This window comes from Lissotriton vulgaris, chromosome 8, assembly GCF_964263255.1.
Source record: "Lissotriton vulgaris chromosome 8, aLisVul1.2, whole genome shotgun sequence".
NCBI lineage: Eukaryota > Metazoa > Chordata > Amphibia > Caudata > Salamandridae > Lissotriton > Lissotriton vulgaris.
The window spans coordinates 416,819,778-416,963,956 of NC_141696.1; positions in this window are offsets into that span (position 1 = coordinate 416,819,778).

Sequence of the window (144,179 nt, forward strand, 5' to 3'; positions counted from 1 at the left end):
TGGCGAAATTTTGGAACACGCTTCCAATCAAACTTTTCATGACCAAGTCTAAGTACGGCTTCAGGAAAGAGTTAAAAACCTGGCTTTTTCACCATAATTGGATTTGTTTACAGGCTCTCTTCTTGGTCTCGGCTGTAGCATGGGGACGCTTCTTTTGAAGCAGCCAAGCACTGGATGAATGGCATTTGTTGATAGTTTTAAACTTTTCCTCACAATATTGGGGAGAGGATGTAGCCGTATGGCTAGAGCAGTCGACATAGAAGTGGGGGAATCGGGTTCTAGTCTCGGCACCTACACTCAACATCCTTTGGTTCTGGGCAAATCACTTTGCGCCAGATGTAGGTAGCCCAATACTGGTCGGAAACGGCCGAAAATACCGATTTTCGGCCGTTTCCGACCGGTATTGGGCTATGGAGATGTAGGGCCCTTGAAAACATACAGAATCGGTAATTTTACCAATTCGGTAATTTTACCGAATCGGTAAATTTTACCGATTCGGTAAATATACCGATCGGTAAAATTACCGATTCTGTATGTTTCCAATGTAGGTAGCACTTTTAACACTGCTACAGGGCTTTCAGGATTCGGTATTTACAATACAATACAATTGCTTGGTACATAACAAATTCTTGTGTACATGCACTTTGCTTACCTCCCTTAGGGCATGTCTTTGTGCCACATGGCACACAAGCCAGAAACCGGGGTGCAACAGGGTGTCAAAGTGACACCCTGTCCCCCTTGCCAGTTCGGTATTTTTACCGATTCTGTAAATACTGAATCGGTATTTGCTATTGAATCCTATGAGCTTCAAGGCCCACAGGATTCAATAGCAAATACCGATTCGGTATTTTCCAAATCGGTAAATACCGAATCTTACCGATTCGGTAAAAAATACCGAATCATTACCTACATCAGATTTACCGATTCTAAAATACTGAATCGGTAAAATTCGGTATTGTAGAATCGGTAAATCTAATTTACCTACATCTAGCCCTTAATCTCCCAAGCCCAACAAAAATGAATATGTCCATCTGTAACAAAACTGGTGCTCGTGTAAAGTGTTCTGATACCCAATGTCTCAGGTCTAGTTCGCTATATATAAAACTCTAATGAAAAAAATTATATGTATGTTTTTCCGCATTGATGCTGAGAACCCAATGAGGAGATGATTCACTCATTTGGATGAAATTGAGATTCCCAGTTTTATCACTAACATTTCAGTTTAAAGATTAACATTCTTGAACAGACTGTATTCTACGGTTGTGGATCACAGTACACAGTACATTCATAAGGGGTATTGGACAGATAATTATCTACGCGCCATTAGTACCATTGGCTTTTATGACACTATAGCATCTTTAATGGTGGGATATTAAAGAGGTTCTGCCATAAAATGCCATAACCTATTTTGGTGCCTCAGCTATCTTGTCATTCAGTTGTAGGTTTCCTCAGAGGTGGTTGTGGTAGCTGTCAGTGTAGTATCCTGCATCTCTGCCATCAGGTATACATGGTCAATTGCCAATTCTCCCGAAGATGGTGACAAGCCCACTGCCCCATTTAGAGTGCCTGGGCAGCAACGTTTTTGTCAGAGATAGCTCCCTTGTACACTGCCATGGAAAGTGTAACTGACTTTCACCAATATGTAAGGACTGTCTTTCTTAAAATGCTGCTAATAACCCAAACTTTTAAGGGACAAAATACATGTTTGCAATGGCAAATTGCCATGTATTTTGTGGTTCGCTATCAGTTTCCACATCGAAATTCTACCATGTGTCACAGACATTATCAAGATTACCTACAGATGATTCAACCTGCTAATTTGAGATTCTCGTCACTTTGGTAGTCAAAATGTTGAAGGCATAGTAATGAACTCAATAATACAGTAGGATGTTGTCTACTAGTAAGGTGCAAGAGGAAGAAAATGTTATTGGACAAACTATAATTCAGGCTTGGAGTTGTGTATGCTTTTTAGAAAACTGGGGATCAAAAATTAGTAGGGGTGACTTGCTCAAATGAAAGCTGTGAACATGCCAAGTCTAGGACAAGCTAATATATTTGTAATACATTAGCAATAGCATGCATCTCTTCATGGTCATCATGGCAAAGTATATTATTAGTTGCGGTGGGTGATAGCCCACCACAAAAAATATCATCAGTATCTTCATAGGTCCAGTAAAGGTTGGAGTAATTTAAGCCTGAGTTCAACCTCTAGTAGCTAAGGCATAAAGCAGACTGGCTAAAATTAATAAAATGTGTAAAGTATTGAGAAATACCAAAAAAAAGTGTAAACTTGAAAAACCCAACACAATGAAAATTCCACTTGTATTTATAACTATAGCAAATAATTTGAAAATGGCACTACAACCACACAAATCTAATAGGTTGAACCGAACCTATGATTTTTTAAAGTTTTAAATGAAAATTGTGTCAACAAGTTTTAAAGGTCAATCACAATCAACTTTGAGCAACAGAATGAGACCCAGATGCAACTTTAGGCCAACCACAATGGAGCATGTATCATCTACTCAATCAGGCTCAACCCGATTGGAGGTTTCACCATGAGACTTAGAATCTGATTTATATCTTGGTGTACAGGTTATTTCCTCACAACGGTGAACAATATCCCATCAGCTGTCATTTACCTCCCATAGGGTATAATGGGTTTCTACTACAGGAGACAAGATATTCGTCTCTGTTATGACTGAGTAACCCGTCCACCAAGAACTAAATCAGGTCCTCAGTCTTTTTTTGGAAGTAGAAGTCCTTCAGCAGTGTGAGGCAGCAGGCAGTTTCCAAGGAGGACTCCACAACATCAGGTAGGCAAATGCTCAGTGCAGGTCAAGCCAGGTTTTTCCATGGATTTAGGGCTCTGCTTTAAATTATTACAAGTGCCATTGGATATAATGCACTTGGAAGACCGCAGACAAGATATCCATAATGTTTGTGATGAAATAGCCCGTTCGCTGAACTCTAAATGAGACCCTTAGTCACTTTTCTGAAACCCAGATTTATCCAGGGGGGCAAGGCTGCAAGCCATAGCCAAATAGTGCTCCAGCAAACCTTATCTTCTGCTGTGGGAGAAACTTGAATCTTCAGCACAGCCCCAATGCACCTTGGGCACATTGACTTGGCAGGTTTGTCCCAGTCCTCTCAAGCCATTTGGAGCCAAACATATTCTAAGTCATAGATTTCTCAAGTTGTTAGGAGAACACTTTGACAAAGGGAAGCGTCCCAGGATCACTCTAGTAGGAGCCACCAGTAGGGCCCAGGGCTGGTCCAGTTGGAACTGTTCAGCTGCGCTCTTCAGTCAAAGGGATTCTTGCAGCTTGTTGTGTGTCTGTAGCTTAATCGGATGTCAGTCAAATGTTATGTTATGTTATGTTATGTTATTTAGGTTCTTCTATAGCGCAACGGCTACTCCAGTAGGAGTGTCCCGGCGCTTTGGCGAAGAAGTCCTTTAAGGAAAGGAAACATAACTGCAGAATAAAAGGAACAGCGAAATTAACTAGTAAAAAGCCAGGTTTTTAATGCCTTTCTGAAAGACATCAGACTGGGGGCCTGTCTAGGAGAAATAGGAAGTCCATTCCAAGCGCGCGGGGCCAGGTAATGAAAAGAACGCCCCCCTTGTCTGGTTAGCTTGATGGACGGAATGACCATTTTAGACAAGGAGGCAGATCGCAAAGCTCTGCTCGGCTTGTAGAGAGCAAGGCGCTTCCTAATGTACCTAGGGCCTGAGTCATGAAGGGCCTTGTAGGTCAGCGTCAGGCTTTTGAAGAGAACCCTCTTGGCTATAGGAAGCCAGTGCAGTTCCTTCAACAAGTCAGAGGCACTAGCTCGTCTAGGGAGTCCATAAATAGCCCTGGCAGCTGAATTTTGGACTACCTGCAGTCTCCTTACGAGATATTTAGGGAGTCCTAGATAGAGGGCATTTGCATAGTCCAAACGCGACCCGACAAGTGCTTGGACAATGACCCTACGATGGTTCACAGAAATCAAGGGGAGGAATTTCCTGAGCATCCGCAGGATTCCAAAGCATTTCCCCGAAAGACAGGCTATTTGAGGCCCAAAGGTTAACTCATTGTCAACAATGATACCTAGATTTTTAGCCTTGGTACTTGCATTAGCAGGTGGAAACAGGTCTTGTGGCCACCAACTTTTCCAATTTGGTTCAGAGACACATCCAAAAAAGAGCAGCTCCGATTTATCGGAGTTGCATTTCAATCCGTGTCTTTTGAACCAATCAAAGACTGCTTCTAAGCAGCCTCTAATACGGATCCCATCGAACACCTCATTCTTGTTGTATGTAAACAAGAGCTGGGTGTCGTCAGCGTAAGACACGATCTGAGCGCCAAACGACTCCGCAACCTCTGCAAGGGGGGCCATAAAGATGTTAAAGAGCAGAGGGCTAAGAATAGACCCCTGAGGGACCCCCACTTCCAGAGTTGCCATAGCTGCGGGGTGAGGTGGCGCCCAGATCGTTTGTCGACGGCTGGCTAAAAATGATTTGAGCCAGTTCCACACCGTCCCCCGGAGGCCACAATCCCAGAGTCGAGTTAGGAGGGTATCATGGGGAACGGTGTTGAACGCCGCCGACAGGTCCAACATGACCAACATGGCCTTTCCTCCAGTATCCAAGACCTCTCTGATGGCTGTGGTGATTTCAAGTAGCGCGGTCTCTGTGCTGTAATTCGCACGAAACCCAGATTGAGTAGTGTGCAACAGGTTATTATTCTCGATGAAATCAGAGATAGATCTGTGCACATGTCTTTCCGCCACCTTCGCCAGAGCGGGGAGGAGAGAAATAGGCCTATAGTTGGTGTGTATGATGGGATCCAGAGCTGTTTTTTTTATTAGTGGAAGGATGAGAGCGCTCTTCCAAGCCTGAGGGACTACGCCAGAAGACAGTGAGGAATTAAGAATGGAATTGATGGAGCCATTTAGCGCAGGGGCTATTTTGTTGAGGCAGGAGACCGGGCAGGGATCTAGAGGAGAGCCCGACTTCAAGCCTGTCAGATGGTCTAATGAAGCAGCAAGGCTTAGCTGCGGGAATTCCCAGAGGGTGGGCTGTGAAGAGGAGAGGGCATCAAGATCAACATCCTGAGGCTGTTTGGAGTAAGTAGCAAGAGAGGCTTGAATAGATGTTATTTTGTCTACAAAATAATGTGCCAGTTCATTCAGCCAAGGTTCTGAGTGAGACTGAGCAGAGATGCCTAGGGACGGAGAAGTGAAGTCCTTAACAATTTTAAAAATTTCCTTACAGGAATTTTCAGATTCATCTATCCGACGTTCAAGATAGGATTTTTTTCCACTCCAAATCATCTTGTGGTAGGATCTAGTTAGGTTTTTAAACTTTTCTTTCTCAAGAGGATTGTAGTCTTTACTCCAGGTTCTTTCTGCTCTCTTGCAGTTTTGACGGGCTTCTCTAAGCTGAGATGTGAACCAAGGGGCAGAAGGACGTTTGTTTCCGGGTTTAGCGGCTTTCTCGGGCACGAGATCCGCCAATATAGTTGTGAGCCATTCAGTGTAATGAGCTAGATCGATTTCCACATTACCTAACAAAGTGCAAGGTGAACATGCCATGGCCTGTAGTAGCATCTCATTAGAGAGCAGATGAAAAGGCCTGGAAAGACGTTTAGCAGAGGTAGTGGGATTTGGTCTAGGGGGAGGGGCGCTTAATAGGAAAAAAGAGATTAAGTAATGATCCGACCATAATACTGGCTGAGGAGCAAGTACGTTAATCGGAACAGTGGAAAAAACTTGGTCCAAAATATGGCCCTTATTGTGCGTGGGATCATGAATGAAAGGTATGAGTCCTAATGTTGTTGTGACCTCCATGAGTCTCATTGTGTCAGGATTTGTAGCCTAATCCATGTGTATGTTTAGATCGCCTAAAAGTAGACAATGTTCAGATTTAAGACATGGGACTGAAAGTGCAACATGTAATTCATCCAGGAAAGAGCCTAAGGGACCGGGAGTTCTATATGCAAGAATGCCGGTGCATGCTTGATGGGGAGACAAATGAAGTGTGAAGCTGAGCGCCTCGGTGTCCTGAATATTGTCTATCGGGAAGGTAGTGCAATGCAGCTGGTTGTTGACTATAATAGCCACACCACCCCCGCGCCCAGATGTTCTATCCCTCCTAATGATGGAATAATTAGGTGGGATGGCGTTGACTAAGTCAGGGGCCGAGGTATCACTGAGCCATGTCTCAGTGAGAAAAAGGCAGGATATATCAGAATTATCAAGCAAATTCCAAATATCTAGCGCATGACAGCCTAGAGAGCGTGTATTAAGGAGTAGGCAAGTGGTGGTGATCGGTTGATGGATCTGTTTCGGCTTGTTGTATATAGGAAAGCGCCAACCACATTCAGAGCAACCTTTTCTAAGGGCACGACAGCCCGGAAAGACAGAGTGGCAGCGACCTACCGGAGGACGGAGTTTTAAGAGGGTCTCTGACGAGTAAGAGAGACACATAACTAAAGCTGAGAAAAGTAAGGTACCAACCAAAGGAAAGTGCCAGCCAGCCGTCCTGCCCCGTCTGCTGCCGGAACGCTGACGGGCGCAGATGGGCAGGACTCTGGCATGACTCAGGCACAGAGAAGGCGCCAAATGACACTTTGAGTCCACTTCTTTTTCCTGGATACAATTGGGAGCACCTCCAGCACTTTAGGACACTCAACTGTCTCAAATAGCAGGTGCAATCCATCTTCTGTTCTTCAATAGGCCCAGCATATGGCCTGAGGAGGGGACTGTAGGTGTCACATGTGTGCTTGGCACCAGCATGGAGGAGGAGATAACTCCTAGCCCTCCCCAACCAATAGGGTAATGGTTCCCAGGGGCAACCCTAGCCACTTTTGCAGACCTATGTGCCCTACAGCAAACAATATCACAATTCCCATCTCTACCTAAATCCAAGATGGTGAACACCACCCCCCCTTCTGCATTGCCTGTGTGTGCCTACCCCAGAGGTGTGGCCATGAAAAGGAGCAACACCTCCTATACCACTATTATTATTATTAATAAAAAAATGTATAGAGCGCGTAGTCACCCGGAGGTATCCCAGCGCTAAGAACCCTAACTTTACAGGTCAGTGGGCCAGGAGAGGGGGGGGGGGGAAGGGAGGGGAGGGGGGGGCTGGAGATCGGGGTTCCGGACGAGCAAGGATTCTTTTAGGGGAAAAGGTGAGTTTTCAGCCGCTTCCTGAAGCGTAGGTAATGTGGTTTGATTCTCAGGTCGCGGGGGAGTGCATTCCAGAGGTGTGCGGTGTGAATTGAGAAACGTCTTCCGCCTGACCGTGCCTTCTGAAATCTGGGAGAGATGATGAGATTCTCCTTGTCCGAGCGGAGGGATCTGGAGGATTTATAGGGCTTGATAAATTTTCTGAGAATGGGGGGGCCTTGATTTTGTAGCAGTTTGTGTGCTAGGCACAGGGCCTTAAATTTGACCCGTTCCCTTATTGGGAGCCAGTGAAGGAGTTTTAGTGCTGGTTTGGCCGAGGCTCTGGCGGGAGTATTAGTGAGAATCCGGGCGGCGACGTTCTGAATTCTCTGGAGCTTGTTCATCGTTGCTTCGGGGGCGCCCAGGTAGATCACATTGCTATAATCAAGCCTAGAGAGTATCAGGCCTTGAATAAGCAGTTTTTGCGAGTTGGGAGGCAAGAGGGGCAGGATCTTCCTCAATGATTTCAAGAGCCCGAAGCACGTCCCGGCTACTTTTTTAGCTTGCGTGGTGAATGAGAGGTCTTTGTCGAGCCACACGCCCAAGCTCTTTACTTCTTGTTTTGGGTCAGGGGGGGGGCCCAGACATCCAGGCCAGATGTTCGGGGAGAGAGTGAGTCCTTTCTGGCCAAGGAGGAGAACGTCAGTCTTTGCTCCGTTCAGTTTTAAGGCTGAACAGTTCATCCAGTTTTGGACCTGCGTGAGGCAGTTAAATAGATCTGCTGGTTGTTGGCAGGGATGGGATAATGACACAACTAATTGTGTGTCGTCAGCGTAGCTGATGACGCTCACTCCGAACGGGGTGATAACCTCCTCCAATGGGGACATGTAGATATTAAATAATGTGGGGCTCAGGGAGGAGCCCTGAGGCACGCCACATTGGAGGGGAGTTTCGGAGGAGCAGGTGTTGTTTTCCAGATCTGAAAGGTACGCTGGGCCAGAAAGGATGAGAGCCAGGATAGGGCGGAGCCTTCCACACCGACTCTCTTGAGCCGTTTAATGAGAAGTTGGTGGTTGACGGTATCAAAGTCCGCACTCAGGTCGAGGAGGATCACTGCCACTGATCCTCCTTCGTCTAAGAGTGCTCTGGCCTCCTCTACCGCTGCCAGGAGGGCGATGTCCGTGCCCTGGACAAAAACCTGTTTGTGAGCTTTTTAGTCTGTTGTTGTCCTCCAGGAACTGCGAAAGTTTCTTGTTAGCCAGTTTTTCAGCAATCTTGCTGATCCCTGGGAGAAGAGAAATTGGCCTGAAATTGGCCAGGTTTTCGGGATCAAGGGAAGGTTTCTTCAGTAGTGCTTTAACAACTGCCTCCTTCCAGCTCGGGGGCACGACTTCCTGTTGGAATTAGGCGTTGATCAGGTGGGTAAGGGGGGGAACAATAATGGAGGCTACTTCCTTAAGGGTCCGAAGCGGAGCGGGGTCACTCGGAGATCCGCTTTTAATGGAGTTTAGAGTATTACCCACTTCTTCGATAGTTACTTGACCCCAAGAGGGGAGGCAAATGGATGCCCGAGTGTTCGGGGGGTCGTTTTCCTCGCCCGGACTAGCAGGGGGGATAGAATCAAGGATTTTTGATATCTTTTCTTGAAAGAAGTTAGCCAACTGATGGCATTTTTCCTGATCAGCCCTGGGGTCTGGGGGGTTTTTCGGTCCAGGATCTGGGGTCTTCAGAAGTTCTTTTAAAATGACGAAGGATTCTTTACTCGAGCAAACTGCTTTTTCTATTCTTTCCTGGAAAAATGCAATTTTAGTCTTACGAATGGATGTTTTGTAAGTTAGAAGGGAGCTAGAATAAGCGTCTTTGTTAGCTTTAGATTTATCTTTCCTCCAGGAGCGTTCTGTTTTCTTGCATTCCTGGCGCAGGACTTTGAGTTCTGGGGTATTCCACAGAGCAGAGGACACTCTTTTAGTGTGTTTAAGAGTGGCCGTTTTGGGGATTAGTTTATCTAGTGAGGAAGTAATCCAGGAATTGAACTGTTTGTCGGCCGTGCAAGGCTCGGTGGAAAGCTCAGGGATGGAGTTTGAGAGGGTGGTGGCCCATTCCGTAGGAACAAGTTTGTGCCACCGTCTATCAGTGACCTGGATTTTCCTAGTTTGAGGGGTCGTAGTGGGAGCATCCCAAAAGATAGGGACTAGGAAATGATCAGTCCATGGCAAAGTCAGGGGTGAGCTGGTGGTGAGGTTAGCGACATTGGTGAGGACGGGATCTAGTAAGTGTCCCTTATCATGGGTGGGATCATTGTTGACCAGTCGAAAATTAAATGACAACAGGTCTTGAAGAAGATCGGAGGCTGTCCGATCGGTGGGGTCCATAAAGTGCAGATTCAGGTCACCTACAATAAGGAAGTTAGGGGCAGAGGAGGCTAATTGTGAAACCGATTCGGTAACGGCATTGAGGAATTTCCCAGGAGCACCTGGAGGACGGTAGATCAGTAGTCCCGACAGGGTGTGGGCCAGGGAGGTTTGAATGGAAAATTGGCAGCTTTCACAGTCTTCGATATGAGCGTTGGAGGTTCTACAGAAAAGCTGTTCTCTGTAGATTAAGGCTAACCCCCCTCCTCTCTCTCTAGGTCTATGTAGGGCTTGACAAAGATAGCCAGGGGGGAGGGCAATGACGATGTCCGAGTCAGAACTATCAGATAGCCATGTTTCCGTGAGAAACAGCGCGTCTAAATCATGATCTTGTATTAACAGGTTGGTTTCGTGTGCATGTTTAGGAAGGGAGCGGCAGTTAAGAAGACCTATCTTGAGTCCGGGTTTGGTTGAGTTCTGGGTGGTTGGATTACAACGCCTACAGTTGGAGAAAGTTTTACCTTCAGTGTGCGTGTGGTGACAGGTTAGATCTTTTTCCGGTTGGAGGGTGCGGAGCATGTCTCCTGAGTATACCAAGCGGTCAGGAGGAGCATCCGACAGAGTCCCTGGGCCTGGGTCCGGTCAGGCCCGGACGGGCCCAGACGGGCTTGCCTTTGGCGCACCTTCGGCGCGCTGACGGCGCGCCCGCTGCGCCCGTCCGCTGCGCGGACGGAAGTGACACATATTTTTGTACAGATGAGGGGCGTGGCCTCCAAGGGGGCGTGGCCTAGTCACACGCCGGCAATGGCGCCGTGTTTGTTGGGAGAGACCCGCTGTCAACGCAGGGCAGCTGAGCGGTGAATTTACAGGGTCGAGTCCTGTGCAGCCAGGTAGGGATTGTTTTTTTAAAAACACAAGAGATATAAAGTGACACACAATATCACACGTGCATCAGAGGTTAAAAGCAAGCAAAAAGTCTCTATCTCCCGGCTTTCCGCCTCAGGAGTTTCTGGGTTCTGGCAGGCAGCGCTAGTGGTCAGCTTAAGTGCTATACCAACACTATACCAGCAGTTCATCCTAATCCGATTATTGCAAATGATAATTCTAATAATTGGCTTGAGTCTTCACTCAATACCATTCTTCCCAAAAAAGCGATCCATAAAAATATAGGAGCCAATAAAAATGCCTGGTTTTCCCCTAAGCTCCGGGAGCTCAAAGAATGATGTAAAAGGCTTGAAAGAAGCTGGAGATAGGATTTCTCGGCAATAAACAAAGTTAAATACAGAGAGGCGATAAAAATCTACAAAGCAGAAATAAAATTCACCCAAGCTGGCTTTTATCAAGAGAAAATTACATTGGCTGCAAGTTCCCCTTGTCAAATCTTTGCTCACACTCCACACCTCCCCCATTACTTCTGAAAAAACTCAACTTCGGTGTGACCAAATAGCAGAATTCTTCTCTGCTAAAATACAAAACATTTGTATGTCCTTTCCTCAGGTCATAACTCAACAAACTGTATTACCAACAGACATTAAAACTCCAAACGAACAGGGCCTGCTAGAAGAATTTCCCCCTTTGAACCTAAGCTCTCTTCGGGGCATTTTGAAGCAGCTAAAATTGGGTTCCCCCACAGATCCCGCCCCCCACCATTCTAAATCAGATCACTGAGACTGTATCACCAGTCATACTGGATGTGATTAACGCCTCTCTCCTGACGGGAACTGTGCGCCCTACGTGGAAACAGGCTATGGTCAAAGCACTCCTGAAAAACCCCAACCTAGTTCCAGAGGAATGAGCATATTACCGCCCCATCTCTCTGCTGCCTTGAATTAGTAAAATAGCTGAGAGGCATGTAAATTCTGCTCTCTCAGCTTTTCTTTAAAAAGAACAACTGTCTTCATCCCACACAGACAGTATTTAGAGCACAGCAGGGCACGGAGGCTGCTCCGTAGATGAAGCAAGGGTAATCCTTGATGGCGGAGACTGCGCTGTCCTTATTCTGTTAGAATCTCAAAGGAAATGTCCCTGACATGTGGGGCTCCTCAGGGATCTTTCCTAAGCCCCACCCTTTTAAATATATATATGAGTTCCTTGGCAGAAATTGTACTTCCGTCCAGGGTACAGATTGTCATGTATGCCGACGACACCCAAATGGTTGTCTCTCTTCGTCAGCAGGATAACTCTGGACCTGGCCTAGCCTCCAGCCTCGGAAAGGTATCCATATGGCTGGATAGCTCATATTTGAATCTTAATTGGGCAAAAACTGAGCTTATGTTTCTCTTTAACTCTGCCTCTGCAAACATAGATCCATTCTGGCCCAGTTGCCTGTGCCCACCTCCTGATTAGAAAAAACAGATTAAGAGCTTGGGCGTCCCGCTCAACTGTAACCTGTATTTTCATGAACAAGCTTTTGTTGCCAGACTGCTGCTAGTTCAAGCATTAATTCTGTCACGGCTGGACTATGCCATTTACTTAGGAGCCCCTCATTTTACGACCAAAAGACTACAAACTGTGCAAAACTGTGCAGCCCGCCTGCTACTGAACATCCCCAAACACCTCTCAGCTAACCACACTCTTGCCACTTTGCACTGGCTCCCAATACAGGAGAGAATTCATTTTAAGGCGATGTGCATTGCACATAAAACACTTTCCCGAAAAGGCTCGCCAGTGATTTGCTCTATGATTCAGCCCTATTGACCCAACAGGGCTTTGAGATCCGAAAACAAGTGTCTGGAAGTAGTCCCGAGAATCAGATGGACAAGAAGTGGAGGCTGCCTGTTCTCATATAACTCCCTTGCTTCACTCTCCTTGAGTCTGCTGTCCTCTTGCCTTTCTGTACATATTCCTTGGTTGACATTACTATTAGACACTATTCTTAAATTACTAGTTAATGTACACGGCTGGCTTGCTTTTACTCTCCCTTGCTCATGGGTCTCTTCTCCTTCATGTATGTAAATATTCATTATTTAGTGTTTAAATATGTGACACATTTGTTTTTTAACTGTCAGTTTGAACAGACTAATTTTGTAACGCAGTCTGTCACAAAAAAGTGTTTTTATTAATACCGTCTATATAATACTTCACTCCACAGCATAGAGTGTATTGAAACTACTTAGCGAATGCATATCTCTCTTCATGTTGGAGTTTTTAAATTGTAAATTAACGATGTCTCTTATTCACAAGACATGGGGAAACACTTGTATCTCTCTGCCCTTACACTCAACTATATAGCAGAGCGTACCCTTAAAATAATGCTAATTGCCCATCTGCTTTTATGTTGGAGTTTTTTCAAAAATTGTGAAACAACTATATTCTTGACTTCTCAAACATGGTGAAACTCATGTCTTTCTTTACTCTGTCCTAATTTTTTTCTTTCCCTGCTGTGTTGTAAATATTTTGTCTTCTAAATGTTTGTTTATGTTAATTTCAGCCCAGACGAAGTTCTCACCTTGAGAACGAAATGCGTTGTCTGACCATATAATCACCTATTCTGTGAGAATTAACTGTTTGAAAATAAAGACTCATTTGAAAAACTAAAATACTGGCTTCCTCGACTTCATCACCTGATGCACGTCCAACCCCTCCATTTTGCTTAGGATCTGACTCACAGAGGCATCACCTGACGGCTGATGCAAGGGCTTGTTGAGCAAGGAACTTGATACAATTGAAACTGATGTGAGGTGCAGAAACAACAGTCCGCCGTCAAAGTATCTCTGTAATTTAGTGAAGAGAGTGATGGTTTATGCCCAGATAGGAAACCACAAATTACATTGTTTGGAGAGACAGTGCTCATAACCACTCAACTAAGGATAATACAGCACTTTTTTGACTGTTGAAAACTGTGCTTAATTTGAGCTGGTGGTTTCCTATGCTCGGTAACAACACTTGGTTGTCAACACCTGCACGTATTAAAGCCTGCCACATGGTGGCATTGTTTATTTAATTTATAGATGAGCACAACAACAGTTGTTATTCAATTCTATACATATTAAAAATGACTGATACCTGCCTCGCAAACCATTCTTATAGCTTTGGGACCTTTAATAGTCTGAATTGTCACACTTGTAGGAGTCTGTTGGTTAGTACTTTTGTGTTGGTATTGTCATTGCAGCACTGGCAGGGGCAATGGGTGGTGGAAGCTGCAGTGGCCTCTTGATTGTTTTACAACTAAAGCATTGTTTGACAACATTTCTGCAGAAGATTTGGAAAGGAAAGTATTATTCATTTGATCAGAAAACACAGAGACATAAAAAGCACAATCAATATTGCACAGCTTCTTGGGACCGAAATAATAACTTGATTTTTCTTCCTGACCTTATATAGTTATAGGTGTTTCTTGCAGTGGTTCCTCGGGTAGTTCTCCATTTCCTCCAATTCCTCTTGGATTCTCTAAGGTCAGCATTGTACCAGCTAGCTGGTTTATTGGATATTTGGGTTCAGTGTTCTTCAGGGGTGCCAGGGTTTGGCTTAGTTGACGATCCAGTTGTTGAATTTGGTTGTGTCATTGATGAGACCGTTGGTGTGGTCTGGGTTCTGTAACTTTCTTCCAGCAGCAGATTTGGATGTTTTTGGAACCTGCAGGGGTGGTTGGTGATCCTGTAATTGGGAAGCGGATAACGGAGTGGTCCATACATGTAAGTGGAGCCATGTGGCTGACTTTGACCTTGTCACTGGAGGAGAAGATGGGTTCTAGAGTATGTCCAGTGATTTGGGCTGTATGTGATAGGTGAGGCCAATGGTCCATAGACTTTCGAGCAAATCTGTGGAGTAGGAGTCTGTGGGGAAGTTGAGATGAAAGTTGGGATCGCCTAGGAGTATGAAGTCTTTCGTGCCCATGGCATGGGATGCAATGAGGTTGGTGAGGAGGTTGTTGAAGTGGGTGCGAGGTCCTAGTGGCTGGTATTGCAGAGTGCCTTTGATAGTGGTTTTACTGTCCACCTGAATTGTATGTGTTCCATAAAAGTGGCTTCTGGGTCAAAGTAAGAGGAACACTTGGCGGTGACTATTTGGACGATGGCAAGTCCTCCTCCTGGTTTGTCCGGTCAGTCATGGCGAAGGATTTTGTGACTAGTAGGGATGGCTGTGGAAATGTAGGGCTGCATCAGATTTCCATGAGGGAGAGGAGGTACGGTGAATTAGGGTTGATGAGGTCCCAAATTTCGGTTGAGTGCTTGTCAAGTGAGCATGTGTTGAAGAACATGCAATCAAGTGAACGTTGTAGTGTGGAATGTGTGTGTGGTGTTGGGTCAGTGCGCTTCTTGAGGTCTGACTTGGTGAGGGGTGCGATGAGTGTGTGGGAGGTGTGAGCGGGTGTATGGAAGCAGGTGAAGTGGCAATGTAAGTAGGCAAAGGGGTCCACCGTGGACTGAGGTGTGGCTGGTAAGCAGCATTTTGGCTATGTCAGGGGCTGAGCAAGCGTAGTTTATTGGTGATGTAGCTGCCGGAAGTGTGTGGACCAGGGTTAATGGAATTGGGTGCAGTCCAGGCACCGCCAGGTGTAGTCAGTCTTGCCTTTTGGCATGGCTTCAGTGTGCCGACAGCGAACCCACTGCACTCATGCCCTGTGCGCCCGGCCTCCCTTAAGTAGAGCATGGAGAGTGGGAGGAGTGCAGGGGCAGTGGGTGGGCTCAACAAGAGTGGAAATGTGCAGCAGGGAGAGCGGGCAAGTCCAGTGGGAGTGGCAAGGCAGGAAAATGCAATTGGCAGACAATGTGGCAGCAGCTCCTTAAAGGTTGACATTATTATTACTCCAGTATCTTACTAAAGGGCTCCAACAGTTATATGCCTAAGCCCATGGAGAATCTGACTTGTTGATAAATCCATCTCTATTCTCAATTGAGTGCCAAATGTTTGCTGCTGACCTACAGGGTTGCAGAATTTGAATAATGAATTGATTTGTGAATTATTTGTTTTGTTCCACTTTTTTTAACTCTAGACTTTCTTTCTAAGGTTTGATTTACCCTCTAGGTTTTAGTAATGTTGAAGATGCAGGCTTTTATTATTTTCTTCCTTATAAGTTTTACCATTGCTTTGAAAAACGCCTGCTTGCCATAATGAGTATGCATTCATGCCACTTCCCTCAAAGACGTCTGACATGGAGTAAATCTGATGGCATGAACGTGTAATTCACAAAAAGCAATTTTCTTTTCTGGCATGCGTTCTATTCAGTTTGACACTGTCAGCACAGCACGAATGTTGCTCACTCAATAAACTGAATTGCATGGCAGGAACGTTGGATTGCAATTACATTCTGTTTCCAAGAATTGATATTCTGTTGCTTACCAAAAAGAGAACTTTGTTGTGCATATTCGAAAGTGACAACACTTAGAAGACATGACCAGGCTAACACATCTCAGGAAGTGGCAAGATATTATTGAAACCTTCCTTAAGAAGCAATTGTAATCCCTTACAATTCACGAAAAATATTCAACTAAACAACTGTGTTTGTCTATCTCAGCGTGTGGATTTAATGAAAATGTGGTAATGTATGTTAAAGGAGGATGTATGTGAACTGTTGACATTTGAACTAGGGAATCTGGTTCGAGTCACTGCGCGGGCTTAACTTTTTATGATTCTGGTGAAATCACTTAATCTTCCTGTGCCTTAAAAAGATATGAAATACATCCGACATTGTGTAATGAAATCTGGAGTTTATGAAAAGTCCTTCAGTGCTCCAGGGCAAAGATTGTGCAAAATAAAAATTGTAGAAAAAGGGAAGAAAAAGTTCACCAAATGGTGCCTAGAGAGTAGAGAGCTAAGGTTTATCTTGTGAATTGTATTCTTACAAATGTTGCAGACGAGGTGGAACTTCTTAAAGGTGTGCGTTTCTTATTTCCAAATAGATTTTCTGGAAGGAAAAGTCACAGGGATGTATAATGAATGCTAGAATTTGCAGATTTCATCACACACAGTTTCCTAGGCAACGTCAACACATCAGTACGTACACATTTAGATAATCTATCCAATGATGAACATTTTAGCATGTACCACATCAGTAGGGCATCAGCCTTATGAGTTTTAAATCTATTTTCCTAAATACCTTTAAAATGTCTCATATTTGTTTGACCAGAATCTTTCCTTTCCACTACGTGGTTTAAACTGCCAAATCATAATTCACAAATAAAGGACAATATCTATGCAAAAGCATTCTAGGTTGTGAGACATTGTTCAGTTCTTGCTTCTTGGACTACAGATAGCTAGCTACGTTATGCAGCAGTCCAGATAGCGATAGCTTGGACTCAACAAGGTGGCATGCCAGGTCACTCTGTACAGGTAGCCACGAGGACAACCTTTGCTATGTATGATGGGGTAGTGGGGTTTTCTATATATGAATCTTCAGCTGTAATCCTTGAATTTCCCTCGCCACTGACCTTATGGACATTTGTTCATCGACAGGGAGAAGTAAGCAATCAGCTGCATAGCAATTACATTATAAACAACTTTTAATCCATTCAATAAAGCATTGTACCAGATAGCTTGTTTGTTGGATATTTTGGGTTTGGGTTTCTTCATGCCAGGGTAAGCATAGGTGATGATCCAGTTGTTGAAGTTGTGTCATTGAGAAGATCATTGGTGTGGTCTGGGTTCTGTAACTTTCTTCCAGCAGCAGCTTTGGGTGTTTCTGGAATTTGCCTGGGTGGTTGTTGACCCTGTAATGAGATTTGAGTGAGTTTAACATTTTCATTTTTTAATGTCTCAGATATCTAGTTCAAGTTCAGTAATTTGTATAGCGCGCTACTCAGCCAGAGGGTCTCAAGGCGCTTGAGTGAGGGAGGGTGCTTTAGTGCATCATTTATCAAATAGCCAGGTTTTTAGCTGCTTTCTGAAGGAGAGGTGGTTCTGTGTGAGGCGGAGGTGGGTGGGGAGGGAATTCCAGGTTTTGGCCGCTAAATAGGAGAAAGATCTTCCTCCCATGGTGGATCTATTGATGCGCAGGATTGTGTCGAGGGCTTGATTGGATGAATGTAGTTGGCGGGTGGGTGTGTAGAAGGATAGTCGTTTGTTGAGGCATTCAGGTCCTAGGACGTAGAGGGCCTTGTGTGCGTGGGTGAGGAGACAAAACGTTATTCTTTTGTTGATGGGAAGCCAGTGGAGATCTTTCAGATGACCGGAAATGTGAGCTTGATGGGGGATGTCCAGTATGAGTCTGGCTGAGGCGTTTTGGATGCGCTGGAGTTTTTTCTGTAGTTTGGCTGTGGTTCCGACGTAAAGTGTATTTCCATAATCCAGTCGGCTGGTGACCAGTGCGTGGGTGACTGTCTTTCTTGTTTCGGTGGGGATCCAGCGGAAGATTTTTTGAGCATGCGTAGGATGTTGAAACATGATGAAGAGACGGCGTTGACTTGTCTGCTCATCGATAGGGAGGAGTCTAGGAAGAAGCCTAGGTTACGTGCGTGGTCTGTAGGTGTGGGTGCTGTGCCCAGGGCCGGTGGCCACCATGAGTCGTTCCATGCAGAGGGGGATGATCCTAAGATGAGGACTTCCGTCTTGTCCGAGTTTAGTTTTAAACAACTGTTCTTCATCGATTCGGCTACTTATTTCATTCCTTCATGTAGGTTGGTTTTGGCGGTGTTAGATCTTTGGTGAGGGAGAGGATTAGCTGGGTGTTGTCAGCGTATGAGATGATGTTGAGGTTGTGTTGGCGCGCGATGGATGCGAGAGGACTCATGTACACATTGAAGAGGGCGGGACTAAGTGATGATCCTTGTGGTACGCCGCAGATGACTTCGGTTGCCTCTGATTTGAATGGAGGAGGCGGACTCTCTGGGTTCTTCCGGCGAGGAGTGAGATGATCCAGTCCAAAGCTTTTCCTTGTATTCCGACGTTGCTGGGACGTTGTATGAGGTTGTTATGACATACTGTGTCAAAGGCAGCGGAGAGGTCAAGTAGGATGAGGGCAACTGTTTCTCCGTTGTCCAGTAGTGTTCGGATGTCGTCTGTAGCAGCGATGAGGGCGGTTTCGGTGCTGTGTTTGGCTCGGAAGCCGGACTGCGAGGGGTCAAGTGAATTGTTGGATTCAAGGAATGAGGCGAGCTGACTATTGACGGCTTTCTCGATGACTTTGGCCGGGAAGGGGAGGAGTGAGATGGGGCGGTAGTTCTTAAGTTCGGAGGGGTCCGCTGTGGGTTTTTTCAGAGGTGCACTGAGTTCGGCATGTTTCCAGCTTTCTGGGAAGGTAGCGGAGTTGAAGGAGCAGTTGATGACATCGCGGAGATGGGGTGCGATGATTGAGTCTGCTTTGTTGAAAATGTAGTGGGGACATGGGTCGGTTGGCGATCCAGAGTGGAAGAAGTTCATCAGGCGGATGGTGTCTTCAGTCGTGATTGGGTTCCAGGCGCCAAGGTTGTGAGATTGTTGTTTTGGTTCGGCGGTGGGTGGAGTGGGCTGTTATTCGGACAGGTTTCCAAAGCTGTTATGAATGTCGGCGATTTTGTTGTAGAAGAAGGAGGATAGGGAGTCGCAGAGGTCTTGGAAGGGAGTGATGTCGTTGGTGCCGGCGGTGGGGTTGGTATATTCTCTGACGATGTTGAATAATTCTTTGCTGTTGTGGGTGTTGTTGTCGAGTCGATCCTTGAATGCTGATTTCTCGGTGGATCGGATCAGTTGGTGGTGTATACGGGTGGCTTCCTTGAAGGTGGTCAGGTTGTCAGTGGTTGGGTTTTTTCTCCAGGTTTTCTCGAGGGTACGACATATCTTTTTAGATTTCTTGAGGTCATTGTTGAACCAAAGGGCCTTTTTGCTACCTTGTTTGATTTGGTGGTTTTTCAAGGGTGCTAATTCGTTAGCGCTGTGGGTGATCCATTGTGTGAGTTTGGTGGCAGCTTGGTTTGGGTCCGATGATATGGTGGGGGGGTTTTGGTTAAGCGAAGCGAAGATTTGGTCGGTGGTAATTTTGTTCCAGTTTCTTCGAGGAATCGGTAGTGGTGGGATGTGGGTCGTGGTCTTTTTGTAGCAGAAGTGAACGCAGCTGTGGTCCGTCCAATGGAGAGCTGTGGTATGATCGAAGGAGATGTGTTTGCTGAAGGTGAAGATAGGGTCGAGCGTGTGTCCGGCAAGGTGGGTGGGGGTGTCAACAAGTTGTTTGAGTCCGAGATTAGCCAGGTTGTCCAGAAGGGTGGTGGTGTTGTTATCATTATTCTTTTCCAGGTGGAAGTTGAGGTCTCCCAGTAGAATGTAGTTCTCGGAGGTGAGGGCATGTGGGCTGATGAAGTCAGTGATGTCTTCATTAAATTGTGTGCGGGATCCTGGTGGTCTGAAGATGAGGGTACCTCTGAGTGTGGTCCAGGGGTCGGTGTGGATCTGGAAGTGAAGGTGTTCGGCGGTCGCGAGGTTGTCGTCGGAGCTGGTCGTGATTCGGATGGTGTTCTTATGCACGATAGCGATGCCTCCTCCTGTTTGGATGGTGGCGTCTTTTCGGATGATCTTGTAGTTGTCCGGGATGGCTATGGTGATGTCGGGTGCTGATGAGGCGTTCATCCATGTTTCAGTAATGAAGGCGACGTCCGGCGATGTAGAGTCGAGTAGATCCCAGAGTTCAGTGGCGTGTCTGTGCACCGAGCGGGTGTTCAACAGGATGCACTTCAGATGGTTGGGGTTGGATCTGTGTTTAGAGGGAGTGGCTTTGGTGTGGGTTCTGATGCAGGTGTACTTGCAGTAGTGGCAGGCGAATGGTCCGTGGGTGTATCCTGGGGTAGCTGTGCAGCATTGTGCAGTGCGTCCGGGGTTGAGGGCAAAGAGGGAAGCGGCGTCATACGATAAGTGGGAAGAGAGGGTTGTGCGGGGACCAGGGGGTCTGGCGCTGGGCGCGGTCCAGGCGCGGACGGGCGTAGACGGGCTTACCTTTGGCACACCTATCTACCACACCTATCTCAGTTTTATTCAGTGAGGATTAATCTTTAAGGCATTAGAATTAAAAATGAATACAAATCTAAAAATGTATATTACAATATAAGGTAAAATAATACAATAGTCAGAATAATAGTTGCTACAGTTATAATGCAGCTAGCATGTTCCAAAAAGGAGCATACCTTAATCTAAATTAAGATGGACTAATGAGAGAAAAAGGTGTCAGTTAAGAAACCCAATAAAGAGTTCTGATGGAAGAATCAATGTGCATGCCTAAAGCCTTTTCATATCAGTCTGATAATAATATTCACAGCCATCCATTAGCCGACATATAAGAAATATACTATATTATATCTCATGTAGGGAGGTCTAAGCAATTCAGAGATGAGTCTCCAGTCAAACTGTCTGAAAAGAAAGTCTGTAGCTAGCTGCTACTCTAGCAACACACACTAATATAAGCAATCAAATGCTATATTGCAGCATTATTTTCTTCCATCTCCTGAGTTCTACAATAGAAATTCAGCAAACTTCAGGGAATAAGCAAACTCCCCATTTTCACATGGTGGCACAATAGGCTTTCAAACATTAGACCTTGAAAAAATACATCATTGGTATTTTGTGGTCAAGACATTTCTCATGAATCATCCTTCTGGTTGCCTCCTCTCCTCCAAGTGAAAACACACCATCGGTTGTCTAATACTAAACAAATAACCTATTCACTGGCTAACAGAAGGTGTCTTGAAAAATACATCTGAAACAGAAAGAAAAAACATTGTGTGCAAACAACTATTGGATGCCAATAACAGTCCTTTCTGTGTTAATGCATTAATTTTCAGTTAAGATGGCATTAACAGTTAGGGTAACTCAAATTAGCACTTTGATTCGTTTGCAGGCCTATAATTATTAAGTATGATTACCTACTATAAATAATGCATTTTGCATATGTTTTACCTAAAAGTAAGCTTTGCACATTATTAAATTTGCCTCAATAGTTTCGCTCCTCTAATGATTAAAAAGTCATCACAATGTCTTCCTTACAAATGAATCTTTACAGTGCACTCTCATTCTCTGCTGAGTTATCCCTTATTATTTTTCTGGATTTCAATTTCGAACAATTTCTTATATTTTCTATTCTTTCTTTCTTCCATTTCTAATTCTTCTCTGATTTGTCTTCTTCATTCTTTTTCTTTGTTCTGATTAGATAACATCTAAATCTTTTGTATAAAAGATATACATATATGAAACAAATTCTAATGATTAATACAGGTCTCAATATGACTCTTAAAAGTACTAGTCCTACTGTTGCAAACTAATTTCTAATAACAGATGCTACTTTGCCTACATTTCCTAAAATACTAGTGGCTTTGAAAGGTTCTTTTTTAAGTCTAAAATAAAGATTTTATTGAGATATAAGTAACACCAGTAAAATAATGAGAACATTTTATGATAAGATGAAATAACAATGGATTAAATTACATTTTAATGTCTTCAAACCTCATAATAAAATATGAAAAAAGAGGAGGAATCAGAGAGAGGGAAGGCAAAGCAGTAAAAACATTCCTTACAGTGAAATAGAAATTTAGGGCCAGATGTACAACCTGTAAAATAGTACCTCGCAAATTGCATCGCATTTGTGACTCGCAATTTGTAAGGCACTATTTGGCATGTACAAAAGAGTGTTTAACACTGTTTGTGATTCCCAATGGGGTTGCAAATTGTGAGGCTCATGAATATTAATGAGCCTCTTGCAATTTGCGAGCCCATTGGGAATAAAAGGCCCTCCCAGTGATGGTGACCTGCTGGGCTCAGAAGACCACCATGTCTCGGAATTCAATTTAAATAAAGCCATTTTTTAAAATGCAGCCTGTTTTCTTTAAATGAAAACGGGATGCCTTTTTAAAAAAATGACATTTTTGTTTCATTTTTTAAAGGCAGGCAGTGGTCCATGGGACCACTGCCTGAAAAAAATATTTTCCCCTGCATTTGCAAAGGTGAAGGGGTCCCCTGGGGGCCCCTTCCTTTTTGCAAGTGCATTACCACCCTCTTGAAAAGGGTGGTAATTTGCAAGTGTTTTGCAACCAGAATTGCGGTTGAAAAACATACATACATGGGTTTGCGGTCGCCATTAGGAAGGGAACACTCCTTCCTAATAGCGAGTCACAAAACAGTATTTTGCAAGTCGCAATTCATTTGCGAGTCACAAAATACTGTTTGTACATGGGCCTAAGACCCATTTGCGCATGTTAAAGAGTGTTGTACATCTGGCCCTTAGTAAAGTAATCCAATCAATATACAACAATGTAGAGTAAAGCTAACATTAAAATAATCTGAGCAATAATTACAATTAATATGAATTCAATACCATATAATGGAAAGTCAAGGGGATTTGGAAACTTCATCAATAAAGGGTTGATGTGAACTAGACATTGAAGCTGCGTAGTTGAGAAAAGCAGTTACTGGTGATCAACGAATTTCTCTTCTAATATAAAGATATTAGGGTGATATACTTTCTATCCAACCTGTGATTGTAACAAATGACATACCTCCATGCTTGAAAAAAAACGTCAACAGCATTTTTCCAATTTTTGTTTATTGTTGAAAAGCAACAGCAATTAATACGTCTACAATTTGCCAATCGAGTTCACAATCATTCCAATATTCAGAAAGGCTACCAAGAAATATATTAGTGCTAGAGAAAGGGAAAAGTGTGTGAAAAATACAGCTCATTTCTGTTCAGACTTGCAGCCAAAATTTATATACATGAGGACATCCAAACAGCATATATTTTAAAGTTGAATTAGAGAGGTGGCATGCCCAACATGTAGGTGATATATTGGGGTTAATTTTTTATAAGGCACATACTGCAATCATCAATCTGTTGTATATAAAAAATTATGTTTGGATTAAGTTAGCAGCATGAGAAGTTTTACGATTCTTTAACCATATATTATTCTATAAAGTAGCGGAAAAGGAGATATTCAGATCTCTTTACTATTGCAGCTACAGTGATTATATATGCCGTGGTTCAGGTAGATAAGAAAGATGTGTATATATTTTAGAAGTGGAGGGATAATGTGATTGCAACATTCGCATGGATGAAACCACAGATTATGGAGAGCTTCTAGAACAAAGTAAATTATAAAATTCAAGAATAGCTGAGCTTAAAGCGTAGTATTTAAGGGCCTGATTACGACTTTGTATGTCTTCCCGCAGGACCACCACTGTGGCGGTCTGAGGAAGACAGCCAAGCCATCCGCAATCCTGCCCACTGAATTACAACAGTAATCCAAGGCTGGCTGTTTGGCGGTGTTACTGCGGGGGTATATTGTGGCCCATAGACAGAGCCTGTAAGAAATTCTGCCTCAGTACAGCGCCTTGTGCACATGCGGTGGACTGTGTGGCATGCACCATGTCATGCATGCCACACAAAGCACCCATGACAGTGCAGGAATTGGGGGCCACACTATATGTGCCTTCTGCCAAATTTCGAAATGGGCTATAGAACCTGGGGGGCTTGTTTGATCCCCCTTTCTTGCTGTGCCACCAACCTTTTCATGGCAGGGTCCACCTATATGAAAAGGCAGGAAAGCAAATTGTAGTTTGAACGACAATACCGGCATTGGCACTGCCATCATAAGCTGCAGCTTTGGCCACTGACACCACGAAAGGATCAGAGTTACCAGCGCAGGCAGCGGAGGTGCCTTGATTGTAATCAGGTGAAGGGACCACCTGGATGGACCGCCATCTGATGGTACAGTGATCTTGCAACCACTAGTATCATAATCAGTTTGTATGGGTTTGGAAAACTAAATAAAGTTTGTGCTTGAGATAAGGCAATCACTGAGTGATCATGTATTAGTTGATGAGTCCATAGCAAATATTATTCCTGCCAGTATCTCCCAAAAATCAACCTATTTTTTTTAACTTTAATGAGCTCCACAAAAATCTTGAAGAGAATTATCAATATCAAGAAAGGAAAAATCCATACTTGGATTAAATTCCTTATGAATGGAGGATAGGTACCGGTCAAATTCAATATGAGAGGGCTGACTTTCTGTAGTGTAAAGTGATTTATAATAATCATAACATTTGGCTAAAATGTCCTTGTCTTTAAAAATTGGAGTTTTGTTTTCACGCAAGATTGTTTCATTTTTAACTCGTTCTTTCTTTATTTTAAGATAATTTGCTAATGGTTTACCAGCTTTATTCTGTCCACCATAGTATTTATAACTGGATTTAAGCAGGTAAGAAGTAGCATTCTCTGTATAGATTTTATTAAATTGAAAGTTAGCTTCAACTAGTTCGTCCAAACCTGACTTGGTTGTGGATTTATAATAGGAGTGTTCTAAAGCTTGAATATGTTCTATAATGTCCAAAGCTTTTTTGTGGTTATTGTTTTCTTTCTAGAGACATAAAGTAAAATAAAATCCTACCTATAGAACACTCAAAAAGTTGAGGGTTGTGTGATGCCACATAACAAAGATGACGCAACTGGAACCACAAGGCAGCTGACAGGGGGAGAGCCACATCACCTAAAACGGATGTATGACGTTACAACGCATACTTTTACCACGCATGCCTTTACAACGCGGTTTTTACATCGCAAACCTTTACAACGCATAGCATTTGGGGTGCTGGATAGTGAAAAGTTTAATTTACTATTCCAACTTCAGTCCCCGTGGACACTAGGGAAGGTGTTGGATAGTAAATTAAACTTATTACCTATCCAAGAGCGCCCCCCAGTGCAATGCGTTGTAATGGTTTGCGTTGTAATGGTTGCGTTGTAATGGTAGAGCGTTGTAAAAGTTTTGTTGTAAAGGTTGTTCACCACTAAAACACTAGTGGCTTATTCTTCAAGGCGTATGCCAACATTACCTGAAATGAGAGAAAGAAAAGAATAAAAGAACACATTATACCACAACAATCTACATGAGGAGGCAAGGATTACATGAACATAAGTGACTGTAAGGGTTCACCAGGCCTATTCTGCAGGAGGGCCAGGAATCCGATGAGAAGTCCTCAACCTTCCGCTACGACCTTCAGCCTCTATCAGACACTAGAGAGCAAAAGGTGTATAGGGGAAAGAAGGGAAACAAAACAAGGAAAGAAGGGGATGGGATCTTGGCTTTCTGCCCCTCTCTTCAACCAGCTGGATGTACTCAGATACTGTAAAGGAAATTATGTTATATGCCTTGCAACAAGATTTATACTGGCAGAGCAAAGTCTTTCTGTATCAACATAATCACCTATTCTCCTGTGTAACTATGTCTCTCTTGACGTGGGGGAAGCAGGAGCCATGGAATCTATAGTCTGTAAAAGGTAATGCAAACACATTCAGTAAACAACAACCTAATAACTACAGGAATGAGAATGCAGGTAATGCTATCTTACCAATCTTTACTCTGATAGGGATTAGGGACTGTATGTCGGGAGAGACAGATGGTCCTTAACTGTGGATAATAATAAGCCTGAAAACATACACAAGTCAATCTTAGTACCAAAGCAAATATCCAAATAGCATTATAATAAATCACCGCTGCGCAGAGCGCTGTTACCGGGACCAAGGAGAGCGTGCTGCTGTTCTTCTGACAAGCAGGTCTACAATGCTGGTGAAGGAAAGCCGGTTCCAAACTAATAAGGGGTTAGGTAAACTGGTCCCGAAATGGAGAAGGGGACAACAGGGTAGGTTGCTGTACAGGAGGAGGGAATTTGGAGTCCCAACACCATCAAGGTTTCTTCGCTAGCAGAGCAGGCAAGACTGCGTCCGGCCGGCCGGCGGGAGTAACTCTGGCCGACGGGCGGAACACCACACTCTGCCGTCCGGCCAAGCAACCAAGAACCACGAAGGTGAGGTTCCCAGTATCCCTGTGGAGGGAAAATCACAAACACAGTCAGAGGCACCAAATGCCGGTCAACGTGCCGTGTCTCCAGACACTGAGCAACTCCAAAGACTGAGTATTTTCCCAGGACGAGTTGGCACAGCGAGGGGTAAGCGCTGTAACGAGCGCCTTAACTGCAGATGCTAAACACACACTTCCGAATAGAAACAAAAGGATGGAAAAAAAAGTTCCGGGTAGAAACAAAGCACAGAGGAATCTGAAAACAGAGACTGTCACAAGAACGCGAAGCACAGTCTTAGCCAGGAGTCAGGCTTTTATTGTCTGCCTGACGTCCGCGCACATGCGCAATGGGATTCCGCCATCTTGGTTAGGAATCCGAGAATCGTAACAGTGACAATGAGCAGCTAGATTATTACAACAATTATTCCAAGAAAAACCATAGTAGTCCATGAATGTCGACGTGAAGAACATTTGTAGGTATCCATCTCTTCCCCTCTACACATTTCGCTAAAATGTTGCAATAACAGAGTACCGCAATATATCATAGTTTTTGGTAAGTCACTTTATACGGACATAGATAGATGAGTCTGAATCTTGCTTAGCAAAGAGCTGGTCTCATGTCTAGAAATATTTTCCTTCTATCTACTGTAGCCTTAGCAAAATCCTGTGCAAAAAATAGCTGTGACCCACACCATAAAATTCGACCTTTGACCTTAGCAGCCCTAATCACATGAAGAAGGTCAACGTATTTTAGGAAATCGTGTGGACGAAAAGTGACAAGTAGTGTGTGCTGATCTTTGCACTCATTGTATATTTAATTAAGAAGTACCTGGAAGGTCTAAAATCTTTGGCAGGAAAGACGAAAAGAATATAATAAGGTCATTGCCTTAAATCCCCTCCTTTATACCAGTAATACAGGAGTTATTCCTTCTACTTTGATTTTCTAAGTCTTCAGCATGCTTTCGCAGTTGTGACACTTCAGGTTGTAACCTTTGAAATGTAGTGAAGGTCACTAACCCACTGCTCCATGTGCGTGACCCTTTTATCGATTAGTGACCAGTTATCATTCAAGACCTACAGTTTATTATTGGTATCCTTCATATAGGGCAGGGGTCTCCAACCTTTTCTGTACTGAGAGCTACTTATGTTCAATAAAACACATTAACAGCTACTAATATTATTAGTGCAGTATAATTTCAATTTCTTTATATGTATATTAATTCAACCAAGCAAAATCTTTCTAATTTAATATGCTGGGCTGCACACAGGTGAGCTACTCAGAGTTAGCTCAAGAGCTACAGTAGCTCACGAGCTTCTGGTTGGAGACCTCGGATATAGGGTTTAAGAGTCCTCATTTCTTCAAGCAAGAGCTCCTTTAAGATAACAGTGGATGGTTTGATGTGAGATGAAAGGTCTTTTTTAACCTACTTAGAAACCTGAGTAATATCAAAATTTTGTTTTGCATCCATCTTATAATCATTGGTGATGTTTAAACCAAATGACACATTGGAAGACAAAGCTGACTCCTGACTACTGCTTTCTATATTATTTGACAGCACAGAAAAATAACTTGCAATAGACGTGGAAAAATATATGAGGAGGTTTTTGTATCAGATGTAAGAAGCCACAGTTCTCTAGTTCATCCCATAAGGTAGTGAGAGGAAAACATATACAGCAGAAATATGTAGGAAGCAGAGAACTCTCTAGATTATGAATATGAGGCAATGACAGAATAAATGATGAAAAAAGTCACAAGAAATCACAAGAAAAGCATTGACTTATTCCTGTAGAGCATTTGGCAATATTAATAGCCAATTTCAGAGTATATAGTAGTAGGCAGTGTTGGATTTAAGCAAAGAACTGCTCATGCGGTAAACTAAGAAAAAAGTTAACCTAATGTTTTCAGAAAGGAGCCTCTCTGTCAGCGTGCCTGCCATGTTTATGAAGAAATACCCGTGTTTACAGGTAGTGAAATGAACCTACAGAGAGGGGTGAAGCTCCCACAACTCCTCCTGCCAAATATGGACTGCTTCTTCAGGGTTTAGTAGAAGTCAGGCCAGCGTATCTCTGCAGCCCTTCATGGAAAGCCCCCCAGTTTCTAAAGGTTCTAATTTAGATTTCAGGTCTGAAATGTCCTTTGAAAATTCTTTAATCCTCCTACTCTCCTCAGGAATGTATAAGAACCTAATCAATGTTGAGATTTCAACATTTTACAGACTCGTTGGTGTCCCACCATTAGTGCTATGTGTGTGTGTGTGTGTGTGGGTGCGTGTGTGTGTGTGTGTGTGTGTGTGTATATATATATATATATATATATATATATATATATTTATATATATATATATATATATATATATATATATATATATATATATATATATATATTTATATATATATATATATATATATATATATATCCTTTACAAGAAGCTCCTGCTGGCAAACCAAACGCTTAAAGAAGTGGCTCGTACCCGGCGGAGCAGCCGGAAACAATATCACAGCAGAAAACGGCGTACCAACGAGCACTTAGAGGAACAAAGCACGGGAGTCAGGTCAAGGTTCCAAAGCAAAGGGTTTATTAATCCATAAACCTCGAGGTTTATGGATTAATAAACCCTTTGCTTTGGAACCTTGACCTGACTCCCGTGCTTTGTTCCTCTAAGTGCTCGTTGGTACGCCGTTTTCTGCTGTGATATATATATATATATATATTCCTAGTACTCTATCCTTGCAGAATCCAGTCACCAACCACGGACTCAGATAGACAACGCGGACCCAATTTCTTCGTGCGTTTCTTATTTATTTAAAGTTTTTTCCGCCCTGCATCAGTATGCCGCCCTGATGCGTTTCGGTCCGACCTGGACCTTGATCACATGACGCGTTACTCATGGACCAGTGCCAAATTTAAAGTGCAAGGTAACACGAAATTGTAAACAGCTGTGACATTACAGAAATAGAACTGAAAAACAGACTAAGTAACGCACAATGTATATACAACAGACTGCAAATGGAATACATAGAAAATCCAGTGGAATGTACAAGTTAAAATCACACATATTTACAGATAATTTCATAAATGTACACCTTCATATATGTAAAAAAATATATATACATCTCAGTAAAAAAAAATATATATCTTTCAATAAATAAAGACATTTTGAGTGCATGGCTCCTTAATTAATTTACGGAACACAAACCACATAATCATAATATGCAGCAAAGCCACTGGTCATACACTATACGTGCGTCCTTCCGCAGTCTGTAATATGCTGTTTACATTAATACTGCCCAAGTGGGCGAGCACTTAAACAAAATTAGGCATCCTGATCCTAGAATTGGAGGATCGATTTTATCAGCTGCCTAAAATATTTAGGCGAGAAATTACGTGATAAATTAACAGTGAATAAGTGAAAAAAATAAAATCCAAAGTACTCCATACGATTACAACTAATAACCACCAATGTGTTACGTGATTAATTAAAAAAGGCAATGCTTAGTTACATAGTTTCAGCGCAGATGTATGTGTAGAGAGACATATAGAGGCATTCTGTAATAGATAAATGGAGAGTGTAGGCAATGCCCTAGCAGTATATTTTCCAAACAATGTTCCCAAACCACCTAGGCAATGCAAAGCTGACCAAACTTACTTTCTATCATTACAAGGACAGTGAGATAAGATTTATATGCATGTGTATAAGTCCTCCATGGTATTAAGACCATTTGGAACTTTGGAATTTAATTCCAAGAGGTATCTGGTCTCCAACACTCTCAAGGCACTGTCCCTGTTACCCCCTTTGCGCGATGAAGGTATACAATCAATGGCAAAGTACTGAAGCAGAGTGTTATCACTGCCATGTTTGGCTTCGAAATGCCGTGCTACCGGGTATGTTTGGTCCTTGTTATTAATGGCCCGGAGGTGTTGAAGGATCCTCATGTGCACGGGTAGCTTAGTACTGCCAATGTAGCGCAATGCACAAGGGCATTCCAACACATAAACAACGTATTCAGTTTTACATGTAATGCGTCGTTTGATTTTAACAGGTTGGGGCAAGAAAGGAGTATTATATTCCTTAACATTTTTGGCATGCTTGCAAGCTTTGCAATGAAAACATTTGAAAAAGCCTTTTTGTTTGGAAAGCCAGTTAGTGGGGGGCCTGATTTCAGGATTACATTTGTCCAGGCTATTACCCATGGATCTGGCTTTGCGAAAAGTTATTTGAGGGGTAGGGTTGTCCCTAAGTAAGTCCTCGCCTATAACGGGGTCCTTCAACAATAGATCCCAATGCCTTCTGAGTATTTTTCTAATGGCCGCCTGTTGTTTATTATAGGTGACAATGACCCTCACCTTTTTACTGGCACCACTGGCCGTGACTGGGATTCTAGGGGATAAGACACTCTCACGATTCAGAGACTCAGTTTTATGAATGGCTTTCTCTATAATCGCAGGACTGTATCCCCTTCGAAGGAACCGTTCCTTACAACTCATCTGTGCCAGTTTATATTCCTGCTCATCACTGCAGATGCGTTTGATCCGCAGCATCTCCCCATAGGGGATGCTGTTGATCAAGTGCTGGGGATGGTGGCTAGAGGCATGAAGAACCGAGTTTCCAGCAGTAGGCTTGCGATGTAGTCTAGTACATATACTGTTATTAATAATATATACTTCAACATCTAAGAAGACTACAGAGGTCTTGCTCATGTGAGCAGTAAACTGCAAGTTCAGTAAGTTATCATTCAAGCTGTCGATGAATTCCCTGGCTACTTCCTCTGACCCCCTCCACAAGATGAAGAGGTCATCAATATACCTCAGCCAAAGGGGACATGTGCTTTCAAGATGGTTTCATGCTCTCTTTTCAGGACCTGCTCCTCCCACCAGCCCATATGAAGGCAGGCGTAGCTGGGGGAGAAGCAGGCCCCCATAGCTACCCCCCTTATTTGCTGGAAAATGGTGTTATCAAAAGTAAAATAGTTATGTTCCAAACATATTTTAATCATATCCACCAACATCTTATTGTGGAGAGAAAAGCATGCAGGTCTACGATTAAGGTAGTATTCAATCGCCCTGATCCCATCCCGATGACTGATAGAAGTGTAGAGGGATGTAACATCCATGGTAATTAAAATCAAATCATCAGACCAATTGTTGTCCCTGATTTTTCTCAAGAAATCAGAGGTGTCTCTAACATAGGATGGTAATGTGAGCACCCATTCTTGTAAGAAAAAATCTACGTATTTGGAGGTGTTTTCAGTTAAACTCCCAATACCCGAGATTATGGGCCTGCCAGGAGGTTTTTCCATATCCTTATGCACCTTGGGAAGAAAATATATCGAAGGTACAGTAGGGTAATCATTATGCAAAAAGAGGTATTCATCATTGCTGATTAATCCACTACTTTTCCAAGCTAGTAATTTGCCATAATAATCCAACCAAGATGACTTCATTATTTGTAGATTGCTACGTTTATAACAAGAAACATCATTAAGTTGGCTGTAAGCCTCGTCCATATACATAGGTCTAGGCCAGAGAACAATGTTGCCCCCCTTGTCAGAGTGTTTTATAACAAGTTCCTCACTGGCCTGTAACTTTTTCATCAATTCTATGTAGCACCTTTGTTTACAATTCATTTTAGTGTTACATTGATTAGTGAATCTGTAAAGATCTTTCAAATCCGAGGCAACCAGTTCATGAAAACGGTCTAAGTTATCATGCATCATGATTGGCAAAAAAATCGATTTTGGCTTGAATGGAGTTTTAATAGTGCAACCAAAATCCATACCTTCCAACCCCAATGCACCAATGGGTTCAGTTTGATCTTCCTGAAGTTGCTGTAAGTCAAAGAATAAATTCACATCACCGGCAGATAATAAGGGTGGACTGGTTGCAGATTGAGGAGTCTTAGTGCTGTCCTTATTTGCCTTTGTTTTGTGACATTTTTGCAATTTTAATTTCCGGATAAATCGAAACACATCCATTCGGGTTTCAGCATAATTAAAATTGCTTTCAGGACTGAAAGAAAGGCCAAGAAAAAGTATCTGACATTCAGCCTTATTCAATGCGATGTCAGAAAGGTTGATAACAGTATTAGCGGTGTCTTCAAAATTCATTTTTGGTTCCATCTGCCCTTCGGTGTTTTTTTCGGAGGTTTGCTTACGTTTGCGCTGCCTGTTGCGCTGCCTCCTGGCCCCCCGCTTGGCGTTTGCGCGCCTTTTTGTTGCTGCTGTTTCTTCCGGGGTCTTAGCTTGTCTCTCCAGTCTTGGCAAAGTACATTCATTTCCTCTGCCCGGGACATAATTAAAACTCCGTCTTTTGGCTGGTTAGATGGACCGCTTTCCTCTTCGTTTTCACTTCCGCTGACAACACTTTGTTCAGAAGTGGAAGTGAGCGAGGGTGTGCTGTCACTCGCGGTACCTTGCTTCTTGCGCTGAGTGGCTATGTTGCTTTTATTTTTAGCAGCGTCGTACCTTCGGGCAAATGTGAAGACATTACCATTCTGATAATCAAGTTTATCTCTATTAAATTTAAAAGCTTTGCGCATTTTTATCGCATCCTCATCCTTTCGCAGTCTAATCAGCATATCCTCTCTCATTTTTTTGATATTCTCAGTCTCTTCAATAGCAGCTATTTCTACATGTAATGCATCAATTTGTGCTTGTAGTTTCAGTCTGTCGCTCACTGCATATTTCACCAGTATTCTTATCAATTTAGCTGATGATTCGAGATTAGCATCCGGCCATTCTCCAAGCATGGCGGGGTCAGGGTTCTCATAGCTAGGCGCCAGAGTAATCCGCAACCCTCTGGGGACCCTGCCCACCTCCAAGTAGCGAGTTAATGACTTCTCCTCCCACCACTTGGACTGCTCGGCACGCATCAATTTCTCCAGGCGCCTAAATAAGTCTCTCACGCTAGTATTCACTGAAGGTGCAGTGTTCTGTTCCTGCACCGTCACAGTTGACCCCCAGCCGGGGAATCATCAAAGATGTCGATCGCCACCTCTTCTCGGCTACGTAACGCCTCCGCAGCCATGAAGCAATAACGGGCGATTGAAATTTAAACAATGGGAGTTTTAAAGCACAATTGTCACTCCACACCCAGCACTCTCCTAACTGGATAGTCCGATATGTTCCTACCTCTCCAGATATCTTCAGGTCACTCGGATTCAAACACTCCGGCCACCTCTATTCCGGCACCACAGGCAGGAACTTCTCCACGGTATCCAGGGGCTTCTGTGCGGCTCGCTCTTCACCAGAGCAAATGAGTACGTCCCGCCAAGACGAGACCAGCTGCTTCCAATGCCGCAACGCCCATAGCAAGGAGGGGTTATCCGCTCGTGTCAAAGAAGCAAATTGACACCAAAATATTCCTAGTACTCTATCCTTGCAGAATCCAGTCACCAACCACGGACTCAGATAGACAACGCGGACCCAATTTCTTCGTGCGTTTCTTATTTATTTAAAGTTTTTTCCGCCCTGCATCAGTATGCCGCCATGACGCGTTTCGGTCCGACCTGGACCTTGATCACATGACGCGTTACTCATGGACCAGTGCCAAATTTAAAGTGCAAGGTAACACGAAATTGTAAACAGCTGTGACATTACAGAAATAGAACTGAAAAACAGACTATGTAATGCACAATGTATATACAACAGACTGCAAATGGAATACATAGAAAATCCAGTGGAATTACAAGTTAAAATCACACACATTTACAGATAATTTCATAAATGTACACCTTCATATATGTAAAAAAATATATATACATCTCAGTAAAAATATATATATATCTTTCAATAAATAAAGACATTTTGAGTGCATGGCTCCTTAATTAATTTACGGAACACAAACCACATAATCATAATATGCAGCAAAGCCACTGGTCATGCACTATACGTGCGTCCTTCCGCAGTCTGTAATATGCTGTTTATATATATATATATATATATATATATATATATATATATATATATATATATATATATATATATATATATATATATATATATATATATATATATATATATATATATATATATATATATATATATATATATATATATATATATATATATAATGGTGTCATTGTTAAAGCACCTATACTATTTACATGATATATTATAGAAAACCATAAAGCTACATAGCAAACACCCTCACAATCAACAAGTAACTGAAAATAGTCATCCTGTCCACACACAAAGTTACGTACAGGAGTAACTCTGTCTTCCACTAATACAATTTGTACAGGTCGCCCCAAAACCTTTATTGTATGTTTACAATTACTTTTCCCCAATGTGTCATTTTCTAAACTGATTCCTTTATTGTAAAAACATAATTTCTCTTTTTACCATCTATCTAATTTTAATTTTGGATAAACAATTTTCTTTTCTTATTCATCTTCCACTTTCTTCCAGGCATTTCTCAAAACATCTTCCTCTTTATTTATTACAAAACATTTGAGCTCTACACTTCTATAATGTTAAAATGAACTTATTTTCTAATGACCTCATTACACAGCTTAGATTCTTCTCGTATGCCTTAACAGTATCTATAACTGTGGGAGATCTAAAGAAATACCAAGCAATTTCCATGCCTTTTGCTTGTGGATGAGAATTGATTGTTGTCTGAAGAGGTGCTTTGGAATGGATCATTTCATATTTGGAGAAATAATGTTCAAAACATTCTTGTCTGTAAACTAAACATACTAGATGTAATTGCATATAAAAGTGGTATGTGATGATATGTTGCTTCTTGTGCAGCTGAAGGAGGAAAGTGTGCGCACGCATAGTAATCCTTAGTATCTAAAGGTTGAGTGTATACCTTAACGAATCTAAGGAGCTGATTATGAAGTGGCCCGTAAAGCAGCCGCGACCCGATTTAATTTCGTAGCGTGCCCTGCATCGCAAAATGCTACGAAATTCGTTTTATTAATTAAATTGTTTACTTACCTCAAAATATCCATATGCCGGTTTTTATCACCTCCCACCCGGCCCATCCCCCACCCGCCTCCCTGCCCTACCGCAACTCCCTCCACGGGCCCTGGCTGCCGTAAAGGCTCCGAGCAATGGTCTGGGCCTTCAGGGGCGCGTCCTAATGGGCCACACATTTTACTTTATTATCTAGGGGGGCGGAAAGTAAACTGGCCGGTCATTCCGGCAGGCTTCAGACGTGCTTCAGGAGCACGTCGGCCATTCAGTAGCCGGCCAGTAATCTCAAGGATGGGCCTTTCCACCCTTGAGATTATGATGCACAGTTTCCAGCATGGTTTCCATGCTGGCCTGCCCAACGTGGAAACCATGTCAGAAATCATGTTTGAGAACCCACAACAGGGCCCCCTTGGCTGTGCAGCCTCCAGTTGGGGTTCCTGTTGATCGCTGCACCCTTAGCAGGGACCTTGAGGTACCTACTAGGGGGTGCAGGGATGAACCACACCTCCCATTGGGAACATGTATTATGGCCGGTTTACAGCTGTAATGCATGCTCCCATAGTGAACTGTAGTAATGCGACCGAACTGTGTTCGTTCCCATCTTAATTAGGTGGGCGGGACCACCGACTGGGTGCCCGTCGGTGCCAGAACCCAGTCAGAATCTGATGGGAAAGCATTCCGTTGACACCAAAATCGCCCCCTAAGTAAATATTAGTCGAAAAATCTGCTTTCGAATAATCTACAAATGTAACTTTTAATATTGTTTCATCTATTGTGTACTCAAAATCAAAAAGGAATGGATCACTTTACCTGAGTAACTAAGGTCTGCAATATTTGTCTGGGTTGTCAATAAAAAACCCACATGCAAGAACTCAAATCGTGAGGTGGTATATCTTCATCTATTGTGTATACAGGCGCTGTAAATGGTGGTGTGGACCTATGTGTTTCTATCTCTGATGTAAAACTCATTCCAGCTAAAAACACTATATTTGCTAATGCGACAACAATTAGTGTACAAATAATCACTTTTCTACACATAGCTTTGGTAAGGGCACATGTCTGTCTGCAATCAGACCTTGAGTAGACTATACCAGCATACTGATTCACTATTTTGCAATATTCTGCATTGACTTCTACTTGTTTAAACAAGCAACATTTGTAATGATCAACTTACATTTGCTTCATTCAGTTTGCATACAAAAAAATGTCATGAGACATCCTCAGCCCTACTCCATCTTCGTCTAAATGTGTTATACCTACTCTTGCACTACAACCTTGGTCCTAGGAAAATCTTCTTCATTATTTTTTCTTTTTTGTTAATTATTTATGTTTAGTTTCATCTATTTCAATCTGTTATTTTTCTGCTTTAAAAACATGTTATAATTTGTCATCTCAATATTTTGTTTTTGAATTCATTTAAATAGTGCTTGTCAAGTTCTTTGATTCTAATATTTGCTTGAAATTTTGTATTTAATCAGTGGTGTTTTAGAGTGGCATATCATTGGGTTTCAGTGTCTCCGATCTCAGTTCATTAGAATTTTGTCCTTATACATTTGGCAAGTAATTAGTCCATTCAGGTGCAGAATACCTGCAACAAGGTACTCTTGCTCTTTTCGATCGCCTTTGTGTCTGTTGATCTTCTTTTCATTTACACCAATAGATCTGTTCCCTTTGATGATGGTCTGTGCTAAACGTTCAGCTGTTGCATTTGATCTCAATTGCCTCCTACCACTTGGTGATTCCGATCTAAATAGGGGTCTTTCTCTTCTCACAACAGTTATCTGATGCCCAGCTCTCAATTCTTCTTCTTCCATGGATTTTTCCACATCCCTTTGTGAGATTTCCGGAACTTGCACCCACAGCGGATTTGCTCTACTTCTCCCCCTTCTGGTCCTTCAGAAAATACGAGTACAAGAGATTTTGAACTTGCTTCAAAGAACACAACTTCTTCCTATGCGTACCTTTCTCTCTGAGTGTGGGAACCAAACCATACACGCAATTAGGTATCCCAACACATTTGACAGAAGTGTTGGTAATCAAAGTAACTTGATAGGGGACTTTCCACCTCAGTTCCTGGCAATATCTTCACCCATGTTTCTTCACCAAAACCCAAACTCCTAGGTTAAAGTCATGGTATTGCTCGAGATGTGGACTGGCAGAAGCAGCTCCTACCTGGTTAAAAACGGAATGCACCACATCAGCTAATCCTTTGCAGTAATTGAGTATCATGTCATCTGTGATGTTTACCAGTACATTTGCATTCATAGCAGGCAGTTTAATGGCACGACCGATGAGTATTATATGTGGAGATAATCCTGTGCTCCTGTCAGAGGTGCTTTGAAGACTCATCACAACCAATGGTAAAGCATCTGGCGATTTCAATGAAGTGGATGCTTAGACTTTTGCCAATTAAGACTTCAACCTCCCGTTTAACTGTGAAACCAGAAAGCTCTGAGAGGCAACATAAATCAACTTTGAAGTGTAAGGAGCCCAGATGCTGGACGGGGAAGAGCATCTGAGACAACTTTTACCACTCACTACCTTTACCGCGCAACTTTTACAACGCAAGTCGTTACAACATACATCCATGCTGGTCGTATACATATGTGACAAGAGGGAGTCTTTGAAATGTATCCTTTATTTCATATATTTATGGTAGAAAGCCAATACAGCCAACACATTTCACCCGTGGTAGGCTTCTTCAGGGCATCCAAAATGGAGAAGTGTTCCACTGTAAAGTGTTCCCAGTTTCAGTATAGATAACAAAACGAGGGAGAGCCATACGCTATGTCTCTCCAATATCTTTTGTGTAATCCAGAGTCATCAAAAGAATTCTCAAGAGTAATGTTCCTTCTATGAAGAGATTAATAGTGTGCAGTGCAAAAAACAACTGTTTGGCAAGAGTAAGGCACAAACAGCATTAATGATGTGAAACCATCAGACACATCTTAGACCGGACCCGTAATCCATTCCAGCATCCTAGTCCCAGCAACTTATTTCGAAAAAAGTCAACGTGAAGACCAATGGTGAAGCATCTGGCCATTTCAATGAAGTGGATGCACAGACTTTGGTCAATGAAGACTTCAACCTCCCATTTAACTGTTCCACTATCACCAAAGCCTTGGACGATAGCTACAGTGTAATTCTTGTTCCACTTGTAGAGCCACACATTTCTAAGGACCTCATTACAAAAATGGGTCCTTTGGTCTGACTCCAGGCAAACTGCAAATATGAACCATGTAATGAGATCACATAACAGCAGTTTAGCTGAAGTGAGACTGTCATTTCTCTGTGTTGGGTAGGCTTCCATCTTTAAAAAAAATGCATAATATAATTAGGACATACCTCAGCCTGAAGCAGAAAGGTATTTTGATAAACTCGAACTGTATCCTATTAAAGGGTCCTCTCTCCCAATGAGGGAGTGTTACAAGGGTTCTCCTTCCCGCATTCATTTGCTGACATTTAATGTATTTATGGCATAACTCCTCAGCTAAAATGCTGAGCTTGGGATTAAATCAATTCTGTCTAAACAGCCTAACAATTGCATCCCTTCCAATGTGTGCAGGACCATGGAAAATTTGCATTTTTGGCACATCCTTGCCTGATCCACCCTTGTTGTTTTGTTCTGAGACTTCTTCCTGGAATCTTCTAATTGTTTCCAATATATCCGCTACTGAGAACATAGAAAAGGAGGTGTCTTCATCAGATTCATTTGTGTATTGTCTGTTAAATGTGCATGCCTCAAGTACCCCTATTGTGCATTTAAAGTCCCTTTATTTGGGTTTAAAATAGGGTACATGCATGTTTGTATAAACATATGAGGGCTGAGAAATAAATATAGGATTTTGGCGCATGGAACAAACACTTTATAGAGGTACCCCTATGGGCACAGTGGGGACTCTCCTTTTGCCTATTTTTCATGTTCATTTTTATTTGTTTACCTAATTTGAGATTTTGCATGCCAAGAATTGGTATATGAGGTGCAAATATGCATGTAGGAGTTTGGTTGATCGTAGTGTGCATTGGGACTATAAGAGATGTTCTAATATATGACCATGGATTTAGATGTGACATGTGTCCATGTGACATTGTGGATGATAACAGACGGCAGATTGTTGTTTGCAAAGGACTTTGCAACAGAGGCGCATTCAATTTGGATGTAGCTGAAATCAAAAAGGAATGTGTTAGCAAAACAGGGCAACCACTTCCTTCCAATATGGCGCCGTGATATATGGGGTAGTCACTTGGTCTGTGTGTGAATTGAACCATTGCTATAGATACAATTGGTGTATCCGGAGATGTGGTTTATCCAACCTATAACTCTCCTTTTGCCTATTTTTTCATGTTCACTTCCATTGGGTGATCTAATTTGATATTTTGCATACCTTAAATTGGCATATGAGGTGCAATTATGGATTTTGGAGTTTGGCTGATTGCAGTGTGCATTTGGCCCCTAAGAGATGTTGTAATATATGGCCATGAATTTAGATTTACTAATGAAAGTGGCCTAGCCCCATTTGTGGCAGCTAGGACTCAAAAACGCACCAACAGTTAGACAATATACTCATTCAACATGAATTTAATTTGCAGAAATCTTCAAAAAATGATCAACATTATGTTCATAAGGTTTACCTGACCATAACATCTGATTAGTAGCTTGCTGGCAAAAAATGAGTCAATAATAAAATACAATACAATACAATACAATTATGTCTGACTTTTTTTTACAAAGATCTTGGAACCCAATGCATTTCCGGACACCTGTTCCCTTCATCAGGGGTTTTCTGTAGGAAAGGGGAAAAGGAAACATGTTCAGAAGTTGCATATGAGGGGTTGGTCAAGTCTGTTAGTATCAATTTAACACTTGTGGTGCTCAGGTGAATTGTGGTACCTTCACCAAAGTGAACAAATGTGCAACAATTTGAAAACACGTACTTTATTCTTATGACCAAACGCTGCCACGATCTATGGATATCACCACCAAACAAAATATGAACAATCAGAATGGCTCAAATGTGCCATCTATGGAAATCAGAGAGTAACGCCCTACTACAACTAGCGCATACCTGCTGAATGCTTCCTGTTGCAGTTCTGCTGAAACAGCGGTCAATAAATTTCATGATAATAGATAAGTTACACACGGTCTTGGAAGTTTGTCTGTGGATCTATCATGGAAATGACACCGATAACTTCATCTGTCGAATGCTGACAGCCTGATTATGAAGCTAACAAAGAAACATAAGAAAACAAACTTCTAGGGCGTAAGCCCAAAAATCTGTCTCTACAATGATCCCTTCATGTTATTACATCTCGCTGAGAAGCCTGCAAGTGAAGAAAAATATTCCTTAGACCGAGAGAAAGAAATGCCATGAAGCGGGGAATCTGAGAACCCGCTACGTTACAATCTAATCACCTGTCACTGCATAATACATGGGCAGAGGTTTACGCACAATAACGTTTCTCAAAAAGGAACATACAAACATCTTCAGAGGAAAGTGTAGTCACTGACCATGATATTGATACATCGAGGACATCAGCGCAAAATTTGATGGCTGCAAAAAATATAAGTAAAGAAACAGATGAAACCATTTCTGGAACCACAGCCACTGTGTCTTTTTTAGAGGAGGGTCCAGATCCCGTTCGACCACCGGATCAATCTCAAACAAAATCTCAAGAAAAAAGACAAGGAGAGGACAAAGGAAAAGAAAAAGGGAAAGGCAAGCAGGGCCTCAGGAGTCAGACGAGAGTCTCACAATCAATAGTTCCTAAGTACAACTGACGAAATTCGAAGAAAAAACATTGAATAAAGGCACATTGTCAGTACGTACAACACCACAGAATTAGAGATGGAAGTAGCATTCTTCAAATTCTGGAGGATTTTGAGATTACGGAATTTCTTCTCAAATATTTGGCCTAATTCGTCCAGCCAAGAGGAAACAACACTAAAGTTCAAACCAAAAAATACATTTGTGGCCCCTGAGTCACACAAAACCTTGGACACTTTCGAAACACTTGTCAAACAAGACCTCAAAAAAATTGTTTACACAAGAAGATCAACAAATCTAAGCCTAGCAGAATACAGCGCGCTCCTGTCTCTATCAAAAAATCCAAAGGTATTATTTCAAAAGGCAGATAAATGGGGGAGGGCCGGTTCTGATTGACACAGAATACTATGACAGAAAAGTCAATGAAACAACGTATGGAATCCTCAGCGGGAATCCAACTCTGGAAATAGCAGAAACTCTGAGTAAAATACTGGACCAAGCAGTTATTATGATTAGATAAATCTTATGAACATAATGTTGATTATTTTTTGAAGATTTTTGCAAATTAAATTCATGTTGAAAAGTATATTGTCTAGCTAGGCCACTTTCGTTAGTATTCACACATATGCTCAGCAGGCATAATTCCAACACTGCACACATATCGAACAATCAGGATTACCTTATTACCAGAGTGCGCCTTCCACCAACATAATCTTTCATGAATTTAGGTTTGACATCTGTCCGTGTGTCACTGTGGATGACAATATACAGTGGGGTGTTGTCTGCAAAGGATGTTGCTCCAGAGGCACAAATATTTTGGATGGAGCGAAAATCGACAATACAGATCCTGTTAAGGCGGACCTGGGGAAGTTTTGGCCTTTGGTGCATGATAAATCAGGAGAAATGGGGATGCTTTAACTTACACTGCCAGCAAAGCTCATTTATGACCATCATGTCTCATTTATGTGTGAAGTGATGTTTGGTGGCATTTAACGAGATAGTGACTTGAGGGATGAATGTTGCTATATGATCCATAACAGTTGCGATCCCGTTCCCTGTAAAGATCAGATCCTGGCAAGTTGGGAATTGGGAGATTTCAGTCATCTGTTCACGATAAATCTGGAGAAATGGGGCTATTATAACTTACACTTCCCGTAGAGCCTATTTATTGTCATGTCTCACTTTTTTTAAAGTAATGGTTGGTGGCATCTAACAAGATAGGGGCTTGAGTAATGGATATTGCTCTATGACCCAGAACAGCCACAATTTTTTGGCATTGGCTGTTCTATTGTGATAGCAGGTGTTACTCAATGATTAGTTATGAGTAACCTCGGGCAACCTTTGAAAAAGCTCTACATACTGGCTATGAAACTCTCAAATATATTGTCTGCCTTTGGAGCTCTTTCACAACTTTTAAGTTGTAGGGACCCTAGTATTGAGAATAGAGACAGGATCAGAAACACAGGGTATGAACAACGGGTGACACCCACTCTTCATTCTGGGTAGTGCTGATGGTGTATTCTTATAGTTTCCATTTTTTGCATTGCAGTTTGTTGGGCAGCATGAAATATATTTTGAAAAATTGAAATACATTTGGGGATCGAGTAATACCATGATGTCATAACTCCTCTATCTTTTAGGCATTGTATAGGGGAAATGAATAACCGTACATTGAGTTAAAGTACACAGGAGAGATTGCTAAAATCTGATGTGGATGGTTACTGTTGACTATAGGAGCAAATGTGATCCACGATTATATATGCATGGATACCTTGAATGTCTGACAAAATATCGAAATCAAAAATATCGAAATACAAAAATATCGGAACAAAAATATCGAAGTCAAAAATATAGGAATCCTATCCCTAACAAGGTAAGTACAAAAATATCGAAAAATTAATATCGTAGTACAAAAATATCGAAATTAAAAATATCGTTTTTTTAAATGTATTAATAATAATGTAAAAATAATTATAAAATACATATAATGTTACAAATATTAAATAAAAATATTAAAAAATAATTAAAAAATTAAAACTAATACATATACATTTAAAAAAAATTAAAAACCTAATAATGTAATGTAATTTTATATTTTTTAATTTCATTTAATTGATTTAATTTAAATTTATTTTATTTTTACCATGTACGACTGTACCCTAAAAACCCAAAACTGACCCTGAACCCTAAAAATACCCCTTTACCCAAAAACCCAAAACTGACCCAGAACCCAAAAAATATCCCTGTACCCCAAAAACCCAAAACTGACCCTAAACCCTAAAAATACCCCTTTACCCAAAAACTGAAAACTGATCCTGAACCCTAAAAATACCCCTTTACCCAAAAACTGAAAACTGAGCCTAAACCCTAAAAATACCCCTTTACCCAAAAACAGAAAACTGACCCTGAACCCTAAAAATACCCCTTTACCCATGAACTGAAAGCTGACCCTGAACCCTAAAAATACCCCTTTACCCAAAAACTGAAAACTGACCCTGAACCCTAAAAATACCCCTTTACCCATGAACTGAAAACTGACCCTGAACCCTCAAAATACCCCTGTACCCATGAACTGAAAACTGACCCTGAACCCTAAAAATACCCCTGTACCCAAAATTAATTAAAATTATTTAATTACCAATTAATTATTAATTAACAATAACAATAAAGTAAATATATTAGCACATTTGCTGTAATTAATTTAATTTAATAATTAATATTATTTTGCCCAATTAATTAATTAAGAATAACAATAAATTATATATATAAAAATTACTATAATTAATGTAATAAAATAATTAATAATAATTAATTACCAACTAATTAATAATTATAAATATGTAAAAAATTATAATAATTAATTAACTAATTAATAGAAATTAATTACCAATTAATTATTAATTAACATATGTACAAACATATATCAATTAATTAATTATTATTAAATTACTTCCCACCCTATTCCCCTATAAACCCATAACCCGCTACAGAACATATTTATCAATTAATCAATTAATAAAAAATAATTAAAAATTAATTCTCAATTAATTAATTGATAATTCCTACTAATTAATAATTAATTTAACATAATTAAATTACTTCCCACCCTATTCCCCTATAAACCCACAACCCGCTACAGTAGTAAAAGACAATATTTAATTAAATTACATAAAAAATAAATAATAAAACATAATAAATACAATATAATATACACTAAATTTATTTAAAAATTGATATTAGTAACATCAAAGTTATTAATTTCGATATTTTTAACTTCGATATTTACAACTTCGATATTACTGATATCATACCAATATCGATATTTAAACTGTCGATATTACTTACCTTCGATATTTTTGTATATCGATATTTAAACTTCGATATTTTGGTATATCGATATTTAAAACTCGATATTTTGTCTGTGTACCGGATACCTTAGATTTATACAAGCTACAAGGAAAATGTAAGCTTGTAATGTATATACATTTTAAGAAGACAAGTAGAATTTTTCAATTCTTAAAATATGGTCTTATTTATTACCCAACAACAATGGACTAAATAACACATCTGTGTGTTGGTCGCCCTTATCCGGTAATATACGCAGTATAAATTAACTGTGTGATTTAGTCCACACAAACCTGTCTTTACAACTTGGCACTGTTACGCATGTTACGATTTGAATTTAAATGCAAAATTGTAAATGGTTCAAACAACACATACGACACTTATGACATTTAGATATCAGCCCTTCTTATTTTAGATACTGTAAATGTAAAATGTAAATGTCAAAGTATTTGTAGAGCGCACTGTCACCAAGCGGTTTCCTGGCGCTATTACTCATACCGCTGTGGAACCCTTCCTGGCTTTCACTATGAAGTGTCCACTCCTGGGCACCCCCAGGGTGAAGCCAGGCATCCTAGCGCTGTTGGGGCCAGTGTGGAGGTTAAGCAAGCTATTGCCCAGAGTTGCAGCGTGGGGCCCATGATTAGAATAGGCACCGATGCAAGAATTGTCAGGTCCGAGGATATTAAGCCCAAGACCCGCCGAGGCAGGAATTGAACCCTGGTCCCGGGCCAGAACTCTGCATCAGGGTCTGCCGCTCTAACCATTGAGCCACACTCCTCCAATTTGAGTTTGTGCTTTAAACCAGGTTGCCCCTTGGTCTTCTTCACAAAAAGGTCCATCTTGTGTACAATTTGAAAACATCTGTTCGATGACGTGGTAATTATGATTCATACAAATCAGTTGACGATTTACAGTCTATATATGAGTACTGAACATGTTAGCTGGAGGTTTTAATTTTTGGACTTCATAATTTTCAGAATTGGATTTGAATTAAGCAAGAATTTTTCTAATGAATGGACTGGAAGACTCATTGTTCTATTCCTTTATGGGTGCACCATTTCATTTTTTCTTTCTAAGTACACAATATTGTGTGTCTTCATCAGAATATTGATTTCCAACAGTGACATAATCATTGCCACTTCGGTGAGCTGCACATTTATCTACTGCAATTTCTTTGGGTAACTGCAAAGCTTCAAATAATTTCATTACATATTTCCTGTTTCTAAAAGGGGACTCTGATGATGTGATAAATCTCCTTTGTGATCATAACTGCCCATAATCATGGACCACAACAAAGCCATATTGACTATCTCCAAATATTGTTACTCTCAATTGAGCTGAAAGACAGCAAGCTCTTGTAAGGGCAACTAATTCCACCACTTGTCAGAGGCAAGAGACTTCTAGCACTTCTTGAATTGTGAGACAACATAAGCTTCTCTCAACTCTCCTTCATTGCCTCTTAGACATGAGCGGTCCTGTAAGATTACATAGTTGGGCTCATCGAGAGGTTCATCTTCAATGGTTAGTCATTGCTTCGCGCATAAATCCGTAACATCCAGGCAGTCATGTTCAATTTCATCTCCATTAATTTCATTCTCATGCAGCAGTAACAATGTAGCTGGATAGAGTGTTTGACACCTTCGCAAAATAACATTTTGAGTGGTGCGTATTTGTTGTTCATATTTTGTAAGTGGGCTGTTTGTCAAATACTACGTTTTTGTAAGGGTGAGCAATTTTTCCACAACAGTAAAACATTCTGCAGTACAGGGAATTTGTAATAGTATTGTTACAGGATTCGGTACCCCTAGACAGCATGGGACAACAATTTTGCAATTTTTTTGAAAATCCTGTCCAATTAAATATTTGCAGTGAGCTTCTGTAAACCCATAATTGGTGAATTGCATGAACTTCGGACAATTTCCCCCAAAATCTTTTGCTTTAGCATTTCTTCAATCATCTGCTTTATTCCAGACACTATCTCTAGTGATACGTTATAAGGTAGTGTTCTGTGGAAAACTACATTTGGTTTTATCATGATTGAGATTGGTTCTACACCTTTGATTAGGCTGATGTCTTCCCCTGAAAAATACCATACTTCTGATTTTATAGTGGCATGTAAAGCGAGAGGTAAATCCTCTACAGTTCTTGTAGGATAGAATCCTACAGCTGTTCCTTGTCGGGCCTTGTAGCATGTTCAACACCATCCGGTTTGCAGTAAATAGTGCAATTTAATTTTCATTAAAGATATCTCTCTAACAGATTTAGAGGGCTTGAATCGCATACCACAAATGGATGATATTGCACACATTTACCTATTTTTACAGGTACTCTCTTTAAAGCAGGATTAGTTATTTGTTTATTTGTAACACCTACAACTTGTATTTTCTTTCCCAAGAGTGTTAGGTCAGGGACTACCGCTGTTTAACAGTGGAACGAGGAGCTCCTGTGTCGATAAGAAATGACCGTTGGTGGCCATTACCTCTCCTTCTACAAATAGTCCACTTTGGTCTACCTTTTAGACTGCCCCAAGTACGAAATCTTCCTCCCCCCTCAGGCACCATCATTGGGAATTGTCAGAATCAAAACTCTCATTCTCCAAAATGGAGAACTGTTGAAATGGTTTCTGTTTTTTTAAATGATTTAAAGTTTGATCTTCATGCTTGATTAATATTGAATCTGTGATTACCCATATTTTGTGGGGCCATTGGACCTTGTGGCATTGCATCATGGGAATTTATGTTTGGATTGACATTTACATTCATTGGACTTGAACCTGAAAAAGAAAACTTTTGGATTTGCATTTGATTTACCCCGTACATTTGTCCATCATCACTTACTTGATTTGGATTCTATCTACACTCCCTCTTCCAATGACTGAGACTGTTGCAGTAATGACAAGGAGCTGATCTCTTTAGCCTTGCAACATCCATACCTGAATTTGGATCAGTGTAAACACCACAATCTTGTTCCTGTGAGTCCATCTTCACCCTGCACAATTTTACCAGCAACCAGAAAAACAGCTACTTGCATTCCAACAACAGGTCCGCTATGCAATTGAGTCTGACAATCTCTTTTGAGCCAGCTTGGTTTGCTCTAGCATAAACGTATCTTTAAGCCTCTTCTGCTCCATTTCTTGCTCATCACTATAGTATTTTGTATACCTCAGAATCTCATCTAAAGGTACCCAAAACGGACTGTGACACAAACCCTCTGGTGGTGGCTTAATATTTGCCTCTTCAGCATCCAATTGTTTCTTTTTCTTTCCCTTTTCTTTGACCCCTTGCTCTCTAATCTGTTAAAATCATTCAATTTGCTAATATACTTTAGTAATTCCATAATATGTAACCTCACCCCTGAAGTTCGCATTGTCACAATAGATTCATCACCTAACCATGCCCTGAAACCTTTCTTCAATGGAACATTCTTTGAGAGATCCCCTTATATTTTGTTGCCAATTTATGTAATTTGTTATGGGTGGCACCCATCTTTACTTAGATATTTCAATGTATTTTCCAGATATTGATTCAAATGTGAAATAGCTAAACATACTCTAATAATCTCTCGTAATTCCCGCTTCAATTTTGGTTCATCTAAAGGTCTCGCTCTTTTTTGACTAGTAGATGGTCTCTCTGTTTCTCCCACTCTTTTCTTTTCAGACATTTCCTCAAAACATGGGAGAAACATCCTGTCATCAATTGGCCCGGTCTCTCCCTGTGCAATTGGAGTCATAAAGACAATTCTTCTTCCTTCTCTCAATGATTGAACATTTTGTGGTGGTGGCCAGGCAACAATTTGTGAATTTTGCGATGTCAAGATGAACCCATATCGCAGATTTTTCTCCTACAGCACCTTGAACAACAGCATATGGAATAATATTTATTGGTGCAGTTGCAACAGGCATTGCCAATGTCTGAGCTGACACAAGTTTTTATACGGGGGCAGGAACATTTACAATTGAAGCAGTAACACCTGGAGCAATTACCATAGGGTTTGCTAGAACAGAAAGTGTTAGAAGTGAACCTTCAATCTGAATTGTATCTGGATCAACAGGGGCTGTGGTCACTGCAGTACTGGCAGTTATAGCACTCTCCGTGTTTGTTGTAGTAGCCACATATGGAGGTGGACACAGAGATAACGAGACATTCAAAAAGTCATTCTCTGAATCGCTATCTGTGTCTGATTTTCTTGCAAAGTCCTCATCATCATTTCACTTTTTAAATATTTTTTGCCTTATCTGTTGTTATTACTGGGTACATTCTAGTTCCTGCAACTATACATTTTCTCCACCTTTGCTGCTTTTCATCCCATTGAGCATCAGCATAATTTCATACTGCTCTCTTCTCTCTATTCTGGTACTTTTCTATCTCTTTGGCATAAGCTGCTCACTCCCGAACATTTAGTGCTTCATCCTGTGTAGGTCTAGGAGGTGGCTTCATTTTGTATAACATTTCTCTTAAGTGTTCATTAATATTTAACTCAAAAGTACCATATTGTAGAAATGTTAATTGTCCTTTGTTTTCAGTGATCTTGCATCACTGGCAAAGCCACAAATATGTATGAAGTCCAACATTTGTTGCCATGTAATGAGCTGGTGTACCTTCCGTTAGAGCTTATTCGCCCTCCTGGACTGCAACTTGCACACCAACCGTCATCGAATCTCTAGGTGTTCTGAAACATTTAATGAGTGCAAATATTCAATACATGAACAGTAATAAAATTTAAAATGTCACTGTTTTGTTTAGTTTTCAATTTTGTATACGTCAATACTTTCCTCCAATCCTATCACAATTTTTCTTTCGAACTCCTATCACAGATTAATACTTGATGACTCTTTACCAAATCCTGAGCAGCACTTCACACCAAAAGGCCTATCTCAGCACAGCACACTCTGACATAATTCTCCACTCCTTGCAGCAGTTCACCCTCCTTTAACAAATTTCCTGTACACAGTTCTACAACTCTAAGCAAGAACAGTAAACATATAACTTTAATCTCCTCCGCTAAAGAATTCAAAGTAGTTGATTCATACAAAATGTACATTGGAAATAAAGTGTTTACTCTTTTTTTCTTCCTTATGCACATGCACATGCAAATTAAATCTTGACCAGCGGGAAATCACCCTGACTGATATAGTTTCTCCTTTGTGCAATAAGTTCCACTAACAACAATCAATACTAGTACACTCACAATAAATTGTTATAATCCCAAAACCGTCTGTGAAGTTGAAGGTACCTCACAAATCTGCACCACAAACGTTTAGCAGGCAAATAATACTACAACTTCAAATTGTCCCACCAGATCTTGCACTATTTTGAATAAATTAACAACATCAACTGTTCAACATTTAGAAATAAATACAACTATTCTATCTACTTTACCATAACACAAAATCCACAGCTTGAACACAATGATGGACCCTTGAACAAACAATTTCCATGTGTAACCCTATAGATACTCACACCTCAAACACAGAAACTGCCTTCGAAACAGCAAACTCCTTCATTCTTCAGATTCAGTCTTTAGACTTAAGGGACATGGGCAACTCTAAACTTGGGCAAAATATTTCAGCTCCTTTCTCCTGTGACATAAACCGTCCTATTGTTACCACTTGGGGGAGAAAGGTTTTCTATATCTTAATATTATGGGGAAATATTTAAATAACCCCTGCCACTCATCGTATGGACCTTTGTTCACCAACAAGGGCAACTAAGAAGCAATCATCTACATAGCAATTAAATTAATAAAGACTTTTAGTACAGTCAATAAAGAGAGATTTTAATAAGTTTAGAAGCTGTATTTCTCAATGTCTCAGATATCTCAATTTTATTATTTTAGGCATTAGCATTAAAAAGGAACATACTATAATATTTGAGATTTCAATGTAAGGTAACGTAATAAGTTAGTCAGAATAATAGTTGTTATATGTATAATACAGCAAGCTTGCTCCATAAAGTAAATTTCCTAACCTAAATTAAGTTGGAATACTGAAAGAAAAAGGTTTAATTTCAGAAACCCAATAAAGAGTTCTGAGCGAATCAATGTGCAAGCATAAATCCTTTGCATATCTGTCTGTAAAATATTCACAGTCATAAATCAGCCCACATAAGAGAAATAGACTAATTAACTCATGTAGAGTAGCTTAGTAAACTCAAAGACTTATAATCCTACTGTTAAAAGATAAAGGGTTTTTTCAGGTTAAACTGGCCTTGATGTATCTACAATTACTAGATAACCCTCGGAACATCTTTTTTATTGCACATTTTTTAGTATCTGCCACTCGGATAAAGAAACCAAGAAACACAGGAATGATAGAATTATTAATTTTATTGGTTTTGTATTAAATTAAAATGAATTTGTCTCCCTTTGAGAAATGTTGTATTATATATAGGAGTTTTAAAAAATGTGTATTCTTGGATGTGTTTTAAAGTATACTTTTATGATTTTTATTAATCGAATAAAGTGGTATTGACTGACTGACAGAGATGAGTCTCCAGCCAGAGTGTCTTGAAAGGAATTCTGAATCAAGCTGCTACTCTAGGAACAAGCACTTATATAACCATACAAATGCTCTAATGCAGCATTATTTTCTTCCATCTCCCAGGTTACCCAATAGAAATTGAGAAAACTCATGAGAATAAGCAATCGGCCCATTTTCACATTGTGGTACAATAGACTTTCAGACATTAGACCGTGAAAACTTACAGTTCTTCTCATGAATCATGCTTCGGGTTGCCCCCTCTCCTCCCGGTGGTAAATCACTATCAGTTATCTTATACAAAACAAATGTCTATTCACTAGTAAACAGAAGGCTTTTGAAAAAATATACCACCTTTAACAAAATGAAAAACATTGTGGGCAAACAACTATTCAATGTGAAAAAATGCCTTTTATTGTTAATGCATTATTTTTTCAGCTAACATGGCATCAACAGTGAGGCTAATTTAAATCAGCACCTCATTTGCAGGCCTATAACATATAAGTATGATTACCTACTACAAATTTTCCATTTAACACGTGTTTTACTTAAACTTAAGCATTACTTATTATGAATAAAAGCATTTTAGTTAGCGGATAAAATTTGTTTCAACAATGCCATGCTGGAGACTAGCCGAACTCACCATATTTTGCATTAACTTTATAAGTACTAATATAGCAAAGAAAGCCTTTGTGTACTACCTGAACTACTGCTGCTGCCTAATGACTATGTGAAATATTCTGGATGATTGTCTTTGAGCATTCGTTTAGACAGATTTCCTTCTGTATTTTTTAGCGAATTTTTTGTTTTTTCCATGTCTTTCTTTTTTAACACCTTGGCTGCGGCTGGAATTCCGCGCAGGTGCTAGACATTATGATCGCGGGCGTGGTCATGACGGCTCCCAGCCATCATCAGCACACGCCCACCGTGACTCATGACGACTGGGAGCCGTCATCAGCACAGAACGGGTTAAGGCATATTACTGTTTGTGTCTCTTCCTTTGTTCATTACCTTTTTTGTGCTTTTTTTACATGATATTTTATTTGGCACCGCTCCCTCATACTGCATTGAACATCCTACCCTTACCTGCTCTGTCTGTGCATTTTTTCCCTGGTGGACTTGACATTCCTTCCGTAAAGAACATTCTGAGTAACTTGAGCCAACAAATGATAGAATATCTTACCCAAGTCTAACAGCTAAACATTAAATAAAATGACTGTAAAAACAGTGGATCAAAAGAAATGTGATAGGATAAAATTGGTGGTTTACCTTGTTGAACATTGTAATTCATTGGATGAAATGTCAGAAATTAGTGTTACGTTGTCCTGGTATATCAAAAAGGTTTTCCCTATTCTAGGCCAATGGAGAAACATTAGGTTGGTACATCAGGGCAATTATGTACAGAAAACTAGCATTGTCACCTTTCAGCATTTTTTGTTGTGAGCCATATGAAAAAACCCTGCTCATTTCAATGTGAAAAAGTGTTCAAAAGAAGATAACGAGCGTAAAAGTAGAAAGACCTGCATCTGTCACTTTAGAGTACTTGCCAAAAGAAGTCATGGGTGGATGACCCTTCAATCCTATGCCTTGTTAATTCCACAGCCGTACCATACCATATCGTTTGGTGCTCGGATGAAACTAAGTTTTTTAAAACTGAGACTGGGAGTTATTAACCTGTTGACTCATTGGCCAAAATGGAAAAGAGAACATGGAAAAGTTCAATGCCGACTTTGTGGGACCCACAAAGAAGACATCATACACATCATATGCCTGTGCCCTCTACTATTGACAGAGAGACGGGCCCTACTCAAGCATCATTGGAATAGAAACATGATTAGAAGCTGTAGAGCAGCAGTTTTGGCCTGTGTCGACCCTAGGAACACTAAATTAAATTGTGCTCTAGTAAGATTCATGGAGCGCGCTTCAAAAAAACTTACTGAGCTGCCCAGAGTTTGCGACCCCCCATTGGAATAATGCTGCCAAATTTTACTTGCTGTTGCTGGCTTTTTATATTATGAATATGACTTTTTAAATGGAATTCTCATTTATTATCATCTATACATACTGACTTCTAACGAATTTAACATTCTAAATGCAATCTTGAACCTTTTAAATGTTTTATACTTGCAATGGTTTACTTTTAAATCACGCAATAAAGATTATTATTATTATCAGAGTACTTAGCAGGGGGAGGAGTTATTTTTGCTATTTTTAATCAATGACTGTAGATAGAATTGGAGGAAGACTGGATAGTAAAAATGGGTGGTAACCACACAGAAGTAGATTGCTGAGTAGAAACATCAGCACAGAGGTATGTGGAGCGTGGAGCAAAAGAGTACCAGGAGAAGGAGGGGATATGGATTCCTCTGAAGGGGTCAGAGATAATATTGGAAAAGTGTTGGGATATAGAAAACATTTTCAGTCAACCTCTTAAAAATTGTCAGACAGAACAGGAGAGGAGATGAAGGGGGTTCTACTCTGCCTATAACAATACCAAATAAATCAAAACAATTATCTAAAAAGTGACTGGATAAACTGGATCAATAATGAAATGCAATTGGTCAAATTTCCCTTGAAAAACAGAGAGAAACTTCTTCAACCCGAGACTGGTAGCACTCTAAAATATAATCTTCTTCTCGTCACTCCACGGTTCCTTCTCTATTGCTCTTTTCCTTCCTATAAACCCCCATATGCTTTCTTTTTCCCCAGCCATGTTGCTGCCTTTGTAGCTGCAATCCCATGCTTCGTCCTTCTCTGAGGTCTTTTCTGCTCTTCTCTTTCTCATTCTTTTTTGTATTCTTTGTCCTTTGTATCTGCATAGCTTTACTATGTTGCTTTCTCGTGGCTCTTTCCTGTTGAGGGTCTGTTGTATCCCAAGTTTCCTCCACCTCCTCTTTTCTCCCAGTTTCCCTTCAATGAAAAATGTGGAATGACTAGGGTTGCCACCGTTTCCACAGTGCACTACATCTAAAAAATAAATGGAGGACAGAGGATTGTTGCATAAACCAAGACTCTGGCTTACCTCTACAAGGTTTGCCTTCACACCCTCAGGTATCACAAGTGAAATTATTTAGTTCAAAAGAGGTTGATTTAAATAATTCAGTCCCTGAGTGTTGCAAACAGGAGGATTTTATTTTCCATGTTCAGGTGTTATCACAAAAACCTTTAAGAAAGTCACTGATACACATTTTCAATCACTGGTTATAAAAGTAATGAGGAGGCATGCATTTAGGCAGATTTAAAAGGTGACACACACCTGAAGAACCAAGTATGTATGTCTTTAAATGTTATACACAATTGCAGGCTCAACCATTTCACAGTATTCCTCCTGGGACTCACTTCATTAATCATGATCAACTACAGGCAGTGCGCCCCATCAATTCCATCCTTTTCCTATAGCCAAATAAAGTTTTTTTTTGTGGCAGACAGATATCATCATTTTCAATGTACCATTACCAATGCTCACTTTTCTCTTTTTTCTGAGCATTGTGTATTTCCTTAATCAAACGTTGACGTCCGATGTGTGGTGCATATAGTAATCATAATATGATGTAAGACAGACTGCTGTTTGGGCCAGGCATGAGGAAAATGACTTCTGGATGAGATAGCATGGTCCTCCCAGACAGTATGAGTTTAAATGTAGCACCTCGTAGAGCAGAACTAAGTTTAATATTGATTCATTTTTCACCTGTGCTTCATACTATGCACACACTCCTTTTTCAATTAGTCATTTCCAGAGGTTTGAGAATTGTTGGTGTGGGAGCTCATATTAAGCTTAACCACATACTTTGCATGAGGAGATATAGTTGTCCTTGGTATTTCATAGGGTGGTCAGAATAGAGCTTATTCACGGATGGATGGGCAACTGACACAATTATTTCAATCTCAGACACCACTTCCTAATTTAAAAAAGGTTGGTTCGAAAAGAAAATGAGGATCTGATGATGCCAATGAGTAACAGATTTTCGACCAATTTTACCATTTTCTTTATTCACTCAGAGAATGAAGCTTCACTGCCCATGCTGCTATCCTCAGTAGTTTGTCCGATTTACACATTAAAATCACCAGTCATTTGCCACTGTTACTAATCTCTCCAAATAACGATTTGGTTACCTCTAACTCTGTGGTTAAGGGACTACACATTGATGTTGGACTCCTTCACCCACCTGTGGCAAGCCACTAGCCTACTCCTTTGCAGCATAACACAGAAATACTCATCTTGTTACTACACTGCCTTTTCTTAGATGGAACCTTTAAACAGTTGTGCTGGGTACAAACTGGGACTGTGAACCCTGTTACAATGAATTAGATGCCTAAGGAAGCTGCAAACTCACTCTGCTCTCAGGGCAACTAATTCACTGAAATTCAGCGCAACAACTACCTCGAGCAGAGGTGTCCCGGTGCTTTGCTGTCAACAGCAGGTGAGGGAGGTCCAACCGAGGTACTAGCATTGGCTGCAGATCCAAGTCTTCAAGATCTTTCTGAACTCACATTCAGACTTGATCAGGCACATATGGGAAAGCAGGGAGTGCCACAGTTTGCTCGTCCCCATAGTGAAGGACCTGCCTCCCGTACGGGACCTAGCAAAATGAGGTACACAGAGCCGGTGCTGGGACAGGCAGAACTTACACTTAAGATAGCCCAGGCCACCATCTTGCAAAGCCCGAAAGGCCAGAGTCAGGGACTTAAACTCTATCCTTTTAGCTACAGTTAGCCAGTGAAGTTGTCTGATGTGCAGAGAGAGGTGGTGATGGAACGGGACTCGACAAAGTAATCTCGCTGCTGCATTGTGTACCATCTGTTATCTATTAATCAGATAGGAATGCAGCCCACAGCAAAGGAAGTTTGCGTAGTCCAGCCAAGTTGTCACAGTAGTGAGGACTATGATCTTGTGACAATCCTCCGGCAATAGATGCAACAATTTCCTCAAACTTCTCAACTTTCTAAAGCATGAGGCTGATATATATATAACGTACTTGGGCCGAGAAAGAGAGATATGTCTTCCACTTGATGCCCAGGTTTTTTGCAGTGTTTGCTGGCAAAGGTGGCGATCCTATTTCTACTGGCCCGCAAAGTCGGGTGCGGGAGGAGATGTCTGGCCAAAGAACAAGACCTCCGTCTTGTCAATGTTAAGTTTTAAGCTGTTATTCTTCATCCAGCATGACAAGTCCTTCAAACACCCCCTAAATCTAGTAAAATGATCAGCAGAGTGATCCCTAAAAGAGATGACCAGCTCGGTGTCATCCACATAGGAGACTGCCTTTACTTCCTAAGAAGCAATGAGAGAAAGGAGTGGCATCAGATAGGTGTTGAAGAGCAATGGGCTCAGGGCCAATCCACAGAAGAGAGAGCAATTCTCATGCAGGTGAATGCAGTGAGTGACTGCATCTGTCTACAGGGGGATGTCGGGCTGCTACGACCTCTTTTCCCTTTTCCAGAGGGCTGCTTTCCATACTTTGGTGGCGCCATGTGAGTGCGCCTCCTGAGGGCCTGTAATATAGGGGTCCATTAGGATGGCGGGCGGACATTGCCTGCCCGCCATCCCCGCGCAAAACGGGACCGCCCGCCATCGGAGCGGTGGTCCCACCTTGGCCATTAGGATGCACCCGCCACACTGGCGGGCGCATCCTGTATTTTTACCATTGCGGCGGGCCGCGCTGAAAGCACCGCCTGCCGCAATGGTAATGCACGTTGTGCATTTCAAAGCACAAAATGACAGGCACCGTGCGGTGCCTGCCATGTTGCACTTTGAAATGCGGGTGGTACCATAGGTACCCCCCATGTGCACCCACCACCCCCCGGGAGTCCCAGGGAGCCCGCAATGGCCCCCTGCAGGGAGTCTCCGCATGCCTTTTCATGGCGGCATTGCCTACACGGAAAGGCATTCCCCAAATCCCATCATAATAGGGCTGGCGGTGTCTAATAGACACCGCCACCATATTAAACATTTTCCGCCCTGGCCGCAAGGCGACCGGGCGAAAAAGTGGTGGACGGTCTTCCGTCCGCCGCGGTCCCCCCGCCATACTAATATGGCGGGGGGAAATGGGTGGCAGGCGGCAAAGGATGTCGGGCGGATCGCCACAGCCCGCATGGCGATCCGCCCGACATCCTATTGGGCCCCTTAGTGTCTGTAGTATGGCACAAAAGAGATACCTGACAAAAAGGGGACTCAGTTGTTCCTAAGTGAAGGGTAATGAGGTCAAGGAGGGAAGAAGGTTAATAGGAGGGTAGTGCTCAGTGGAGGGCTACCCTGGGCATCCCATTAGTTGGAATGAATGGCCTCACACACTCTTGCAAGTGTCATGCTTCATCATCGGCCGTTGCTCCTCGTTGGACAGGCGGTGCAATGTCCAACGGGCTCACCTCTAGGAGGGGCTCTTGTGGGTGAAGTGCAAGTGAGGGGCCAGGTGAGGGGTGGATAGTGTAGGTGGATGAGTTAAAATATAGCACGGGATACCGGAGATCAATTTATTCTGGTGGTTCCCATACTATATGTTAAAACCAGTGGGTAGCCTATGATCGCCAGAAATAAGGTTCCGTATCACGATCTAGGACTACAAAGCGTTCTGTGAGGTCGACATGTTTCTCGCTTCTGCAATTATGCTGCGATTCTTCAGGACCTAATATAATTATACATCTATCACAAGGGAAGACCTAATAAAGTGTCAACCTATAAACATTGTATTTTCTGTTGTACTACCTGGTTAAGACTGCTCTTGCCTAGAGGAGACAAAAGAAAGAGTTACCAAAATACAGAGACAACAGTTTCCCATTCTTGACCGTGAACACACTGTGGTTGTGTGAAGAGAAGTGACTCTGTGGCAGTGACATTTTGTGCGCAGTGACCATTTAGTATCAACTTAAATCACAAATACCACATGTCACCTCTATCATAATTCAAATTAAAATAAGCTTAAAAATCAAATTAAAACATGATAGCAGCAGTTTCTTCATGGTGTCTACTTAGTAAACCACTGTGGGTTACTTAGTTACTCACCTACAGGTCAAGGAGTACAGGTGTCAACAGTACCCGGTAGGTGTGACTTCAAGGGGGAGAGCCAATAGGGGTTTAATGGCTATAAGGGAAACAAAGGCACGTAATTCCAGTTTTGTCAGGGATCCCCAAACGCCAAAGCAACTCAAGATTCTAGAAGTGAAGATGTTGTTTCTTTGTGCCTAATGTTTCACGCTAATAGTGTTAGACATGTCATTGTAGGGACACTCATATACCATCATTCATCCATTCGGTTATATGCAGTTTGTATGGTCAATGCATGCTCTAATTTATGCGGAAACCTCAATGATGTTTTAGCCATGTTCCATTAAGTGTATATCAGCTATGGTTAGAGGATATAGGTAAAAGCGTCCAAAGTGCAGCGTTAGACAATCACACACTAATTCTGCATGCATATGCCAGGGTCACTGATAGTTATAATCAGCGTGAAAGACACATCCGTGTGCTGATTGTAATGTTGCCCGATCCCTTCTAAAGCTAGATTGGGGATTAGGAGGCAATCGTGCTCGTACGTTATCGGAAAGGAAATGCCAGCATTAACTTCAGCAACGCCGGGCCAGCTCACAAGTATGCTGGTGTCGAGGCGAGAGAGGCAATCTCATTGCGCCCCCAGCAGCCGGAAATACACACGTGCCGCTTGCTTACTTCTCAAAGCCTTGGTCAGAGCTGGTACGCCTACCCATCGCTACCGGGATCCGGATAGTACCGGGTTCCCGGTACTCGGATGGTTATATCGGAAGTTTGGGGCGTCACCAAAGCGTCTGGTGTATCACGTGATTAGTGGCGCTAGCGTGGTCGCCATCTTAGAAGGGGCAGCCCAGGTGTATCAAAAATATAAACAACCAAGGATGCATCAAAATAAAGGGTTTTAGTATAATTACACTATTAGCGGTGTAAGAGACAATTCGAGTTGTGGTCAAAACCCATTATATTGGACATAGCCAAAGCGCCTGGTATGTCATGTGGAGATCGACGCTCGCATGGGCGCCATCTTGGAAAGGGGAATCAAACTCATTGAGTTTATAGACAACGATGGATTAATATGCGCTCGTGTATATAACCCGTTGGGGCTCATTGTATATTAAACAAAAATTTACAGAAGCATTATCAGTGATTGCCCATTCATTATGAATGGCACACTGTTCTTATGGTGGTCCAACAGACTATTGGAGCTGGTTATAGACTGGACGTTGGTAAAGTCTAAAAGGAGGTAGAAGGTATACAGGAGGGCATGGGAATTGTGTATACCATACTTAGGACACAGAGAAGAGGTATTGCATCAATGAAGTCATAGGCTGCTCCATGGGATATCCTCGTTGAGTCCCTGCTTATCTGAGGATAGCCTATGTATCCACCGCTGTTCCTTTTAGAATAGATCCTGTTTAGATCTTTTATTGGGGATTTCAAGGATGAGCCACCTTATTGAGTCGGCAGTGTGGTTGTGTTCCAGAAAGTGTCGACACATCTTGGTGTTGGATTTCTTACATCGTATATTGCTTCGGTGTTCCGATATACGAATCTTGACCGGTCGGGTGGTCCTGCCCACATATTGTAATTCACAAGGGCATCTAATTAGGTAGATGCAATTGGAGGAGTTACAATTGGTATGGTTACGAATTTCCCAGGTGAATGTCTCTGTTAAGTCAATAGACTTGGTGACATTAGTGAAGGGGCAGACACTGCAGGAACCACATGGGTAGTGTCCCTTAACTGGAGGGAGTTGCCAAAGTGTGTTCTGTCTGCGGACTGTACTTTGTTTTGGTCTGGTGTGAACAAAAATGTCTTTTATATTACTGGACCTTTTAAAGGCAAACCTTGGGGTCTCAAGAGTCATTTCTCCTGTGTTTAGAATTTGCCAATGTCTCTTGACAATTCTCTTAATGTCATTAGAGATAGGTGTAAAGGTTGTCACGCAAGTCAAAGGATTGTTATCTTGTGTGGTTCTGATATTGTCCTCCAAGAGTGCCTCTCTATTATTGTTCTGTGCCCGCTTCCGTGCTTTGTAAATCTCCCTTGTGGGGTAACCTCTTTCTTTCAAATTTCGTGAAAGAATACTAGACTCATTCCTGTAGTCAGTGAGGTTGGTGCAATTGCGCCTAACCCGCAGAAATTGCCCGAACGGAAGGTTCAATCTCAAGACTCTTGGATGATGGCTCGAGAACAGATTTTGAGGAACAATACATCAATGGACCAATGAACCCTTATCACTCCAACATCATACTATGGAGGAGGTTCATTGATGACATCCTCATACTCTGGACAGGGACATCACACCTGTACCTGGAGTTTTTTACGTGGTTGAATACCTTGAATAATTTCCTGACCTTCACAATCACTGCCTCAGACTCCAGGATAGCATTTCTGGACCTCACCATCAGATTGGAAGGGGGCAAGATCAACACCACAATGTATCGGAAGCCCACTGACCGGAATAGTTTATTACTCTTCTCGAGCCATCATCCAAGAGCCTTGAGATTGAACCTTCCGTTCGGGCAATTTCTGAAAGAAAGAGGTTACCCCACAAGGGAGATTTACAAAGCACGGAAGCGGGCACAGAACAATAATAGAGAGGCACTCTTGGAGGACAATATCAGAACCACACAAGATAACAATCCTTTGACTTGCGTGACAACCTTTACACCTATCTCTAATGACATTAAGAGAATTGTCAAGAGACATTGGCAAATTCTAAACACAGGAGAATTGACTCTTGAGACCCCAAGGTTTGCCTTTAAAAGGTCCAGTAATATAAAAGACATTTTGGTTCACACCAGACCAAAACAAAGTACAGTCCGCAGACAGAACACACTTTGGCAACTCCCTCCAGTTAAGGGACACTACCCATGTGGTTCCTGCAGTGTCTGCCCCTTCACTAATGTCACCAAGTCTATCGACTTAACAGAGACATTCACCTGGGAAATTCGTAACCATACCAATTGTAACTCCTCCAATTGCATCTACCTAATTAGATGCCCTTGTGAATTACAATATGTGGGCATGACCACCCGACCGGTCAAGATTCGTATATCGGAACACCGAAGCAATATACGATGTAAGAAATCCAACACCAAGATGTGTCGACACTTTCTGGAACACAACCACACTGCCGACTCAATAAGGTGGCTCATCCTTGAAATCCCCAATAAAAGATATAAACAGGATCTATTCCAAAAGGAACAGCGGTGGATACATAGGCTATCCTCAGATAAGCAGGGACTCAACGAGGATATCCCATGGAGCAGCCTATGACTTCATTGATGCAATACCACTTCTCTGTGTCCTAAGTATGGTATATACAATTCCCATGCCCTCCTGTATACCTTCTACCTCCTTTTAGACTTTACCAACGTCCAGTCTATAACCAGCTCCAATAGTCTGTTGGACCACCATAAGAACAGTGTGCCATTCATAATGAATGGGCAATCACTGATAATGATTCTGTAAATATTGTTTAATATACAATGAGCCCCAATGGGTTATATACACGAGCGCATATTAATCCATCGTTGTCTATAAACTCGATGAGTTTGATTCCCCTTTCCAAGATGGTGCCCATGCGAGCGTCGATCTCCACACGACATACCAGGCGCTTTGGCTATGTCCAATATAATGGGTTTTGACCACAACTCGAATTGTCTCTTACACCGCTAATAGTGTAATTATACTAAAACCCTTTATTTTGATGCATCCTTGGTTGTTTATATTTTTGATACACCTGGGCTGCCCCTTCTAAGATGGCGACCACGCTAGCGCCACTAATCACGTGATACACCAGACGCTTTGGTGACGCCCCAAACTTCCGATATAACCATCCGAGTACCGGGAACCTGGTACTATCCGGAACCCGGTAGCGATGGGTAGGCGTACCAGCTCTGACCAAGGCTTCGAGAAGTAAGCAAGCGGCGCGTGTGTATTTCCGGCTGCTGGGGGCGCAATGAGATTGCCTCTCTCGCCTCAACACCAGCATACTTGTGAGCTGGCCCGGCGTTGCTGAAGTTAATGCTGGCGTTTCCTTTCCGATAACGTACGAGCACGATTGCCTCCTAATCCCCAATCTAGCTTTAGAAGGGATCGGGCAACATTACAATCAGCACACGGATGTGTCTTTCACGCTGATTATAACTATCAGTGACCCTGGCATATGCATGCAGAATTAGTGTGTGATTTTCTAACGCTGCACTTTGGACGCTTTTACCTATATCCTCTAACCATAGCTGATATTCACTTAATGGAACATGGCTAAAACATCATTGAGGTTTCCGCATAAATTAGAGCATGCATTGACCATACAAACTGCATATAACCGAATGGATGAATGATGGTATATGAGTGTCCCTACAATGACATGTCTAACACTATTAGCGTGAAACATTAGGCACAAAGAAACAACATCTCCACTTCTAGAATCTTGAGTTGCTTTGGCGTTTGGGGATCCCTGACAAAACTGGAATTACGTGCCTTTGTTTCCCTTATAGCCATTAAACCCCTATTGGCTCTCCCCCTTGAAGTCACACCTACCGGGTACTGTTGACACCTGTACTCCTTGACCTGTAGGTGAGTAACTAAGTAACCCACAGTGGTTTACTAAGTAGACACCATGAAGAAACTGCTGCTATCATGTTTTAATTTGATTTTTAAGCTTATTTTAATTTGAATTATGATAGAGGTGACATGTGGTATTTGTGATTTAAGTTGATACTAAATGGTCACTGCGCACAAAATGTCACTGCCACAGAGTCACTTCTCTTCACACAACCACAGTGTGTTCACGGTCAAGAATGAGAAACTGTTGTCTCTGTATTTTGGTAACTCTTTCTTTTGTCTCCTCTAGGCAAGAGCAGTCTTAACCAGGTAGTACAACAGAAAATACAATGTTTATAGGTTGTCACTTTATTAGGTCTTCCTTTGTGATAGATGTATAATTATATTAGGTCCTGAAGAATCGCAGCATAATTGCAGAAGCGAGAAACATGTCGACCTCACAGAACGCTTTGTAGTCCTAGATCGTGATACGGAACCTTATTTCTGGCGATCATAGGCCCACTGGTTTTAACATATAGTATGGGAACCACCAGAATAAATTGATCTCCGGTATCCCGTGCTATATTTTAACTCATCCACCTACACTATCCACCCCTCACCTGGCCCCTCACTTGCACTTCATCCACAGGCTGTTGAAAAAAAATAAAAATCTCCGATAAAGAGCCCCTCCTAGAGGTGAGCCCGTTGGACATTGCATCGCCTGTCCAACGAGGAGCAACGGCCGATGATGAAGCATGACACTTGCAAGAGTGTGTGAGGCCATTCATTCCAACTAATGGGATGCCCAGGGTAGCCCTCCACTGAGCACTACCCTCCTATTAACCTTCTTCCCTCCTTGACCTCATTACCCTTCACTTAGGAACAACTGAGTCCCCTTTTTGTCAGTCATTGCTACTTGGGGCTCTGACTCAAGTTGGACCTTCCATTTCTACTTCTCTGGAATGGTAATTTGAGCCTCAGGATCAACATTTGATCCAATTCCTTTACCCCTCCTTTGCTACACACACAAAAGAGATACCCTCATTTGCCTGGGGCCACGCTTCCATTCAAATGAGGGAACACCCTCTCATGATTGTGTTGGCGGTACTTGTGCACCAGTGCTATCAGTATTGCAGAAAGGACTGCATAAGCATCTGCAGCCTCTTCTATAATACCATTATTGCACGGGAGTGCACAAAATGGTTGAACGCACCCTTTCTGTCCCCACAATACAATGTGCAATGCGGCCCCTGATGTGTGCTAGTCACGGTACCTACAGTTTTATTCTTGTTTGCAAAAGATGAGAATGGTATCACCCTCTATAGATAGCTTTGTTTCGGGTCCTCTTCATGAAACAGTTCCTGTGAACAACCATGATATTATTGCTTAAATGACAACTTACTGCCTGATTATGATATTGGGGAAAGGCACTGCAGTCGCTTTTTTTTCGGTCTTCCCTCCCGCTGCTTTGGGGGTCCGACTGCCCGATTATGATCCTGGTTGGAAATTGGCTACAAGACCGTCGCTGGATTGCAGCGACCGCCGAGACTCCTGCTACTGCATTGATGGTGGGAAAGCTAGAGGCAGGACTTGAGACAGTCCCAACAAGGTTCTTGCCATACGGAATATGATCCACTCTTCCTTTGAGATTTTCTTAATGAGGACACCACCATGCGCCAGTCGATGCACAGGTGCAAAAAGAAGTGAAAACTCACCTGTTTTCGGGGTCTCACTTTGGAATATGTGTTGAACGCCATTGTCCAAGTCCCTCCTGTGCTGCTGCTACCAGATCACGATACTCTGCAACTCTGTTGTAGCAAAGGTAGGCTTTACCATCACTTGTTCTATAGCGTGCATTGTAGCAGTGTGTTATATTTAACATGCAACAACACATATAGTAAACATGACCTACATATTATGACACGTACACAACAGATATATGGGTTTCAGATGTACACACATTGTACTTACCTATCTCTCCAGCAGCGAAACAACACTCTGTTGGGACGCCGCCACCAAGAGACCGCCAACCCATCTGGAACATTGCAATACAGGGGGTGGAAGACCGCTGAGACGGTAGTCTTCTTGGAGCCGCTGCTGCGGTGGTATGACAATGAGACTTCCAATCTTGTGATCAGTCCCTTAATGTGTTATCCAATAATTGAATTACAACTTTAGTTTATGATAGACATACATCTTATGATGAAATCTGAGGAGACTATAACATGGTTTTTAACATATAAAGAATGTTAACACCATAGTCAATTTTACTCAATATACCCTCATTGTATCATCATACATCCTCTGGAAAAACACTAGGCTGTGCTTTGTAAGCCACTGATCATTATAAAATGCGAATTAGCAAGTGTTGCTCTGAGTAGTGGTGAATAGGATGAGCTGGGTAGATGGAAGAGAAGTAGGGATGTTACATCTCATTGTTCCCATATTGAGTAAGTTTGACTATGGTGTTAACATTCTTTATATGTTAAAAACGGATGGAGGACGATACAATGAGGGCCGTTACAACGCGGTCTGTTAGATCACGGTTTTCACAACGCAAGTCGTTACATCGACTTGCGCTGGAGGGGCGCTGGACTAACTAATTACTATACCAACTCCAGGCTACATACAGTAGGGAAGGTGTTGGAAACAGTAATTTGCACTATTCCTTAGTCTTCAGCGCCCTCCAGTGCAAGTGGATGTTACGACTTGCGTGGTGAAAACCACAATGTAATAGTACCACGTTGAAATGGGTGCGTGGTAAATGATGTCTCCCTTTTCCAGATGTTTTTTTCGAACGGAGGAAGACGATTCTTTACTCCTACAACTGTTTAAAGTGGTCAATATTATACTTTGAGTTAGAAGAAGCACAAATTAAAACAAAATGTCCAGAGTTAAAAATCTTTAAAAATGTCATAGATAACAATTTTAAATGATGGCACAGCATGTGAGTGCTCATATTCTTCACTCTAGTGTTGGTTAAAGCAAACTACTGCTTTATAGTGTTCATAAAATGTTGTTCTGTGCAAAAGGCATCTTTTGTTGCAATCTTGGAAAGATAAGGATCTTGGGCACTGGTTGAGGAATGAAGGAGGTACGAGCCTAGTGACCCTCCACCACTGGACATTACCCTCCAACTTACCCTTTCACCATAATCATTCACCTGGGGCCAGCTGTTACTACCCCACCTTTATACAGGACTTTTTGTGTATTATGTTTCAGTTCCACACTAGAGCTAGTCACTATCTTATTCGTATATGGGTTTTCAAGAACTCAAAAAATATGAGCACCAGTTACATTACACAAGGACACATTCATGTATGTTGTTTTTTTTCAGGCACTGGGAGACTAACAGCCTAATTCATGAAGCTGAATTCGGCTTGCAAAGGGCCAGATTCTGAGAATCTGGCCCTTTGCGAGTGAGATTTTTGCATTTGGGATTCATCATCCCAAATGCAAAAAAACGTAATTGCGTTTTCGCAAATTTGCGATGGATTACATTTAAGGAATCTCTATTTGAGATTCCTAAATGCAATTCATCATCCATTTAAAAATTGCGAAATCGCAATTTCGGGCCGCTATTTACCGCGAGGTCAAACCTCGTGGTAAATAGCGATAACTTAGAAAAATGCTTTTAAAAGCATTTTTCTGAGTTGCATGTTGCACACACACCTTTTGGCCCATAGGAATGAATGGGGAGTTATTCCTTATTTGCGATTAGCAATTTGCTAATCGCAAATAAGGAATTAGTAGGAATCGCATTTTTTTTGCATATTCCTACATGAATCCCGTTTTGCGAGTCCTTAATAGCGATTCGCTATGAATCGCTATCAGGGGCTCGCAAAATGGGAATATCATGAATCAGGCTGTAACAGCCTAATTCATGAAGCTGAATTCGGCTCGCCAAGGGCCAGATTCTGAGAATCTGGCCCTTTGCGAGTGAGATTTTTGCATTTGGGATTCATCATCCCAAATGCAAAAATCGGTAATTGCGTTTTCGCAAATTTGCGATGGATTACATTTAAGGAATCTCTATTTGAGATTTCTTAAATGCAATTCATCATCCATTTAAAAATTGCGAAATCGCAATTTCGGGCCGCTATTTACCGCAAGGTCAAACCTCGTGGTAAATAGCGATAACTTAGAAAAATGCTTTTAAAAGCATTTTTCTGAGTTGCATGTTGCACACACACATGTCCTTTGGACATGTGTGTGCGCAACCCCTGTTCATATTAGCATTTAAGGGGTGCTACAGGGTGTCCTTTGGACGCCCCTGGCACCCTTTCAATCGCTATCTTATTTGCGATTAGCTAATTGCTAATCGCAAATAAGGAATACTCCCCATTCATTCCTATGGGCCTTTTGGCCCATAGGAATGAATGGGGAGTTATTCCGAATGAATGGGGAGTTATTCCTTATTTACGATTAGCAATTTGCTAATCGCAAATAAGGAATTAGTAGGAATCGCATTTTTTTTGCATATTCCTACATGAATCCCGTTTTGCGAGTCCTTAATAGAGATTGGCTATGAATAGCTATTAGGGGCTCGCAAAACGGGAGTATGATGAATCAGGCTGTAAGTGATTTGCCCAAAATCGCAGGATGTTGAGCTGATGCAAGACTTGAACCTGATTGCCCAGTTCCAAAGTTAGCTTTATTGAATGTTACGCCACATCCTCAAACAAATCTGTTAACAAATCAGCTTTAAGATGAAATATTATGGGAGGATTACATTAGTCACAGTTTCCAGACGAAAGTTACATGAGGACTCTTTGAAGCAAAGCCCCTAAGGCCTTTATAGTGCTCAATCTCGTAATATGTATATTTGAAGAATATCCCTAGAGTTAAATGTATAAAGTTTTCAGTAACTGTACAACAAGTTGGCCAATCCGTTAATTAAACTTTTTGGTAGGCCAAAATTACAAATTCTCTGTGCAAGAATCTCCATTCTAAGGGTCTTATTCAGAGCCTGCTGGACAGGTACTCTAGCACAAAATGGTCGGATAATATGTCAGCCATAAGGTATCCTAATACACTGGATAGGCTATCCATCTTGCTTTTGACAGGATACTTGTCCCCCAAAACCTAAATCAGGTCATAAGTATTTAAGTATCAGTTTCTTAACATGGTCATTGCCAATGTCTGATATTACATTTTGCAAACTCTGAACTGAATTAAAAATACTATGCTTACTAATGAAAAGTTCAAATTAGTGACTGAATTTCCTACCGCAGACACACACTCCTAAGTTCTTTGAAGGGAATACCAGGCACTACCCCTGAATTTGGCTCTTTCCATTCAGTTCTTAACAATTATTAGCATGTGACCACAGGAATCAGAAAATTTCATAATCACTCACAATTCAACTTCATTGTTCTCCTAGGTTCTCCTGCGGGCAACTTGGCTGTTCTACCACAGCCTTGCTTTTTCCCTTTTCAAGGCGCTCCATTCTCAAAAAGGTCAGGACAAACTCTAGTCAATTAACTTAAGTTCCTTTGGGCTTAATTGGTTGCCTCATGCTATGACCTTTTCAAGGAAGGGATGCCTAGGGTGCAAACTGAATAGCATTCAGAGGGAAATCAGAATTCTGTTTCTCTGCATCTCTACTCGGTGGATATTTAGAAGAGGCAGGGAAATGGATGTAAATTAAATAGATTGTATGGTGGCGCTGGAGGTGACTCATTGCGCATTCCTGCGCGTCATGCGGCTTAAGAGCTAAAAAGCTAAAATAATACCGTATGGCAAATTATAATCATATTGTACTCTGAGATGAAGACCAGCAGGGCACAATGAATTCCTTAATCATAACTCAGAGTATTACATTTGTAGTCAATCCGAAGTAGTTCAAATTGAGTTATTAAAATCCCCTTGCAATTTCCTGGCTGTCAGAAATAAGTGTATTCGGATTTAAGGTCACTATACAACATAGTCAATGTATTTTTAATTTGTAATTTACAGATATAAAAATGCATATATTGTTTCAGCAGACTGTAACATCCTAAAGAAACTCTAGTACAATATATCTTGAAGGCATCATAATTTACCTCTAGTATGGATGCTGTTGTCTGAACCTCATGATTGATAGAATTAAAAGCAGGTTTCTTCCATTAAAAAACAGCTAAGGTAAGTTCAGGCTTGCTCTAATACCTAAACATGCTTATCAAATGCTAATGACAACACACATTGAGTCATTGCATTGGTGATGGCATTTGTAATCTTATGTTTATATAGGGTGATGTCATGAGCAATGCATTGGTGGAGAATGTTGTGTTTGCATAGCTCATTTGAAATTCGACTCCAATGCCAATGTTGTTCTTTAAAAAATATGTAGGTGCCTATTCACAATGGCAAAGTTGGCTCTAAACTTATATTTATGACTACCATTACTTTACTTAAGCTTCCAACGAATTCACAAAGAGATTGCTAGCAGGTGAAAGTCAATGTACATGTGTGGCGATCTCTGACCTTAAATCCAGCTCAAACGATGAGAAAGAGGGTGTTTCAACAAGTGTATAGCTTTTTAAATTCATGGACACCCACAAACTTGGATATTTGTCAGCTTATGGCAAATTCCTTTTCTAGTTTTCACCCTAGAAAGGGTCAAACGTTTATGGCAAATTGCATTTCAGTGAGGGAAGAGGAATGGATCATTGTAGGTTTTGGTGAGGGTATAGATAAAGGTGATCCCCATGGGGCAACATATTTTCTCCTGCATAAAAAAGTGTGCCACCATGCACAGTTCTGCTCTATGAACAACATGGGATGCAGCTATCCATGTGTAATCCTGGGAATGTTTGAGAATTCCAAAAAATAGCAAATCTACACTCACACATCAGGATAGATTGGGGAACAGCGTTTACAACTCAACTTTTACCACGCACTACCTTTACCACCAACTTTTACAACGAAAGTCGTTACAACGACTTGCGCTAGGGGGCGCTGTAGGATAGGGAATGGTTTAATTTACTATCCAAAACCTTCCCTACTATCCACGGGGACTGGAGTTGGAATAGCAAATTAAACTATTCACTATCCAGCGCCCCCCAACGCAAGTCGTTGTAACAACTTGCGTTGAAAAAATTGCGTAGTAAAGGCATGCGTTGTAAAAGCATGTGTAGTAACGACATACATCCGGATAAATTCACTTTATAACATTTAGTAACACAAATTAAAATGCCATTATAAATTCTAATGCGGCTGACACAAATCTGTGCATGTTCTAAGACAATACTGTTGACAAAATCAGCTGTGTGGCAGAGCTCAATAGTTGTTATCGTGTATTTGTTGCATAAATGTCTTGTTAGACCTGACAGCCTTAGGTTGGTCTTCCCAAATATTTTGCCTGCTTACATTAACTTTTTGCAGTATTCTTTTTATCAGCCTTAGGACTCTAAGCACTTTACCACTGCTAGCTCGCGCTAAGGTGCATATGCTTCTCTCCTAAACATGGTTTAATTGACTTATCCGCAATTGGGATATTTATTTTAGCTGTAAGTCTCTAGTAGAGTGCACCACCTGTGCGCAGGGCCTGTAATTTACATGCGACTAGTGGGTCTGCAGCACTGATTGTGCCACCCACACAAGTAGCCCTTAAAATATGTCTCAGGCCCACAACTGTAAAGCTGGTGTGTGCACTTTACAGTGCCATGTCGACTTGGCATTTAAAGACCCTTGCAATGCAAGAATAATAGATGAGCAAGTTTGCGCCCTGATGAAAACTAGGATAAAAAGTGAAGGTGAAGGTAGCAATAACAGTGAAGGAATTATTACCAAAAGACAGCGTGAGCACAGGGAACATTCAGACATAACTTCATGCAGTTTTGTATAAAATTCATGCACGAAGGATATTTAAATTATGTTTACATCTGCGAGTTTGTATTTATTTCTGTTTTTGCATGTGTTCAACAAGTTTGTAGCATTTTTATGTGTTTTATGTTTGCAGGAGTATATTGGCTGTCACTTGAGGTTTGGAAGGGTGGAATATCAAGAAGGCTGTGCAGGTATATTAATGACTCAGGGTGGGTACATCTACACGGAGAGGTCATGTCGGATTTTTTTTACAGGTTTCTGGTTTAATTGGGACTGAGTCAAGGGGTCAGGGTTAAATCGTCTTGATTGGTTATAAAATAGATGCTAGTTAGGTTGGAGAGTTGAGAAGCTGTTTATAAAGACGAGGGTACTAGCATTCATGGCAGCTGGAGAACGCATGGGAAGTGACAAAGTTGCCGACAGTGGCTTTAAATGTAATTTGGACTTGCTTAAGGAATAGGTTGTTAGATATTAGGCAGGAGGTTGGGAAAAGGGATGCGGTTTTGGTTTCTTTTGAGTCCTGAGTGAGTCAGTTTTATAGTTTAGTATTTCTGAGTACTAATTGGAATGGGCTTTTTAACGCCTTAACCGCAGCGCCAATTCTGCCGCAGTGCAGGTGTTATAAAGGCTGGGCAGGGCTGCGACGGCCAACAGCCGTTCGCAGCACCAGGGAGGGAGTGCTCCCGTCGGCCAATGGAACGGGTTAAACGAAATATTTGCTGGATTATATTCTGTATAATTGAGCATTCACTTTAGGTTGAGTTGTTGTTTGCAAGCAAGAGGGATTGCGATTTTGTTTAGTTGAGTACGTTATCGTTAAAAGAGGTAGGATGGGATTCAATAAAGGTAAATTACAGGGGGAGGCAGCAGCACGTGCACGAAGATATAAAAGTCAATTTGTTTTGAACAGTTGATTTAGATATCTTTCTGATTACCATTTCAGTTACTCCTGATGAAGGACTAGGAAAGTCCGAAATGGATTGAGTAGAATTGAGAGAAGCCAATCAGCATGAATTGTTTGCTACAACATGTCAATGTTGAAGCCCGGTAGGGCAGTCAGAAGACAGATGAAAATTAAATAAATAACTAATGTGGAACTCACTGTCTTAGTGGTGATTATGATACAAAGGATTACGTTGGAATAAACTTTTGATGAAACATATGTTAACATTTGGATTTAACCTGGAGTACTACGTAGATACATGTTTACCATGAGGATCAAATACTACTCTTCGCAGTGCGATTGTTTGGCACGAAAACATTTGTGCCTTTTGGATTGCTCATTGAAAGACCCTTGCCAAGCCTTGAACTCCCCTTTTATGATATATGTGTCACACCTAAGGTAGGCTCTAGGAAGCCCATTGGGTAAGGTGCTGTGTAACTAAAAGGCAGGATATTTACTTTTAGGTTTAGCATGTCCTGGTAGTGAAAACACCTAAATAGGTTTTTGATAACTGTGAGACCTACCCCTCTCATAGATTAACTTTACAAATTCTATATTACACTTTTAAGCTGTGATTTCTGATTGAGAAGGAGTAGGTCTTTCATGTTTTATATCATTGGAATGGTAATGATGAGTTATCTTTGTGGGCAAATATGGATTTAACATCACTGTTTTAGAAATGCCACATGTAGAAAGAGGGCATTTCTCTTCTCTTAAAGCTCTGTGTGATTACAGCCTGTCCCCAATACACGTCTGGGATAGGTGAGAGGTGTACTTTGTACATTCCCTTTAGATAGCCACACACAAAGGAAGGGTAGGCCCATCTACATCCTGATGGCTCATCCTGGACAGAATGGGTGGGAGGAGCTGATGCCTATGCCTGATTGGGCAGTATTTTGTCCCCCAACAAAGTTCCATCCACTTCAAAGGCATTACTCGGTGTAAGTACTGGGTCTCTGACCCCACCAAATCAGACACTTCTGGACGTGGAAGATTGACTGCTGTGCTACTACAAGGAGATCCACTCTGCTGGTCTGCTGCCCCGGAAGAACTGCTTTTCTGACATGCTTCCCTGTTGTCTGCTACCCTGTGTCTCTGCTGAGGAAGAACTCAACTCTTGTCTGAACCCAGAGTGATCTCAAAGAGCATGCTGACTAAGCTCCTGGTTTGAGACTCACGGATAACAGTCTCACCTCCTGCTCCCGTGCATGGCGAAAGTGGATTCAGATGCTTGTTCAAGGGAAACCGATGCATAGTCTGCTTTGTGAAGCAGACTTTAAGCATCGCCACTGTTGTGGGATCATACCCAGCTCATCACCTCAAAAACTGACGCAACGCAACTGCTGCATAGCTGCTGCAATGTGAGAAGATTGATGCATCACCTTGACTGCAAGGAGAAAGCTGGAGGATTGACTTTGGAACCAACTCATCTCAACTTTGATGCTTCATTTTTGGAACCAATGCCTCATCATTGTGGCATGGAGGAAATCTATGCATCACCTTGACTGCAGGGATTGACACAACACATCTCTTGGCTGCACCCTGCATCTTGATGTTACGACCAGGGATCATGGTGCTTTGTTCAGTGGGCTTCGAGTAGCTTCTGTATCCAGCCTGCACGCCATCATGGTTGGCCTGAACTTGTTGCAGTCCTGCGGGACCAAATAAACCCCATAGGCGCTTAAAGCTTCTAAGCACAATTTTTACCTCTAGTCTGTAAAAAATTCATATCTAGACTTCTACTTATTGGATTTTGTTGTTTTGGTTATAAAATCGCAGTCTATTTTTCTAAACTGGTGAGGAGTCATTTTGTGGTATTTTCTTCAACCAACCAGAAACCCAATTTCTAACATTGATGATCAGCTGTGAGGATAGGACTTGTGTTTGTACGGTGCCATACACTGACTTAGTGTGTACTACCACTCCATATCTACACCAATTCAAGCCAATTCTTCCTAACTGACATCCTTGATTTTGATAAAAGTCTTTGTGCCCAATTCCCATTTTTCTGCTTTGTTTATGGCCTTGCCTAGCAAATCTGGAGACCTACCTAGTGGTCTAGCTCAAGGGGTTCTGCCAGGAGAAGAGGCTGTTCATCAAGGGAAGTGCCAAGAAGGCAGATCTTCAAACAGCCTTACGAACATAGGCAACAGCCCACCAGACCAACCCAAATATTGAGGAGGAAGGGTCAAACTCTGACGAGGAGTAGGAGCACGACCCGCCTGGAGGTCTTGTCATGCAGCCTACTGAGGAGGGTGGTAACATCCCCCCCGGACTGGAAGTCCATCCAAGAGCAGGCAGCAGTGTGTCATCTAGAAACCTCTCCTCAGAGCAGCTGGAGGACAGGAGGGAGGAGCAGAAGTTAAAGCTAGAGCTTGCCAAGATTGATAGAGAGAGCAAAAACTTGCCAAATTGGAGAAAGAGCTAGTTCCATAAGAGAAAAGGCTGGCCATGGAACTAGAGGACTGAGAGAGATGGACATCTGAACCATGCAAGTGGTGTACTGCAGTTGTTTAATGAATGCCTAATTATTTTGGTATTCACATTCCTGTAATTGAGTATTTCCGATTTCATCCTTGGAAATTTCTTCTTCGCTTTATTTACTCAAAAAATATCACCTCCTCTGTAAAGTGTGACAGATTATTTCCTGTCATACCCTTTAAGTTACTATGCTGTTGATCTCATTTGGTCATGAATAGGATTAGTTCAGAACATTGCAGATTACCTATTTTGGATGGTATCTTCTCATTGCATATTGCTCAAGAAAAAGTCTTTGCATCCCACTGTAAACTTTGTGTAGTTGATCATCTTTATTATCATTTCCAATATACAGAGGAATAGAGTTTCTACTACCCATTGTCCAGCATGTGAGCCTAGGCTAGATCTATAGGAGTGGAAATTCTACAATCACACTATTCTGTTGTGTCAGGTTCCTACTGCATACACCTGCTGAAGGCCCTTGCCAACTGACCTAGTGGCCTATCCACCAAGGGACACTGCTCTCTCCCTTTAACGATCTTGGGACAGACATAGAAATGAGCAGAGAAACAATGGACTGAAGCTAACTTTCAAGACACCCCCATAAACCAGATGAGACAGAGCTGAAGGAGGAACCGAAAGAGAGAGAATACATGGCACAGCAAGTCCAACAAGAGTAGGGAAGAAGAAAGGAAATGCTGAAGATGAGGTAACCAAAATGAAGTAAAACAACAAGCTTAAAAGATGCAATATTTGATACAAAATATAAGGGAAAGGAAAGCCACAACAACTAGCAACACATGACCATGCATCCTTCTCATGTTTACCAGACCTTTAAATATCTGCCCTGGAAGTATCTAAAACCAGGAAGTCACTATTACCTCTATTCCTGCACAAGGTTCAAAATCTGGTGTTTGAGTTTTCATAGTTTCCATTGACCCATTCTCCAGAACTCTAGGCTTAACTTCTTCTAAGCCTGATCTCATATATCCATTAAGGTATGAGCCTGCCACAATGGTAGAGAAAACTGCCCAGATTCTCCCCTAAATTTCACACATTGTTTGCAATTCAAATGATTTTTATTGATGATCAAAATCCTGAGCAATATACAAGGTAAAGCAATCACAATGTACAAATAAAACCATAGACTTTTATAGACTCCGGTAAAATTGATAACCTAATAACACACTGCAGTAAATGACAGTATACATTTAGCAATACGTGAGTAATTGTTAAGTTTAATGTATCTCATTTCTTAGCTATAATAATATATGTTTTGCTTCGTGACAAATGTTCGTACCCACATATATTATGGCATTTTGCCATTTAATGACAAGATTTTGTAAGATTCTTAGTTATCTCAAAATGTACATTCTTCATCCTTAACTTTTTATGTGTAGATCTACTTAATGTAGATCTACTTCTACACCAATGTGTAACTCTAAACCTATTTGGCTATTCACTATTTCCAACTGGAGATTCACAGCTAAGTGTAGATGTCATTTTGGATGTCATTATTGATGGCACTGACCATGTCATTAGTGATGTATTATGTGAAGTCATAAGCTTAAGTAAGTTATAGTTAGCTGAGGAAACTATAATTGCTGAAACTCAATGGTTTTGTGGGAATGAAATGTGAGCCTAACTATTACGTCCCTTTAACCTTTGTGTTTTTCACTGAATTTCTATGTTTAAAAAAATTACATTTCGTAACTATAACGTCTTTGTAACCTTTGTTTTTTGTGTGAATTTCTCAGGTTTTTATTCTTTAAGTGTTTGTGTGGATGTGGTAGTAGCTATATCAGTGACTGGGCCACAACAGAACTGCACCTGCTCCTTTAACGGAAAAGAGTGCACAGTTTTCCTCAAAATATGTAACCAAGTGGAGGACTTTCGAGTAGGGGATAGGGTAACCCAGCTCGGTGAAGGGGGCCATGCGCACACTCACCTGTAAATTACATAGGGCCCCCTTAAAATGCAAAGGGCCCTGGGTGATGATGTCCCCAGGGACTAATAAGGTTCAGAGTGGGGGCCACATGGCCTCCTCCCCATTAAAAAATAGCCCTGGGGTATGGGGTCACCAGAGCCTAATAAGGCTCAGGGAAGGGGCATACGCTCCCCCTCTTCTTTAAAATGCATAAGGACCTGTCAAGTAGTGTCTGCAGGGTCTTATGAGGCTTCAAATAAAAGCTGTGCTGGAGGATGGTGTTCCCAGTACCTGCCTGATGAGGTTTAGGAGGGGTTGCTATGCAGTCTTCTTCTCAATCCAAAAAAGTGACCCTGCGAGATGGGGGTCAAATTGGCCCCTCTCCCCTTTTAAGGAAAGATGCAGCCTCATGGGATGTGGCCCAGAGGGCATATAAAGGTTTGGGGTCCCCCTTTTATTTATATTTTGGGCCTGGGAAAAACTGCATCCTGAAAAATCTGATACTGCCAGGTGTTGTATTTACTAGGTTAATACTACCTCCTAATTCTGAGTTGCACACCTTGAAAAGAGGGAAAAACTGCATGTTTCCTCGATTCTGAGCTGAAAATTCAAAATTACAGTTTTTCGCTGCAGAAATTCTGCTTGTTTCGACCTCACAAAATTTGTGCAGGTGCGTTATTATTGAACAATTTGCAATCCAGGTAAAATGTGTGATTTAAAGCACATTTATTTTATGCTTCGTGTTTTGTCCAAAATGGAACACACAGACCAGTTTAAAGTACAATTATATGTTTTTGGCTTACCATACCACAAAAATACTGCACCTCAAGAGATACTGGGGCAGATTTATGTTAACTGGCGCATCCCGAGGGATGCGCCAGTTAACATGCGCCACAGCTACGCCACCCATGGTGCGCCGCATTTATGATGCGGCGCACCATGGGGCAAAAACGGCACAGATGCGTCACGCATCTGTGCCGTAAAAGTGACGCATTGTTGGAGTTGTGTCGCAAGCACGACGCAGCTCCAGCAAGGCTCGGGGGTGCCCTATCTGACCAATGCTGCGTCAAGCCTTACGCCTGCTTCAAGCAGGCGCAGGGTTTGACGCAGCATTGGCCTAAAAGTGACTGAGTGAAATCTTATAGATTTCACTCAGCCACTTTTGCGAGGCGCACCTGCCCCGGAACGCCCACCCTGCGCCGGAACGCCCACAAGCGGCGCAGGGCTTTACAACGTGACGCATCTGCCTAGATGCGTCACGTTGTAAATCGGTCGTAGGGATGCGCCACGTTTACGCCACAGTTGCGTGACGCAAACGTGGCGCATACACAACATAAATCTGCCCCACTGTGTTTATTAAGAAATTATTTTTTAAAGGCATCATTTTTAGAAATGGTTAGAAAATACAATTGAATTATATATATTCAATTATAACTGGTTTCATTACAAAAGATGTTTTAGCAGTTCTGTTTTAGTTACTAGAGGTACTGATCATAGCCTTATGTTAAGGTGATCGGTTGTTTCAAAACTGGAGGATGATCCTGTGGCACTTTTAATTACCATATTGGAGTTTCTCTAATTTAATAAAACTCTGAAGTAGATGGTGAGCAATCTATCTTTTAGAGGACATCGTCCATTTAGATCTTGGCAGATTAATTTGGAGGCAGGATTCAGCTCTGCAATTACTGCAGATAAAAACTCCTTAGCTTACATTTGATTTTACTCTGGCTTTCATTGATGGTTTGGTTTCAGTATTTCTTGGAGGTCCTAAGCATTTTGAAACGCAAAAGTATATTTTATTTTACATTGGTGAATACATCAATCACTAACATTTCAGACATGCTAAGATATATTATAGCCCTTTGCAAGAATGCTAGAGGGCACAGACTAAAAAATAGAAAAAGATTTTGCAATATGCAGGCATTTAATTAAGTGAGTGGGGGCCTGGTGTGTCAACAGGTTTTACACATTCTATGTCTGCAGGAAACATGTTGATAAATAAGGACCTAAGGGGCATATTACCAACAACTAGCGATAATTTTTGTCTCTAACTTGTTTAGAGACAAAAATTATCACCGCACATCGGCGATTTTTATCGCAGATAAACCTTGCTATTAGCAAGGTTTATCGCAAATGCGATAAAAAACGGCTGCAATGCATGAATATCGCTGAAAAGTCCGCGATATTCATGCATTATCGAGCAAATGCTCTTAGCCATGTTATCCACCTCCCATTGGATAACATGGCTAAGAACTGCTCAGGGCAGGTGTTAGCTTTTGGAGATATTCGTGCTTAGCGCGAATATCTCCAAAAGTTGGTAATAGGAGATAGCGATGTTAGGGACTGTTTCCAGTCGCTAACATCTTGGCACGCCCACTTTGTATGTCATTAGTGATAAATATCACTGACATGCAAAGCGGGGCCCAAGATGGTCGCTATCTCCTATTAGCTGTCACTAACTGGTGTTAGTGACAGCTTGGTAATAGGGAGATCATTTTATCTCCGCTTTCTTGGCTTTTAAAGCCAAAAAAGCGGAGATAAACCCCCTTGATAATATGCGCCTAAATTCTTTATTTGTTTTTTGATCGACATACCATAATAGCACATCAGACATACACACACAAACAAAAGCACATAAAAGTAGAACATTACTTTAAGTACACAATCTGCAATTAGCACGTGTGATTTACCAATAGAGTAATAGCTTACACACACAATAGTGTAGTTTCCTCCCCTGCCCAGTAGCATGCAAATGATGATGCCAAGCACGGAGCACTGAATGGCACATCTTTATTCTTCAGTGTGCAACTGTTAACTGCCCGCACTGCGTCATACACTTTATTAACCACACCCAGAAACACTCAACCGATCATCTTCTACAGAGTCCATTAAGGACCAGAAGGGTCCTGCTATTCATTATCACAAGACAATACATCTCCTCTTTTGTTAGAAAAAGTCCAAATAATAAATGAATACATTATAATTCCTCAATGAGTCATCACGGTACTCAAACCAATCTTCCAGAACTCATCATATGAGGTTGAGTAGGCATAGGAGCAAAGCCTACCTCGGGTACAAGCGAATAAGAGGCCTGTGATGGGTTGGGCATTCTGGAATCTCAAGTCTCACTTCTAACATGAGCTGCTTGAAATGTGGCGAGTCTCACATGATGGACTTTCCTGGGACAATGAGTGGTCACCATATGCTCTTTGCTCGTCACAACCCTCAGTGGGTTAGCATCAAATGGAGTGTCAGACTTGCATTTCTCTCTTTGTTTGCTCAGGACCCAGACTCCTTCCTTGAAATCTTGTACCAAGCACATATCACTTCTCTGTACTGTCTTTTATGCAGGAGCATATATGCATTTTTCTCAGTTTACCCCAACTGCTCTGGACCCTCCTACGATTAGAATAAAAGCCAATTTCATACATTTCTCTCAATTAATCTTTTTATAACAATTGGGGGTTAATTCTAGAAATTACAAAACATCACCACTACTTACCCCCTTAGGCCCAAATGCCACACACAATCATAGTTTCTTTCAATGAAGAAACATAGACACAAATAAAAGACTCAATCAATTTAAATTTAAATGAAACCCACAGAGTTACAAAGTACTGCTACCCATAGGATAGTAGGATAGTTCTCTAACTAACAGCAATAACCTACTATGACCTGGGAAAGGGAAATATAAAGTCTCTCAGGGGCATTGTTCATAAATCTAAAGAAAGGAAGAAAAGTTGTAGTTCAGTTCGAGTTCGTGTTCGGCAAGAAAGCTTTTAAGTCTATCAGCTACCCAATATAGAATCAAGCTATAAATTAAAAGTAAAATAAGTAATCCTCAGATATCAATCAGAAAGGGAAGCTTGAGTGCTTCAATCATAAAGTAAAATGTGCACTCCCAACAAAAATCATTGAGTGCAATGAAAGCAAAATCAAATGAGAGTGGTCCCCTCAATCACGGTTTATTCTTTATTAAGTTCTTAGTGAAACGTTCAAGTCAGGTATTGTTACAGCACCATCAAAAGACCATAGTTCATGATGCGCAAATATGTCATCCAATTTATAGAAACATCAACACATGCACCATGAGAACATAAGATTCACAAGTACAAATCAGCTGTCAAAAGAAACATAATTGCACATTCGTAAGATAGAAGAGGTACAGTTCATGGCCTATCCATTCCCATGGCAATGCAATTATCCATAGATCACAGAATGTGCATTTGTAATACTAAGAACAACAATATTCTTAGTCCCACTAGAGGTTAAACTAGTTCTAGAAACATGAAAACTTTAACTTGACTTCACATTCATTTTACCTAATGCATTTGCAAGTTTCTCTAAAATGATATAAACTCATAATACCTTCATAAATCATCATTAGTATTCATGTTTTACCATCATAATGCACTACTTATGCTGAAGTATGCAATATCTAAGCAAATATTATCAATTCTTCTCTTATACTGTTTTCAAGATATAAAAATGGTCTTGATATTGCCATAAACTACTTTACTTCTAATTTCTTTCTTTAAAATGTTAGACTTCTAGAACATTATTTAGCAATAATACCACAACATTTCCTACATTATGTTATTTTTCCATAGCACTTATCAATGACACTAGACTGTTTTTTCTTCTTTCACGTATTATATGTAAATTTATAAATTTGCATGTTTACTTGTCTTTTGTGTTTACGTGCTGCTGCTACATTCAACTTTATTTTTTCCATCATGTTTTTTAGCTATTAAGTGAAATTCCAAATTTGTGTTTTCATTTCTTTTGAACATGTTTATGGTTTTAAGGTTTATGCTCAATCAGCATGAAAGGCTGAACAAAAAGCTGACTTGAGGTCATTTCCTTCTAGCACAGCATACTGCACTACTTTCTTTAGGGTACCCATGAATTGTTCGACAATACCATTTGCCTGTGTCGAGAGAGGGGTACTTTTCTGATGTTTAACATTCATATTAGTAAGAAAATCCTTAAACTCTCAACCATTGAAAGATAGGCCAATGTCAAACTTAAGAATAGAGGGAACACCTCATGTTGCAAAAATGTCATTTTATGTCCCAATGACTTTGTCATGTGTGGTTGATGATAGGTCTTCCACAAGGGGAAATTGTGAGTACTCATCAATGACTGTCATGAGATAATGTCCATGGTTGAGGGGTCCAAAGAAATCAACTGCAATCCTCTTCCAAGCTTTCTTTTAAAGATCAGACATAATTAGTGGATGCTGTGTTGTTTTGGGAGATAAGCTCTTACACAAATAATAGGCCTTTAATTCTCTTTCAACTCTTTCATTAAGGTGAGGAAACAACACTAAGTCTCGTAGTGCTCTCTTAGTGGCGACAATGTCACGATGACCCTTGTGTGCTAGTTCAACTACTTTTTGTCTCAGACTCTCTGCAATGACAATGATTGAACCTCATAATATAATGCCTTCCTGAGTAACAGAAAGCTCCTCTCTCACATTTTTGAACTTTTGATATATTGAAAGTTGAGTATGTTACCTTCAGGATTGATGTGCAGTAATATCCTTGAGGGCAAGCATACGTCAATCAGAGTTTGTAGCAGCAAGAATTTGTCCCACAGATAAAACTGCAGGCGTGCTTGACTTGATTCTGAAGTTAATATAGGCCTCAGTTGCTTTAGATGTTGTACTGTGACACTGCAATGGTACTCTTGAAAAATAGTCAGCAGGATTTTGATCTTTCCTTAGCCAACGCACAATATTGTAATCATACTCTTGCAGTTGCAACCCCCACCTCTAGATGCAAGGGGGCATATTGGCTTTCGGATTCAAAACATTATAAGCAATGCCTGGTGATCAGTGACAAGGGTGAAGTGTTTTCCGTATAGAAACACATGGAAGTGTTCACAAGCCCACACTGCAGCTAGGCTTTCTTTCTCAGGTTGACAATTAGCATGTTCGGTCGCCAACAGACTCCTGCTCACATAAGCCACAATGTGTCTCTGAGCATTGTTGTCTCCATTGTGCTAAGAAAGGATTGCTGCCAACCCCGCTGGCTTGCATCTACCACAATCTCAGTATGTAGTTTTAAATTAAAATAGGCCATTTCTGTTGTGTTCTCAATTGCATGTTTGATTTTCTCAAAGCTCTGATCACATTCATGTGAGTCACATATGTGCATGGAAGAGACTGACCATGCAGAGGAAAGGTAGCAGCATGGTCACACCTTTTTGGGAACAACTGGATGATGAGGCTTGCACCATAGCCGGATCTGGTGTCATCCCTTCTCTGTGAAAATTTGCCAGAAGGATTTGAGTTTTATGTTGTGAAACTCACAGTTTTCTGCCTTCAAAGTGAGACCTTGCTCAGCAAATAAATAGCCAACTTGCGTAAGGGCTTTATGACCTTCCTTGTGAATGGCCCCAAACACCAGTATTTCATCACTGTAATTGAAAGCATGCATAATAGGCTGTATTATTTGGCAAATGACATCATATTACAGTTCTGCATCTGACAACACCCCAAAATCTTGCCTTTTATATCTGATTAACCCAACATGGGTTGGAAAGGTAGTAATTTACTCACAGCGTTCTTCTAGTGTGAGTTGATAATACCCCTTGTTGAGAACCAGGCAGGAAAAGACTTTGGTGCCATTCAACTGTGTAATCATGTCGTAAATATGGGGACTTGATATCTTTCTCTCTTGATTGGCTTGTTAACTTTGCACATACCAACACAAAAGGGCACAGCACCTCAACTGTCCTTTTTTGGCACTACCACTATGAGCGAAACCCATGGCGTGGGACCAGTAGAGCATTCAATGATATCATGCCTCAACAGCATTTCAGGTTATTTCTCAATAGCTTCCTGTAGATGGAAAGCAATTCAACTATGTCGTTAGGCAACAGGACAAATGTCCTAATTAATGTGAGGTTGAACTTTTAATGTTTTGAGTGTTCTTAATCCATGAAAAATGATAGGAACTGACTCTCTTCTCGCATTTGCATTGAGGTTATAATTGATAGAGATCAGACCCATGTCTGCAGCAGGACTGAAGCTGAGTAAACATACATTTGACAAAGGAGTTGGAAGAGTATGAATTGGCACTTGCACTTTCATCTTCTTGTGTCTTATGGTTGCTACAAATGATCCTTGAATATGCAATGACATAAAGGCAGTCTATGTGTATACCTTTGTCTTCGATGGTGTGAGGCAGGGCAACATAGACAGTTTGTTGTATTTTTCTGCCGGCATGATGTTTATCGATACACTACTGTCTATGTAAAAAGTATGGAGCAACCATTCATCCTTAGCGTAATCTTAGGGCGCTGTCCAAATGAATTTGGTTGTTTCACATGGTGTTCTCTCTTGGACTTGGGCTCTTCTCTGCAAGCATCCAAACCTATATGTGCATGGTGTTTAGTGGTTGACATCATTATCGCACAGCCATCTTTCTCACCATCGCTTGACAATGACGCTGAAGAACATTTATAAGATAACGATCAATTTCACTTAGTTTCCACTTGCCTCAATTGATGTTGACGTTTGACATTATGGGCTTGGTTAGACTGCTTTTGGAATTTTTGGGCATCCATTTTCACTTCTGGACGTGACCCAGTTGATTTCTAATTTGCAAACCGTTATGAAATGTTTTTTTTCCCAGCAGCATTTACATACTTGTCCAATAGTGGGCCATTTACCTTTGTGTGGGAAGGAGAATCCACATCGGAAACACAACTTATTTTTCCTCTGAACCATATCTTTATGACCCTTGACATTGTGTCTTCCTTCTTATCATATTCAATGCTTATTTGCTCTGGGCTATTCCAGCCTCCATATCAGCAACTTATCGATCTCCACGTTCCTCTGCTCTCGCAGCCAAGAGTACTTTCTTAAAACTGCACATCTGTTTCAGCATGTGTCATCTGACCGAGTTTGCAAGGCAATCATAAATGACTCTGAGATGAAGAGCTTCATCATTATTGAATTAGTTGAACTTGCAAAGCTTGATGAAGGTATCAAGTCTTTTCACAAACTTATCCATCATTTGACCAGCTTGCTGTCTTGCCTGGTTGAAAATGTACCTCTTATAGTCAACATAAAGCATTGGATTTAACTTTCTAATGCTTCCTTTATTTAACAGCAAGATATTTCATCAGCTTTTGTATTTTCTTCATCACTACTTTCACTCCATCACCTACAAGGTTCTTTCAATATTTGATTGTCTTTTTGTTGTCTTCTTCTTGCAGCATGTCAATAAAATCATTGAATGTTTCAATCTGTGCAGTCCATCTGTCACCAATATTTTGCTTTTTGGCGGTAACAAATAGAAGCAGTAGTTTCAGGAAGGCGGAGGCATCGAAGGCAGTCATTGAGCTTACTGATGTTGAGAGAGGGGTCCACTTCAGTAACAGTTGCTGCCCACTTAGAACTGCACCTCCTGTAAGCACTGGCCTCATGCTTATATTGGTGTTGTCATGGCTGATCTAATGTCATATGGCCTCTTTTTCGTCTTTGGCGGTGAGTGACAATTTTATCTCTTGCAATTGGTAATCACTATTCTCAACCTTCTGCATTGGACCCAGTCTACACTGCTTTAGCTTTTTGTTATATTTGGATGCTTCTACTTTTGGTGCCCTTTTGCACTTGGCTATGACTGCCATCAGCATTTATCTGTGCATTGTTGTTGCTGCCTTTGCCGTTATCCTTCTACACATAGTATAGATGTGTGGTATGCTGCGGTGCAGTTCCTCTTCTTTTGGCCTTACAAGCAGGTTCCTGGCTGACTATGATCTATTGCCAAACATATATTTGTTATGTACTTAAATCACACAAAACGCACACATGCGATTTAGAGGGCTTGCTTCTCAAAACAACATTGTAATTCTGCACCATAAGTGAAGAAGTTTCATGTGGTGCAGATTTAAAACTTTTGGCAATGTACAAAATTTTTCAGAAACACCCCTGGTAAGCAACACTAGTCACAGGTTTCCAGCTGTTCTGCTGGAAATGTTATGTGAATCCCCTTTCTCATGCGAAATCACACACAAACATATTTTTTGCAGGATGAAACTTTGAAGCAAATTCATATGAACTTGCTGCATTTTTTTCTTTTCCATACAAAAAATAGATTTCCGTGAAGAGAAGCCCATTCTCCAACATCCCCACAAACTTTGGGGGTGCTTTCTTTCTCACAGAGGATCAGGATTTAATCTGTGTAGGCAGAAGTAAATCTCTCACCATTTCCAGGGCTAGAAGAACAGAAGGGAAGGTGGTGAATACAAAAAAATATGCATGCTTGTGGGTGGTCATAAACTTTTTGGATATTCCCATCCTGATCCAATCCCTCCTCCCCCATTGGAGAAAATGTATACTTAAAGAAACATCTGCGTGAGTAAATCAATGTACTAGTGCTAAACCAACTTTGGTTTGCAAGCATAAGTTATACTATTTGTACATGCAATTCAAATATGCAGATACAAATTGATTTGTATAGGTGGCCTCCAAAGTTTGTTGGCCTTTGACATATATTAACAAAAAATTAGGAATACATATCAAGAGCTTTGGCCTTTTTCAGCTGATTCTTTAGAATAGGCTTTAACTGCAAGACACAACCTACTTTCAAAAAATTGTCTGCAACCCACATCATGTACGCCCAGGCTTTACATTTCTTAATATGAGTACTTCTTCCAACCCATATTTTAGTGATTTGTAAATGATGCACAATCTAACTATTAAAATGCACAATTACAATTGTCTCAAGGGCTTACTCTATTTCCATGCTATTGGCCCGCATATGTACACTCAGTACACTGCTGAATATGACTATATTGTTTTCATTTATTTCACTTAAGTAATCAATGATGTCATTGAGACGTAGTAAGTCAGACCCCCCCCCCCCCCCCCCCCCGATACTTCAGCATAGTTGGAAAATTTTGCTGCGCACAAATAGAAATTTCGAGGCACCAAAATGGAAATTTTGCGGCATTATGGCAGCACTTTATTTTACTTGTAATCAGGCGTTTTTAGCCTTAACTCAATGGAAACTGTTTTAGCAGAGTACTACACTTTGTAGTAGGCTTGTTTAAAGTGTCTGATAGTGTTTGTTTGCTACATTCTCCTTTGTGGTCACGTTTTGGAGCATAGGTGAAGCCAAATCACCAGCTGCCATTTACAGAGTTTCAAATCACAAGTCTGCACTATTTAAAGGCATACAATCCACCTGCTGCCAGTTTCCACGTAAAGTAGAAAATAAGTGATGCTGCTGATAAAGAAGTCCACGTTTTCAGCAGCCTCTTTTGAAACTAAGCTGTATAGAGACACTGAAACATACATACCTAGTTAAATGCTTACTGTGCATACACAACCTACTCAGAGACACAGGGGCAGCTCCATTGAGGCATGCTGAAGCTGTAAATAGACACTGCAACACACGCAGATTATCGGATTGAAGCTGAACAGAGACAGCAGAGGATACTTAGCTAGACAACTACTGTACATGGGAACATGGGCAGAAATACATGCACACTGTGTCGAGACAAAGTAATATGAACAGAGGCATTGTACAGAGACAGAGAAAAGCAGACAGCGATGTTACACAGTGAAACCAAAATGTACAGGAAAAATTTAGATGAGACCCATTCAGATGGACAAAACTATTCAGAGACACAAGGACATGGCATATTATATCTACTCAAGCTGTACATAGGCACAAGAAAAAAACAAGTTGGACATACCCCAGTAGCACAGACACATGAACAGACTCAGGATGAGAGAAGATGTTTAAAGACACTAGAACAGGCCTAACCAGGCATAACACAGTAAAAGAAACTTGAATAATCAAATTGAAACTCAAAACAAGCACAGAAATACCATTGGATACATAAAGACACAGCAAACTATACTGTACTGACATGCATACAACAAAAGACACATCATGAGACAGAAATATGGTCGTCAACAAATGCAACCAAGAGAAAGAGAAAAAGGGAAGGGGGTAGCCAGATGGAGACAATGTGCAGTTACAAATTATTGGTCACTGTAAAACAACCTCCTTAATAGAGACACAGGAAAAAAGTGCAATCTGACAAAGTCACTGTAGAGACACACATTAGAGTTGTGAAACACCCCGACCAAAACTCCAGGAACATTAGCACACTGTACAGAAACACCAGGGTGTCCTCAAACACACTGCAGACTAGAGAGAGAAAGAGAAACGTCCACACACTCAAGTGCTCTAATCTGAATGATGAGCAATATTTCCTGCTAATTGTTAACTAGGGCTGGGCGTTAGGCAGTGTGAATGCTGTGTACTTTTAAACAGTTGTTAATTAAAAACTGTTTTCTCTCAAGTGGAAAACATATATCACATTTTAAATGTACGCCCCCTAAAAGGTACTTGAATACTTTCTTGGAACTGTGTATACATGCATCAGGGTTCTCTCTAAACCTTTGTCACATGAAGCCACCGGCCTGGGATTCCGGACCTCCCACTGAACTTGTTGGCATAGCAGGTCTGTGAATTTTGGCCTGGGTCCAGTATATCCTAGGGAACTACAGGGCTTGCAGCTCTAAAGATCCAGTGACCTCTACTGGATATTGACAATGCTGCATTCATTTCTACTCTGTGATCATTTGTATTTGATTTTTTAATTTGTTTGGGCTTTTTGTTCATACATTTGGATTTGATCAGGGCATGCTCTGCTGTGAGTGCTAAACACCGCTTGGTAAAATGGGATCCTAGAAGCATTGGCTCTGTATGTCAGAAGCCATGTGAACTGATCTTTTTTTTGCCTTTCAGTAGATATACTTACTGACAAATACACACAGGAGAAAGTAGCCATTGAGGCTGTATGGTACACATAGCCATGTGTATGTGTAAAGCCAATAAGCAGTCACCATTTTTTTGCTGTCTGCCAGGAGCCCATTTTTTTGGGCCAAAATGGTAACTATCAGGTTTATTGGGCTCCTGAGCTGATTTCATGATAACTTCACACATAACAAAAAGCTGGAGGGTCTGATAAGTGATTTCATTAATGATGTTATTTAACATGCAATGAATTCTGCAGTGTTTGAGGTCATAAGCAGTGCATGTTCTGGGTATAAGGTATAATTAGCACAGTAAAATATAACCAGGAATTTCTGATTTTTGTTTGTTTTTTAAAACTTTAGTTTTGAACTTCTTTCAACAACTAACTATAATCTCATTTTAACCTTTGCTTTTTCAGTGAATTCTGAGGGGCTCATTAGGATGTTGGTGGGACCCACACCCACAGCTTGTCCGTGTCTGTCCCACCAACATCCAAAGCAGCAGTCAGACCGCTGCATTACAATGCTTAAGGAGCCCGTCGGCTCTGTGGTACAAAGAGGGTGCTGCCTTCTCAGGCACCACAGGAGGGATTACATTGGCCCTTTCTGATGGCCTTTCATTGGCGATCTGACCGCCATTGAAAGGCTGTCAGAAACTGACTTTGGGGGCCATAGCAAGGCCCCCATCCCTTTGTGGCCTCTTCTATGGGGCCAGGGGAGCACCATAGGTGCCCCCACAAACATCCATGTCTCATGTGGTGGGACCGACACCCACAGCTTGTTCGTGTCTGTCCCACCAACATCCGAAGCAGCAGTCAGACCGCTGCATTACAATGCTTAAGGAGCCCGTCGGCTGTGTGGTACAAAGAGGGTGCTGCCTTCTCAGGCACCACAGGAGGGATTTCATTGGCCCTTTCTGACGGCCTTTCATTGGTGGTCTGACTGCCATTGAAAGGCTGTCAGAAACTGACTTTAGAGGCCCATAGCAAGGCCCCCATCCCTTTGTGGCCTCTGCTATGGGAGCACCATAGGTGCCCCCACAAACATCCATGTCTCATATGGCAGGCACCGTGAGGTGCCTACCACAGAGTGCAGGGATGTTTAAAACCATGCTTTTTTGCATTGAGGCTTGTGCTACCGCCCTTTTCAGGGCCGCAGCACAAGTCTCAATGCAAAGAGCCATGCTTCAGACCACCTCCACGGCGGTTTGATCCTATTTAGATGGCCGGGACTGCTGACTACCTGTCGGCCAGTCCCTTTAACGCAACGATGATGGTCGGAAACTCGTACGACCAGCATGGTAATTAGGGCCTGAGTTTTTTTTTAACATAAGCGATTTTATTCGCATACCTATCACTATAACTTTATATATATATATATCCATACATACATACATACATACATACATACATACATACATATAAGCAACTTGGTAGTTATACTTAGGACCACATTTCAACAGGAAATTAATATTTTAGTTTCCTAAAACGTTGGTGCCGTTTGACGAACTTACACAAACTTTCTGAAAATAGTCTCATACACTTCACCTGCTTCCTTGAGAGGTTCAGGGGGATCCGTCAAGTGGAGGATAAGAAAAAGGGGTAGGGGACCTAAAACCCAATTTCTCCATGCAGTTTTCCATTCGAAAAAACATTGAGCAGCGATTCAAAAAAATAGCTGAATGAAACTACAAAATTGGCAAAATGCTAGATCTATATCCAAAAGCATGCTTTTTGTTCTTTGGTGTAAATTGATTTAGTAGGTAATGGTTAAAGTTAATACATTTTGAATGGATTTTTTGGTTTACCAATAACTGTTTGTGCAGTGTGATGAATCATCACAAAATGTTCCAAATTAAAGGTTTATCCACCTCAGCTCCTTCCATGAGAGCTTTGGGCTGGTCAATTAAAAGGGGGCAAAGATAAAGGGTTCCCAAAATGTATTTTACCCATGCAATTTTAATGAAGAATTCTAAATAACGATGCAGTAAAAATGGCTGAGCGGAATTTCACCAAAATTGAAGGAAAGCTAGATGTTTACCCAGAGTGTTTTTGAAGATTTGGTGTACATTTGTTCAGTAGTTTTTCGGAAATTAAGATTTCAAATGTATTGATATCTGGGTGATTAGGTATGCAAGAGTCTTGCTGCAGGCAACTTCACATAATGGAGCAATCTGATTGGCTGCAATGGCAATCTAGCTCTAGCGGGAGTCAGAGGCTCCTGTGAGTCCCACAAAAGTGCTCATTGCGATTGGTTGACTGCAAAAATTACAGGTCTCAGCGACTTGGTCCCAGTGTCCTGGAGATTTAAAAAAACAAGGTTTAAGTGGGTATGGTTGGGATACCCTGACACCTAGTGCTAGTGGAGCAGGTTCATGAGGGTCCCCCTGGGAATTAAATTTGAAAAAAAAATGTTTTTTAGGATGCTGATATCCAGTAGGAATATCTCTGGTGCCTGTGTCACCCTGTGCTCCCAAGAGAGTCTTGTGAGAGAACAGGAGAACATGCTGCTCCAGAGAGACTCCTGCAAGATTTCAGCATTCTAAAACAGCATTTAGTTTTTAAATTTGGTCCACAAGAGTTCCTGTGGTGATAAGAAGATATTCTTTTTTCAAAAATGGACTGTTTGAGGCAGGACATAGTCAGTGGCCTACCCCATGCCATGCCTTACCAAATGCCATGCACGGCACTGGTAGCCATAGTTGTATATGCTAACGAAGTCTTACTTTATTTTTAAGAAAACATTTGCTGATAAAATCAATGGTTAAAGTGACATTATAGTTAGATGTTGAAATAATATCTAAGTTCACATCAGAGTACAACGTTAGATATTTTGTGGAAGAAACAAAGGTTAAAGTGATGTTATAGTTAGGTGAAAATGTTGGTTAAAACATAACATTTTCAACTAAAAAACATGGAAACTCACCAGTTTTAGTAGACTTATTCAAAAGTGTAAACTTACTCAAAAAATGTAAGTTACCCTAATGGCTCATATCCAAAAAATTAGCCCTCTAGTTGTTCATTACAACGCTGATGCTGCAGTTGATTATTACTGCTGGTGTTGGAGGTTCAAGTTAGGCTCTGCATTTCAAGATGTTTTACTAAAATGGAGGAGGAGGATATTTGCGAACTAACCATCATTTCTATGCCTAAAAGAACCTCCTCATTTCTTCCTTTAATGCAGTATTCTCCATAGAAAATGTTTCAGTTTTACAACTTGATTCCACCAAGATTACCTTCATTTGTGCCACAATTGTATCATAAATTCAGAATGTTAGTACTCCAATGGCACATTAAAACATTGTGGTAAAACTGCAGTTGATCGCTGGGAAGCTAACTGACAGAATGCTGCTGGTTTTGAAAGTACAAGTATCAGTCAGCATGTCAGAATGTTTAATTGACATGGGTGAAAAAGATATTTGAGAATGCATTACAATTGTGTCCTCCATTTTGCTTTCTAGAGCACTAAACATAATTTATATGACAAAACTAATCCACTTAAATGTTTCACTTCTAAGGGAAATGATGCTCTATCAGGTATGATTCCATCAAGATAGCTTCAAGTGTGCCATAGCTTTGTCACAAATAAAAAATGTTAGCACTCTAGTTATTCATTAGAGTACTTTGGAAAGTTGTAGTAGAACACTCAAGGATCAACAGTTAAACTGCTATAAGCATATTAGATGTTATTCTCCCACGGCTGAGGAATATAGGGTGTACTCATAGATAGTTTTAGCTTCAGGGACATATACCATAACCTCTATGAGAAAGTTATTTGAGAAAACAGTTTTCTACAAGGTACAATCACTTAAGAATGCTCCAAAGTTGCTAGAATTCGTATGGTACCACCAATAAATGTTTTAGATTGTGATTAAAATCTATTATTATCTTTTGTATGGTCTTCTTTTTGTGAACGTCACACACAGGCTTTCACTACAAGCATGTCTGCCATAAAGTGTAGTCCATCTTGTGGGCATCAAATCAATGAGAGTTTTCTTTGGGAGCATTGTGAGCCCCTTGGGGCCAGAGTGTGCTTGCCTTGCCCTCTAATATATTTTTTTTATTCATTTTCAGGATACAGGGGCCATCTTCATGAATCCTATAACGGTTGTCACAACACATTGTTTCCTTGTAGCCAGCCAATCTCCTTTAATATGGGCAATCAAAGAATATATAGAATAGAATATATACACACCAATAGTCTGAATATACCTATTTTTAACCCCTTCATGACCAACCCGAGCACTTCTTCAATCACACATTTCTTGAAAGCTGCTGAGGAGCTATAGTTGGTGCTTGGGAGGAGTCCATAATGGCCCTTCACAATGCTGGAAAGAATAATAAATGTTGATGTGTATTAATTTTTGACAGTCATAGTTTTTCTACATTAGCAGGCATTGTATTATCTTACGAAATTGGCATCTAATATCTATCTGTTGTTCATTTTATTATCTCCCAATTTATTGTAACACTACTTACATATATCTTGCCATATACCCAAGTCAAATAAATACACAGCTAACTTTTGGCAGTTATCATAATTAACTTTTTCACTTTTTAAATATAAGTCAACAGTCTGTGTTTATGACATGCACACATTGAAATACTGAGGCAAATGCGTGCACTAATGAAACACTCAGGCTCTACTCATGCACTCATGTACTTATGTAGAAAGTACCATAGTAGTAAAACTATCACCCACATTGCCTAAATACCATATATTCCTCAGTAAAACTTGAAAATACAAGGGTTTGTGGTTGCATACATCAATACTCCCTGGATGATCAAATGAGTGCATAGGTCGTGCCTATGTGATTCAGTGAGGATACAATTAGTGCCTAGATGATTCCCTGACTAACTCATAACTCCATGGGTCATTCCATATCTGCATACTTACTGCCTGCATGTTTGCATGAGTATACCACTAGTATCTGGGTGTTTGGATGACTGCATGAGATATGTCTGTATGATTTGACAAGTGCGTGACTAATTCTTCAATAATTCAATACATGCATAGATACTGGTAGGATGAATAAATGAGTGCAACTCTAGTACCGGATGATTGCAAGAGTGCATATATAGTATAAAGAGGATTTATGCAATACATGATTGTTTAAGCACATGCATAGCACCTAGCCTATTGGATGAGTGGATGAATAGTGTTTCATCGATTGGATACTGCCGATGTCTTTTTGGTTGACTGAAAGGTAGTGCCTGGATGCTTACGTAACTATACTGTCAGTGCCCGGAGAATTGAATACGTTTATCAGTAGTGCCTACCTACTTAGATGAGTGCATGACTAGTGTCTGTGTGACTGCATGATTCCATTGTTAAAGCTTGAGAGATTGGATGAAAGTAAGTATACTGCTGGGGTGATTGTATTAGTGCAAAACTATTGGCTCAGTAATTAAATGGCTGCATAGGAACTGGAGATGTGATAGGTTTACTACAATGGTACTCTCTATGTAATTACATGAGTGCATGAGTAGAACCGGAATGTTTCATCAGTGCACACGTGTGCCTCAATATTTCAATGACTGCATGGGTTGTAAGTGGGTGTTTATATGGCTACATAGTTTCTGCGTAAATGTTATATTGATTGCATATTTACTGCCTTGTTAATTGCATAACTCAATAGATAGGCCCCAGGTGATTAGATGAATGTATATGCTGTGCCTCCATACTTCAATGACTACATAATTTCTGCCTGCCTGACTGCAATTGTACATGTATAGTTTCTGGATAGTTGAATAACTCCAACACTACCCTAAACCCTAAAACACTACCCTACATTACACATACACTACCCTACACTACACAAACATTACCATAAACCCTAAAAACCTACCCTATACTACAAAGACTACCTTACACTACACCCACACCACAACCCTAAACACTGAAACACTACCCTACACTACACATACACTACCCTACACTACACAAACACGACCCTAAAACCTAAAACACTATCCCCTGCTTGACCCAACACTACACAAACACTACAACCCTACCCTACACTACACAAACACGACCCTAAAAACTAAAACACTACCCCCTGCATGACCCTACACTACACAAACACTACAACACTACCCTAAACTCTAAAACACTACCCCCTGCATGACCCTACACTACACAAACACTACAACACTACCCTAAACCCTAAAACATTCCCCCCAGCATGACCCTACTCTACACAAACACTACACCACTACCCTTAACCCTAAAACACCACCCCTCGCATGACCCTACACTACACAAACACTACAACACTACTCTAAACCCTAAAACACTACCCCCATGACATTACACTACTCAAACACTACAACACTACCCTAAACCCTAAAACACTACCCCCAGCATGACCCTACACTACACAACCACTCCAACACTTCCCTAAACCCTAAAACACTACCCCCAGCATGACACTACAGTACACAAACACTACAACACTACCCTAAACCCTAAAACACTACCCTCCGCATGACCCTACACTACACAAACACTACAACACTACCCTAAACCCTAAAACAGTACACCCAGCATGACACTACACTACCCAAACACTACACCACTACCCTAAACCCTAAAACACTACCCCCCATGACCCTACACTACACAAACACTACAACACTACCGTAAACCCTAAAACACTACCCCAAGCAAGACACTACACTACACAAACACCACAACTCTACACTACACTAACACTACACTACCCAATCACTACCCCGGCAGGACCCACCACCCCTAAAAAATAACCCAAGCCCCCTTACCTCTCTCATCGTCGTGGTTCCACACTTCTCCTGCTTCCATCTTCTTAAAGTCTATTATTTTTTCACAACGCATGTGCATTTACCATACATGCCTTTACAACGTAATTCGTTGTAAAGGCCTGCGTGGTAAATGCACATGCGTTGTGAAAAAATGCGGAGTGATGGTATGCGAGGTCAATGACCTTGCGGAGTAATGGTATGCGGACTGAAAGTCAGCGGAAAAAGAGATGCGGAGTAACCGTGCCCTACCTGTAAACATATATACGATTTCTTCATAGATGTACACCTTAAACCCATCTTTCTAAAAATATATACTTCTCTGCATCTTTAACACCTTGGCTGCTAGGTGTTTTCCCCCTCCTGTGCTGGGAATTACCATTTTGCTGTTTCCCTGACAAGCTCAGCTCGTCATCAGCACACGACACCCGTGGGTGATGACGAGCTGAGCTCGTCATCAGCATTGAAAGGGTTAAGTAAACTCAAAAGTCCCACTGTTTGGTAATCGGAAAATGTAACTTTCATGAATGTGCCCCCATATCTCTTTTTGGTGTTTTCCTGTTGAGGAGACCTACTCCGTGAATGTTGTTTATTTTGTTTATCTTTTTGTTTATTATATCATTTCTTTTCAGACAAATCGAGTGCTTGCTTAGACTTATTCTTTTCAGAATTACCTTTAACCACAGGTTCAGTTATATACGCATTCTGTATTTGTTTTAATACCTCTGTTATTACCACTAATGAAGGGGTACCATGGATTCTGGTGTAAACGACAGGAAAGATTGTATCCCAAGTGGCACAATCTTCCATCGGGGGAGCCATGCTTATTGGCAAGCAAATTGTTACAATTCTGTGTTTTTCCTGTGGATCCAGAAGGGTAAAATCTGCTTTAAGCTGCGCTGTTTTTTTGCACCATCCAGAACAGTACCAGCTCCCGACTGGTGGGAATTTTTCCCATGATGGCATTTAGCATTTGAGGGCTGATACCCATAGTAGCCAGTTGACGTTGTGCAGCATGAGCAGCCCTCAAAGGCTGAAATATCAGTGTTTGCATTATGAATTGTGTGAGATTTCTGTAAAACTTTACTAAATGTTCGTATAGTGTGCGCATTTCTGCTGCTGGTTATGTGTGAATATCTGGATGTGGTGTATACGAAGCTAAGACCGGCCAGGTCAGTCCTTCTTTACTGAGCAGATGAGTCTTGCATTTTCTATGGTTTATATGCTCTTGGTAACTTAACAACACTTTTATGTCCGCATATGGAAAGTATTCATCTGGTGTCATCTTTACTTTACTTTACATTACTACTTATTTGTACGGCGCAACAAATCATCCCCGGAGGGATCTCTTGGCTCCTGGGAAGAAAACACCCACTGAGCAGTATAGTCTTAAAACAGCCAGGACTTAAGTAATTTCTTAAATCTAAACAGGTCGGTGTAGGCATAGATCTCCTCAGGGAGACTGTTCCAGTGATTGGGGGCTAGAAGAGAGAAGCCCGAACACCCATTTTGACCTTCCTTATTCTCGGAGTGCAAAGCAAATTGCGATTACTAGATCTCAGCTGGCGCACGGGCGGTACAATTCGAGTTTCTTCTTGAGGTAGGCACTGTCCATTCCCTTGAAGAGCCTTAAATACCGTACATAGTAGCTTGAAAATAGCTTGTTTCCTAATAGGAAAGAAGTATAATTGGCGTAATAGTGGTAAATAAGGGGTGCGGGACAGTCTATTGAGGGCAAGGCGCTGCCATATTTTGTACCACCTGGAGTGTTGATAGTAAGCGTTCTCTTATTCCAACCAACAAAGAATTGCCAAGTTCAGCCATTGTTAAAGAATGAAAAAGTATTTTATGAAAAATTAATTTATTGACATTTGGTTTGTACAATATGGGAAGAATCTTTGATCCTCCAAACTTGATAAAACTTACAGCCAATACGTAGGACGTACCTCCTCAGCTGAGGTGGATTCCGTTTCCCAGTACGGATATGTCCAGTTTATAGTGAGTAGGGATCTCTGAGAAAGCACAATTGAACTACTCAGAATTGACCATTAGATACATGCCTACCCAACATTGATTGCACCATGTCGTGTAGTACCTCCTAATCCATTGGATCTGCGCATTGCTTAAACAACATAAACAAAGGGCTTGGTGTCAAGACTGATTTCGGATGCCCCTGCAGCAGAGGTTGGCCTATAGACAAGCTAGCTCACACTGCCACCATAAGCCCCCCTAACCTTACCAGGGAGCGAATTGACAATGGCAACCACTGAATATAACAACCCTGATCACTCAAGGATCGTGGAAACAGTACATAATCTTTTGCTCAGTCACTCCTGCTTACTTTCTATCAGAGAAGTATACAGAATACACAGTGGGACGTTTTCAATATCTTTATTGAATCAACGCTATTCTTGTATAAAATACATGACCTGCAATGATTAGGAGTCAGAAGCAAATAAAGGAGATTACAAGCACCAAAGGAGTATACAGTAGATACATTTCTACCATGGTGTGGAAGCAATTAATATATTCAGGCATGCTAAACCTGGCTTTTCCAGTGGGTTTATTCTCAGACGTTTTGATTTTTGGCCTCCTGTTTTTTACCATGTTTTTGTTGGTTTAATGCCTCTGGGCACTATACCACTGCTGATCAGTGCTAAAGTGCATATGCTCTCCCTTTACATTGTGTTTATGGATTGGTGATTTCATGAATGGCATATTTGATTTTCTGGTAAGTCCCTTGTACAGTGCACTGTGTGTGCCCTGGGCCTGTAAATCAAATGCTGCTAGTGGGCTTGTAGCACTGATAGTAGCACCCCCACAAGCAGGCTTGCAAAGGGTTCTCAGACCTGCCATTGCAGTGCAACCACTTGCCAGGCCCTAACCTTCCATTTTCTGACATCTCACCCCTAAGGTAGGCCTTACCTTATGGCAGGGTGCAGTGTACGTGAAAGGTAGGACATGCCCGGATGTGTGTGTCATGTCCTGATAGTGAAATACTGCCCAAATCGTTTTTCCCTATTGAAAGGCTATCTGTCCCATAGGACAGAATGGGGAGTTTATGTATAACATCTTATAAGTAAAACTGCCCATTGGAACAAGAGGGGAAAATGGAGTTTAGTATCCCTGAACTCAGAAACTAAAGGTGCATCTTTTAGTAAGGAAAATGTATACATTATGGGTGTGAAAATACCACTTTTAGAAAGTAGGTATTTTCTTGATTAGCCATCCAGTGTGCCTCTGCTATGTGTGTGTACTGACTGTCTGGCTTGGGGTGACAGGGGCTGAGGACATGCAATCTATTCAGATATCCACTTGGGGGGTGAGGTGTGTCCTGCCCTTCCAGTATCAGTCAGGGTTGTGCTGAATAGAACTGGGTTGAGTTCAGAGTAGGGGGTGGAGATTTCTTTTACAGCGGAATGGGCCTGATCTTCCTTGGACAATGCTGTCTGCACCTCCTGCCAGGAAGCTGGGCCAAAGAGTATAGAACTGGTTTTGCTGAGCACAGACACTCTCTGCCTCCAGAGAACAAAGGATTTTCTACTATATACAGTGGGGCCCAGACCCCTGAACTTTAGATCACTTTTGGACTTCAAGAGGAACCTCTGCTAAAGAAAGGAGCTGGAAGAAGCTGGAAGAGGAGTACTGCCCCTTTGCTGTGTGCTGTTTGGGGTTGGCCTGCTGTAGCTCGTTCTGCCAATTAGAGGAGCTGTGTGTGTATCCTGTTTGATAAAATATCTCCAAGGACTTGAGGTAGAGCTTGCCCCATTGTTCAAGAAGTCTCAGGAACAGCAAAGACTTCACCATCCTTCTGGGCAACGTCTCTGGAAATGCTGGTTTCAGTCGCTGCAGAAGAAATGAACAGCGGCTCTATCACAGAGTCTGTTGCTGGTTCTGCATCCTGAAGGCATGCAGAAGGGACTGCCACACTTCGCACCGCATCCTTGGTCTCACCGATGCTGCTGGGTGACAGTCACCGAGCCGTTGCTTGGACTGCGTCCTGTGGGCACCGGCTCTGTCCCCTGCACCATGACCTGCCAGCACTGCATTGAGCACTGCCACACTCCGCATCATAAGCATTGGCCTCATCAACACTGTTGGACAACCGGCACCGAGCCCACACCTACACGGCACCGTGAGGGTAACTCACGCTGCGCCACTTCAACTTCACATCAAAACTGGACGGTTGCCCTGACCGACCCACACCAACGTATTGGCCGCAATGAGAAATGTACTGTCTACCAGTCTGTTGACACTTTAGCTAGCTGACCCGTACTGATGGCCGGCTGGAACTGTTAGACTCTGTCGTTTTCAGCATCACAGTAGCTCCAGACGGAGCTACCGACACAGAAGAACTATGTTTTCAAGTTATTTTTAAAATTGAAGGTTATTTTACTAAGTACCTATTTTTACAATGTTTTATGATGGATTTTTGTCGTACTTGGTCTTGTTGGTTTAAAGTTTTACTTATTTTTCTATACTGTGTGTTGATTTCTCAGCATGCAGAAACCATCAGTGGCAGCAGAAGTGCCTCCTCTACCAATCTATCAGGATGCCTATTATTCATAATAAAAAGCAGGCTTTGCAATGTGTGTGTTAGATTATGGATATGTAGATAGCCCTGTCCCCCAGGGATGAAGATAGGGTGACTTTTGTACCTACTGCGTAGAGAGGCCTAGTACATGACTTTCAAGGCATTGTGATAATATTGTGCAAAGTTGGATATGTAAACAAAGTAGTAGTCAGAGAAACAAATCTAACATTGTTGTGCATACAAATGCGTGCAAAAGTTCACAGCTGAAATGTTATTTTCTAGGACAATGTAAGAAATAGGCTGCTTCGCTACATGGTTCTAACTCAGGAATATGACAGCATCTTCGACCACCTGTCCTTGAAAAATATACAGTACACACCAATGCACATCTAAACAAACGAGACACTCTCACAATTGCCTTTTTGGTGAAATTACAAAGACAGGAGACTATATAATACTGGGCAAAAATAATGATGCTTCCAATTAAATGCTAGTCTACCAGGCAACACAAAGCCGGTTGTTAATTCCTTAAGGGTTCTGAATAACCAATAGTAGGAAGGCTAAATTAATGCAAGGGGCATTCCCATCATCAATCTATGGTTCTGCGAATACGGCATCTTATCTAGCAGCCACATTTTCTGATGATAAATCTTGTACAAACACTGATCACAGTGTTTTACTGTAGCCATAGATAAGCACCCGCCACATCCCATAGCACATGCTTGATTTGATTTTATTGTTGAAGGAGACTTCAGAGTCGACTCCTAAGTTGCTAAATATATAATGGCCTGCTATGAATAGACCCGTTAATAGGTCCCAAGTGTGTACCTCGTTGGATCAAATAAGTTCTAAAACGCACAACAGACAGGCATGTAAAATGCTTTTTTTACATCTGATAGTCAAATTTTATTTATGATTATGCTTATATTTTAAATCAATTTTGGAAAAGGTGATGGACAGAGTTTCTGAATGATGCAGAATACTCCTACCCAGTCAAGAGATCAGGGCTTGATCCATCACCGTTTTTTAGCTCACTGCACCATCCCAGCTCAGAACCTGGCTATATGCAAATTAGTCTGTTCCTGTCCCAGTGCATGATGGGAACAGGGCAAACCAAACTACCAAGCCAATTCTTATACTGGGAAGGAGACAAGCTACCGGGGACCGGTTTCTGGCATTTCAGCCGTCGTCGGCCCGGCTTGCTTGAATCCTGGTGGTGCAATGATCTAGGGACTCACGTCTGAGTATACGCTCCCATACTTAATGTGGATAAAATCAATTTTGGAAAAGGTGATGGACAGAGTTTCTGAATGATGCAGAATACTCCTACCTAGTCAAGAGATCAGGGCTTGATCCATCACCGTTTTTTAGCTCACTGCACCATCCCAGCTCAGAACCTGGCTATATGCAAATTAGTCTGTTCCTGTCCCAGTGCATGATGGGAACAGGGCAAACCAAACTACCAAGCCAATTCTTATACTGGGAAGGAGACAAGCTACCGGGGACCGGTTTCTGGCATTTCAGCCGTCGTAGGCCCGGCTTGCTTAAATCCTGGTGGTGCAATGATCTAGGGACTCACGTCTGAGTATACCCTCCCACACTTAGTGTGGATAAAATCAATTTTGGAAAAGGTGATGGACAGAGTTTCTGAATGATGCAGAATACTCCTACCTAGTCAAGAGATCAGGGCTTGATCCATCACCGTTTTTTAGCTCACTGCACCATCCCAGCTCAGAACCTGGCTATATGCAAATTAGTCTGTTCCTGTCCCAGTGCATGATGGGAACAGGGCAAACCAAACTACCAAGACAATTCTTATACTGGGAAGGAGACAAGCTACCGGGGACCGGTTTCTGGCATTTCAGCCGTCGTCGGCCCGGCTTGCTTGAATCCTGATGGTGCAATGAGCTAGGGACTCACGTCTGAGTATACCCTCCCACACTTAGTGTGGATAAAATCAATTTTGGAAAAGTTGATGGACAGAGTTTCTGGATGATGCAGAATACTCCTACCCAGTTAAGAGATCAGGGCTTGATCCATCACCGTTTTTTAGCTCACTGCACCATCCCAGCTCAGAACCTGGCTATATGCAAATTAGTCTGTTCCTGTCCCAGTGCATGATGCGAACAGGGCAAACCAAACTACCAAGCCAATTCTTATACTGGGAAGGAGACAAGCTACCGGGGATCGGTTTCTGGCATTTCAGCCGTCGTCGGCCCGGCTTGCTTGAATCCTGATGGTGCAATGAGCTAGGGACTCACGTCTGAGTATACCCTCCCACACTTAGTGTGGATAAAATCAATTTTGGAAAAGGTGATGGACAGAGTTTCTGAATGATGCAGAATACTCCTACCCAGTCAAGAGATCAGGGCTTGATCCATCACCGTTTTTTAGCTCACTGCACCATCCCAGCTCAGAACCTGGCTATATGCAAATTAGTCTGTTCCTGTCCCAGTGCATGATGGAAACAGGGCAAACCAAACTACCAAGCCAATTCTTATACTGGGAAGGAGACAAGCTACCGGGGACCGGTTTCTGGCATTTCAGCCGTCGTCGGCCCGGCTTGCTTGAATCCTGATGGTGCAATGAGCTAGGGACTCACGTCTGAGTATACCCTCCCACACTTAGTGTGGATAAAATCAATTTTGGAAAAGTTGATGGACAGAGTTTCTGAATGATGCAGAATACTCCTACCCAGTTAAGAGATCAGGGCTTGATCCATCACCGTTTTTTAGCTCACTGCACCATCCCAGCTCAGAACCTGGCTATATGCAAATTAGTCTGTTCCTGTCCCAGTGCATGATGCGAACAGGGCAAACCAAACTACCAAGCCAATTCTTATACTGGGAAGGAGACAAGCTACCGGGGATCGGTTTCTGGCATTTCAGCCGTCGTCGGCCCGGCTTGCTTGAATCCTGATGGTGCAATGAGCTAGGGACTCACGTCTGAGTATACCCTCCCACACTTAGTGTGGATAAAATCAATTTTGGAAAAGGTGATGGACAGAGTTTCTGAATGATGCAGAATACTCCTACCCAGTCAAGAGATCAGGGCTTGATCCATCACCGTTTTTTAGCTCACTGCACCATCCCAGCTCAGAACCTGGCTATATGCAAATTAGTCTGTTCCTGTCCCAGTGCATGATGGAAACAGGGCAAACCAAACTACCAAGCCAATTCTTATACTGGGAAGGAGACAAGCTACCGGGGACCGGTTTCTGGCATTTCAGCCGTCGTCGGCCCGGCTTGCTTGAATCCTGATGGTGCAATGAGCTAGGGACTCACGTCTGAGTATACCCTCCCACATTTATATAAATAATAACAATATAATAATAACGTTTCGTCAGATCCCTGCCTTGATCACATGACAACAATGTCGTGAGACACACCCCTATTTAAAGTGACTGTGCATAATTAAACATGGAAAAAACACTTGTCATTTTTCCTGTTATTTCTTTTCAACAGTTATTCAAAAAATTAATTAATTAACAATTATTGTATACTAGTAAAATACAGATAAAATGCAATATATATATATATATATATATATATATATATATATATATATATATATATATATATATATATATTACCTACTGGCGGTCGCCAGTAGGTAGTTAGTTAGGACCTATTTTCCATAGGAAATCCACAACATTCTATTTGGAATAACTTTGGCGCCGGTGGACGAATCTTTGTGAATTTTTCCAACAAAATGGCCTGCTCGGTTCCGCTCCTTTCCTGAAAGTTTGGAGGTGATTCGTCAAGCGGGGGCCGAGAAAAAAGGGGGGTCGCAAAACATGTTTTCCCCTTGCAATTTTCCATAGGGACCTTTAGCCAGGGCTACAGCCCGAACGGCTGAACGGAATTACACGAAATTTGGCAGAGAGGTAGAGTTCTGTTCGCAGATTGTGCTTTTTTGTAAAATGGTGTAAATACGTTCAGTAGTTTCTGAGAAAATTGCAAGTAAATTCATAGCGATATCCAGAGACGGAGTTCAGCACGCGTACGGAAATCTGTTCAATTACGAGCGCGAGCTGATTGGCTGTGAACTGTCTGTCAACACTCGAAACCAGGAAGTGTTGGCGGCCATCTTGTGCCTCGCTAGAACTGGGTCACAAGAAAACAGTAAAGCAAAGTTGAGAAATAAGGGAAGGGGGTAGGCTAGAAACGTCATTCAATCAATCAATCACAACACTTGTATAGCGCACTACTCACCCGGAAGGGTCTCAAGGCGCTTGGGGGAAGGGGTCCGCTACTGCTCGAACAGCCAGTTCTTGAGTTGTCTCCTGAAGGCGAGATGGTCCTGGGTCAGCCGAAGGTGGATGGGGAGGGAGTTCCATGTCTTGGCCGCCAGGTAGGAGAAGGATCTGCCTCCGGCGGTGGCTCTTCGGATGCGTGGTACGGCAGTGAAGGCGAGGGTAGTGGACCGTAGCTGGCGGGTGGGCGTGTAGAAGGTCAGGCGGTCGTTGAGGTACTTAAGGCCCAGGTTGTGGAGAGACTTGTGTTCGTGGGTGAGGAGCCTGAACGTGATCCTCTTGTTGACAGGGAGCCAGTGCAGGTTCCTCAGGTGGCCGGAGATGTGGCTGCATTGGGGGATGTCCAGGATGAGTCGGGCGGAGGCGTTCTGGATGCGTTGGAGTTTTTTCTGTAGCTTGGCTGTGGTTCCGGCGTAGAGGGTGTTTCCGTAGTCCAGTCGGCTGGTGACGAGGGCCTGGGTGACCGTCTTCCTGGTTTCGGTCGGGATCCATCGGAAGATCTTGCGAAGCATGCGTAGGGTGTGGAAGCATGATGAGGAGACGGCGTTGACTTGTCTGGTCATCGAGAGGGAGGAGTCTAGGATGAAGCCTAGGTTGCGTGCGTGGTCTGTTGGCTTGGGAGCGGTGCCCAGGGCTGGGGGCCACCAGGAGCCATCCCAGGCGGAGGGCGATGGTCCCATGATGAGGACTTCCGTCTTGTCTGAGTTCAGTTTCAGGCGGCTGTTCTTCATCCACTCGGCAACGTCTTTCATCCCTTCATGCAGGATGGTTCTGGCGGTGTCGGGGTCTCTGGTGAGGGAGAGGATCAGCTGGGTGTCGTTGGCGTAGGAGATGATGTTGAGGTTGTGTTGGCGTGTGATGGCAGCAAGAGGTCTCATGTAGACGTTGAAGAGGGTGGGGCTGAGTGATAATCCTTGCGGAACGCCGCAGATGATTTAGGTGGCCTCGGATCGAAATGGGGGAGGCGGACTCTCTCTGTTCTACCGGCGAGGAACAAGATGATCCACTCCAGTGCCTTCTCTTGGATGCCGATGTTGCTGAGGCGTTGAACTAGGGTGCGGTGGCAGACAGAGTCGAACGCTGCAGAGAGGTCCAGGAGGAAGAGTGCCGCTGTTTCCCCGTTGTCGAGCAGGGCTCGGATGTCGTCGGTGGCTGCAATGAGGGCGGTCTCGGTGCTGTGGTTGGCTCTGAAACCGGACTGCGAGGGGTCGAGGGATCCGTTCGTCTCGAGGAAGGCGGCAAGCTGTCTGTTGGCGATCTTCTCGATGACTTTGGCAGGAAAAGGAAGGAGCGAGATGGGGCGGAGGTTTTTGAGGTCGGTGGGGACCCGCTGTTGGTTTCTCCAGTAGGGCGCTGAGCTCGGCATGCTTCCAGCTCTCCGGGAAGGTGGCGGTGTTGATGGAGGTGTTGATGATGTCCCGGAGTTGGGGTGCGATGGTGGAGTGGGTCTTGTTGAAGACGTGGTGGGGGCAGGGGTCGGTCGGAGATCCGGAGTGGATGGTGTTCATCGTGCGGGCTGTGTCTTCGGTGGTCACCGTGGTCCAGGTGTGGAGGGTGGTAGTGGGGTTGGGTGCGTGGATGGTGCGCCGAAACTGTTGTGGATGTCGGCAATCTTGCGGTGGAAGAACGAGGCGAGAGAGTCGCAGAGATCTTGTGAGGGAGTGTTGTCGTTGTTGCCGGTGCTGGGGTTGGAGAACTCCTTGACGATGGTGAAGAGTTCCTTGCTGTCGTGGGCATTGTTGTCAAGTCGTTCCTTCTGTGATTTATTCTTGGTGGTGCGGATGAACTGGTGGTGCTTGCGGGTGGCGTGTTTGAGGGCGGTCATGTTGTCATTGGTCTGGTCGAGGAGCCAGGCTTTCTCGAGGGTGCGGCAGGTCTTCTTGGAGTCCTTGAGTTCGTCGGTGAACCAGGAGGCCTTCTTGCGTCTGGGTCTGCTGGGATGGTTCTTCAGTGGTGCTGACACTCTAGGCTTGCTCAGGGGGTTGTATATGGATGTTTAGGCTCTATTTTTTATTTGTTATTTTTTTAAAGGGAAATCGAGGCGTACGCGTTTGGAAAGACGTACATTTACGAGCAAGAGCTGCATGCTGATTGGTTTTCAATACTCGAAAATAGGAAATGTTGGCAGCCATCTTGTTTGTCGTGAGAGCCGAGTCACAAGAAAACAGTGAAACAGTGTTGAGATATAAGGAAAGGGGGCAGGGTAGAAACATTCTGACCCTATAGTCTTGGTCAGGGGGGTGGTACATGGATCTTTAGTCTCAATTTTTATTTAAAAAAAATAAAAAATGGCGGGGTACTAGTGCAGTACTTGTACGCGGTGGAAAAGGTGAAAAAAAACTAGAAGTCCGTTTTGTTTATTATGTCCCGGGGGGGGAAAATTACGGGGGTCATTTTTAGAGCTATATTTCTATGACAGGGCATATATATATATACATATTCACTGAAAAAACCATAGGTTTCACACCAGTTATAGTTAGGAATTAGCATTTAAAAAACCTATTAAATTCACTGACAAAACCAGTTATAGTTAGCTGAAAATTTTACTGACATAAAACCATTGAAATTCCCACGTTATAGTTAGTTGGACTCACTATAACTTGCGCGCCTGTAATGCACTGCTGATGACGTCACATATTACATCACTCATGACATGGTCAGTGACATCACTCATGACATCACTGATGACACCATCCTTGTGACAGAGTGACAGACCTAATTTCAGTGTAATGTAACGCTTGAAACAAATATTCAAAAATAGAAACAAACATTTTCAAAAAAATGGAGATACCCAAACCAGTAACAACAACCAATTCAGTAATTCCACCATCTATATACTCATCCACTCATTCACCAACAGTTCTATATAGTCACTCATATATATACTCACTCATCATATGTAGTGATACACCTATACATCCTGTTACACATCAGCAGTCATCCAAAAGTTACTCACACACATACTCACACATGCACATAAACTATTGAACATCCATTTATTTGCATATACATTTATACACACACTACCACCTTACTTCTAAGGAAACTTACACATACTTACTCTCTTAAACAATCACTTATAGAAACACATACTTATTTAAACAGGAACTCCTACAATCTCTCACTATATATACTATACTCACTTATATACATCAATACTCACATATACTAGATTAAAACATATGTCGTTAGTAATGAAGACACTAGTGAGACAGTCATTCACTCACTAACACACACATATACACACTCGTCCACCCATACAGTCCTGCACATATTCTGTCTTCAAAACACATACAAACAGTGAGTCAGTCACCAACCCCTGCAGCCACTTATACACAAAGAGAAACACTGATACAAACATTTAAATATTTAAACAATACTCGCTAATATATGTATTCACTAAGATACACTTAATAAGCCAGTTAACCAACCAATTTTTTTTAAAAAAAACATCCATTTACACACTTATTTAAACATTTATTCTTCCATCGACCTTTACAAATACATATATAAAACAAATTTATTTTTCAGAAAGACACACATTCACTGGATGGTGTCATCAGTGATGTCATGAGTGATGTCACTGACCATGTCATGAGTGATGTAATATGTGACGTCATCAGCAGTGCATTGCAGGCGCGCAAGTTATAGTGAGTCCAACTAACTATAACGTGGGAATTTCAATGGTTTTATGTCAGTAAAATTTCCAGCTAACTATAACTGGTTTTGTCAGTGAATTTAATAGGTTTTTTAAATGCTAATTCCTAACTATAACTGGTGTGAAACCTATGGTTTTTTCAGTGAATTTCAAAGGTTTTTTAAATGCTAATTCCTAACTATAACTGGTGTGAAACCTTTGGTTTTTTCAGTGAATTTCAAAGGTTTTTTTAATGCTAATTCCTAACTATATAAGACCTGAAAGCCCACCAGGAATCTCCAGTATGCGCCAGGGGACTGCATTGCAGAGAGGTGTAATGAAGCCACAACCCTTTTTACACCTCTCTGCAACGCAGCCCCCGTGCATGTTTGTAGAGGGGGGACTAATTCCCCTTGCATACTGGGGGTCCCTGGATCATATCTGCCCAAACACCGATATTCCGAACGATTGTAAATGACTTTTCTTGAGAAACATTTGGATTTGGATTATCATGTCCTATACTTTGGAATTTTTGAAAGACTGACTTTGAGGATGCTATAAATTACTCAAGTCTGCCCGAATTGTGTGGGTAAAATTGATACCTAGTCACTTTTAATAAGAATATACTTATGTCTCGTCTAACATTTGGAAGAAATATCTAGTTATATGACAACGGGATACCGACATAACTTGAAGGAAATAAGAACGCCCTGAAGAAGTTCTGTTGTACAGAACGAAACGTTTCGGCTGGCTGTGGTACATAAACTTAAGGAAAATAAAAGCATTTGAATATACACCAAGATTCAGCGCTTCAATAAGTACTCTAAGTGATATGATTTGATTGGACTCATTGTGAAAGTGGTGCTGTGCCAAACTTTGGAATATTCTCCACTACTCTCTACTACTTACTCTCTCCTACTCTCTACTACTCACTCTCTACTGCTCTCTACTACTCACTCTACTACTTACTCTCTACTACTCTCTACTACTCACTCTCTACTACTCTCTACTACTCACTCTACTATTCACTCTACTACTCTCTACTACTCACTCTGCTACTCTCTCTACTGCTCTCTACTACTCTCTACTACTCACTCTCTACTCTCTATTACTCACTCTCTACTCTCTACCTCTCTACCTCTCTCTTCTTCTCTCTCTACTAATCTCTACCTCTCTACCGCTACCTCTCTACCTCTCTACCTCTACACCTCTACCTCTCTACCTCTCTCTACACGCACACATATAGACATATATGCATATATATATGTGCATATGCATTTATATATATGTATGTGTATAAAAAAACAACTAAACATTTTTTTTTCTAAACAGCTACTTTTAAAACTGTCATTCTTTTTTCCCATGGTACGCTCCCCGGTACGCGCACCCGTGCGCGTACCGGGCGCTCCCCCCGCGAAAATCAAAAAAAAAAAAATTTTTTTTTTTGCCTTGCGGGGCCCTTTTATGGCCCCCACATCAAACCTAGGGGGTCAGGGGGGGTCTACTCTGCCCCCTTATGTTCATTTCCCTCTTTGTTTTGGCCACCTCTTGTGTCTCGATTTTACCGAGACACAAGATGGCGGCCGCTCCGGACTGTTTAGAATGTTTACAGACACCCGAGAGCCAATCAGCTTTCCTCGCGCAAGTCGCGTGGCGCGCACGGTACGCGCACCCGTGCGCGTACCGGTGCGCTGCTATAGATATATATATTTTTTTGAACCTTAATTACTCAAAATCCACTGGAGCACATATCTTGAGACATAGCAAAGGCACATCGGGCTACCAGTCCCTACAATTTTGCCAAGTTTGGTGGAAATCCATTCAGCCGTTCGGGCTAAAAGTGAAATCGACCGCCCTATGGAAATTAACATGGGGAAAACGCGTTTTGGGACCCCCCTTTTATCTCGGCCCCCGCTTGACGAATCCCCCCCAAACTTTCAGGGAAGGACCGGACCGCCATGAGACCATTTTCCTGAAAATTTCAGGCAGATTCGTCAACCGGCGCCAAAGTTATTCAAAATAGAATGTTGAGATTTAACATTGAAAATTATCCTAACTATAACTACCTACTGGCGACCGCCAGTAGGTAATATATATATACATATATATATATATATATATATATATATATATATATATATATATATATATATATATATATATATATATATATATATATTTCCGCACTTGCGCCTTTACTGCGACAGACTTAAATTCTTGGCCATCTGACAGAAAGAACACGGAAGACCCAGAGTGCAGGTGAGTTTTCTTTATTCCTCAGCACACCACGCCAGCATAACGTTTCGGCCTACACAGAGGCCTTGGTCACATGACGCACTGAGAGAGTTGCGAGAAATTTAAAGTGCTCATGCAACAACGACAGAAACATTTGATTGGTTACATTTGAAACAGTGGGAGTGTTTAACCGAGTTTGATACTGATTTGCTTACAAATTGCAAAGGCGGGGAACCAAGCATATCTACGCAATTGCCCTTCACTTTGATAACTGTTTAAATACTTTTTATAATATCCGATAATTCAAAGGAGTTATTATAACTAATTCATGGGCACACAAGGTATTTTCAAACCACATATGAAATTTCATATAATTACAAAATGTGCAAAGAGAAACCCTCAAACGAAGTCAAAATACAATGAGAGCAAATGCCTGAGAGCTGCCGGCATAAATGCCTTAAATGTTGCAAAAAAACAATGCACAAAATACCTAAAAGTCCCACATATATAAAATATATACACAAAATTTCATATATTTACATCTATATATATATATATATATATATATATATATATATATATATATATATATATATATATATATATGTGCTTCGGTATAAGCTTATCCGAAAGTGATATTATATAAAAGGGTAACGAGAAAACATGCCAGAGTCAGCATCTGGCTCAATCTAGTGGTGTTAGCTGTCTTGTTAATAATAAACAGGACAGGTTTACTGTGAGATCTATACATAAATGTTTCAATACAAGTGTGGGGCCCTAAAAAAGCACAGACTTGGGAATAATGACGCTCTACTCTCTACTGCTGATGGGCCTGAAAGAGGCCTTGTTAGAAGGCCTTTGATAATTAATGCCCAATCTCCCACTTGATTGAGCACTTTTTAAGGATATCACAAGGGGACGCATTATACAATGCAACAATGCAGCGCATTTTACTTGTTAGTGCCAGGCGCATCTTTTAAAGGTAACAAGGAGAGTTTCCCCCTTTTAGATTGAATGCACTTTCCCCAGGGCTGCCTTGATCTTGCGCTACCCTTGGAGCAGCACATTCAAGTAAAATTGTACAGGTGCGGAACTCACCTGCACTTTTAAGAGGGGTGAGAGATCTCCTTGCAGGCGGGTGCAGTGAGTGACTGTACCCACCTGCAAGAGGATTTGGACCCCCATCACCCCCTCCAGAGAACAATCATCACTGACTGTGAGCAGGCATTTATGTGCTATACTGTCAGCGTTCATCCTGAAAGCTTCTTCCCCTTTGTGCACACATCTATGTTATGGTGCGGGTGCAGAGGCAAAAAGATTCCCTTATTTGCATGGGGCCACACCCACATACAAATGAGGCAAGGCACTCTGATGATAGTGCTCGCGCTATATGTGCATCAGTGCTATCTGTATTACAAGAGTCTGCAGCCCCGTCTGGAATACCAAAGTGCCCTAGGGGTGCACAAAGTGGACGCAAGCACCCATTGCATCCCCTGGACACTTTGAATAATATGGCCCCAGTGCTATTGCCATTCTGTCGCAGCATCAACTGCCACTTGTAATTTCCAATTAGATAATATCGTGCCTCTTATGCCCTCTAGGGGCTACTAGGGGCCTAGTTATTCCCAGTCAGAATCTCTCCCTTCTCTAATTGTAAACTCAGCCCCCAGTATCATATCTTCTTCACTCACATGTCTTTTTCTCTCACGTCCCTCCATTTTATGTATTCAATTAGGTTACAAAGTGCTGACATGTCAAGTTGTGATCACTACAGAGTGCTGCTACAGACCAAATGTGGCAAATGTAAAAGCCATTAAGGGTGAGTAAAGGTGCAGTGCACGGTAGAGCACTGGTAATATCATGAAGTAAAAGTAACCCATATTTAAGGAAACATGAATAGGAATACATATATTGAGCAGCGTCCCTTATTGTACTTGAATTTTTTCTTCAAAGTCAGCATAAAATATAGTGTAGTATGTGTGTAATAATTCTAGAAATGTGAATGATTCTGCTGAGTCTACCCAGAGAAAAGTATTGTTAGGACTAAAAATAAAACCAACGAAACATTGAAAAGGGTGAGGAAAAGTGTTGTTCTGATCGGCATCATTTGTACCGAGTCTCCATTGCTTTTTCATTGCCATCTCATGTCAAACACTTCCACACGACCCACCTGGTCATTTCTGCTGATGCCTGAGAAAAATCTAACTAACACGACAACAGCCATCTTGCAGCCTGCATTTCTGCCCGGGAACTGTCGCACACCCAACCCCCCCCTGTTCTTGCAGTTCAAAAGAAAGCCATGAGACACTCACACCCTGTGTAAATGATTTATCATCTCCTGCTCCCAGCCTGGTGAACATCCTTGACACCATGATCAGGTAATCTGGACAATGTTTTGACTGCTGGGTTTTGATTAGGGTGATAAAACAATGACCTGAAAGACCCGGATTTGATCAAGTTGATTAAACAATGACCTGAAAGACTGAGCCTTGATCAAGCCGAGTGAACAATGATTTGTGTACCAAGCCTTGACCAGGTCACCATCTACAAACGTCATCTGGATCTGGTTATCAACTGCAAACACTGCCCTGATTGAACAATAAACTAACAGCCAAAAGACTGAGATGAAAATGTATAAAAGACTTGTAAGCTGCAGAGTGAAGCAGCAGTCTTTTCTGTCTTGTTTCTGACGAGCTTGGGACTCTGTTCTATAGCCCGGGCTATTTGAATAAATCTGGGTTCCTCCTGCAGACGAAGGCTCCTGTGTCTCCTTTTACTACGTATGAAGGGTATGGAAGGCTTGGGCGGGTCCCACGCCTCCGAGACCCAGTAAATGGGTTAATCCGGTTCTTCAAGGGAAAAGAAAATGACTGCATCGCAGCTATAAGAATTCTTTACAATGTAACCTATTTAATGACGTTGCAAATCGGAATTACACAGTATTTGCCAACCAGTTTTTTGCCAGCTTTCATCCGCTGCAAAACTTGTGGCAAAATAATGCGAAAATGTACTTTGATTTGGGGAAAATATACATGTACAATTGACTAATGGGCAAATATCATCAGATCTGGAATTTTATTTAGAGTGCAAACCACTTTTTACACAAAATAGAACTGGGCACATAGCTGTATGGAGGGCCTTAGTATCATGCAAATATCTGTTTTTGATGTTATATTCCATGCGCCTCTTCTGTTAAACAATGATTGAATTCCCACCTGAGGCGCAAACATAAAAAACCTAGATGGAAGATGCACAGTGTATTTGGGCAACATCTGTGCATTGTTTCGCCATTTTAATAATAATTAACTAAATTGCTAACTATTCATGTTAATTGTTTCAGGGAGTACATCTCGGGTGTTGAAGAAGAGGACTGTATCCACGGCTTAAGCATCTGTTGCACGAAATGGTGTAGAATCCTGAACATTTCTCTCCTTCTGAAATCCTGATGGATGTCTTAATAAATCTTCATTATTGTCAATATATGCAAATAAAATATTTTCATTTCATAGCTGAGAGCCCTTTGTCTTTTATTTACTTAAATTGATAATGTTTATTATTATTAAAAGTTATGAGAAATATTTGTTTATATTTGCTTCATTTAGAAAACCGAATCTGAGATGGATCATGTATCAGCATGGCGCAGAGCAGTGAAATCAGCTGAGCTGATTAACTCTTCCGCACAAAATGTAATTTATGCTCTATAGTTCAAAAGAACACAACACTAAGAAGGTTTGCATCACGTAGTGCCAATCCCTGGTAATACATGCAAAGATGGCGTAATAAGGGCAGGGACATCACAAACTCACCTAGATTTTAACACAAAGCCAGATCTACTGAAGTAATGTGACCTAGCAAGCAGAATATTTTGCAATGTTCCCAAGCGTAAAGTGTAATTTCTAGGGGTGTGTGAAGTTTTCATAATTACACTAAATTGTGAGCAAATAATCCAAATTATGCAATGTGTCTCATCGGTGTAGTGTCAGGAATTTCGCATAGCAAGTGTTAACATGATACTCCTGAAACTCTGCAAATTATGCGGCATAATTAAAATAACACGCAGGCCTGGTAATTTCCACAAATTACACCTGTTATGCAGTTTACCCTTGGCTAGTATTCATTGCATACAAATGTGTACTGGAGGGCATACCTTCAGTATAAATATGGGCAAATAAATTGCTCTTCGGCCTTTGGTCCATTGTGCACAGATTGCATCATGTTGAATTAGCATTTTCTGCATATATGTGGCCAGTGGCAACTGTCTGCAAACATGGTTCTACCAATGTTTTCCTATTCATGCAATACAGCAGTGCCTTCACAATTTTTAGTAAACATTGTGCTCAATGGAACAGGATTTATTTTAGTTTTAGTTCTTTCCTCTCATTGCAGCACTGGTGGGATTTGCTCTGATTGTGTGATCTGACTGGCTTGATTCTGCTGCATATTTCAAAACATGTCACAAAGTACAAATCAAAGCCTCACAAGAAGGGCATTAGGGACTAAGCCACCCTTATATTATGTGGATTGATGCTCTTGGTATTTAGACTCGGATCACTCGGGCTCTGCTTTCCATTCCTAAATGTATGTTCCAAGCTATGTCAGAATTGGCTTATTCAGATGTCATATTTAACTTTCCAGTACAGCCATAGTATATAGTCATGCAAATAAATTGAAGGAACAGAAGCTAATCATCAACTGTGGACTGCAGCAAATGTGCAACACATTAGGATGGCCAGGGAAAACATGTCTTACAGGCTAGCTTGTGTATATGAGGGAATAGTGAATACTTGTTGCACATATGTGCGGAACACTGGCGTCGTCTGCTACATTTTAAATACGAAATATCGGGTAAGAGATAACCAAAATTGTGAAGGGCGGAATTGATTTTCATAATGGTTTAATAATTTGTGGATTGGTGGTTTATAGAACCTCCTTTTGGATTTAATTTTCTGACATAATTGAGTTGGCTTTTAATAATGCAATGTTCGTAGTGATTTATAAATGACTGGTCGGCTTCTATATTTCTGCTCTGAATTGAAGTTTATAACAGTCCACAAGCGCACAGAAGTGCCTACATGTACTTTGGTGCCCCATTTTACAGCGCTATTGTGGACATTTTACTTGCATACAATAAATAGCCCAGATTTACGCTTGCACGCAACATTACCTTATCCCTTTTATATGGTACCAATTACTTTGCAGAGTTCCATACACCGTCACCATCCCATTAAGAGGTTACCCTGCTGGGTTGGAATTATCACCGGACTTGGGGATAAGAACCTATTTTTTGTTGGCGTTTTGCCCCCTTTAGGGGGGATGCCATACATTAGTGACTGGTGGACTAATACCTTGCCCTTTTGTGTTTTCTCTTCTCTTTCCTTTTCACACATGAGTAGCCTTATGACTAAGGATCCAGCCTTTGAGGTAGCTTTTATAAATATTTTTTCTTCTTAACCCTTGCAGTACACTCATGGGGGCTGCTTGCGATTTATGTGTCACGCCTCTTTTGTGATTTGCTTGTGTATACATTACACACGACATACGAATCTATAGCGAATAATGTTCTCTATGTACTATCATTTGGCACGGGTGTCTTTTCACACTTTCTATTGCGACGTACAGTAATATTAATTTTTTTTGCTGTATTATAATTATAATTTGGTCATGATTTACGAATTACTGACCATGACATTTCAACTACTTGAGGGTTCCACATGATGAGGTGTTTTCTGGATAGCAAATGTCACATCTAGGTTTATAATTGTATATATCCATGATGTGAACGGTTTTAAGCAGGCTTGCTACAGGTCATCCCTTTTTGTATTTTTCCAGCCCTGAAGAGTTGTAGCATCTGTGCATGTACAGACCTACAACGAAACACGTGTCGGCTGGTTGTGTATTATCAATGGTGTGATGATCAAATAAAAGGAGATATACATGAAACCCCAGGAACCGACGTTGGACATTTTTCTATTCAATTACATATAGTTGCAAACTACTTCATATACTTGATTTGAGTGTGCAGAACTTTGTGTTTTGTGTTTTTTGTTTTAGATGTGCATCTTGCACATTTAAATTGAGGGGTTCGTTTGGGTCCCCCCTCCCTGCTAGCACCAGTACTTTTGAATCTATGTTAATACTGTTTGAGCGCCCGTGGATCCCCTAAACTTAATACCCGTTCTCTGTTGTGTGTGTGTGGGTCTGGTCCATATAAATTAGGGAACCCTTGTTGTCTGTACTGTATTATAGTTATGGTGCAGAGACAGAGAGTGGGGTGGCAAATGATGTTTTTGGTGGTGAGTGCCCCCTGAGAGCACCTATTAGAATGGAGATACAGGGATCACAAGGGCCCCAGTGCACCCTCTCCAGTTTTGTGTAGCAACTCACTACATCTTACCACTGGGGTATCCATACCCCTATCTTGTCTGTGGCCAAGTCCGCTTTGATTGAAAGATGCAGTTGCGGTTTGAGACTGAGGTTCTGGTGTTCACTTTCTCTGATGCATGTTTTGAGTGGAGACACAAAGGGCTATTCATAAACTGGATTCTTAAATAAGAAAATAGTCCTACAGTAGTACTAATCACATACTAAAAAATGCTATTTACAAAACTATGGCCAAAGTGCCCTACTTTTCCATGTGTAGATCTAGGCCACAGTGGTGGAGATCTCCACAAACATACCCCTGCATTTTACTAGGAAATTTGGGAAGTACAAAGTAGAATGGTAGAAAAATGGCAATGCTTACTACCAAATTGGATGTGTTTAGGGATTGATTTAAGGAGAAGAAGGCCACTGCAAACACCCACCCACTCCATTACTTTCTATAGGAGTTTGTTGCAATACCTATGAGGGACTTAAAATAATACCTTAAAGGAACTCTTTTTAAATATTAAAAGGGTTGTATATGTAGTTTAATGTTATGAGATTATAACTAAATAATACATGGTCATTTTATTATTTTAAAATGTAATAGTAAACTTAATTTAAAGCTAAAAAGTACATCAAAGTTTCAAACTTTTGTAACAAAATTAAAACTATTTTAAATTCATTTATCACAACTTTTAACAAAAAGGAATACATACAAAATGAAAATGTGACTGTGTATCAGACTTTTCAAATTATTATTTATGACATATTTCTTATACACTTCATGAAAATATTGTAATTAATTATTTGTTCAATGCACATTTCATTATATAGCTGTATTCATTTTAAATGTATATAAAAATATTTTTATATTTTTTTAAATATTACCAAAAGTAAATATTTTCTCCTTAACTTTTCCGTAGGGTGATCTTCACCCTGTTGTTACTAGTAGTTACTTTACACTTAAAAATCCTGCTATAGGAGGCTATACCTAGTGATGAAACATGGAAGTCTATATTTAGGTGTACATTTGTGTTCAGAAACAGGGACTATCAAACTAGTGTAGTAAATCTACACATGTATATTCACCCTTGTGATTCAGGGCCAAACTGTTTGTGTCTACCAAATGGATGACACATTTTTTCTCTGTAATTGAACACACTGTTTATGTTAATGTAGGGGTCCATGTGCCTGGTTGAGAATGCTTTGTTTGATGTCAATGTTGCCCTTTCATGATTGTTATGGGTTTGCACATGTGTGTTCATTCAGACAGTTTCAATTTTGCTTTTTTTTTTACCAGATGTTTCTGAATGTGAATACTGGATACCATTCCTATTTTCCAACAGTATGCCAGTATTAAGATACCTTGAAAATATGATGTCTTATCCCCTTCTCTTAACTTTCATTTCATTCAATTCCTCGAGTGCCGTAGGTTCAGCTCCAGTGCTAAGCTCTTTTTTTAAGACTTCATACCTTTTTTCTAATATGTTGGAGAATCTGAATTACACAGGGTTTGTGGATTTCCCCATTGGAAGTATAGAAACTAATGAACATTGAAAAATCAATCAATAATTTGTAAAGCGCACTACATACCAGCGAGGGTCTCAAGGCGCTGGGGGGGGGGCGCTACTGATCGAACAGCCAGGTTTGTAGTATCTTCCTGAAGGTCGGCAGGTCTTCGGTCTGTTGTAGGCTCAGTGGGAGGGTGTTCTGTGTCTTGGCGGCTAGGTGGGAGAAGGATCTCCCACCGGTGGTTGTTCTTTGGATGCACGGGACGGTGGCGAGTGAGAGGTCGGCGGAGCGTAGCTGGCGGTTGGGGATGTAGAAGGAGAGCCGTATGTTGAGGTAGGCTGGGCCGGTCTTGTGGAGTGCCTTGTGTACGTGGGTGAGGAGCTTGAAGGATATCCCCTTGTTCACGGGGAGCCAGTGCATGTTTCTCAGGTGGGGGACGATGTGGCAGTGGCGTCGTTCGTTGAGGATCAGTCGTGCCGAGGTGTTTTGGATGCCTTGTAGTCGTATGATGAGCTTGGTCAGGGCTCCTGCGTAGAGGGCGTTTCCGTAGTCAAGCCTGCTGCTGACGAGGGCCTGGTTGACTGTCTTTCTGGCATCTGTCAAAATCCATCTGTAGATCTTGCGGAGCATGCCGAGGGTGTTGAAGCAGGAGGAGGAGATGGCACTGACTTGCTTGGTCATTGAGAGCGTTGAGTCGAGGATGATTCACAGGTTGCATATGTGGTCGGTGGGTGTCGGGGCTGCCCCCAGTGCCATCAGCCACCAGGAGTCGTCCCAGGCTGAAGGGTTGGAGAAGAGGATGATGACCCCCGTCGTGTCCGAGTTCAGCTTCAGATGGCTTGTCTTCATCCAGTCGGCGACGGCCTTCATTCCTTCGTGGAGGTTGGCTTTGGCGGTGATCGGGTCCTTGGTGAGGGAGAGGATCAGCTGAGTGTCGTCGGCGTAGGAGATTATGTTGAGATTGTTCTGCCGGGCTACGTGTGCGAGCGGGGCCATGTAAATGTTGAACAGCGTCGGGCTGAGAAAGGATCCCTGGGGTATGCCGCAGATGATCTTGGAGGCTTTGGAATGTAATGGGGGAGGGGGATGCTCTGGGTTCTACCGGAGAGGAAGGAGGTGGTCAAATCTAGAGCCTTGTCTCGGATCCCTGCGGCATGGAGGCGTGCACATAGTTTGCGGTGGCAGACAGTGTCGAAGGCGGCAGAAAGGTCAAGGAGGATGAGTGCTGCGGTCTCGCCTTTGTCCAGCAGGGTCCTGATGTCGTCGGTGGCGGTGATGAGGGCAGTCTCTGTGCTGTGGATGCTGCGGAACCCTGACTGGGAAGGGTCCAGGATTCTGTTTTCTTCGAGGTATCGGGTTAGCTGTCTGGTGACAGTTTTCTCGATGACCTTGGCCGGGAAGGGGAGCATAGAGATGGGCCGGAAGTACTTGAGGTCTCTTGGATCTGCCTTAGGATTCTTGAGTGGGGCGTTGATCCCGGCGTGTTTCCAGGTCTCTGAGAATGTCGCGGTCTCAAGGGAGAGATTGATGACGTTGCGCAGGTGGGTTGTGATGGAGTGGCTTGCTCTGTTGAAGATGTGGTGCAGTAATGGGTCTGACGGAGAGCCGGAGTGGATTGTGCGCATGGTCTTGATGGTGTCACACTGGCCCAGGTTAGCAGGGGGTCGTGGTTGATGGTGTGCGGAGGGTCTGTTGTGTTGCTGTCTGTTGGGGCTGTCTGGGTGTTGAAGCTGTCGTGGATGTCTGCTATCTTGCGGTGGAAGAAGGTGGTGAGGGAGTCGACAGGGCTTGTGACGGCAGGATGTCATTGGTGTTGGAGCTGGGGTTGGAGAGTTCCTTCACAATGTTGAAGAGCTCCTTGCTATTGTGTGCGTTGTTGTCGAGGCGGTCTTTGAAGGAGGTTCTCTTGGCTGCCCTGATGAGGTGGTGGGGGTTGCGGATGGTGTCCTTGTGTGCTGCGTGGCTGTCCGGAGTTTTTTCACTGTGCCATTTCTTCTCTAGTTTACGGCAGGCTTGCTTGGAGGCTAGGAGTTCAGGGTTGAACCAGCTGGCACTCTTGCTGGTGTCTCTGTGGGGAGGTTTCTTCAGCGGGGCAAGGGTGTTGGCGCAGTGCTCAATCCATTCTCCGAGGCTTCAGTGATTTTGCTCCAGCAGCGATGGGGGATCTGTTGGGTGCTGTAGTGTATGGTAGGTTTCTGGAAAGCGAAGTGGATGCAGCGGTAGTCGGTCCAGTGGAGTTCGGTGGTGTGGCTGACGGAGACGTGCAGGCTTGAGGAGAAGACGGGGTGAGCGTGTAGCCGGTGGAGTGGGTGGGCATAGGGACGAGTTGCTTCAGTCCGAGGTTGGTGAGGTTATCGATCAGGGTTGTGGAGTTGTGGAGTTGTTGTTCTCAAGGTGAAAGTTCAGGTCTCCGAATACGATGTAGTCAGTGGAGTTCAGGGCTGATCAAGTCGGCGATAGAGTTCCTGAACTGGGGGTGGGGTCCGGGGTGTCGGTAGACGAGGGTGTGTGTTAGGGTCTGCGTGGATCTGGAAATGCATGTGTTCGGCGGTGCTGAGCGCGTCGAAGGTGCTAATTGAGACCCTGATGCTGTTCTGCGGACGATGGCGATTCCTCCTCCAACTCCGTTGGTGCGGTCTCTGCAGGTGATCTTGTAGCCGTCTGGGATTGCTATGGCGATGTTGGGTGCGGAGGAGTTGTTAAACCAGGTCTCTTTCAGGAAGGGATGTTGTGTCGAGCAGGTCCCAGAGCTCAATGGCATGCTTGCGTGCGGAGTGGGTGTTCAGTAGTATACATCAGCGGTGGTTGGGGTCTTTTTTGGTGGGTGGTTCATTGGCTCTGAGGCTGGTATAGCTGCATTTCTGGCAGGTGAAGGGGCCGTGTGTGCGCTTCGAGGCGGCCTTGAAGCAGGTCTGGCTCCGTACGGAGTTGAGATTGTGCAGAGTGCTGGCATCGTAGTGGCGGCGGTCGTAGTGGCGGGTGCGGGGGCCAGGGGTTCTGGTGCTGGGTGCGGTCCAGGCGCGGACTGGCTTGCCTTAGGCTCGCACAGCGGCCAGCATATATGGGGAGGTGGGAGGGAGAAGCAGCAGGGAGGCGGTAGGCGGGGGCAGCACATGGGCAGTGGGCAGTCAGGGGGCGGGGCCACAGGGGATGCAGCGGCGAGGGCGGTGAGGGACAACGAACGTAATAGAAGGAAAAGGGGGCACAGACACGAGGGCAGAAGGGCACAATAAAACGAGTGGAACAGATAGCAGAAGGGCACAAAAACAAGTGGAACAGAAGGCAAAAGGGGCACAAAAACAAGGGAAAAATGAGTGGAAGGAGGGAAAAACGAGTGGGAAAAATGGGAAAAGTATTGAAGAAAGTACGTGGTTTTTCTGAAAATGGCATCAGCTAAAGGTTTGTTGTGCTTCGATCATCCTCTTCCCAGGTTTCAGGAGCAGGTTGAATTATAAAAAAACATTTTTTCATTTTTCTAAGTGGCATCCAATTTTGTTCTCTATTTGTGGTATTTACCTACCTTTAGTTTGTGGTGTAAAGTGGTTTTAAACCATTGGGTGACCCCTGAAATTCATATATTTCCAAAAGATAGACAAAATTCTGAATTTATTAAGGATTCATTAGTGTAAAGTGCTCACTGTTTCCTCCAGAGAAACTACCTATTTAAATCAAAATCCAACAATAAGTAGGAAAAATGTATGAAAAGTTTTGCATCTGTAATTTGTTGCACTAATGACTGATATATAAAAGTAGTATACCAATTGAGACATAAGACTGATCTAGATGTAGGAATATATTGTGCTTGTTACATGTAATTGGCCCAAAAATAATGAGTTCAGAAATAGTCGTTATTTGTACAACTCTGAATTTGAGGTACCCAAAATATTGTGCAATTCAGAGTATATTTTGCTTATGTGTTCCTTCTTGCATGCTGGCTTACATTTGGATGTCAAAAATGGAGAGAATTCCAATTGCCAATAAGAAAGGTTCTACTATCCTGTTCTTAAATATGTCTCCCAAACAAAGTGGTATCTGACTTGTGTGGGTGGGCCTATAGCCTGTGACACAAAGGGCCCCAAAAGGCAAGTTTTTTTCTTGAATGCCCTGCAATCATGGAACCTTTGGTAAGATCACAGATTTCTCTCACATTCCCATAAGGAAATGTTCCAGAATATGTGGGAATCAACAACATTCCTACAACCGAACCTTTCTGCACATGTTCCAATAAAAACAGTACCCTATTTGTTTGACTCGGCTAGTCCCAGAGACAGGAAAGGCTGAAAAATACAACAAGGATACATCAAGACTTTCCCTTTCAAATAAATTAATTCCGGTGATGTGTGTAGCTGCAGGATTTGGGCCTGGGCTCATCCGGCCAAACCTATCAACACCAGATATTCCTGAAAATAAATACCCAGAGAAGTCCATGGTAGTATGACTTGCATTGATTGCTCTACATTTTCTTATCCAAACTACCTTGCAAACATCAAACGTTGGCTGAAATCACAGATTTCCCTCATGTTTCTGTGAAGGAATATTCCAACATTAGCATGGATCCCAAAAACGTCTTACCACGCAGCATTTCCCATTGAAATGGATACACTCACTCAGCAACCAGCCAAAACATGGACTATGTGAAATAAATGGGGTGTCAATAACATTTTTAATGGTTACCATTTTGTCCTATTCCTATGGCATGTGTTTGATCCACCCACACATGGAAGGCATCGTTTCAATCAGGAAAAGTTTAGGAACTCAGGGCCCGATTCACAGAATGAACTTAAGACTCAATCCTAAACTTACTACTATTTTGGTATTCACAGAATGCACTTACTACTTTTGGCATTCACAGGATGAACTTACTACTTTTGGTATTCACAGAAGTTAGGATTTTGTGTTAAGTGTGTCTTAAGACAAACTTAAGACAGACTTAAGACAGACTTAAGACAAACTTAAGACAGACTTAAGACAGACTTAAGACAGACTTAAGACAAAATCCTAACTTCTGTGAATACAAAAGTAGTAAATTCCTTCTGTGAATACCAAAAGTAGTAAGTGCATTCTGTAAATACCAAAATAGTAGAAAGTTTAGGATTGAGTCTTAAGTTGATTCTGTGAATCGGGCCCACAGGGTGGTAAGACTTTGACAATTCGCCAGAACTGTCTGAGCTTTCAGTCACTTAAATATGGGAAAATAGGCCTTTTAGAATCAGACTTTGATGTGCGCAATGTGTATGTCATTCAAACAAGCCACCACACCCCTGGAGGCCCCTGGGCCTTTAAGTATCAAAAATAAGCAAACTTGGTAGGATTCCCTGGTTGGCAAGTGACCAAGTGGCAGAATATCAAAGCCATTTAGGTGGCAAGTGAGAGGAAGTTGGGATTTCAGTGGGTGTAGTTTTGCTCTATACGTTCCCTATTTTGCCTCCCTTGGGGTCAGTAATATTACCTGTTCCTAGGATTTGTGATTTGATGCAAAGATGGCCAAGCACTCCTCTCCTTCTATTTCCTCACATCTTCCCTGATAGTCTGATACGCTTACTGTCCCCTTAGTGGGCAGATTGGAGTGTTTAGTAACTGCCTGCCCATCCAAGAGGAGTCTCAAAGCCACTCAACCATCAGGTAAAAAGTGAGAAACAAATGAGTTGTGGCGCTCGCCCATCCTGACATTGTATTACAGCCCCCATGCCCAACAGACCCATGTCCAAATATTAAAGCAAAGCACTTGTTAAAACCAGACAAAATGCCCAATGCTCAAACATTGGTCAAAAGTCCGAGGTCTGCATCTATGCATTACAAAACACCCCATTTCCGGTCCCTCTCACATATTTTAAGTCAATTGACGCCAAAATCTCCTCACTATTGTGGGACGGAAAACCAGCCGACATAGTGGACTCCAAACTAATCCGCAGCTGGTACGACGGGGGGATCGCCCTACCAAGCGTTAAACTATATTACAGGGCTTCACAACTAATGATAGTCAACCAATGGTTACATGCTCCACAACATGACCCAGCCTACAGCCTTGATAGGACTATACTTCCACCAGACCGGCTAATGAGAGCACTTTATACGAACAAACGGTGCCATACATTCACAGGCCCTACGGCCCACACAATTAAGATTTGGCATACGGCACAGAGGGCCCTAGGATGGGAGGGAGTGCTCACGCTAACCACACAGCGCTGGGAAATACGTCACCTTGGTACCTTGGCAAATACTAAGGGGTTCAGGCAAATGGGACCTCATTGGTGTCTCCGAAATAGGCGACTTATGGATACGAGGGGAGATCATCATATTCACAGCTCTGCAAGAGAAGTACGGAATGGTGGATATAGCGATACGCCCAAATCAAACATGCTCTGCAGGGGGCCATCCCACAGGGTACGACACTTGCAGAATCCTCCCCCCTGGAGGATAGACTCCTCACTGACCACCTTGACAAGAAAGCGATTTCACTTACATACCGCAAATTGGTGAACAATCTCCCGGACCCCACAGTAGTTCGCCGTAGCAAGTGGGAGGTGGAAATAGGCGACATAGATGATGAAGACTGGTTGCACACACTAGCATCGGCAAGAGAGGCCTCCATACCATCTTGGCTAAAACTCATACAGTTAAAGATACTGCACAGTATATACTATTCCCGCACGCTATTGCATAAGCTAGGTCACATCACGGAGCTTGACTGCCTACGGGGTTGCAGGTTACCGGGAACATTCTTTCATATACTATGGGACTGTCCCAGAATACAAACGTATTGGGCGAATGTTTTGTCAGAAATGTCTGAAGCAAGTGGGATAGAACTGCGGCCAGAACCCAGGTGTTATCTATTAAATATCTGGTCACCCACGGATCTAAATCGAGGGTTACAGACCTAGGCGACACTGGGCATGGCCCTTGCAAAACGGAACATTGCTAGGAAGTGGGGTTCCGGAATGATACCCACTAGCACACAATGGGGAAATGATCTGGATGCAGCTATGGTGGCAGAAAGAGCTGTATATGTTCATAGGGGCTGCCCCAAAAAATGGTCTAAGATCTGGGGGAAATGGAACGAGTATCGAGGGAACCTATGTGAACCTCCACAAGATGTGCCTGAGCCCTAAGCAAGCCCTTGATGGGAAGCACCTGAAAAACTGAAAATGTACTGGATGTGGGTTAGGGTATGACGGGAGGAGAATAAGGATTACCATTATTAATTGCTATCTATGATTGCGGGAGGAAGGACTCAGATCTTGTAGAATCTAAGGATCGCACATGGGGGAGGGAACTTCTAAAGATCCAATCATCCAATACTTACAAATATGTTGTAATGTAAATAGCAGGCGTTAGTATCTAAGCACCATGCTGACTTGTGTAAACAAGAAAATTATTATATGTAATTACGTACGAAAAACTGAATATTGCATGTTTGTGTAACTTGATGAAAAGCCAATCAAAACTGTTATAAAAAAAAAGTCCGAGGTCTGAAACAGATACAAAAAATAATTCATTATGTATTATTGTAGAGGTTAATTATACACACACGAATTACATGGGCAGAGTTTGATTCTGACTATATTAGAGATACTTCAGGTTCCAATTTAGAATTTACTGATATGTTAAGTATTAAAACATTGTATCACACTTGCTATTTTACATGCTCACAAAAGGCATAACATTACACATCTGTAAGTGCAATTTTGTTCAGATGGTGCAACAAATGATACAATGTGGATGGATGTTAACTTTGATACCTAGTGGCAATGATTTTGTACTTACCCTCATGTTTCACCTATGCATCCTTTGATTTTGGCAAATGACTGAGCACTCGCTTACCCTTTTTTTACATGAAGAGAAAACCAATGGAGGGCATTAAAAACCTCACACTGGCGGTGACTATCTTTCTCTAATGAACATTTACTGATGGTTTCACCAATTTTTACACTGAAATGTGGGGACTCTGTGATATCTGGCATCCATCTTGGGTGGGTTCCACTTTTCCATTGTCCATTGGGATGAGAAGGATAAGTAGGTGGACCCCTAAAACATTCAGAAAAAATTAATCCAACTCAGACAGCCGTGCAAATTTTAATTTCTAAAGACAGGTGAACTATTTCTTCTTCTAGTTTTCTTTTGGTGATTTGCTATGAAGTTGTCCTTATTTAGCTTAACTTGCTCTTTTGCAAATTTGCTATGTAACTGTGTGAAGAATAGGGGCTCTTGTTGGCGAGGGTGTGCACCTAAGCCAGGCATAGCCCACCACTTGAGTCAGGGCAATGAAGTTACACACTAAAGATAACCTGTGCTCGCCCTCTGGCATCTTGGAGCAGAGCAGTCAGGTTTATCATCAGAGGCAATGTGTAAAGCATTTGCACAACATACTCACACATTAATACAATGAATACCCCACACATTAATACAATGAATACACCACACAGAGGATTATATAAAAGTATATAGAATATTATACATAATATATATCAAAACGACGTAAATCATAAATACTATGCATACTATGCAAATCCTGAGTCAGTACCTATTATCCTGAGAATGCAAGAATCAAACTGACGTATATCATAACATCAGGGCTTGAGATGCAACAGATTTTAACTTCATAGGAATCAGCACAAATCCCTAATAGTACATGTATTATAATATGAGTGCATGTAAGTCACAACACCTCACTCTAAGTCACCATAAACGCATAGATCCTCAAATATCTCCATAAGCCCTAGGGTGCAGCACACCTGCTCTCCTGTTACATGTTATAGTGTAGATTCTTCTGAGACCCGTGGATACCAGAGTATACCACCCCCAAAACATAGGGCACGGAACAACGGTGTGCCTATTATGTAATATGCAGTCATTTTAAGCTGTTTCATAAAGCTTCCAATGAAAATCGGGGACCTCTGTTGAGGGTACATCCCGTAGACTAAAGTGGAGAGGAAAAGATGCCCCCAAAGTACATCCTCAAAAACTGGGGGGAAACACCTCAGGAGTGTCCAAGGCGACCTCACTTGGATCCCCGTTGTAATTGTCTCAGAAAGAAATGCAGCAGCTCTACACAGAGCCGATACTCAAAGGAGGGCACGGATGCTCCAGCAGGACCTTGGGGGTCTGAGTTCCCACTCTCCCCCTTCACCAGTGGGTGCGGCGACACCTGAGGCCCAAAACCACAGTGAGATGGTAAGACTCTCCTGGCACCCCAGTACCTTAGGAAATGATGGGAGGTGCTGCAAAGTGAGTCGCGTTGCGGTCCCCCCCTCAAGGACAAAGGTGGGGCTGGGACATGCATGCTGATCAGCGCCTCCTGCGACACTGCTCTTCTAGCTTTTGGTCAGGAAAGCTGCATTGCCACCTGGGGAAAACAAGACTGGTGATGGGGTCGGGCTCCCTATTTCAAATTTACTCTGGAACCCTTGGTCATTGGACCATTGTAGCCTGCTTAGAAGTGTAGAGAGGAGAAATAGCTTGTCACATCGTGTAAACAAACACATTGATTCATGACTCCTAAGAATCACAGACTCCAGGTTCTCTGTAAGTGGAATTATTACAAAGCCATAAATAACTGGACATACAGACACCTCAAGACGAGGTTGTAAAAATACATTAGAACTAATACAAAACCGAATCTGCACACGAAGTTCATTTTTTGTAGCACGAAAAGAATGAGGAATTCCAATACCAGAACACAGGCAATAAGTGGCCCCACGTCATGATCAGACTTCATTGGAGGTTCGCAAGTATAAAGCATTAGTCTGCCTCCACACTACCACTAGCGTGACATCCCTACTTAGCATTCCTCAGGCAAGTTTAGGAAAAGGTGTCAACGCTTAAAGACTTCCTCAGAAGTACACTCATATTGTATGGATGAAGTAGCCTAAGTCTATGGAGCTCGTTCTAAGATGCTCCTTCTCCCTCCATCAATATCCTCTCTTCTCCTCACTCAACCCCCAGGGCTCTGTGCCTAATTCAAAACACCAAAATAATAGAAAACGCCCCTTTTACATCATCCAATCACCTCATCCAGCTGGACACCTCTTCGTAAGTGATTTTCCACATGGTTTTAATACTCCCAGCTACTGGCTCGATGGCCTTGATTCCCCCGCCTTCTCCAGTGAGAAAGAACACCGTCACACATTATCAGCACTCCTTGTACAAATGTATCCTCTCCTCCCTGAGCCTAACTCCTAAAACAAAAGTGTTATTCTAACCAACAAAGATAAATGTTTCCATCTGCAACAGAAACGCGAGAAACGACAAATTAAACATGCAAATGAAATTCAGTTTTTAAATCTAATACAAGGGCTTCCAGGGAGAATGCATTTCAGGCCTACAGAAATCGGCCAACATAAAGGTATGGCACATAGGCCTTATGAACCCATATATAAATGAACATTTTCTAAACATTTCTAAATCAACACGTTACATGAACACATCAAATACATGAATAATTGTAAGTATCATACACAAATTCTGCACGTTAATGTCTCCGCTAAACACATATGTATTGTGACACTAATTTCTTCACATTAGACTCATAACTATGGGAATATGTATAACATGTAATGCGATGCACTGACCATAACAATGTTGTGTGCTTACTTGTACCATCACCAGTGGAACTGCTGAATATTATAAAAAAGCCAATAAAGTTTGTTTAAGAAAAAAAAACACACTAATTTCCCCACGTTTACATGGAGAAATATCCCTAAACACATCACCTTCACATTTTTACAGTACACATTCTATTACATATTAATATGACAAAAGAATAAATGCAGGTGTGAGCTACTAATGATTATGATGCACCCCTACAAATAGAAGAGCACAATCGAACTCTGTCACTGGTGTGTCTCTGTCAGGTCGATATGCCCCACCCACCAGACATCGGTGGAGTCCCTCTGCTCCTGCTCCTCTCTGGGGTTTCACTATGCCTGCAGTGACTCATTTCAAAGGAGAGGGCAGTGCGGGCGAAACCAGGGGAGAGCAGGTATCCTTGCACACAGCTAAAGCGCCCAACACACATGTGACAGGGGCTCCTTGTTGAAGGGGAAAACGCTCAGCATGCACTGGACCTAAGAGGCAGAAGGCAGTCCACAGCGCTCTCCATCTGCTGTCTATGTGAATAGGAGGTGCCCACCACATACTCCTCTTTGGTGTAGTACACAGTACTCTCAATATTCTGGGCTCCTGAGTATAGCAGGCATCAGGACAGCACATAGGGAAGGTAGCTAAATTGTGATTTCTCCTGAAGGCCCAGCAGTCCTCTGGTAATGTGCAATTTGTGGAGCCAGAATCAGGGAGCAGCAGGGCAACAAGAAGACATGCAGTCAAGTTGAGTCTTTTGAGCAGCACATCAGATAGCAGACCGAAGGGCAACAACAGAAAAGCAGTCCAGATGAGCCTTTTATGCAGCACAGCTGTTCTTCTGACAGAGGTTCAGTTCCAGATCCAAAGTGCTCTGAAAACATGGAGTCAGAGCCCCTGTACTAATTCTTAAAATTGTCTTTGATCTAGGGGTGACTTCAAAAGAGAACTTAAAAGTACACAACACTACCTTTAAACGCCAGTCCTGGCTCGACACATCAGTATGGTATAAATCAGCCCTTTGTGTGAGGGTAGGACACAGTCTATACAAATGTAAAGTGGGAACTCTCTCCCAGCCCAGTAAGAACATCAGATGAATGCAGATGTAACCCTGTCACTCCCAACTCTTTATGTGTGAAGGTTGTCTGGAAACTATGCACAAAGAGTTGCTGTCACCCAGGCCTAAACGTGGATTGGGGACAGGCTGCAAAGCACCAAGTGTGGTAAGCACAGAGAAATGCCCACTTTCTAAAATTGGCATTTCTAAAATACTGATGTAAAATCCAGCTCCACCAGTAAGCAGGAGATATCACCACTATTCCAAACATATCTAACATGGCAACGCTACTCCTTTCAGATCTGGAATTACCACTCAAACATAAATAAGGGAATTCCCAATGCTAGCCCGTGAAAGGAAGAGGTCTCACAGTAGTGAGAAACAAAATGTGCAGTATGTCACTACCAGGACATGCCATACAATGAAGGCACATGTCCTACCTTTTACTTACACTGCACCCTACCCATACACAGTACCCTTCACACACAGCTACCTTGGGTCTACCTTATGGGTGACCTATATGTAGTAAAAGGGGAGGTTAAGGCTTGGCAAGTGCTTTTAAATGCCAAGCTAAAGTAGCAGTGAACTGCACACATATGCCCCGCAGTGTCAGGCCTGAGACAGGTTTGAAAGGTTATGTCAGTGGGTGGCACAAGCAGTGCTGCCGGCCCACTAGTAGCATTGTAAACCAATTTTCCCACATGCACTTTAGAACTGATTAGCAGTGGTAAAATGTCCAGAGCCCTAAACCCCCAAAACAGAGGGTCATGAAAATAGGCAGAGCAAGCCAAAAAGTTTAGGGATAACCCTGCAAAGAAAGGCCAGGTCCAACACTGTCCTTATATAAACTCTCCGTTTGGTAGTGGTACTGCTCCCCATAAAAACATTCTGACACCCATTTGGGTCATCCCACCATGAAGCGCTGCACAATGAATAAATAAATGACTCAGTTTGTGGCTGAATCACAAGAGTAATTTTAAATACCAGAAATTGCCCACCCATGTTTTTGGGGGATTCACTAAATTGTTGACAGTAGGACAGCAAATATAAAAAATGACATTGCTTTTATGGGTATTGACATTCTTATACAGGCACCACTTATGGCTGATGTTGAAATTGTATTTATTGGTATTGCCATTTTCGGGCCTGAACATATCGTGGTATTCATTGCCATCGAATTCACCCATTTCAACATTAAACTGTACATGTTTAAAAAACAAATTGGCAATTTGAATCATATAATACTGTTCCAATCAGTCATGTTCCTATTTTCCACCCCAATACATCCTTGGACAGAACATGACACATATTTGACCGTGTCCTTTCAGTTGTGTGCTAGAATGTCAATAAGAAAAATATTGTTGGGTCAAAAAATATATACAGGCCGCAATATTGAGTACCAAAATTACGAGAAGATGAGTGCGTATAGTAATTACAGATTTACTATTCTTAACTCCACTTGTACCTATTGAATTTAGGACTCAATATTGTGGCCCTACAATATTTTCTAGTCAATATGCTATTTAATATCCTCTGTGACAAGTTAAGGCTGTGCTTGGAACAACACTATTTACCAATGAGTTATGAAAAAGATTTTCTGCAGATACAAACATGAGAAGAACATTTGTGCATATTTACTGTGTGGCATTTAGTTGCTGTGGTAATGTATTCAGTTGATTTTACACTGTTGTGTGTTTTTTGATGCATTATGGCATTGTGCTGTTTTTATGTTCTGTTTTGAATATCAATCAATCAATAGGTTTGTTCAGATAAATACATATCCTCAAAAGAACAGTTCGCACTACAGGACATAAAAATACACCATTCATATTAATCATGAACAACCATGTATAAAATCAATACAATAAAAATCATTCATGCAGTGCACATGGTGAATATTATGTTGTGGTGTGCCCTTATATGTTGCAATTGAGTTGTTTTGTTATTTACATTACATCAGATATGGCAACAAACCCTGCTTCCTTTCCAGTCAAATGAGAAACATTCCTTTATCAAACATTTACCACTGTGTAGGTCCAAGGACCTCAAACTGGGGGCAGTAACTCCAGCAGCAGCCAGATTGATCTCAGTAGGACATCAAGTTCTGGCCAAGAGGAGCAATTATTGTGTCCAAGAGGACAAAGATGAACCCCATGCTTAAAATAGTGCTTTGTTTCAGTGAATTAAATCAAACAGACAGTGAGCTCTGTAATGGGTCATCAGTGGTCATGTCATGGCAGGAATTAGGTGTTAAAGTGTGTGTGTGTGGGGATGGATAGCTTTGAAAACTCTCAAAGTCTCTCCCTTCATTTCTGATAAAGGATGAACTTGTGGATACTGTTACTCTTTTAGGGAGTTTCGGTGGCCCCTGGAATGTTTGCAATCATTCTGGATTGTATTTTTAAAAGTGATAATTGAACATATCTGTAATGCTTTAACTGCTCAATACATTCACAGCTGCCAATTCTATAGAACAATTACTAGTCATTCTCGAGGGCAATGATTTTTTTTTATTTGGCTTACTTGGTATTAAAAAGTTTGAAGACTACTGGGCTAAGGTGACATTATAGTGCTGTTCTACTTCTTCAGCTACTTAAGATATTATTAATCACAAAATTATGTTGGAAACTATATTTTACATTTAAATTTGCTGAGTTCACTTTATATGATAATGACCCCAATTTTCTGTAATTGAACCTCAGCTGGATCAAATACAATAAAGGTCTATGTACTTAAGTTCAATATGCTTTTTCTACACTAAATGTGCTCTTAAAAAATGGCCTGTTCATCTATTTGGAGCCAGGTCGGTGTAATGTCAAAAAATGTCTATTAAAAATGCCTTTGCGAGTGAAAGATACGTGGTTGTTACTTTGGTTCCTAAAACTCTGGCAGCACCCTTCTCCAGACCTCAAGATTAGTGTTATTTCAGTGCTTATTATTGGTTATTGGGATTAGTCTTCGGCTTTTAAGAAAATCATTCCAAGTGTTTAATTCAGTTTCTACGTGGTAGAATAAATTAATAGGAGTTATATCTCTAATGGAGGGGGGTGTCTATTCAAGCAAATGATTGGTGGTATTGAAAGATGAGCTACTGGAGATGAGGTATTGTTATGTTGCATGGGTATGACTTTTAAAGAGGTTAAGACCTTTGAAATGTAGTGTGAGCTATTTGCAGACATACAATAATGGGTATTAAAGCAAACATGCATATGACACTAGGCTGTGCTCAGAGAGAGCAGAATACAGCAGTTTTGAAAGAAAATTAGTGCTGATAATTGCACGTTTGGAGTCAAGGTCAAATATTTTAGGAATGCACAGGGAGCTTTTTAGAGATTGTATGCAATTTGAGGATACAAAACTGTAGAAAGAAATAACATTAAATATGTTCAAAAGAAAAGACACAAAAAGATTATATAAAGCCGGTATAGTTCTGATGTACATAACAATGCTCCCTGAAATGATTTATTTTACTTGTCATATTTAAAGCACAAAGCCAGCATAGGCAATGTCATTGGATGCCTGCACCTGCCATCAAATGAGCAATCTTAATGTATTATATATACCTAGAAAGTCTTTTCAATCTGATTTTCTTTGTAGGCTCACTCGTAAAATAAAAGATTTAAAAAACATGTAAACTGTACGTTTGCAAGAGTCCTTTTTTGTGCAAAAAACATTGGATGCACCTTTTATATCAAATCGCAATCTGCCTATTTGATGCAATTTTTTCTGAATGAAACTCCCAATCACTAGGCAACAAGAGATGAAAGTAAGGATAGCGGTGGGAGTGTGGTGGGGCGGGTCCGGCTGACAGTCTATTCAGCCTTGCAATATTTCAGAGCTGTCATTGAGTGAACACATTTGGAAGGCAAAATCATGCTGTGGGAAACCCCACTCTGAAGATAGTTCCAGGGCTCCTACTTTTTTTTTCTTTTCCTGCATTTCATAGCAGTTTATGTAGCTGAGCGAGTGAAACAATCCACGCTTGTATCTTTGTGTCCAGCAACTGACAGGCGTAGTTCTTGACAGAGACAACTCAGCATTTCATTTGTCTGAGGAGCCCGGATTTTTTAAAACTCATTATAGTGTAACCTCTGATTTAGTACTCTGTCAATCACTATTCAACAGGGGCAGAATTTTGGATGCTGGTGGAGATCTGATTGGGATAAGGAATTAGTGACTCTTCTGATAATTTTACATTTTTTGTTGACTAGGAATTGAATAAAATTTAAAAAAAAGGCATCTTGGGGGTAACACAACTCGACATAAAGGTAAAGCAAAAAACAGCAGCAAGCAGCAAATGAAATTTATATAAACGAAAAGTATTCAATTCCTTCCTACAAGGTATAGGGTATAAAATGCAATTGATACTCAAAGGAAGGTCACTCCATATTCGTGGATCAAACAAGGAACAAGCATAACCACCTGATCTAGCCCTCTTAACACATGCGATTACTTGAATTGAAGAGCCGGAGGGAATATATCAATGCCATAAAAATCTTTGCGCATGAAATATTAGCATCATAAAAATACTCTTTGTTCCACCGGGAATTGGGCCTAAGTTACATGTTCAAATCTCTTTATCCCACAAGCTACTCGGACCACAAAGCTTTGAATTATTTGATGTTGACGGAAGAGAGGGATCAAAAAGATCATGCTAATGGATATCAATAATATATTCTGGAAACAATGCAAGGAAGGCGATCCTGTGCATGAAACAGTTTTCCTACTACTCTAAGAGAAAACAAACAAGCTGAAGAAACCCAGGAATTAAGAGTTATTCCCCAATTCTACATGAAAATTTGGTTTACGTGGATTTCTTGTTCTTATCATTTTACATATCATTTCCAGTAAATTTGAATTCTATTTTTTTAACTTGGTTTAACGTATATATTGTTTACCTATACATTTTTTCACATTTATTGGATTATTTGTTCAAATACAGCTCATATACTCCAAACAATTATCCTTTTGCTTCTCTACGGTATCAGTGCGTGAGTTAATATATAACTGCCTGAGAAAGACTGGTTCTAAGATATTCTGCTCACCAGGAAAAGTGGATGCAGGCTTAGCACTCAAGACCCTGTTTTTCCTCTCCTCTGCTTGCGAAGTATATTTCTAAGAAGCTCCTACTACATTTCAGCTTTCCATATAACCTTTATCTTGTTATCCCCATATCTCAAAAACACATGATGATAATAACTTTCATTGTATAACTCCAAAACATCCATTGAGTGATCTGAACATGGTAAACAACTGGTGGTTCTGCTTCCTTTATGAATGCATGGTGTTGACCACAAATGCCACCATGCATGGCTTTTCCAAACAGGATCTACCACCCAATCCTTTACCATGCAGATGCTTTTCATGTGCGTGGAAAGTATATTTAAGGTAAGTTAATTCCATATATGAAACTACAATCCAAAATAAATATAAATTATACATATAGAGTGGAGGTAGCCGCTCTGTAATTTTAAAGTTAGGATGACCAGAGATAGGGATTTTGTTGTTTTGTCTCTTTATAACAATAGGGATTTTGTTGCTTTGTCTCTTTATAACGTTGCAACCATATGACGAATGAGGGCAAAACTATGCACACCTGCTGTGCTGTTTCATTTTGGGAGGTTTTTTTGGCGTTTGGTCAAGAGGGTGCAAAGAATAAAGTGGAGGTCCCAAAACGTGATTCCATTTCAATGCAATTTCCATAGACTTTTGTATTTCACATAGTGCAAACACTGTCAGCTGGATGGTGTTCATGAAAATTGACTGTATTGCATAATAGGGGCACAGATGATTCTCTCGGGGTAATGCAGATAAGGAGAGTAAATAAATGTTAAGTTAGAAGGTTTTTCAACTGAGGGCCCGATTCTGATGCAGATGGCAAAGCTTCCTGACCGAATGGGTTTGGGAATGGTTTCCGACGGAATCAGATCAGGAGAGCCCAATCGACTGAGTACGATGCATCCGGATGCTTCCAGATACGATTTGGTTGGACTCTCATTGAGTTCAATAGGACCCTTTGTTCTGACCGAATGCATAGGCTCCTATTGAAAAAAAGGGATGGCTGGGAAAAATTGAGCATCATGTGGCGGGCACCCCACACTGTGCATGGCTTCATGGGGAAACCAATGGGTAACCCCACGAGCCAGATTGGGAAGGCTTTGTGTGCAGTTGGGCCACTACAGATCCCCAAAGTCTGATTCCGACTGCTGATTCGAGTTGGACAGCACGATTCAGAAAGGCTGTCCAAATCCAGCATCGTACTCTGTTGTTGGGAAACACAGCCCGTAAAGACGTACAATTTTGCCCTGTATGGCTGGGTTATTCCAAATTCCAATGGGTTCGGATTGGGATATTCCTAACTACTAACTTGCATCATACTCAGTTGGTCGGAAACCTGTCTGGGTTGTCAAAAGTCATGTTCCTTATCCGATTTGGACAGAGCAAATGCCGTTAGGAAGCCCTCCTAACCAGAACAGAATCCTAACCAGATCAGAATCAGGCCCCTAATGATATCATGTAGCACAATAATACTAAAAGTAGCAATGAAACCAAAAAAAAGTGCAAGTATGGATGCTCTTGCTAATGCTTTTTTTCAGTTATTGTATAGAGCTGTTACTTGGTCCTCTACTGGAATTGTAGAATTGCAATTACACAGTCCTACCTGCCTAAAATATTGATATCAAGTCAGTGTTTTATTTAAAGTTGGAAGTTTCTTTTATTGCAGAACAGACTGGAATGCTCAATAATCCCAAATAAGTGAACATTGTCATTTTAGATAGTAGTGGTTATACTTAGTTGTCTCAGATGACCAACAAATAAGCACAAATATTGAGAAAGACAAACATATGTACTCCCATCTCAAAGCATTTGACAAAGAATAAGAAACCAGGAAAGATATATTTAAAATAATACACTGCCCAGTAATATCTGGAAAGGTATGTGTTAGAAAGCAAATGAGATGCAACATGTTCTAAATGTTAATAGTGAATTAGACACATATAAAGATAAGGACAAACTATGATGTATCACCACTGACAAAGTTCAAATCAAAATTCAGGACATGCATTATAGCATTGGCACATTTTGAATATTAATTGAACATACAACATCCTACACCAAATACCAGTAACAGATGATTCTGTAATGACTTAATGGCAAGTTCCTATTCAAAACCTAGCAAACAGATGTTACATGAATAACCTCATATTTTCTTTCAAGTCTGAGAAATGTAGTGTAGGCAAAGATGTTAACAATCGTATGACATCTGGAACCAGAAGATAGAATGGTATTGTGCAGAAAATACAAAGCTGTGAACCAACAAACTCAGTAAAAGCAAATAGCTGTGCATAATATTAAAATTATTTGGTGGCAATATTTCCCATCTAAGGAGACATGTATAGGAATTCCATTAAGGTCTAACGCTAACGGGCAACAATTTGCAAAACATAAAATGTTAATGGGGTGCATGGGATATTATGGGAATGATATAAGTACTCACCTGAGAAGAAATAGGACAAAAATATTCATACTCATTCTTATGATTAAAAGGAAAAAAAATCCTGAATACTAAATCAGTGCGAAATTGGTTTATATCAATGGATAAAAATTGTTACAAACTATTTGAAGCATCTTCAATAATGGTCGTTTTTATAATAATGTTATTTTTCCTTGGAATCTATTTTTTGTTTCACAAACATATTGCTTACAGGACACTGAATTATGAATATAATTAAATCAGTTGACTTGATTTCACTTGCCTGATGTTTACATTATATATCAGTACTTAAGGTACAACTGCTAGCTTTCAAAGCTATCGGAAAATGATTTGGACATAACATTGATTCATCTTTCATAATTTTAGTGTTCCAAAAAATTTTCAACAAGGTGAACAATGGAATAAATGTAAAGGAAAAGGAAATAGTAAATTCAGGTTACTTTACCACGTGGCCTATACCTGGATTATGTGATGGTTACATTAAAAGGTCGACACCCTCCCAGAATGTTTGCACAATAGATTTTGAAATGGTACAATTAGAATGCTATTTTTCTATTATATCTCTAGGTAACATCATTGAGAATAGGATTGGCTGAGTTAGTGGCTCGCGGGCCGAAGGACACACTAGTGCTATGGTACTTTAATAAGTTCAATTACGTTATGATACAAAATAAAGGAGGCAAGAAATGTAAAAGTGATGTATGTATGGCATTTGTTTACCAGGTGCCCAAGTCCGGTGTCTGTGTCATCTATGTTCTCCCAATAGCTAAGTGTTTCAACTCCTTGTGTCTGTCTCTCAGCTACATCGGTGGTGTCCACTCCACAGGCTTTGTGACTCTGACCATCTAGAATGTTTCCGAGGGTAACACTTACAAAGCTGTTTGCACAAGGAAGGTTAGCTATTACACACAAAAACAGATTTAACACTTGAAAACGAACATGGTCAGCGACTGGCTGCCGCCCCCCCCCCATCTGACAACACCAACACCTGACACATGAACATGAGACCTGGTTATCTTTGGAAGGCGGGAGGTCGCAAGACCCCCCGGCCGTATTTATTAAGATATGAAATTAAAAAAGGTGTTTTAATTGCATGGTCAACAATTTATACAAAAATCAGCAGGACATTAGATACAATATTGTCAACAAGTTTGAGAGGCTAACCTTAACAGAAACTCTAATACAGATTGTTTCCTAACCGAAGCTAACATCCTCATCTTGATTTTTGTATACTACATTTCTGGCCATATGGCAAGGTCGCTAACCGGTGTCAGGTCCTACTAGCTGCGCCTCACCTAGAGATGTGCGCATGCGCAGCCGGGCCTGGTAATTACCCGGTCTACGCCGTGAACTCCATTTACCCACTAAAGGAGGGCCCTTACTCTGCGCCATCCGGTGACGTCATGAGTATGCGCGCGCGGGGTGGCTACCAGCCTAAGGAAAGCGTGACTACTCCAACCCGCGCCCCTTTGAAGCACCAGTTACCTTGCCCCTGAAGTTCTAGGAGTGGCCAATGGCCCCTCCCCCTGGACGGGAACCTCCCATGGATGATGCCCGCCCCCTCAGACCTTAAAATAGCTGCTCACTGGTCATGACCTTACCGCCACAGGCCAGCATTGTTAACCGACGATCTGGCCTCCCCCTACCTAGACCCAAATCAGCAAGCTTGTTTAGCAAAACCCTCTAACCAGGCCCAGAGATTGTTAGACCACAGAACATTCCCCGCCTCAGTCAAGTGTACTCCATCCCGTAGGTAATACTGTTCGCCCCAGATACACCCATGTGGAATCGTCTGCAACCGGGGGGCCCGAAATAGTTTGTCCAACTGTGTGTTGATCCTCTTTACCGAGTGATTCAATGCCCTAACCGAGTCCCCCCCTCGCCACTGCCACCAAGGGATAAGTTGCGACCATACTACCGTGCAACCCGGGCAAGTCCTGGCCACCCATCCCGTAGTGGAGATGATCTCCTCAATAAGGATGCGTCTCCCCAACTTGGCCAAATCATTCTCCCCCAGGTGAAGTATCACCACTGAAGGGGGGGGGCGGGCTGATGAGTCCCCGGAAGAAATCCCTGAACTGGGTGAGACATGGACCCCCTCTCCCAAAGAATGAAATGTCAAACCCCTTTTGCGCGGCCCTTTTTCTACGGTCTCCTGAAAGAAAAACACATTCAGCACGCCTCACATAGGAGTGACCCACGATCCAAACCATTTTCTTGTGTTGATCCCGATGCTTGTTCCGTGATGGCGTAGATCGTTGATGCCCGGTGGGGAGTTCCTCCCCTGCGTCACAGGTTTGAGAAACTGCAAAAAACCAAAAACAAACCGGGCGTGAGCACCATCCTGTCACAACATGTCAATTCGCACATATCGTTTATAACATTCAGAGGACCATCTCCCAATTTCCATCACATTTTTAACCGGGAGGCCCCTTGCCACTGCCTCAGTTGCTGCCCCAATCCTAAACGAATGAGTGCCAAATTCCTTGGGGTCCAGACCTGCCTGTCTGACCGTCAGCTCCAAGACCCTTCTAAACTGGTACCTGGTCAAGGGCGTACCATCGGCGTGACACAACAGTGCACCTCGCGCCGTGCCCCCTCGCTGTTTATGGAAGATTTCCACATGAGCAACCGGGCAGCAAGGATTGGCACGGGCTCGGTGGAGCACTGTGGTGTGACCCCGTGACTCCTGGTCGGTTTTGGATTTCTGAATTGTCACCCACATGGTATCCTCCCTGATCTTTACACAGGCCCCTTGTAGGCCACCCTGCTGATCATGTTTGGACGCTGCTACCAACTCACCAATTCTCAGAGCCCCATAGAAAGCCAGGGAAAATGCAGCTTTGAACAGAAGTACCTCCCACTCTGAGCTAGAGACACTGTGCAGCGCCACCAATAAAGATGTCAGCCGTGCTAGCCCAATGGGCCTCCTTTTATCAGCAGGGTGACCCTGTAAACGGCGCCAACCCCTCAAGGCCTTGCGCACCATAAAGGTGTTAGTGGGGTCTCGCATGCCCTTAGCCTGCGCGAAGAAGGAGACCGCCGCCCTATGCCTGCTCGCAGCCGCTACAGAGTGACCCGCCCTGTGCATCCCTTCTAAGTAGGCCGCAAAACTGTCCTCCTGTGCCCACCTAACCTCCCATTCCTGCCCCAAGAAAGTACGGTAAGACAAAAACGCCCCTTCGTAAGCGGTCTTGGTCCTGGGGGCTAAGCAAGCAACCACGAGGTCCTGTAATCTGGGGCACCAATCTGCCAAAGTACTGCCGGGAAGTGAGCCGGAGAGGGGTCTGCTGCAGGAAGATGTTCCCTGAAAACCTGCATTTTAAAGCGAGAGAGGGAGTCAGCTGCATTATTGAGAATGCCAGGGACATGCTTGGCTTTGAAGACCACATTCATTTTCAAGCATTGCAACACAATCTCCTTTATCAGGCGCAGTATGAAAGGACAGCGCGCCCCCTGTTGGTTTATGCACTCCACCACAGTCATGTTATCTGACCAGAACACCACTGATTGATTACATAGGTGTTCGGGCCAGACCTTCAATGCCACCCAGATTGGGAAGAGTTCAAGGAAGCCAATATTGGTGGTCAAACCCCATGCTCTCCATTCTTCCGGCCATCGTTGGGCGACCCACTTGTTCCCCAGGATGGCGCCAAAGCCCACACTACCAGCCGCGTCTGTCCATAAACCCAACTCTGCTGATGCGGCGGGAGGACCGGGCCACACTACCCTGCCATTTAAATCCTCCAGGAATGCCATCCATATGAGCATATCCTGGCGAACCTCAGATGACAACCTCGTGCGGTGATGTTTCTCCCGTAGTCCCTTCATTGCTTGGGCAATGGAGCGTGAGAACGGGCGTGCCATAGGGATAACCCGCAGAGCAAAGTTCAGTTGCCCCACCACCTCCTGTAATTGTTGCAAGGAAACCTTTTGTTTGTGTAAGCATTGTCGTAGCGCTGCTCTAAACCTAGACACTTTGTCCTGGGGCAACCTGAAGCATCCTTCCACTGAGTCAATTTCAATACCGAGAAATTCCAAGCAGGTGGATGGGCCAAACGTCTTCCCCGGCGCTAGCGGGACCCCAAAAGCCCGCATGAGCACGCAAAATTCCTGCAGTGCCCAGGCACACTCCTGAGAGCCTGCCGCACCTAAGAAGAGAAAATCATCGAGGTAATGCATGACCTGCTGGTGGCCCGTCGCCTGTCTCATGACCCATTCTAGAAATGAGCTAAACGTCTCGAAATATGCACATGATATGGAACAGCCCATGGGCATGCATTTATCCATGTAAAACTTGTCCTCAAAAGTGAAATCTAGGAGATGATGATCAGCTGGGTGTACCGGGAGGAGACGGAAAGCAGATTCTATGTCTGATTTTGCCATCAGAGCCCCCGGCCCCAGGGCACACAACAAATCCACCGCCTGGTCAAATGAGGCATATTTTACACTACAAATCCCTTCATCAATCGCATCATTCAAAGACGCTCCTCTGGGCGCCGACAGGTTGTGGATCAGTCTGAACTGGCCCTTCTCTTTTTTGGGAACTACTCCTAGCGGTGAACACACAAAATTGGGGACAGGCACCCTGACGAAAGGGCCAGCTATCCTGCCCAGAGACAGTTCTTTGCTAATTTTTGCGGCCACCACTGTAGGGTTGTGTTTTACCGACAATTGATTCTTGCAATGGACACTACCTGTGTACCCCCCTGCCGGGATCCTAAAGCCTTGGGAGAAACCTTCCTGAAGTAGTGTGGCTGCTGTGTGGTCCGGATATCTATTTAACCATGGTATCATTGCCAAAACATCTACAGGCGTGGGGGTACCCAACCTGTTTGTACTACACTGGCTTTCCTCTTCCCCTCTGACCGTGGTTGCCCTGCTTGGACCGGCAAGATGATTCTGGGTGTAAGGGGTGCCCACAGTTCCTGCATGCATGTTTAAATCTACAGGTGCCCGGGGCCCTTGTGCAGGTGCGCTTATTAAAATCCCAGCACACCCCTTTCTTTTCTGACCCGCCGCCCCTATTTTTACCCGGGACCTCACCCGCTTGGGGTGGCCGAAAGGGCTGTTGAGGTCTAGAGGAAAAAACCTTGACTGCACTGGTGGACTGATGGGGGGGCGAGCTCTCTGAGAATTGCTGATGCCATGACATAGAGTCAACCTTGTCCCATGTCAGTGATGGATTAAATTCCAAGGCTTTCCTGAAATTGACATCATACCCTTTCCACGCATCCCCAGAGTACTGTTCACTCCACCCCACAATCCTGCTCTGGTAGCATGCCAATGGCGCCTGCACATTAGGGGGTCGTTCGGCCTTGATAGCCGTGAATACTGCAAAAGCCCTGATCCAATTAAGTAGAGTTTCCTCCACTCTAAATCTCGAACACTGTGCCCTCCATTCACTTGGATGCATCCACTCCTTAAGCGTCTTAGCATGTTCCATTTCCCTATTATCAAGCAATAATGAATAAATGTACACATATTTATCAGCCCAAATCATCTCCTTCACAGTCTGTGACACATGTTGTGCTAAATTCTCACTCCTGGAGGGTATAGAACCATCTCCCAAGAGAGGCAGCGCCACCTCCTTACCATTTCCGAGCACCTGGGCTGGCTGCCCACCATCTCCATTTGGTTGGGCAGGGCTGGAACCTTTGAGGGAAGAAGATGAGGGCACTGCAGCACTGGCGGCCAACGCTGCCGATTTAATCTTTTCCACCAATTTTGCCGCTTCTGCCGCATGATCCGATGAAGCCGGTAACACCCCCCCCTTCTGCAGCCACGGCATCAAGGCCGTTATCTGAGATACCAGTTCAGGAGGGATTGAGTCTAAGTTACCCGCTGGGACTGCCGGCGCCACTGGGGGCATACCCAGAGGTGTAGGAAGCAAGGGCGCAGCCGGTGGCGGCAAACCCGTAATTGGGGATGGCACAACGGGCGAAGGGGCAGGCATGGCATGTGGCAGCACCGGCGGAATGACAGGGGCCGGCGCTGCAGGAACAGGAACTATTGGCGTAGGTGCCAGAGGAGCCGGAACAGCAGGGACAGGTATAATAGGTACCGGAACCAACGGCTCCGGGGGTGGGGGGGCAGTGTACCTGGGCTTCTTAGCTTTGGACCTCTTCGGTGGGGTAACAAAATCCCCCCTTAGCAAGGGGGCCGCCCTCTGGCGAATAGGCCTACCCGATGGGCCAGGAGCCTCATCAAACCTCTCATTAAAGCGGGCCTCTAATTCATCAATTTTCCCCAATCGCTTGTTAATGTTCCTCATTTCAAGCATCACGGTCTGCAACATATCCTCCATCCTGGACCCTCCTTTACCACCCCTTGGCCCTGGCATGTTCAGAACCCACCAACCACCGGCTACACTCTTAGTGATACAATTGAGCGTACGTGCACCCTGTACCTTTACCAGTTGGAGGATGTCCAGGGGGCGTGAGCACCATGCAACGGCAACCGCAGTACCACCGGCTTGTCCGGCTATGCCAGGGGTGAGTAAACCTAGTGTAGACCCACCCGGCGGCAACCAGGAGCGATGAAATGCTAGCCCCCCGTACTCCCCTTACCGACCAATCCTGCGTGCTCCGCGCCGGTATTGCGACCTACTCCGCGTCCTCCAATCCTGCGTGCTCCGCGCCGGTATTGCGACCTGCTCCGCGTCCTCGAGTTGATCACTCAAAATCGCTGCAATATTCTCTTTTATTGCCTGTAATAGAAAATGTATTAACACCTGGGAGCATGAGGCAGGGGCAGTTGTTAAAACAATTATAGAAATAAGGTTGCAGTACTTGGAAGCCTGAACCCCCTTGTCAACCACCCTCAAGGCCGCCTTCAGCTACAACTTAATTAACCCACACAGCTGTAGCCTTAGGTGCAACAACCCCTGCACCCTATTTAAAAGGCACAACAATAATCAATAACAGCCCTGGGTCTACCATCCATTGGCTACCCTGGTCGACCCTGCTTCGTCTCCCCTTACACGTGAAGCGTTTTTAAAACAGATCCCCGCCCGATTTCAACCGCCGGCGGGATGCACTAGAAGTGCAGGACACAAGGAGTTACTCGACGCGGTGCCAATAATAAGGGCAGTGCCGTGTTAACGTCCAGCACCCACACTCCTTCACAGAAGCCGGAACACGGCTACAAGGCTTCCGGCCCCACCCCCGACCCGACAAATACCTCTACTCCGGGAAAACCGCAGTAATCGTTGTGGACCGATTCTTGTTTTTTAAAAAAGTCCTTCACGCAGCCACTGCTACTTGCGGCGCCGGACGACCTCTGCTCCCCCCGATGTGTTCCTCGATCCGCCGCCTGTCGAACCAAAAGGGAAAGCACGCCGACCCTGCTCTTCGATACGTGGGACGACCTCCGCTGCGTTCCTTCCACTATCCGACGACCTGGAGAGGAAAGAAAAAACACAAGGTGACTAGAAACAAGAAGCCCCGAGCACGGGGCACAACACGCTGTGGAGGAGCGTCCAGGGAGAAGAGGGTCTCCTGGGCGCTCCCCGCTTCTTTATTCCCAAAGGGACTGGGTGGGGGTGGCTACGCCCCCCCCACCCAGCCCCTTCCGGCACGCCCGCCCCTGACCCGGACATCCTACCATGGTATCCGGGTCAGGGAGGGTACCAACCAATCGGTGGTGGGGCGCGCCCAGGAGGGCACGCTCCACCACCGAGGGGCACGAAGGGAGGGGGCGATCGCCGCGCCGCCATGCGGGCGGGGGGCCAAGAGCCCCCCCTTTTCATTTTAGACAAACACACATATTCTTGTGTGAGAAAAATGTATTTCCAGGGGCAGTTTGAGCAGAGAATCCGTATTCCAGGTCTGCAATGAGCAGAAAGCTTACACCCTCCCAAGCTTTCACATTTGAAGATGTTCACAAAACTCTCCTGCTCTTATACGCTGAGGAAAAGGTTGGAGATTTACTCCTGCCATTTGAAGGAGTACATTTGTTTCCAGGGTGGGAAGGAGAACAAATACTCTCCCAAAATAGATGGGGTTGTTGGTGAAGGAGGTGTGGTACCAGAATGAAGTTGTAGGAATATCTTCGACATAAATATAATGATCTAAATATCATGTACAAACATTCCACTCCATTGGAGTTTATTATAGAGCTCTACAGACAATGGGATGCTGTTTTTGTGAATGATATATATGACTCAATATTTATGTCAGACGATATTTCTATATACTATAGTCTGATTGGTGAATAGGCATCTACATTTAGAAAAATATTTTCCCTCACAGATAAAAAATAAAAATGTATTTTCACACACACACACACGCACACACATACACACACAGGAATGCATTTCTATGTGCGCAAAAATACTCATTAGGAAATGCCTCCAAAGGTGAGCAAATGGAAATTCACAAAATAGCCCATAAGTGCATATGTGACTGTAGCTCATTTCAATAGGCATCCTTATAAAAGTTTACTAAATCCAAAAATGTGTAATTTTGCAATCTCGCGAGGTTGGAAACCTGCCAGCACAGATTTCTGACTTTTCCTGCCAATTCTGCTATCCATAGTTACATCTCCTTATAGGATAAAAC